General features: G+C 41.0%; 28 protein-coding genes across 32 annotated transcripts in view; 16 read left to right on the top strand and 12 right to left on the bottom strand.

Moving 5' to 3' along the window:
• LOC125767383 (uncharacterized) overlaps nucleotides 1-12,602 on the top strand; it is a 19,515-nt gene extending 6,913 nt beyond the window's left edge. The window contains exons 4-7 of the mRNA XM_049433876.1: nucleotides 6,762-6,896; nucleotides 7,536-7,632; nucleotides 9,141-9,359; nucleotides 12,174-12,602. Of these exons, the coding sequence (XP_049289833.1) occupies nucleotides 6,762-6,896; nucleotides 7,536-7,632; nucleotides 9,141-9,359; nucleotides 12,174-12,280 (558 nt within the window). The 3' untranslated portion in view covers nucleotides 12,281-12,602. The remainder of the gene's footprint in view (nucleotides 1-6,761; nucleotides 6,897-7,535; nucleotides 7,633-9,140; nucleotides 9,360-12,173) is intronic.
• Nucleotides 12,603-20,026: 7,424 nt separating this feature from the next.
• Nucleotides 20,027-22,151, top strand: LOC125767382 (cuticle protein 19.8-like). Its single transcript, XM_049433875.1, has 2 exons — nucleotides 20,027-20,429; nucleotides 21,925-22,151. The coding sequence occupies exons 1-2, from the start codon at nucleotides 20,027-20,029 to the stop codon at nucleotides 22,149-22,151; spliced, it is 630 nt and encodes a 209-aa protein (XP_049289832.1).
• A 327-nt stretch (nucleotides 22,152-22,478) lies between these two features.
• Nucleotides 22,479-23,690, top strand: LOC125768906 (trichohyalin-like). The gene is made up of 2 exons (XM_049437226.1): nucleotides 22,479-22,702; nucleotides 22,780-23,690. The coding sequence occupies exons 1-2, from the start codon at nucleotides 22,688-22,690 to the stop codon at nucleotides 23,521-23,523; spliced, it is 759 nt and encodes a 252-aa protein (XP_049293183.1). The 5' UTR covers nucleotides 22,479-22,687; the 3' UTR covers nucleotides 23,524-23,690.
• Nucleotides 23,691-25,451: 1,761 nt separating this feature from the next.
• Nucleotides 25,452-26,506, top strand: LOC125768929 (larval cuticle protein A2B-like). Its single transcript, XM_049437270.1, has 2 exons — nucleotides 25,452-25,517; nucleotides 25,586-26,506. The coding sequence occupies exons 1-2, from the start codon at nucleotides 25,512-25,514 to the stop codon at nucleotides 26,081-26,083; spliced, it is 504 nt and encodes a 167-aa protein (XP_049293227.1). The 5' UTR covers nucleotides 25,452-25,511; the 3' UTR covers nucleotides 26,084-26,506.
• A 41-nt stretch (nucleotides 26,507-26,547) lies between these two features.
• On the bottom strand, nucleotides 26,548-27,520 carry LOC125768909 (uncharacterized). Its single transcript, XM_049437229.1, has 2 exons — nucleotides 27,439-27,520; nucleotides 26,548-27,369 (listed from the first exon to the last, which is right to left on the bottom strand). The coding sequence occupies exons 1-2, from the start codon at nucleotides 27,445-27,447 to the stop codon at nucleotides 26,644-26,646; spliced, it is 735 nt and encodes a 244-aa protein (XP_049293186.1). The 5' UTR covers nucleotides 27,448-27,520; the 3' UTR covers nucleotides 26,548-26,643.
• A 374-nt stretch (nucleotides 27,521-27,894) lies between these two features.
• On the bottom strand, nucleotides 27,895-30,815 carry LOC125768840 (uncharacterized). 2 transcript variants are annotated; one of them, XM_049437038.1, is made up of 2 exons: nucleotides 30,014-30,814; nucleotides 27,895-29,938 (listed from the first exon to the last, which is right to left on the bottom strand). In XM_049437038.1, the coding sequence occupies exons 1-2, from the start codon at nucleotides 30,020-30,022 to the stop codon at nucleotides 28,019-28,021; spliced, it is 1,929 nt and encodes a 642-aa protein (XP_049292995.1). In that variant the 5' UTR covers nucleotides 30,023-30,814; the 3' UTR covers nucleotides 27,895-28,018. The 2 variants fall into 2 exon arrangements, with proteins under 2 accessions (XP_049292995.1, XP_049292994.1); XM_049437037.1 differs by having other exon boundaries at nucleotides 27,895-30,815.
• Nucleotides 30,816-33,848: 3,033 nt separating this feature from the next.
• LOC125768902 (putative mediator of RNA polymerase II transcription subunit 15) lies at nucleotides 33,849-50,861 on the top strand. Of its 3 annotated transcripts, none has more exons than XM_049437219.1 (5): nucleotides 33,849-33,980; nucleotides 38,197-38,322; nucleotides 46,770-46,966; nucleotides 47,040-47,574; nucleotides 50,181-50,861. In XM_049437219.1, exons 2-5 carry the CDS (start codon nucleotides 38,296-38,298, stop codon nucleotides 50,253-50,255), a joined length of 834 nt encoding a protein of 277 aa, XP_049293176.1. In that variant the 5' UTR covers nucleotides 33,849-33,980; nucleotides 38,197-38,295; the 3' UTR covers nucleotides 50,256-50,861. The 3 variants fall into 3 exon arrangements, with proteins under 3 accessions (XP_049293176.1, XP_049293178.1, XP_049293177.1); XM_049437221.1 differs by lacking the exon at nucleotides 33,849-33,980 and adding an exon at nucleotides 33,998-34,101; XM_049437220.1 differs by lacking the exon at nucleotides 33,849-33,980 and adding an exon at nucleotides 34,124-34,139.
• Nucleotides 42,513-45,544, bottom strand: LOC125768922 (uncharacterized). The gene is made up of 2 exons (XM_049437252.1): nucleotides 44,563-45,544; nucleotides 42,513-44,465 (listed from the first exon to the last, which is right to left on the bottom strand). Exons 1-2 carry the CDS (start codon nucleotides 44,701-44,703, stop codon nucleotides 44,022-44,024), a joined length of 585 nt encoding a protein of 194 aa, XP_049293209.1. The 5' UTR covers nucleotides 44,704-45,544; the 3' UTR covers nucleotides 42,513-44,021.
• A 5,447-nt stretch (nucleotides 50,862-56,308) lies between the features above and the next one.
• Nucleotides 56,309-57,286, top strand: LOC125768933 (adult-specific cuticular protein ACP-20-like). Its single transcript, XM_049437275.1, has 2 exons — nucleotides 56,309-56,849; nucleotides 56,914-57,286. The coding sequence occupies exons 1-2, from the start codon at nucleotides 56,582-56,584 to the stop codon at nucleotides 57,120-57,122; spliced, it is 477 nt and encodes a 158-aa protein (XP_049293232.1). The 5' UTR covers nucleotides 56,309-56,581; the 3' UTR covers nucleotides 57,123-57,286.
• A 751-nt stretch (nucleotides 57,287-58,037) lies between these two features.
• Nucleotides 58,038-69,889, top strand: LOC125768932 (cuticle protein 8). 2 transcript variants are annotated; one of them, XM_049437274.1, is made up of 4 exons: nucleotides 58,038-58,958; nucleotides 67,062-67,175; nucleotides 68,006-68,198; nucleotides 68,269-69,889. In XM_049437274.1, exons 2-4 carry the CDS (start codon nucleotides 67,062-67,064, stop codon nucleotides 68,376-68,378), a joined length of 417 nt encoding a protein of 138 aa, XP_049293231.1. In that variant the 5' UTR covers nucleotides 58,038-58,958; the 3' UTR covers nucleotides 68,379-69,889. The 2 variants fall into 2 exon arrangements, with proteins under 2 accessions (XP_049293231.1, XP_049293230.1); XM_049437273.1 differs by having other exon boundaries at nucleotides 58,038-59,264.
• A 6,454-nt stretch (nucleotides 69,890-76,343) lies between these two features.
• LOC125768907 (histidine-rich glycoprotein-like) lies at nucleotides 76,344-78,009 on the top strand. Its single transcript, XM_049437227.1, has 3 exons — nucleotides 76,344-76,644; nucleotides 76,948-77,443; nucleotides 77,515-78,009. The coding sequence occupies exons 1-3, from the start codon at nucleotides 76,636-76,638 to the stop codon at nucleotides 77,745-77,747; spliced, it is 738 nt and encodes a 245-aa protein (XP_049293184.1). The 5' UTR covers nucleotides 76,344-76,635; the 3' UTR covers nucleotides 77,748-78,009.
• A 599-nt stretch (nucleotides 78,010-78,608) lies between these two features.
• LOC125768917 (cuticle protein 8-like) lies at nucleotides 78,609-80,489 on the top strand. Its single transcript, XM_049437248.1, has 2 exons — nucleotides 78,609-79,817; nucleotides 79,884-80,489. Exons 1-2 carry the CDS (start codon nucleotides 79,602-79,604, stop codon nucleotides 80,313-80,315), a joined length of 648 nt encoding a protein of 215 aa, XP_049293205.1. The 5' UTR covers nucleotides 78,609-79,601; the 3' UTR covers nucleotides 80,316-80,489.
• On the bottom strand, nucleotides 80,489-81,257 carry LOC125767381 (adult-specific cuticular protein ACP-20-like). Its single transcript, XM_049433874.1, has 2 exons — nucleotides 81,249-81,257; nucleotides 80,489-81,185 (listed from the first exon to the last, which is right to left on the bottom strand). Exons 1-2 carry the CDS (start codon nucleotides 81,255-81,257, stop codon nucleotides 80,772-80,774), a joined length of 423 nt encoding a protein of 140 aa, XP_049289831.1. The 3' UTR covers nucleotides 80,489-80,771.
• Nucleotides 81,258-81,458: 201 nt separating this feature from the next.
• Nucleotides 81,459-82,959, top strand: LOC125768931 (cuticle protein 7-like). Its single transcript, XM_049437272.1, has 2 exons — nucleotides 81,459-81,751; nucleotides 81,820-82,959. Exons 1-2 carry the CDS (start codon nucleotides 81,641-81,643, stop codon nucleotides 82,192-82,194), a joined length of 486 nt encoding a protein of 161 aa, XP_049293229.1. The 5' UTR covers nucleotides 81,459-81,640; the 3' UTR covers nucleotides 82,195-82,959.
• Nucleotides 82,960-83,455: 496 nt separating this feature from the next.
• Nucleotides 83,456-84,885, bottom strand: LOC125768937 (cuticle protein 8-like). Its single transcript, XM_049437278.1, has 2 exons — nucleotides 84,695-84,885; nucleotides 83,456-84,630 (listed from the first exon to the last, which is right to left on the bottom strand). Exons 1-2 carry the CDS (start codon nucleotides 84,701-84,703, stop codon nucleotides 84,199-84,201), a joined length of 441 nt encoding a protein of 146 aa, XP_049293235.1. The 5' UTR covers nucleotides 84,704-84,885; the 3' UTR covers nucleotides 83,456-84,198.
• Nucleotides 84,886-84,983: 98 nt separating this feature from the next.
• On the top strand, nucleotides 84,984-86,697 carry LOC125768938 (cuticle protein 8-like). The gene is made up of 2 exons (XM_049437280.1): nucleotides 84,984-85,447; nucleotides 85,524-86,697. Exons 1-2 carry the CDS (start codon nucleotides 85,439-85,441, stop codon nucleotides 85,953-85,955), a joined length of 441 nt encoding a protein of 146 aa, XP_049293237.1. The 5' UTR covers nucleotides 84,984-85,438; the 3' UTR covers nucleotides 85,956-86,697.
• A 111-nt stretch (nucleotides 86,698-86,808) lies between these two features.
• On the bottom strand, nucleotides 86,809-87,502 carry LOC125768930 (cuticle protein 19-like). The gene is made up of 2 exons (XM_049437271.1): nucleotides 87,414-87,502; nucleotides 86,809-87,345 (listed from the first exon to the last, which is right to left on the bottom strand). The coding sequence occupies exons 1-2, from the start codon at nucleotides 87,420-87,422 to the stop codon at nucleotides 86,971-86,973; spliced, it is 384 nt and encodes a 127-aa protein (XP_049293228.1). The 5' UTR covers nucleotides 87,423-87,502; the 3' UTR covers nucleotides 86,809-86,970.
• Nucleotides 87,503-88,530: 1,028 nt separating this feature from the next.
• Nucleotides 88,531-89,265, top strand: LOC125768951 (cuticle protein 19-like). Its single transcript, XM_049437293.1, has 2 exons — nucleotides 88,531-88,653; nucleotides 88,748-89,265. The coding sequence occupies exons 1-2, from the start codon at nucleotides 88,645-88,647 to the stop codon at nucleotides 89,093-89,095; spliced, it is 357 nt and encodes a 118-aa protein (XP_049293250.1). The 5' UTR covers nucleotides 88,531-88,644; the 3' UTR covers nucleotides 89,096-89,265.
• Nucleotides 89,266-91,140: 1,875 nt separating this feature from the next.
• On the top strand, nucleotides 91,141-93,742 carry LOC125768944 (cuticle protein 19-like). Its single transcript, XM_049437286.1, has 2 exons — nucleotides 91,141-91,862; nucleotides 93,693-93,742. The coding sequence occupies exons 1-2, from the start codon at nucleotides 91,497-91,499 to the stop codon at nucleotides 93,711-93,713; spliced, it is 387 nt and encodes a 128-aa protein (XP_049293243.1). The 5' UTR covers nucleotides 91,141-91,496; the 3' UTR covers nucleotides 93,714-93,742.
• A 3,655-nt stretch (nucleotides 93,743-97,397) lies between these two features.
• On the bottom strand, nucleotides 97,398-100,073 carry LOC125768947 (cuticle protein 19-like). The gene is made up of 2 exons (XM_049437288.1): nucleotides 99,710-100,073; nucleotides 97,398-97,544 (listed from the first exon to the last, which is right to left on the bottom strand). Exons 1-2 carry the CDS (start codon nucleotides 100,011-100,013, stop codon nucleotides 97,465-97,467), a joined length of 384 nt encoding a protein of 127 aa, XP_049293245.1. The 5' UTR covers nucleotides 100,014-100,073; the 3' UTR covers nucleotides 97,398-97,464.
• Nucleotides 100,074-101,557: 1,484 nt separating this feature from the next.
• On the bottom strand, nucleotides 101,558-102,350 carry LOC125768910 (uncharacterized). Its single transcript, XM_049437231.1, has one exon. It carries the CDS (start codon nucleotides 102,315-102,317, stop codon nucleotides 101,628-101,630), a length of 690 nt encoding a protein of 229 aa, XP_049293188.1. The 5' UTR covers nucleotides 102,318-102,350; the 3' UTR covers nucleotides 101,558-101,627.
• Nucleotides 102,351-104,085: 1,735 nt separating this feature from the next.
• LOC125768946 (cuticle protein 19-like) lies at nucleotides 104,086-105,665 on the bottom strand. The gene has a single exon (XM_049437287.1). The coding sequence runs from the start codon at nucleotides 104,554-104,556 to the stop codon at nucleotides 104,170-104,172; it is 387 nt and encodes a 128-aa protein (XP_049293244.1). The 5' UTR covers nucleotides 104,557-105,665; the 3' UTR covers nucleotides 104,086-104,169.
• A 208-nt stretch (nucleotides 105,666-105,873) lies between these two features.
• On the bottom strand, nucleotides 105,874-110,179 carry LOC125767309 (histidine-rich glycoprotein-like). Its single transcript, XM_049433756.1, has 3 exons — nucleotides 109,454-110,179; nucleotides 109,016-109,392; nucleotides 105,874-106,653 (listed from the first exon to the last, which is right to left on the bottom strand). Exons 1-3 carry the CDS (start codon nucleotides 109,463-109,465, stop codon nucleotides 106,149-106,151), a joined length of 894 nt encoding a protein of 297 aa, XP_049289713.1. The 5' UTR covers nucleotides 109,466-110,179; the 3' UTR covers nucleotides 105,874-106,148.
• Nucleotides 110,180-110,351: 172 nt separating this feature from the next.
• On the top strand, nucleotides 110,352-111,106 carry LOC125768948 (cuticle protein 19-like). Its single transcript, XM_049437289.1, has 2 exons — nucleotides 110,352-110,485; nucleotides 110,561-111,106. Exons 1-2 carry the CDS (start codon nucleotides 110,477-110,479, stop codon nucleotides 110,927-110,929), a joined length of 378 nt encoding a protein of 125 aa, XP_049293246.1. The 5' UTR covers nucleotides 110,352-110,476; the 3' UTR covers nucleotides 110,930-111,106.
• Nucleotides 111,107-112,102: 996 nt separating this feature from the next.
• Nucleotides 112,103-112,690, bottom strand: LOC125768950 (cuticle protein 19-like). The gene is made up of 2 exons (XM_049437292.1): nucleotides 112,603-112,690; nucleotides 112,103-112,530 (listed from the first exon to the last, which is right to left on the bottom strand). The coding sequence occupies exons 1-2, from the start codon at nucleotides 112,609-112,611 to the stop codon at nucleotides 112,174-112,176; spliced, it is 366 nt and encodes a 121-aa protein (XP_049293249.1). The 5' UTR covers nucleotides 112,612-112,690; the 3' UTR covers nucleotides 112,103-112,173.
• A 464-nt stretch (nucleotides 112,691-113,154) lies between these two features.
• On the top strand, nucleotides 113,155-121,116 carry LOC125767308 (pro-resilin-like). The gene is made up of 3 exons (XM_049433755.1): nucleotides 113,155-114,139; nucleotides 114,225-114,614; nucleotides 120,083-121,116. Exons 1-3 carry the CDS (start codon nucleotides 114,131-114,133, stop codon nucleotides 120,614-120,616), a joined length of 933 nt encoding a protein of 310 aa, XP_049289712.1. The 5' UTR covers nucleotides 113,155-114,130; the 3' UTR covers nucleotides 120,617-121,116.
• Nucleotides 114,720-116,913, bottom strand: LOC125768927 (cuticle protein-like). Its single transcript, XM_049437264.1, has 2 exons — nucleotides 115,596-116,913; nucleotides 114,720-115,499 (listed from the first exon to the last, which is right to left on the bottom strand). Exons 1-2 carry the CDS (start codon nucleotides 115,602-115,604, stop codon nucleotides 114,948-114,950), a joined length of 561 nt encoding a protein of 186 aa, XP_049293221.1. The 5' UTR covers nucleotides 115,605-116,913; the 3' UTR covers nucleotides 114,720-114,947.
• Nucleotides 121,117-123,338: 2,222 nt separating the features above from the next.
• Nucleotides 123,339-132,492, top strand: LOC125768879 (uncharacterized). The gene is made up of 3 exons (XM_049437139.1): nucleotides 123,339-123,968; nucleotides 128,942-129,028; nucleotides 131,171-132,492. Exons 1-3 carry the CDS (start codon nucleotides 123,954-123,956, stop codon nucleotides 132,242-132,244), a joined length of 1,176 nt encoding a protein of 391 aa, XP_049293096.1. The 5' UTR covers nucleotides 123,339-123,953; the 3' UTR covers nucleotides 132,245-132,492.
• Nucleotides 132,493-139,097: the final 6,605 nt, after the last annotated feature.

Here is a 139,097-nt window from a genome sequence, read left to right as displayed (position 1 = left end):
ATGGCAAACTTCAAGCATAGGTGTATCTACAATTGGAGGGCATTAATTGAATTGCCGGTATAACATGCGTGTGCAGGGGAGTTTTATGCGAGGCTTTTCAATGCTTGCGTAACTCAGACATCAAGTGGTAGAAGCGAAAAAAATAGTCACAATTAGCTGAATTGGTAATGTTACTGCTAGAAGGAGCTTCGTTCAATCGTTTTGTGTTCGACGATCAACAATATCAATTAGTAGCAAATAATATATCAATCAGGGCTAGATAATTTAAATTATGTAATATGTAATATCGAAATTAACTAACATGGTTTAGTTGTGAAAAAAAAATCATTCTTAAGCTCATTTTTTTTTGTTAAAATATTTTAACAATAACATAAAGGTTTTTTAAAATATCAGTACAAAAAAGTGTTACTGTAAGAAAGGCATACCTTAGTTGACACCATTTCTGTTACGCTCTGTTCACATACGAAGATGGTTTCTTCTACTGAAAGTGTTACCCACTTTCCAAAACCAAGATCGATTGCGCAAAGCATGTAATTGTTCCACTAGGCAAGAGGGTGCATCAGCTGGCACCATTAATGTTTCGCCCCATGTCATCCTCCTGTACGAAGCTAAGCAACCTGAGCTCGGACACTAAGCTTTCCCTCCGAGAATAGGGCAGATGCAGATGAGCCTGTAACGCTCTCTGTCATAAAGTGTATTTTCAGTGCAGCAATTACTAGTAAAAGACAGACGTTAAATTCATCATAAAATGGATGCGCGACATTCCGAGCATCAAAAACCTGGATATGTTGCAAAAATGTGCCTTTCAAGCGAAACCATGCTCACCAACATGGAGAAGCAGCGTTTGGTCATGAACTTTGAACTCCCACCAGTTGCTCTAAATTTATAGCGAAACGGATTCTCTGCGTGTTTCAAATCTCAACCGTTAGTGTACGTGAAACCAATCGACCAAAACCTTGACGAAGGAGGCAAGTACGCGCGGGCATGAGCCTCAATATGTTGGCGACTCTTGGGTAGTGTTGGTGGAGATCAGATGAACAAAATGTTACTGGAGCAATAATCACTCGCGGAGCGAAGCGATGGCATTGGAAGGAATTAGCCGAGCCTTTCGAGCGAGTTTATGTTTTTTCTTCTTCTTTTATTTCTGTTGTCTGGTGTCAACGGTACTTACCTTTATCCTTTAGCTCAAACACTCGTTTGTTCCGTTCTCACATTAAACGTGACAGTAAAAATAGTAATGATGATGGGAGGCATTGCTACTGATGGTTAATTGCGGGATTAAAGACATACCTATGGCACGTCGGGACAGTTCTAACTCATTAAAATGGATCGTTTTTGTTTTTGAATGCAAAAAATGCAATGAGTATAGAGAGATTTAATGAATCACAAAAAACACATAATGCCAATAATGTTTAATGTGTCAATATCTAGCGAATAATTAAATATCTAACAGTTGTTTTATTGATTCTTATGTTAAGTAAATAAATACAAAATGTTGTTATGTTACTACCACATACCAAGATTCATGGGTTTTTACTACATTTGTTTCCCGAAAATCAAAAACGCCTGCGTTATTCATAACTTAAATAAAGGAAACCATCTGTTGTTAAAGTTGCATCCATCACACTTCTTCGGACGTTAAAAAGCAGCTCGGTGATCATTGAAAGCAAAAAATACACCATTCAAAATTTAATTATTAACCGTTTGAACGTGATTTTAACACGGATGGTGGGTTCAAGATAACAGCTTAATCACGTGTCAAACAAATGATCAACTAAACGCCACATCCGGCCCGCACTAACGGCGAAGGCCCGTAGTAAGGTTGAACCATTTTTGCCGATCGACCCAATTCGCTTAAAAACCGTTTACCATCGAATCGTAGGTCGGTGGCGGATAGTTGCTCTTGAAATTAAGTGGTCCTTTTTTACGACCCAATTCGACCGGACACACTGGCAGCGGTGCTGATCTGTGCCGCTGCTGCAGCTGCCATTGCATAAGTTTACCACAACGCTAGTCACCGGACAAGCGTTAGAGTGTCGTCGAAGCAGTTGTGTCGTAAAAATTTTCCCTCTCATTACCCCAGCATCAGCCGTTGTGGGAGGAATTGAGGCACCATTTTTTCTATTATTTTTTTTTTTTGTTTAATTGGTACCATGCCGCGAAGCTTTCTGCACTTTACCTGGGTTGGCGGTTGCGGTGTCTGTTGCTTTTCGGTGAGGTAGTCGACCGTACGGTTAAGCAATGGACGCGACTGACCCCGGTCGACAAGTGACTCCTACAACTGATGCACCGTCCAAATATCGGTCACTGTGTGGGAGCACGATTAACCGTGGTCCCAGACACTTTGCCGGAACGGTAAAGTAGAGCAACTTGCTGCCCGAACATGTGCTGCCAATGGCATTTGTCAATGCCACGGGAATTATGAGTAATGTCGGAAAACTGCATTCGTTGCAATCGATTTGATAACAATGGGTTGTCTTTGTTTGAGCCAGTGGGTTCAGAGCGAGGGTAACAGTTCACGAAGCACATCACAACTTTGAGGCATTCCACAAGCGCCCTGGCTGCTTATTTTCCTTATGAGGCGCTTTTTTGTGAACTGTGGAACGGAGTAGTGCATTTTCGAAATGTGCATCGTTTGGTGTGCAGGGCGTGCTATAAACATAATTGCTCCGACCTTACCTTTATTGCTCGTTATGACAATCCATTGGAGTTATTTTCAATCCCAGGAATCTCAGTTTTGGAGATTGGTGCCCAAAAACCGAATTCCTCCTGGTCGATGGATCAATCAGTGATGTGATGTGGCTATCTTACTGCATTAGACGTTATGGGGTATCATGATCGTCCAATGGTGAGATGAACCTCGGACGAGAGGGAAAAGGTGACCTGAATTTGGAATCAATCGAGGATAAAATAAAATCATCTTACGGCTGTATTGGGCTCTTCGATAAACTTATATCATTTTTCATCATTATTAACAATTGAAACTTTAAAAGTTTTAGATTTATTTCGTATGGTAAGAGAGGGATTACTAATGAAATTTTAGTTTAATTAATTTTAATTGTGATGTTTTAAAAATTCATGTTGCACATTTGTTAATGTTTTGGTTTTTATTATAATCAATTACTTCATTTAATTTTCTTTTGCATATCAATCGTTTTTGAGGATGGATATTTTTGCATAAAATAACCAACACGAAATGTAGCTCTATTTAATACTAATTCTCCAGTTAGTAGCATATTCATGCGAAATAATTCAACCTTCTAATTCACCGAAAAACTATCCCATAAAATAATTAACATTGGATTCGATCATATCTGATCAAACAATAGCAAAATGGCCGCTTAATGGTTGCCGCACAATTCTGCACCATTTCATGCTTGCTTGTGATCTAAAACAAATTGCTCAAATTTACCTTAACAAATAACCTTTACCCGATGATGCTGACAGCCACGATGACAACGCGTACTGGTACAGGCGTCCCTGGCTAAATCCGGACGCGGTACGTATTGTGCTCGAGTGAGGTGTTCACTGTATCTAACTATGCTGATTACCATTTCCGCTCCAAAGTGAAACGAAAAAAAAGGAACAAAAACACACCACAAACCCTCGGTACACACGAAAGCTCTCAGAACCTTGTGGGATGGGCACGGACAGCGTTTGAGCGATGACGGAAATTCAAGGATTTTCCTACCAAGCTTCACCAAGCCGAATGGCGTTGTTCTCGCAGTTCCTTTCTTTGGCTGCGCTTACGATAATTGCACACGGTGGTGGTTTGGTGGTTTATATCACTCGAAATTCTCCCATCGCCGATCGTTTTGGGGGCCATTTAATTTTCCACCTCAACCACGAAATCGTGCGGCTGTGCGCCGGAGACGACAGACTGGTGCCTAATCGCCTGGCTGTGAAAACTCGCTCGAAAAACCTAACCCAGCGGTTTTGAAGTTAAGATACTGCCTTGAATGCCAGGCAGGCGTGCCACCTTCGTCTTGGGGTGTTTAATTAGCATGCACTAACCATCGCGAGTAAAGCCACCAGTAGAGCAAACAATCTTCGACCGAGCTTTGGGAAACAAAGTGTGGAAAAAGCTGTCGGTAACTCGCCCCTCGGTACTGTTGCAAAGGAAGAACGGCGTTTTGTTTACGCAGAGGTTTCCATTGTGTTTTCCGATCGTGCTACCATGTGATCTTTTTCGTGTCAAACCAACTGCTTTCGGCTTATGGTGCGATGGCTGCAAAGGCTGAGAAACGGTTTTGGGATGACGTTAGTAGGTATTAGTTTTTGGTTACTATCGCATGCAAAACACCTTCTTGAGTGTATCCGACTGAAGATCGAATGCATCGCGCAGCTTTTGAATAAGGAGTTATGAATGATTCGTGAAAGAAGCGTGACGAATAGAAAGGTTTAACCTTCAATACAATCCCAGCACGCAACAACACATCATCAAGGATTTTCGTAGGAAACTCGATCCTTTCTGACAGCTCCCGGAGATCGTTCGCTATGTGTTCTTTCTCCACAAAATAATATTAAGCTCGAAAAATTCCAAACATAAACAGTAGCCCGAAATTGTCATCTTTATCTCCACCCTATGCTTTTCAACGAAGGTCTCGGGTTGGACGTATCATTATGAACCAAATCACTGGGTCACAGCCGTAATAATAGATCACCGTACGGGCCACTGGAGCACCGGTACCCGAGAAGGTGTTGGCCAGTACACACCTCTTTTACCTTATGATTCAATTTTCATCAACCGCTAATTTGGGAGCGATTGTTGATTGTTTCAAAATAATTCAACGCCCACCGTGCACTAGGTGTGCTACCAGGCTGGGTTCATTCGGTTGCGTGTGGCAAGAAGCTGAAACTTGAAATCACACCGATTAACAACACGTTCACAGCAAATATCGCTCGGGAACTAGATCCGATTAGGAATCCCTCACCAAACGTCAGCAAATGACGTGATCGTAGGCAAATGTGACACTGATTGTGCTGGGACGCGGTGTTCAAAAATTCTCACCAGTTTATCGAATCGAATCGGCTGCCAGCATCAACACGCTGTTACAACACCGAAATAGAGCTAGTTATGGTCTTGAACTTAAAATGTAAATCATCCACCCAATGCTTGGTACAAGCCAAATCCGTGAGGTTCTTTAAAGATCGAGATTCGTACTGCTCGATTGACCGTTGTCGATGTAACGCCGGGAGTAAGAAATCCATCACGATTTCATACCGGCTAGGCCAGCAATTAATCACGAGCAACGATCTCCGAACTCCGAACAGCGCGAGTGACCTAATGTCTTCTGGGCACTGGTGCGACGGCATGGGACTCGTGCGACCTGAACCTGGTAACGTTCCACACCGCCTACCCAATCGGGCACTTGATTAGACAGATACCTTTTTAGCTGACGATATGATGAGCCGAAAAATTGTAAGTCATTTCGGTAATTCGGCCACCGGATTGGCAAAAGGTTGTCGAAGGTGTGCATCTCTCCGGTCGGGTGAGATCGTGGTCCGCTCGAAAAGTGTGCCACGGCGGAATGATTTCTTTGCAATTTATGATTTGTCATTTCGTTGTTGACAAATTTGTGGTCGAGTAGATTCATAGGTGACAGTATACAGATTAAATATATTTAGAAATTATACGGAACTCTTACAAGTACAAAAAATATATTATGCTAATATTTTACAAAACTGTGATTGAAGATCATTGTTTACACAGTATTGCAATTGACTTATGTTCAGGATGTCTCGCTTTATTAATTCGATTTGAGTTATTTGTCTCTTTGATTTAAATTTTAATTTCAAACTCAATCCTTCACTCAAATTAAAGTTTCACGATATTATATCATTCCTTTTATTGAATTGAAAGAGCGTTTACGTTCTTGAACAAATATACATCTTATTGAAAATTTTGAATATAGAAAACTCAGAATTACAGCGTTAGAAGTTTGGACACTGAGCTTGACAAAAGTTTGTAAAATATTTACTTGTATCATGAAGTAGTAGCGTAAACAGTGCTTATTGTGATGTAGAATAAATAGCTGCTCATGAAGTTCAACATATATATTTAAGGTCTTCGAAACAAATTAATATATTTATCGTTTGATAGCTTTATGATAGCCTATAATATCATTTAAATAACGATATTGTTTTGTTTGCAATTTCCGCATAATTTGTGCAGCAGAATAGGTACTATGAAATACATTCGCTGTCCAGAGAATTTTTTTAATCATAGAAAAGATTGTATTATCTTTGACGAAAAATAGAGCTAACTCTCTCTCTACAACGTTCTTTCAGCACCGCATGTGTCAACTACGAAAAACGGTGTGGTCTGTTCGCGCCATCATCACTTATTCGGCAAGGAACAAAAACAACATAAACACCGTCCTTATCCCTTGTCCAGAAGGGCCCCGAGAGTGTTTCATCTCATGACGGAACCACCACTGAAGACAATGCCACTGTCAGCTCGGTCGCGCACGTCTCCATTCCACATGCACCGATGGTTGGCAGCTGGTGGCGGAACGAGTGGTGGCATGCTGTTGGTGCCCGTTGGAAGGGGTTCCATCAGTCGCAGCCACCGTTGCCCGGCGTCAATCGATTGCAGTTACCACTAGACTATATAAAACCAAAATTACCAACCACCCAGCGTACAGTGTCTCGTCAAGCCACGCTCCGTGTAGGTCAGAAAAAAAGGCATCGCTTCACTCGATCGTGCTCAGCGCATCCCAGCAAAACAAGTGATATTGCAAGAAAATTTTGCACTGTAAGTGAAAAGTTGTCAAAAGTTTGAAACGGTTGAAAGTATAAAAATGGTTGCTCGCGTCTGTGCTACATTGCTGCTGGCTCTGGCCATGTTTGGAAGCTGTGCTCTGGCTCGTCCCGGATACGCTGTTGATTACTATGTGAGAATTTTTCCTTTTTGTCAATTGTGCAAGTATTCAGAGCTTAAGAACGATCGTGGTAGAATGTACGAGAGGTAGACAATATCCACAACAGTGAATCAAACGGTGTTCCGTAATGATGGAGAAATGTTGATGTTTGGTGTGAAAAAAGTGACTCACTGAATGTGTTGTGGATGTGAATGTTTTCGACCGTGGTTGAATAGACAAACAAAACCAGATGAATAATTAACAATAGCTCAAATATGTTTTTAATAAGATAAAAGTGATTAAAATCTAAACCAGGATTAGTTGTTAGAATGAAATATTTAGTTTAAAATTTTTAATAAGAGTAACAAAATGACCATAGCTGTGCAAATATTGTATAGATATTTGAATTACTACGTTTGTTTGCTTTGTAGCTTCGAATACATAAAATTAATTTACAACTATTTTTTTCAGTAAAAATTATAATTCTAATGTAAAAAAAGAAATATATATATATATATATATATTTTATTGTGAAACATGGAAAATTACAAAATATTAAAGAAACTCTTTTTTATTGATTTTAAGATCAAACTGTCCTAGAGAAAAAGGATTAATGATATTTAAGAACATGGCTAGAACAACGGTTAACACAGTTTGCTATTTTCGTTGCAGGATCATCCCAAGTACGCTTTCAACTACGGAGTCGCTGATCACAGTACCGGTGATGTGAAGTCGCAACACGAAACTCGTGACGGAGATGTTGTAAAGGGTAAGTGCCACCATAAGTCACTCTAGAATTGTTCGGAATTACGACAGAACAAGATCGGTTGAATGGCAGCAGAATGAACGATGTACGATCCCTTCGTCTAAGCCGACGGTACCAAAAACAAAACCATAACCACACATAAAAACAATTGTATGTATGCATATTCGATGCATATCTTGTTGGGACACAAGTTACACCATCTGGCCCGGTATCAGTGACAACTTGTACTGATGTCTTGAAAAGCCAACCACGAAACAAAAGATCCCAGCATGCATCAGGTCGCCAGTGAACACAGAGGTTCGCGTTGTGTTCCAGTTCCATATTTCACACATTCCGTCACCGATGAAGCTAGTTCATTATGTGACCGAGGGGTTCCCTTTCGCATAATGGTTGCAGTTTTCGCACGATTGCACCATTTTACAGAGTTTTGTTTTACACGGCGAGGCAAATAAAGCGTACCAGCAAAACAAACAGCCACACACAGAAGGGACCAATTGATGGATCTTCTCCCGCCGACGTAGAGATTGTTCATTCATACAATGCGTTCCATCCATTCATTCATTGCGAACTGCAACACGATTGCATTTTCTAAGCATAAAGCATAGATGATTAACGGAGTTGTTTTTTTTTTGGTTTGACCTCAGTTAGTTAAGTGGTTTCGCCTGTTTGGTGATCATTCAGATGAGATTGGACGATCAACCGCACCGAAGAAGCGACGGCAATAGAAGTGCATCGCAAATTAGGTGTAAATTTTTGCCGGCATTCGCACCGTTTTGGCACAGTAATGAACCATAATTTCACCTTTCAGTAACGCAAACAGAAGCGGCGCGAAAGTGAGAAAATGTGCAAATGAAGCGCAAAACCGCTGAATTGGCCCGTGAAACGCACGAAAAAATCGGGCGAGCCCATTACATAATAATTGTTCACTGTGGCTTGTAACAACGACTTACAAGGGGAAGAATGTTTGAGGATGAGGTTGTGGCGCTTCTCGTGTGGAGAAAACAGGTGTGGAACACAATACTGGAAATTAATTTGCAAAACGTTCGGATGGATGCTGCGGGCGGAGCACGGGTGGGCAAATTGATCTCACCTGTGTGCGATACAACGATTCAGCATAATGTGGCGTGCGTATGCAAAATTAGCCGCTTCGTTATGATGGCCACCTAGCGAGCGATTGATGCCCCGTCTTCGGTAGTTATCTGAAGAGGTGCGATCAGCGCGAAGATGGAAGATTAAGATATAGCGGCCGCCCGCTGAGCTGAAGAAGATTGTTTGATATTATCGTGTTTTTTACGCATTGAAGGGTGGTAATATTGTTGTTTAGCTGTTGTTTGCCAATTTTTGTTTTATTAGTTTCTTCTGGTTGATAAAACTAATTTAATACTTTACATCAGCTAACGAAATTTGTTTATTAAATGTATGGATTGATAAGAAGCTTTGTAAAATATAAAAAAAAATAAATTAGAAAGTATTAATAAACTAATTTAAATTATTCTTTCTTTGCCTTCTAGGACAATACTCCCTTGTCGAACCGGACGGTTCCGTGCGTACCGTGGACTACACCGCCGATCCGATCAATGGATTCAACGCGGTAGTGTCGAAGACGGCCCCGCTCGTTCACGCTCATGCTCCCGTCGTTAAGCACGTTGTCCCGGCGGTGAAGGCCGTCCACCACCACGTACCAGCCGCTCCCGTTCTACAGAAGGTCGTCTATGCTCACGAGCCACTCCGTAAGTAGAATTCCACTTGTTCAGCATTAGTAGAAAACAAGAAACTTCAAAGTGTTGGACACTTTAAGCGTCGAGAACGCACGGAACGCATTCCAATACATACACTCGTAGAAGTCTTCTTCACCAGCCGAACATGGTCATCGAAAAACGGCTACCTCAAGTGACATTCAATGTTTTGCTACAGAAAAGCGGCACAACTGGAATGAAATGCCACGGCTCATCCACGTGTTAGAAACTAGGCCACACAATAAACACCACATAATGAAGCGTCTCGTTCAATGGTGTTATAGTCAATTGTAAAAAAGCTATATTTTCCACACACCACTCATAACTGCCAATGCGTGGATGATGTGTGATGTTTTGCCGATGACGCAGAAGTCCTTTATTTGAAAAGCTCCCAACTTTATGTAACTTCACCACCCGTGCACCGAACGTGACGAACCGGTTCGGGATGGTTTTATCGAAACTTTTACAACTCGATCTCATTTGTTAATTGTAAAGGAAATTTTCGGCAAACGCCGTTTCGGACGAAAGCGAAGCGGACCGGTACACTTTGTTCCGGAGTGATACGAGCGATGGGTTTTGCTGTAAGTTGTGCTGCTTTTTTCTGAGACCTACGATATGTTGTTACGTCCAGTTAGACTGGTTTTGGTGGTTTCTGACAAGCTGAGATGGGATGGTGGTGTTTTGTTTGTCTCTGTTTTTCGCAGCTTGCGGATATCGGGCAAATTCGATAAGTCGCGTGATATAAGTTGGCCGATCGAGTGTCACGAGTCCTTTCACTATCACTTTACTTCCGGATTTCCTTTTTACTGGAGGAAATAAAAGATCAAAAGAAGCGAAAGTAAAAACACATAAAATCGGAGATGAAACGATAAACAAATCGAGCGAGTACAAATGTTAGAGTGTAGTTCAGTTTACTGAAGACATATTTTGATATTGCTTAGGGTTAAATTTCAACTTTCAATTTCATCTATTAATTAACTCCATTAATGGGTTGACTACAGAAGTTTCAATAAAAAAATCTTCAAGATTATTTTAAGGCTAGCGAGGTTCATCAACAGCAGCATTAGAACAAACCTTCCAGCTAACAATGCATCATTAAACGACTGTATGGTTCCTCCCAATTTGATTACCCAGCATAAACCATCGCAAGGTTAGGCGAGCAATTCGTCCTATCATAAATCTGTTGTTCTGCCGAATTGCCTCCATCATTCCAGCAGTAACATCCGATTGCACATCCGTTGCAACCGAAACAGGGCACTATAATTTGAATACCCCCTGTGCGTCGTACTCGAGCCGCACCTCACGCAACGGACGTCATTAGTGTTGGGTGCCGTTCCCCCTGCCGAAAGTAATAGATTCGCAATAATCAGGTCAAGGCTAAGCGCCCAACAGTACCCGAACTGCGGATGCGACAAACGCACCGTGTGAGGTTTTCGCACAAACGTGGACCACGTGGAGTAAAAACAAACGCTGCCATCTGTTCTTGAGATTCGAATCGGAGCTCGACGGAATTCGAATGGCCGGGGAAACAATGCAACATTGTGCTCAAAACGCTCCTACACGCTCGCAGAAGACCCATATTCTTTAGCGGCCAGTGCTCACTGTCACTATCGGCCGGTGCGAAGAGTTCTCTTAATTTGCATGTAACCGCTTGTAAACAGGCCGGATTATTTTGCTGCTAAAGGTTAATTACACACTCTGCTTACCGCCACTCGTGTCGAGCGGTGTGTGGACGAGCATATAATGAGATTTGTTTATACCACTGGTAGAGGAGTGTTTGTTGGGCCATTCTATCATATGACCAGCGAAGCAGGACAAGTGCGGGAGCGGTTGTCGTGACCACCTCAAGAGCCACTACAAGCACTCCCTGTTGTAAAAGAGTGTAAAACGATCGATTGCTTGCAGCATCTTTTTATGGCTTAGTGGATTAGTAAGTGAAGCCGAGGTCAGATAGAAGTATCGATTAGTAATAAATAAGTAATAATTCTTGACTTAACCAAAACATAAACTGGGAATCAAAAGACTTGAGACAACAAATGTCAATTTTAAGCGACGAACCCATTAATTTTACATCATACAGTTCTTCGTGACATATTTCTTTTTCTCTATCTTCCATCCTTACTAGCAAAATACTAGATGTCATAAGAAAGCGATTATGCTGCTTTGCATAACGATATAATTACGAGCGAATTCAAGAAGCGCGGAATATCGTTTCGCTTCCAGCGGTGGTCGTGTGGAACCGATCGACCGCACAATCGTCGATTGAATGGCACTGACTGACATTTTGTTTACCTTTGTGACAAACGAGTTTGTTTAGCCGTTTCCACTACTTCTTCCACCATCGGAGTTGAGCGGGACGCGTGAGTGAACGCACGGTTTCGGACATCTGCTTTGGCATGTTTCAATCCGTCCAGAGAGATCGATTTGCTTGAAGCGTGCGGATCCGTGACAGCACGATCTTGCTGTCGGATGGTATAATGTTCTTTTGCTTTCGGCTACCTGTTGACTGCGGGACGCAGTTACTACTCGTGGCTGCTGTCGAACTAGATCACGAACGTGACTCTTCTCCAACCGGTCAGTGGTGCACGAACGGTCAGCGGACCATGGGTGGTAACAGCTGCAGGAGCACTTGCTGTTTAAATGTCAAATCATTCGTAGCACCGCAAAAGGGGGAAGTCCTTGGGTGGAAGGTGTACCGTTCCAATTAATGGGAATTTTACTATTTTGCTTATTTCCAGATCAATTTTCCATAATGTCTTACTTCCCCGCAATAATACATTCGCCATTTGCTTACCTTTCCCTTTTCAGTTCACGTTGCAAAGACGGCCCACTACACCGAGCACGCACCGGCCGTACACTACGGTGATTACCACGATGGATACTACGGCCACTACGATGATAGCCACTACTACTAAGAATCTCATACAGGAACGTGTCGTAGCCGGTTTTGTTTTGGGACAGAATCATCATTTGGGGAAAAAAAGAATATCTGCAACACTAAAGCGATAAGGTGCGTTTTGCCGATCATGAAGCTGTTCCTCAACAGAAACGATGCTTTCGCTACGGCACTCATCTTACACGTTTCACATTTACACCCTCACAACCAGTATTGCATAATTGCATTAGTTTGTATCATTAGATGCGTAAGTCAATCGGCAGGAGAACGACAAGTGTAGGAAGAAACCGCCGCATGTAAATAATAATAATGAAGATGCTGTTGATATCTGCCTCTTAAAACATGTCTATATCATTTCTTCGCTTATTGTTTGATTCCGAAACTGGTCTTCAATGTTGTTTTCTTCTTTTTTCAACCCATGGTAGCGTTTGAGTGTTTGCTTTGTTCCCTGTTGAAGAGATGAATACGAATAAATTATGTCGGAGAAAAAGCACTCAAAAGCAGCAAAGTAAAAGTGTGAAGTAGAAAGGGTAAACAATAAACAAATAAAGTCAAGAAAGAAACGATTACAAACTAATATGAAATTCGTGTCGAACCCTCTTTCGCATGTACCGTGTTAATTTACCCAACGATGTGCCTGGCCGTGCCGGAATGTGCTGCAAATAATCACGATAACGATGAGGAATAATTATTTCGTTCGTTAATCAAATGATTGCCCTGCCTCGGCTTCATTCATCTTTCGGTACATAATCCTACCGTTCAGTGAATGTTCAAGGCAGCTTTACTGCTAATTAAACGACTGAACCTACTTAACTGGAAAAAACCTCGATGCTACAACGTGCATTTGGTTTCCATTTGGTTTTGGGTACGAATGTTTGTGGTTATGTTTGATGTTACTATTTTGCTTATACTCTTATTAAAGATAGCAAAAAGTAGTAATTAAAAGTTGTATGATTTGTTAAGCATTAAATTATTTAAAAAATCATATATTTATTTAAATGTGAAAAGAAGTTTGATCAGAACATGGTTTGTTCATTCAAAAAAATAAAATGTACTCTTGTTGATTTTTTGTATTTAATGAAAGTATTCAGATTTTTGACAATATGCATTATCGTAAAAAATAGCTGTTTGATATTTAAAGTGGGTATTGAAGATTGTTTTCTCCTTCAAAGTCTAATCGCAAATTGGTCTAAATTATCAAATATGTAAAAATTAATAGTACAAACTATTTTTAAATGGAAACTTGAACTAAAGTAGAACGTCGATTATTCGGACATTTATAAACTGGTAACATGACCGTTCATCTATTTCCAAATATATCCGACCCTTTCCGGGTTTGAACATGAAATAATTGAAATAGGATATTATCTTACTTTTTCGTATAATAAATATTAAAATAAAGTTTATTCAATATACAGAATTTCTAATGTGCGGGTTTTGGCAGCTCTTAGAACAATGCATATTCTTATAATGATGGTTAGGTGTCATATTCCACTTTTAGTACGAGTGTGACGATTGCCATTAAACATTAAAGTAAACATTTATAATTTGCACGTAGATTATTATCATTCAACATTTTCGACCCTGTTTTACATATTGAACTCTCTAGCAATGTTCAACGCCGAGTAAAACATCATGAAAGATAGATTACTCAAATCTAGGTAATATAGCTAGATATAACCATAGGACATTCGGAGACGGGTGAAGCAACGTTAAATATTAACAACATTAACGATCTTAATCTAATACAAAATTACAAGAAAACATATTTTTGCCAGTTTTACATCTATCATAAAACATCAACCAGGTTGTCATTTACACGCGCATAATGTTTCCGCAGGTTGATCAGTACCTTAAATATTCGATATTTCAAAGTTTTTTTAAACATTTATTTTAACTTAATTACAGTGGACGGCCGATTATCCGTGCTCGTCGGGACTCAGCCCCTGCCGGATAAGCGAATAACACGGATAATAGGCACAACTCTTTTTATTGATAAATATTAGTGTTTAGTGTGTAATGGGTGAACTTTTTTCTTCTAAAGTAAGATGTTAAATTTCTTATTTGCATTTTGCACAATAAATCTGTTCTATGTGGTCGAACTTGAGCCAAGTGTATCATTTCCTATTGAGGCATTTATTTCTTGCCATCACCGGTTTGCAGTTAATATGTCAATTCGCCTTTGGAACTGTCATTTCCGAACAGCACGGATAATGGGACAGCCGGATAAAAGGTACCCGGATAATCGGCGCTCCACTGTATTTGATTGGTGATACAAAATGCAATTGTATCGTTTTAAATGCGGCGTGATCATTGAATCATCATCTGGATTCCCGTAGAAGCAGTATAGAATACTTCTCATCGTGCAGTAGGATTGCCACTGAAACCGTAAGCTGGCTAAGCGAAGCCCGCAAAACATATTCACAAAAAGAATTGAAACTCGGAGTAAATATTATGAGTTGGCAAAGTTCGATAGATTATTTACACCAAAAATTGTATGTCAACAACGTTTTTCGCACAAGGTGAACTTAGCGTACTAGAAACCGAGCGCAGTTGGGGATTTTCGACGATCAGACCAAGTCTGCCAAATATTTCACGTTCGTCCTGCTTGCTTCACACCTTGCACAGTGTCCTGATCATACTGACTTTGTTCGTACACTTCACATTCTATGTATTGTCACAAACATTGCACAAAATTGTTTAATTTTGCGCTTCAAACTCATTGCAACATTTATAAACAGTTAGTTCCTCGATACTGCAGGTTTGTTTATTTGTGCAGTTTCAAGTTTGTCATCAAATCATTTGTGTAAGTGTTGTGTAATGCGCTGTACTACCTCTTAGTAGAATGCTCTCTTGTTATTTTGTATGATGAAACTGCCCGCTTAGGGAGGGATATGGAGGGTGGGGATTAAATATTCACAATTTTTGAGATACGTAATAGTGGGCAATTCTACGATAATACGTTTCTAAATCCTATGTTATCCAAATCCTTTTAAACTACGAATGACGATAAGTTAACTGAGCCAGAAAAACCAGCTCATGATTTTCGAAACAGCTCATCGAAAAATAAGTAGTTTGAGGTAAACTAAACATTTCTGTTTTAGAAGATAAATATATTTGGAAATGGTTGTAAGATAAACATAATTTTATCACGTGTTACCGAATCATAGCACATAAAGGCTGGGTATATTTTCCATTTCCATCGATTAATGAACAAATCTTAATGTACAAAATTTACATAACACAACTATTGTCCATCAGTGAAACAAAGCGAAGCACTGTTACGCTGATTATGGTTTGAACGTTAAAGCGCCTAAATGTAGGCAAAATACTTTATGGAACAACTCCTTTGAATGCAATTTGTACTAAATAGGTACGAAACCTGCAAACACAGTGGGCGCTCGTTCGAAATACTTCTTCTGGATATTATTTCTTTTAGTTGAGCAGTTATAGTAGCTGTGTAGTAATAGTTTTGTTTATTGATTACCAAAAGATGGTGAAAAACTATCGGGTTGTATGTAAGTTCTTTCCTCTTGTAAGTTAAGTGATTCTAATTAAACTTGCTATTTTTAAAAAGAAATGTTTTTTTATAAAGTAACAATCTAGTATTACCATGAATTTATATATGTTACCATGAAAAGTAAGAATTTAGCATTACCACTATGCCCATAAAGGCACGTCCAATATTATCTTAAGAATTTTGCTTTGTGTAACTTTCATGAGCTTTGGCACTTTTTTTTTTAATTTTTGCACAGCAAGTCAACATTGGCGTGAAACAGGCACACTATAAAATAAACTTATTGTATTTTTAATGTTCATTTTGGATTTCTGGTTGAGGGATATCATCTTATTTCCAATTTTGATAAAATGATTTTCAATTCGATTTTTTTACGGTAAACGTTTATTTAGTTTTGAACTTATGTGTTTAGCTGCGTTGTTCCAGGAAATTGTAGTACAATTAATCTTTAATTTTTATTTTGTTACCCTGCGATTGGATGTTAGTTGATCATCATTAAGGGATTTGTTGGAGATTTTTGACAATATTTATACATTCATAAGCTTTTCGTTCCTTAAGATGAGAATCAATTTGAATTTTAGCTAACATAGCTAAACTTCTACCTTTCGAAACGTTACATTCAGGGTTTACAATTTGTGGAGATAACTTTAGTGATACATTTTTATTAGTTCAACATTTAGTATTGTACTTAGTTTCATAAAACATTTCCTTAGTTAATGATAACATTTATTTAGTTCATGGTCATGGACATGTCATGCAATACATTTTAAACCGTCTACAGTAAGCGAATCCTAGGTGATCCATATTAAACGTCCATCATTTGACATAAAGTACTAAAACCTCTCAGAAAGGTAACCAATCCTCTGCCAAACTGGTCAATAAGATGCGTGAAAATACTGTGCGAAACGTTTGTCGTTCAAGCCAAAATCTTAATCATAGCTCGGGTGAGAAAACAGACTTTACCTTCCATAAAGGTGGATTGCAACTGCCGTGAGATGAATTTCATCAAACCTTGCATCCCCGTAGAGGAGTGGTGCTACAACAAAAAAACACGTGTAAGCTCAATTTCCTACCATACGCACTAAAACCATTCTATCGCTTCAGTAGCAGCCTCGGGGCGATGGCTCTTAAAAAGGCTCAAACCAATTTGCTGCAAATCGCGACCAATTGGATTGGAGCGTGATCTTGCGTGCGAACGTCACCGATGTCCGGTCAGCGCCATACCGGCAAAACCGAGCAATCGTGTAACGAGAGCCACCCTACGGCGAGCTAAATACCGTTTTATTTCTGCTAAATACGTACAATCATTCCTTCAAGCCGGTTAGAAATGGAGATTTGAAGAAAAAAAAAAACCAAATATGCTGTGTTCTTTCAAAAAGGGCTGCCGTCCCTTTGGGCAGTTCCGTTTAAAGATTTAGAAACTATCATCGCTAAACTGACCATCGTCCCATACCGCCGGTGACCTCTTAACGTTGATTTGACGTGATTCATGGTTGATGTTGGATCATTACTGTTATTATCTGCGCTTGGTTTAAATATGTTTTAGCAATCCAGATCGTACACGCACAAGCGGGCACGTGGTCGGGCATGTCACCGGGTGGTTTAAGGTCTGCGACCCTAGTAGTCAACCTTTCCACTAAGAAACGTTTTGATGCAATCCATTGAAATTCTCACTAAATGCCGCAATGTGCAATTCGATGGGAAAAAGGCACTTACACACACACACACACACACACACACACACACGCCCAAACCAATTGCTTTGAGGTAAATCCAAATAGAAGGAACGAACTCTCATCGATGATCTCGATCCTAATCGATCGTACAGTGCTGGAAGATTGATTGGACTGTCTGTCGATCGATCATATGACGCGCGGGTCGTTCACGCTGAGCTGCAAACTTAAAAAAACTCCTTCAAAGACTCCACCCCGCTAAGGGGCAGAGTAATTTTGCTCTCTTCTCCGCGCGAGAAGCCCTTTTGCCCTTCTTTTGCTACAGCTCGATACGATGCAATGAATCAATTTCATAAGAACGTCGGCATTCGGCGGTTCGGAAACGCCGTTTAGATAAAAGCCTGCTCTCAACCCAACGCCATCACTGTTTGGCTCGGATGACATTCTCACACGTCGCACGCTACAGCTTGACGGATCGTCTCGGCAAATGGTCCCTTCAACAATCTCTCCCCAGCAAGTGGGATGCCGGTGACGTGTTGAAATGTTTATTTGAAACTAATTGTACCGCTCAGTGGGGAGATCAGCATTTTTGGCAATAAACCATACTAGCTTATGGTATTTTTTTCCCATGACGCCGATGCTAAAATCGAATCGCCAGCACGGTACGATCCGTAGATCCGCTGGGGCATAGAGGTCATGCTGTGCGTTGCACCGGACTAGATGCGAAATTATGTGCGAAAAAAACAGTTCATCAAGCGATTCGCGTGCTTCGCGATAGTGCGTTGCGGCAGACAAAAGGCGAACCCTAATCAGTGGTCTCATACAATCCGTCTCGATTCGCTGACCATCACGATGGGTGGAGACTGGTTGCACTTTCGGAGAACGGCATGATTAAGCACTCGCAAAACACAACACTGGTAGAAAACAAAACGGCTGAATGTGCGTGAGGAAAAATGTTTTAGAGGAACGGTGTGGTATGTGGTTACTAACTTTAATGGTCACAAATGTCACACCGCAGTTGTTTTTGTTTTTTTCGGGGCAAGGAAATGAACGCAATTTGGAGTGGAAAATGATCGAGTGCCGGTAAATTCGACGTGGGAAAAATTGTTTGAAGTAACCTTTCGGAGTGAGAGTTGGACGGAGTGAATGCGCGAACTATTACCCGTGCGTTTGCTGATTTTATTACAATTCAAAGGAATAATTGAAAAGTAAGTGAAAAAAACAACAAATTAAATCGACAAGGCTAACGTTTTAATGTGTATACCCTTGCTTCTAAACTAGTTTATGCTTTGATGCAAATGAAGCTTATCGATTTCAATGTTTGGGAATATTCAAGAGATCGTAGAAAAGCAAAGCGAACTGTCTGGATTAAGTGAAACTAAATCTATTGGAGATTTTATGCAGCCGTGTACGGCGGATTGTGCCCCTGGACTGATTTTTTGTCGAAATGGTGTGAAGACCATGTCGACACGACGTACTCAATCGTAGTTAACCCAACGATGATAATGACGAAAAATGGAATCAAATTTAATAAAGACAGCACCGGTGTTAATGTGTGGTCTTTAAATTGTTAAGCGTTATATTTGAATTCTATTCAAGCTCAACTTGAAAGTGTCAAGAAAGATGTGAAATCATTTTCACTTTCGGGAACTTGTTCAGGCAGAAAATGATACTAATGTTCCAAATGCAGTCCAAACTCAGAGTCCATTTTGGTTTAAATAAAATATTTCTAAGTCTTTCAGTGTGTCAGTCAATAAAATTTTAAAAAGAATCGAATTTAACTAGCAAAAGCTTCAGACTGTTAACTGGATTTCACATAAACACTTTCCATTTCATTATGAAATGCATTCATAAATGGATTTCATAATTCCAACTATATAATTTGAACTCGAACACCATGATACATACATCTCCACGCTGTCAATATGACGTAGGTGATTTAAAATTAATTATTTCAAATACCAAAGTAAAAAACGAAAAATTTGTAAGCAGCATCTCGATCATTTTGAAGCTGTTTTCTTCGAAATAATTTAAAGCGTTCTGTGTTATTTAAAATTAGTCGATAAAAATGAGATTCACGACACCTAACTACTGTTTACAAACTTTATTAAAAATCACCTGGAAGTAGTTATCAAGAGTAAAATAATCGACTACAACAAAGGGTAAACATTCAAACATCTTAAAAGCAATATTCCATCCAGCAACTGAAACTGGGCCATGCTTCTTTAACAACTGACCTGACAATCTCATTGAGCATGCAAAAGGTCCATAAGCCACCCGTTCACTGTAAACACTGCATTACAAGTACATCCTTTTCATCCAACCACCTAATCGACATGTGTACCATTTGCATATGATTTACAGCTGACCGATTCGTTAATTATAATCGAGCAACGGAGCGAACGGGGCACGAAACGGAACGGTTTAGAAGGTTCTTCGAAAGCTTGTGCCGGGTAAAACATACTTATAAACCATGCTAAACTTACCATGTCGGTTCAGTTGATTGGTCTCGCACTGTGCAGTGCAGTCCGTTCGGTTGCAGTTCCTATTCTAGAAGATAAATAGAGCTAACAGCATGCCGGCCCACGTGCAAGCAAGTGTCCTGCAGCGATTGATTCCGATGCTTGTGTTACTGTCAATTGCTGCAGCCCTACCCGTAGTGCTGGTGCGTCCCGATTCCAACACCATCCGCAACATCAATCAATACCGATCGAACGAAGGGAAAACGCTACATCACACACCCCGGTACGAGTTCGCTTACGGCGTGAAGGACCCAATTACGGGCGATCACAAAGATCAGTGGGAAAAGCGAGACGGGGACCGAGTGCAGGGTGTGTACATGCTGGAGGAAGCCGACGGGACACAGCGCATCGTGGAGTACGAGGCAGACGCCGTGCAGGGCTTCCGGGCGATCGTCACCAATGTAGAGCTGCCCAAGGGCACCCAGACCCATCACGAACCGATCGCACACAGCTACAGTATGCTTTTACAGTCCTCAACGGGGGGACGGTCTTGAGAGAAGCTCCAGGAATGGCCTTTACAATCGGGCCACACATCTTCCCGATCACACCGTCGCCTCGAATTGGATCGAACGAATAAATGCAATTAGTGACAAATAAATGCCGATGAGTCGATTCAATCGATCGACGAATCAATTAATGACCTGCTGCGTAATGCGTCGATTTAGATGAGTTTGCTTATAAGGAAACGTAGATGAATGGCCGATCGAAAAATAAGGCACATGTATATTTGGAGTCAAATAAATCCTCTATTTCAATGCCCCTTAAAATAGGCAATCCCCATCACAAGCCCATCATTAGCGAAGAAGAGGTTGGTTCGAATTTGCGTCTTTCCATTTTCCAGTCCACATCGTTGCGCGTACATGATTACGGTGGACATTCTTTCAATGAGTAAACGCGCTTGCTGCCGTTGAAAAAAAAACAGTCTCGCTGGAGCTGCATAAATATGAAACCTTCTCTACAGCTTGCAGGCTCACCTGAAGCTGCAATCGTTATTTTTTTCGCAATGGTTACACCTCATTAGGCCTAAGCTGTACAGTTTGGGTTTGAAGAACTCCGCAGCCTCATCAGAGGCCCACTTCAAACTGTTCAGGGTGTCACATATCGAATCAAACGAGACATCGCCAAATGGCAAAGGTTCTTCGGCGAGTTTGGAAATTATACCGCGTCCATGAACGTCATTCCTGGGTGTATTCCGATGCCATTTGTGCCACTTCGCTTTTGTGCTACTGGATTCAACCGGCACAAATCGCCGTGTTTACTTAATTATCCAAAGACCGCTATTGCAGCGGTATCAGACATGCAAGAAAGTGTCTTGTCCCGGCTCGTTTACCATAACCGTCCATAGTTTGGTGAGGTGTAGGGATCAATAGCTTAAAAGGGTTTTCCCTGCAAAAGGTAAATTCCACATATTTCTGACTACCGTTAGAGTTTGCGTATCGGATAGGTGGTTTTTTCTACCAGCAAATCAAACTAAAGTGTCCCACTGTATGCTGGTGAATAATTGTCGCTATTCTTGGTGGTGATGACTAAATAAATGTAAACTATTTCAAACACGTAATTAAGTACGGGATTTGCTTCGTTTGCAATAAGCTTCTTTCAACTATACATTGTAAGAGGCTGTTTAAAACTTGTGTTTTAATGATAAAAAAAGTGTGTTATAATTATTTTATAATTTAGAAATCAATCAAGATTAGAAAACGAGTAGATCGTGCAACAAGAAATTCGAAAAACTTGTATAAATTAATTTTTTTTTTATTTTGCTGATTATTTTCTATGATCACAATGTTATTGTTGTTTCGAGTAACTTTTATAAAAAAAGATGTTATTCTGATTTAACTAGTTTTGTTAACAAAATAGCATGAATATAAATGAAGCAATAGCTAAAATGTTCCAAACAACACTTAACCATCCAAACTAGTTTCCTAAATATGTTCGTTTTCACTTTCTAAAGCAAATGAACCACTCATGCAACCCACTATTAAACATTCGCACCATCGAATCGTACGAAAGCACCCGATCTGCTTCGAAAACGAATCGCTCGACCCGGCAACGGTACCGATGGCTCAGGGTTTAGAACTGAACAAAACGCACAAAACACATCGAAAGTGTCGATCACACTCGATTAATCCTTCGGTAGCAAAGTCGCCCCAGATTCGGCTGGCGCTCGATCAACCATAGCCGAGAACAAGCCTCCGCAAAGTGGGTGTTTATACACCATTTTCCTACCATGTGTCTTAGAATACGGTAGGCCTTAGAATGGTGGGAGGTAGATATGTTGGGACGACACTGAAGTGGAAGAGCAGTAACGTCGGTACGCAATATGAAACGCTCTGCCGAAAAGGTGGTCAAACAAGAGGAAAGCGAACCGATGGTACATGGGGATGCCGATGAAGCATGCGGAGCATGTCGGAAGTGAATCTAGGCCGAAAACTGTTGGTCAAATTTGACCGGTCGAACAATATTCAATCGTCTGGCAGACGAGTGCGGGTGCATCGTAGCTGAATGTTAGCACTTTTCGATCTAGTCACTATAAAAGTTTGCGCAACCCCCAGCTGCTGTATCAGTTCCCTACCGTCGATCGTACCGTTTAAATCGTAGCCGTTGTTTTACTCGATCGAGTGAGCCGCTGAGCTGGTTCTAATTGCTTTAAGCCGTGTAGTAAAGAGCTTCTTGGGGTAGATTTGAACAGCAGCAATAATACCAACTCGAGAAAAATGTCCAGCGCAAAGGTGAGCATGACGCACGACTGTGAAATGCGTGGTTATCGTTCGTGACGTGATGTGGTATTTAACACGTGTTTCTACAGGTTATTCTGCTGGTCGGTGCTGTGATGCTGTTCGGGCTTAGCGGATCAGTAGCTCAGACAAGTTCTACGAAAGATGCTTCGATTGCAAAGGAAAACGTCACCGACACGGCCACCGTTACGGAAAGTGTGCTTTCTACGGAGCGGTTTAACGCAAGTCGCGTCCTGAACGCGATCCGGGCCGAAATCGAACGTCGCCGTAGCGAACGCCGGGAGCAAACCCTCCAAAGAACCCAAGACCGTCGGGAACAAATACTACGGACGCTGGACAATTTGAGCGAACGTCGCCGCGAATACGAGCTGCGACGTCAAGAAGGATTGCAGGATGCTGAAGCCCTCAAGGAGGCTCGTCGCCAGGATATGGAGGCACGTCGAGTTGGACGATTGCCACAACGTGAACGTGAGCGCGTCAATCGCGTCCGGTTGGAACAGTTGTCCGAACAGACCACTCCGGAGGAGAACGAAATTGAAGACTCGATCGATGGGGTGGGTGATGGTGAGGAGGGATCGGAAGTGGTACAGCGGGTCCGTAACCTGTTACTAATCGAGGAAGCGGGCGGTAATTTGCGACTGATCGATTTAGACACCGAGGAAGGCCAACAGTTTGTGTTGAATGGTGGTGTAAAGCGTGGACAGAGTGGTGAGATTACTGAGACGGAGCAGGAGGTCGAAAGTGACGAAGGTGACAAACAGAAGGAGGATGATGGTGAAGCGGGCAAGCTGAAGCTCAAGACTGGCCAAATTTAGAAGAGAGTAGAGGGATAGAAAAACGAGTGTTTGAGATTTAGATAATTAGTTCCTTGTTCATCGTTCAGCATATTCATCGTTCGTAATGTTACAAATGCCATTGAATCATTATTTTTGAAATAAAAATTTAGAAAAAATACATTTTTTTACAGAAAATCTTCTTAACCGAATATCAATCATTTCACTTCATGCTTACAGTTTTATTGTTCAAGGATTATATTTGGTTCTGGAGCGGCTCGGTGGTGCATGTGATAAATGGCGCCGGTCCACACGGCAGGACCGAGTTCAAATCCCATCCGGACCTTTCCCCCGTAGCAAGGAGTGACTATCCGGCTACGCGGTAAAATAAGTCTAGTAAGCCAGAAATGGCCGGCGTGACCTGTAAGGTCGTTAAAGCCAAGAAGAAGAAGATTTGGTGCTGAAATAATCTTTCATAAAACACTATCCTAGATAAAAATTGAGGAATAAATCAAAGTTCAATAAGAGTTTTAGTTAACTCATTGTTCTTTTAGAACAATTCTTTGTCGAATAATTTTATTATACGTTAATTAATGAACAAAGACCTGTGACAGATTGTTTTATGGAAATATTGTGTATTAATCAATTTACCATAATACATAGTTTTGAAATTAGCTAATTATTACGATGTTTAGTCATTTCATGTAATTACCATGTTACAGTACCATAACTTTTTTTTACTGTTACTTTTACTTGTGTTTAATTGTGATATAAAATAACATTGTGTTATGCAATATTTTGATATTAGAAAAATTATAAATAATCATATCATATCACACACTCTTTTTCCAAAAGAGTTTACATAAAGACCATGTAAATGTAACCAACTAATGAGAAGAAATAAACTTCATAGTATCCATGAGTGTACAAATGAATATATACATTTAGTAGAAACAAACATTGTGGCCTGTTACCATTAAAACGATACAAACGGCGAAACATTTCTTAGTTCAACCGCATACTTAACCTTTAACGCATTAAAAGGCACAATAAAAACATACACTACTCTACTGAGATGACCATATCTTTCTCCGAAAATTCCAAAATATTAACCACACCATTCCAACACAATTGTAAACCTTGCATTGTTGCTCCCTTTGAGGTGCAAATTTCGACACTGACCTACAAACTGGAGCACCAATCCCTTCCAGATTGCACACGAGCCACTACCCATTCTCCTCCCGAACCGGAGTTCCAGTCAACGACACCTTCGTTCGTGTTACTTTTTTTTTCTCTCTCACCTTCGACTCATGCTCACCATGGCATCAATCATCGTCGTTCATGATGGAAGGTACCCCCCTCCCCCTCGTGCATGTCGAGCGTTACGGTCGAGAAAATTATGTTGCCCAAGTGTTCATTTACATTTCCCCTTTTATTGGTCGCAGTTGGTGCCACTTCCGTTTCAGCTACGGATTTGCACATGTTGAGCCACCCGACCACGACGGCTAAAATGATCATTTCCTTTCCAAATCGGAAGCAAACCACAATTGTGTACATTTGTTGGGTGATTTAAAATGGAAAACACCTTTCGCCAGTGTACCCGGGCATAGTGTAGCGTATGGAAAATGTTTCTTTAAACCAATGGGAAACTGTTTGACTCGGTTCATGGTGCGTGAGTAGACAAACACCTCGAAGAAATGCAAAACTGTTCAACCTTGGTGTGAGATCGCAAGTCAATGCGAGGAAAGTAGGGCGTCAGTGTTTGCGTGCTGAACCTCGGGTGCATGTCGCTCAGCAGAGATACGTTTCGTGGGATAAATAACGAGCTTTTGGGAACTGTAATTGTATACTTTGCTTAGATTTTGCATTCTTAATAGAAGATGGTTTCCCCTGCCTAGATTCACCACTCCAACAAGGTTTGAAGGGCAAAAATTCTGAGTATAAAAGGTAGCCATTGTGGAGATGCTGCTATCAGTCACCATTAGTTCTCGCTTCTTATCACAACAGATAATTCTAACTTCAGATATACGATGAAGGTAATTGGCAGTAGTAATTAAGCGTTCCTTGTAATATATTTATTGCTGTATTTGTTGTATTCTTTTAGCTTTTCGCGCTATTAGTCTCTGTGGAATTATTATACTGCACATGTGCTCAGGAATCATTACCCGAAGAACGAAAATTAATTGCATATGAAACGAAAGTCTTTCACAAGATCCCAGAGCATACGATAATCGAAGAGAAAATAGAAGAAATAAAAAAGATCCCCATAATTGAGAAAAAAGACACGACCGGTGAGGAAAAGTCTTCGATTCCTAGCTACGAGTTCGGGTATGGCGTAAAGGATCCTATCAGTGGCGATCACAAGGACCAGTGGGAAAAGCGTCACGGTGACCATGTCAAAGGTGCGTATCGGTTTGACGAATCGGACGGCACGCAGCGTGTGGTAGAATATGAAGCAGATGGCAAAAAAGGCTTTGAAGCTATTGTGAAGAATATCGAGCGTAAAGATACCGTCGCCGAAGGTGAGGAAGCATCGATTGTGGGAAAGAAGGAAGGCAAAGTGGCGCACAGCTATAGCTACCTTAAGAGAACTGACCACTAACGGATCACTAATCAAAATGATGCAATAATGACCTAGAAACGAGAGTTGCTATGTAAGCAGCTAGCAGCACTTCACAAACAATGGTGTCAATTGCAGTTCGTGAGTACGTTGAACTCGACTCGTATAATTTAGTCTTTCCCTGTTTGTGCAGCGTAGATCGAAGCCCTGATCAACAGATTGCATATAATTACATTTTCTTTCCTTCCTTCCGTTTCGATTGATTACATGTGGCAGCCCCAAAATGGGAGACTTTACTTTGTAGCAGCATAATAAATATAGGATTGTAACTTCTTTGCAAAAGGCTGTCGATTGAATTAAATCATGATGGACGTTGAAATGTGATGGCAATGAAAAGGGTTTAAATGAGCTTTTGGGTGCCTGTTGAAAGAAGAAATTATATTGAGGTTTCTTGCGACCAAGAACTACAACTCCATAATGTAACTAAGAGCGTTTAGATCTTTATTGTTAACTTATATCATTCATCTCATATCTTCTCTTATCCTTCCTTATAATTTTTATTTGTCTACTAAAACCCCTTTCTTCTGCATGCGTTTGGCGCCTTAATCCACTTTCTTCAGCTTACTGTAACTTTGCGCTACAGGAGCATCGGAATGTCCCCAGCGAACATCACCTCGATGACGATCATCAATACGATCGATTTCTTTGACAATCGCCTCAAATCCATTCCTGTCGTCGGCCTCATACTCAACCACACGCTTCGTACCATCGGGCTGATCAAGCGTGTACTTTCCCTTCACATGATCACCGACTCGCTTTTCCCACTGTTCCTTTTTGTCACCCGTTGACGGATCATGCACACCGTAAGCGAACTCGTACAGTGGGAAATCATTGTAGTAACGATCAACTTTTTCACCTTGCTTATCATCCTGCCCCGATTGGGTCTGTTTTTTCACACCAAGTTGTTGCTCCTGGCGGGATTTTTGTTGTCGACGGCGTACTTCACGTATTGGCAATCGTCCTTGGGCACGTCCGATTGCTTCACGATTGCGTTCTTCGCGGTTTTGCATACCGGTGCCTTCCTGTTGACGATCGTTGAACTCACGCTTACGCTCAATGTGACGATCGTCGGCGGCTTGTTCTGAATCTTCCTGTTTGTCTTGTTGCTTTCCATCGGAAGTGATGCCGAAAACTTCCTCGATAGTGTTTGTTATCTGCTCCCAATCCGTCTTGGTTTTGCGCTCTTGCAATGGAGTTCCCCCTTTTTGCTGCAGGTTCTGAGGAGCTGCAGCTCCCAGAACGAGGAGTGCTGAGAGAAATACCAAAATCTACCCAAGGAGAGATGATGATACAGTTAATTGTGATCTTAAAAGATATGCTCAAACGACTAACATTACCTTAGCCATATTGGTTTTCTGTACAAATAAGTAAAGATGAAACACGTTGCAAATGCGGTAGCTGAATGGTATGGTTTCAGTTGCATTCTTGTGCTTTTATACCGATAATGGAACGCATTAGAAGAATGGCGTGACTCGGTGTAGCTTCCTCGTCAAATCGACATACCGAAGTCAGTTGACCTTAGACTAGGTACGGTGCAAACATGCAAACACCTACTGAAGACGAAGCTCTCGCTCGACCAGAACATGTAGTTCAAGAGTGAGGTAACTGTAAAAAATGATTGCTTCTAGTGGGGTATTCGTAAGCCATGTTCTCGGTCAATGTCATCAAATGAGAGCGAAACCACGAAAAATTAAATACACTTAATAAGAATTAAACCTTCTCGAAGATTCAAAAGCTGCGAAAAATCGAAGAATGTCATCAGTCATAATAACTCACAATAACAAAATCGTTCCTTTAACAGGTCAACAGCAACGTCTACTATTTATTAACTCTCTAGGTACTATTCTTAAACAGAGGTAACAAAATGGGCGCGGTTAGGATTCCAATTTACGTTATCACCCAGCGACTCATATCAGTTTAGCTTATCTTCTGGAACTTTACATAGCTTTGACCACCGTTGGAAGACTTTTGTCCATCCTTGATTCCAGCCCGTGTTCTCCCACCGGGTGCAAAACCAAACACGGGATTATCGACGTAAGCCATCGGTCCTATTTCTCGTGCCGGTTGCTGTTGCCTGTATTCTAACCCACCCCATAAACCTTCGGGCGGAACCGGGATACGCTCCGATTTTACCTTCTCCAGGAACTTTTGTGATTTGAACACACCTTGGAATGATTTCGATCCACCATATCCAATCTTGACCAACTTCTCTTTCCGTCCGGGCTTTAGTGAACCCTTGTTGACGAGCACCTTCAACTGATCGAGCTGTTGCTTTTGCGCTGGAGTGGGACCGGGTAGATTGTCGCCCACTTTCGCTATCTTCTTACCATTCTCAGCTCTTATGTCGAATGATTTTGATGGATCTTCATTCGCTGATGTCTCCTTCGGTGGTTCTTTATCAGCATTTTCGAGTTTGGTAAAATCTTCCAGATCTTGGACGGTAATTTCTTTCTTCAGGTAATCCTTAAACAACCGGTTGAACTCCGATATTGTGAGACCTCCTTGGCGTCCAGCAAGAATTCGTGTCATTTCGACAATATCCATGTTGGCATCGATATCTGCTGGACCACTTGTTACTTCCTCTTCGATGCTATCTTCTTTCTCATCATCGGCCCCACTTTCGGGTGTTTCCTCCACGTTCTCTTCGATCGGACGAATGGAATCTTCAAAGTCCTTAAAATCGGAACTCAGGTAATCTCCATAACTGTTGCGCAACTTGCCGGAAGAAACACGCACCTGAGTATTCCATCCAGAAGACTCCTTGGAAGGTGTACTTGCAGCTTCTGCTTTCGTCGTGGAGGTAGATACCGGGGCCATGGATGTAGTCGTTTCCGTGTCGCTAACAAAGTATCCTACGGTGGTGAAACTTCCTCCGGTCCTCAAGCTTTCCTGCAGGAAATCATCGGGTTGTCGTCCTTCCTCTGCTTGTGGTCGTTTTCGCGTTCCCGCGCTTGGACGAATAGTTTGTTGAGAGGTTCGTGATGTCTCGATCGTTCTCTGACGATCACGATTTGCGTTGTTTTTGTTTTGATCGCTTGCCTCAGACCTGCTGTTAGTATTTGCTTGTGCTTCCATCTTCTTTCTAGGATTCTCATACTTAAGTAATAGGTAAATTTCTTCGTTCTCCTCTACAGCGGACTTTGGAATCGATTTCAACAGCTTGCCAGGTGGCTTTACCGTTGTAGTCGTTGTAGTAGTGGTAGTTGGATCGGTTGCAAACAACACTGGCCCACGTTCTCGCAACTGAGGAGTATTGTAAAAGTCCTGCGCACTAATTGGTCTCACAATGGCGTCCTGTTCCACTGTTACTTCGTCCGGCGGATAGTATTCCACCGATTGGTATGACAACACACGGTTCTGACCACGTCCTTGGCTGCTTTGGAAAATGTTTGGCTGCAGTGGAACATCCTCCAGCCCCGGGGACACGGCATTAAAGTCTATACTCTTGATCGGTTTGACACTCGGGAACACTTCACCGGTTGTCACTTTCTTGGCACTTTGCACCGTCGGTTTTGGAACCGCCAGTGTAGTGGAGATTCTTTCCCCGTCACTATCACCAGCACTGCCACGGGCACCAGCGCTACCCCGTTCTGCGTTCACGGCACCAAAGAACTGTTCGTTACGTTGCTGGCCATTTTCTTTACTCGCACTTCCGGGGGCAATCGTGGGCGCTAGCGGCTCCGAGCGCGACGTGCCCTCGCGCGGACTGTCCGCGTTCACATGCAGCTGGTGCACGGCGAACGAACCGTGCTTGATATTGATCTCATACTCGTCTTTCTTCAGTGCACTCCCGGTGGAAACCAGCAGTGTGGCGAAGCACAGTATGACCACCACCAGCTGGAACCAGATACAGAAAAGGGATTTCTTAAGATCACTGACGACGTCGCGCTCACGCAAACCACTGAAACTCACCTTAAACATTGCGAGCGAGTCTCAAAGGAAGAGGCACAGGGCTTTGTTGACTCTGTTTGGCGAGCCCGCAAAACTTTACAGAATGCTTCGTGCCCTCTTCTAAAGCTACGACTACTACCGCGTTAATGGCTATCAGTGGACTGACCACTTTCTTTGCTTTCGTTCACGGTATTTATAAGCTCGCCGTCCATCGGTACGGCTGTCTCCCCGAGGGTACATTATGCGTACATTATGTGCATCCAACAGCTGGTGTTGTGTGTTTTGATCGGCGCGTAATCGAATTGTAGTGCAAGCAGGAAATTCGCACTGCATTGCCCAAGCGGGCAACTCCCTTCTGCTTTAACACCCTACCCGACGTTCCGGACTGAGGGAGTAAAATCGAACAAAACATGTGTATTGATTCTTCCCTTGGTTGATCATGCCGGCGATGAATGCACTGGACAATCGTTGGACTAAAATGAAGCACCATTTCAACCCTATATGGTTTTGACGTTTCCTTGCGTCCAAAATTTTGTGAGTTTTTGGTTCGTGATCAGTTACCAAGCGCCATCAAATGCAGTAATCGGTTGCGTGACTAGTAACGGTCCGGGTGGAGTGTTGTTCACTGCGAAGCTAAATAAAAGTGTTAAATATAAATACAGCCTATGGGCATTCATCCGCAACGTCTAGACATGTGAGGTAAATCAAATTGTTTTAACAAAGATCTTGAAAATAATTGTTGGCCGTTTAGTTGGTCACATCCTAACAATACGAGGAAGAAATGTTTGTTTTTTTACGCATATTTAGAATTTGATTGAAAAATAAATTTGCAACATTGCAACAGTAAAGGGATAACGTATATTTAATAATAAGTTCAGTGATGCTATTATTCCCTTGAAAGAATGTCATGTTCGTTCGTTCGTTCGGTTTATTTAATTATTATTTTGTATGCCAATATGTCAGATTATCTATTACCGTTTTTTGTATAAGTTAGATACACTTCTGGTTTGTTGCACTATTTTTCTTTGCAAAATAAAACGTATAAATAATAATTTATTTTTCTTGTTTTACTAAATAATATAATTTTTCTTTTTTTTTTCAAAACAGGTGGGAAGAAATTTTATTATAATCAATTTATGCTTCGTTACTTATTGTTTTTTTTAAATCAGCTGGATTAACTTGCTGCAGGCGTTTTCAGTATCCAACGCATATTTTTACATAAAGAAACACAACTGTAGCAAGAACAAGTTAGTTCAAATAGCAAAAGATTCGATAAATAATCCAAACCTCACGAACGAATAACCATATCCAAGGAACAACTCTGAAATTCCGTAGACAAGTATCAATTGGAAATTCCAAAGCAACTAAATTCATGCGCCTCGCGTGATTCAGTTCTCAACAAATATGACTCTCCTTTTAGAATGACGCTTCGATGCGATGGAATCTTCGATTAGTCCTAGCCGAGGTCATCCCTTAACCGGACGTCGATGCAATCGGCATCCATTTCCTAGTACTCACAACAATTGCCTTGACACCGGAACGGACTCTTCCTTCATCATTGTCATTTCGATCAGCTTACAGCAAAGCGGTGAAACTGGAACGCGTCAAGTGAATGAAGATGAATGATTGTTTTCCATCGTGTTCGTTGTCTGTGCATCGGATGGAGGATGGTTTGTATGATTGAAAAGCGGTTTGTCTGTACCACCAATGGATTATCGATCAAGCAACATGATCAAACAATGTAAGAGAGGAAGGAAGGAAGAGACACGGTCGCTTTGTATGACAAGTTCAGCGCCTTTATACCTTTCGAATAAGCCTTTGACCACGAACTTGGTGTTGTTAACGATGGCTGATGGTACGATCAAGGCCCGATCGGAGACGATGGCTACAGTACCACCGTATAATTAGCACTGCCTGCTGCAAGCTCTCCTTTTTTGCCAACTGTCGTACGTTGTGGTGAACTGCAGTGTAGTTTGAGTTTGCTAATCGCACGAATGCTGTTGAAGGTACTCCTCCGAGAACAGCAAAGTGTTTGTGCTACCGCAAGCTGACCGCAAAAATATGAAGCCAACGGGTACGAAGCAGTGACTAGAACTTCTCCAAGGTAGTGCACAATTAGGCTGATTAATGAAAGTAGACAGCAGCCCTTAGCGGGGATCCTAAAGGCCAACGGACTAGAAGAGAAGATGCAGGTACGGTATCGACTGTCATGGTGGCCTTTGAGATTTAGATCAAATCTACGTACATCCAGCAGGTATTCAGAATGAAGAAGGAGATACAGATCCCTGTTTGTACGAGATATATCTTCCAGAGGTAGTTACATGTCAGTCACTTAACGTATTTACCGAAGTTGACCCAAAATATAGACGAAAAATCGTTATGCCATAAGTCTCACTCGGAACAGCGATATCGCACCGATACCGGTTTCGGGCTGCAACGCGCACAAATATCGTATTCGATGTTCCAAACGATGGAAGCTGTCTGCTGACATATCGTGCCCAAAACCGCTTTCAAATGGCGTCGAATCTAGCCGTTCACACACTTTTCCTTTTCCGAGAGCGCGACGATGCTCTTGAGGTACGACGACTGCAAAACTCAACCATGGCCGCTGTCTCAGACACCTTCTGGGGAGGACCACTTGACATTCGTGTTGCTGTGGTGCTAAACAGCTGATTTTACAACGTATCTGTGAAGAAGATACGGCGTGCAACCGGTGGCTGCCGCTTGCGACACCGTAGCTGTACGAAAGAAATCGCTACGGAGAGATGAGAGCGCTCGTGATGTGGCCATTTGAGGTTCTGTATAATTCTTAATAAACGTATAATTTTCTTAGAATGGCGATGTTGAAAGCTTGGTACATTATACAACGAATGGGGTATATCAGAACGAAGCTTTGATTAAGTTTAATTTAGTGTTTGTTGCGTAGGGACGCCATAAAATATATGCTTCATGATTCGGTGTTGAAACGAATTAAAATATGAGGGCCTAGAAAATTAATCTACCGTTTTTATGAACCATTTATTGCTCAATTCGGAACGTTGTTTGTTACTGTAAGTTGTAATACGGGTTACTGTCCTTGAGTACAAATTGATTTTTCAAATGAGTTTGGAGTTGTATTAAAATGTTTTACGACTCCAAATCAACTGAAGCACATAAAGCGTATGGAAAAGTCAACCATCGGAACTGATAAAGATACCCACATTTATTTCAAAACAGTATAACAAACTTTCAACTGATAACAAATAACCCTAAATAAGAATAAAGCCTTGTAAACATCCAAATCGTTTTCATGCAGGTTTATGCAATAGCTAAAGAAGTTGAATAACACATGAAGTTATAACCATGATAATTTTAAGTCTTATCAACCCATGTCTCATGACAGTTTTAATTCAAGGTTTACGGTTTGGGATCGAAGCATAGACTTTTCATCAATTCGACTGGAACTCACCATTTCTTGCCGGTGAGTGACTGATCAGCTGAGAAGAGAAATATCTCTCATGCCGCAAAGTAAACAAACATAAACAAATATGACATAACCTGTCCAGCAAGCGATAGAGAAGGCCATTGGGTGGGAAAAATTGTGCCGGTCTCTGAGCTGAGTGCAGAAGCTTTAAGCTCTGGCAGCAACGCACTCTAAGCTTGCGGCGTAACAGATGAGCTCTCCGGTGGAAAACCCGAGAGCGGATGAGATCTCGCTGATCTCGCACTAACGCGCACCCAGCTGAGTGCATGTTGTCGCTAAAGCGGTGGGGATGGCTCGTCAACGTCAACATACTAGCAGAAAGGAGGAGAACCCGTCGAGAGCGAAAGCGAGAGCAACCGAGCGGTAGTTGTGGCAAAAAATGGCGACAACAAAACTTTATTACGTTTTCGCTGGCTTTTGAAACTTTTAGTACGAATTTTGTCGTCACCGGGGTTATCACGCGCTGCTTTCGGCTTTCCGGCGTCTTCTCGGACCGTTCGCATGCTACGAGAGAAGCGAAGCGCTGTAAGTGCTTATGAAGCGTTTGGGTTGAAGGGGTTCGTCGCTTGCCCTTTGATTGAAGTCGCCGTGGAAAAGTGTTTATTAGTGAAATTGTTAACATTGCCAGTGGGAGAAAACGTGATATGTGTTGTACTTTTATTATTTTTGTTTGTTTGTCTGACCGTAACCGTCTATTCGTCTATTAACGTTGCATTCCTGGTGGGCAATTGAAGTGTGAATTTATAGTGACCATGTGCTTAATGACGGTCGTTGTCAGTACAGTTGATTGTATCGCGAAGTGACACAGCTACCAACTGCCAACTGCAAAGTGATAATGAAGTTCACCGCACGGAGAACGATGTTTTCCATCGCCACCGGCGGTTATAGCGGATTGTCTTGCTTCCGGCGGAAAAGAACACAACGCGCTTAACATTCTCATTAGTCATCCAGTGCTGCAAACAATGCAACACCTCAGTCAGTCCGTGGGTAGCAGCGTCAGAATGACAATTGTGATGTTCGATGCATGCGTGTACGGGGAATGTGTGATCGTGTGGGATTTTCGTACACTTACGACCTCGGCAACGTTTAATGTTTAACTGTTTACGACCAGTTATGGCAAGATGGTCATTAACACGAGTTGACAATTGTGCGTGTGTTGTGTATTTTAAGTGTATGCAAAAAAAAACAAGACGAAAAAAATAACGTTCCATTCAGTGTAAAGATCAGCTTGTCTTTTTGCTAGTGTTGTTTTGGATGAAGCAACGACTCTGAATCTATATTTACGGCACCACTACCTACCCGTATTCCATGTGCTCCAGTATTCGAGGCCGGTCACTACGATATCCAGGAAGATGCGAGTGGCGGTCAAAGCGATTGCTATGAATTATACATTCACCAACCACCCCTTCAGGGCAGAACGTCTCCACCGGTGCTGTACTTCCTGATCTTCCCTTGTGAAACCGGTTACACCGGGCTAATCGGGCAGCAGATTCCTGCGGCAATGGCAAACAATCCTTCCATCGAGGACGCTACAGCACGTCCTCGATCCTTCGGAGCGCTCGCTACCTCAGCCGCAGGAGTTGTGTTGAATTGCCCGATAGCCTTGAAACGATATAATGACCGAGAACAAAACGCATTGACTATCCCCGATTCGCGCGCAAACCGAAGCGTCACCATGCTTTTCAGTGAACCTTTCTTGGACACAGAATCTAGAACAGCTTAGTGCCGCTGGTGTACAGGTGATGCGATCGAAACGGACGAGCCGTCTAGCTGGTTCTAGGCATCCTCGCTTTAGCTTCAGGACAAGTTTTTGAGTTTTTTTTCTTTCTTGGAAAAATGGTTCGAATTGGAATGGAAATAAAATGCTTACGGGGGTTGTTACGTCAACCGTGTAGATAGAAATGGAAAGTATTAAAATGTAAAGCCGTTGAATGAGGAACAAGTGCCTAGACGAACATGGGGGTTCCAGATTTTTTTAATTAACATGCAAATCCATTCATTTTTAATCTTATACACTCCTAACGGGACATGAAATCAAATGATGATTACTTCTGACAGATGTTTTAAGTGGCTTTTTATGGCGTTTTAAATCTCTTCACATCATGAAAGTAATGAATTTATGTTCCTATTAGTATGTTTCTAAACATACCAAAAATGAATAGTTTTATCGTTTATTGCGCTTTTTAGATTGATTATGGCAACATTTAATACTGTTGTGTTCAATATAAAGAAATTAATCAACATAATGCATTTTATGCGTATATTGTTCAAAAGTAACATATAGTATTAAATCGAAACATACAAGTAACGATTTCATATTTAGCTAAGATGAAAACTCAAATTATTCAAATGATAATTAAAAAGCACAAAAATTTCATCAACATAAATTAGGATTTATGTTCGCACGTGTAACTCAAGATACTCCCACCGGAAATCATTCCTTTTCGGTTCACGTTACCTAATAGCAAAACTAAATTGTGTTACATCGATAACTCTTAGCTTAGCGTGTCAGATATGGTATTCCAAATTTTTAACACTGTCGAAAAAATAGTTAAAAAAAGAAAAAACCCAACGCACCATCTAAACGCAATGACACATTGCAATGAAGCAAACTCATTACAATAATTGCTCCACAATTAGCGATTCGTCGCACACATCCACCGATACGCACTGCAATCGGGGCGGGTTTTGTCGCATCAGCCCACTGCCCGACTGACCCGAACTCCCGTACGTACCCATCCGCCCGGAACCCATCCACCTCAAAGCGAGGAATGTTTATCATGCAAACAGCTTCCAGCCCAATCGGTGCTCCACTATCGTACGCCCCTACCGAACCTGCAGGGGTCGCGACGAAAGAAAGCAGCTCGTGCTTTGGTCGTGGTGCTCGAACCGGAGTGAAACCAAACGCAACAGGGGCGCTTTGGTGCGTGTGCCTGCGCTTGCGTTGTCGTTCGAGATTTTCCGATCCCAACCCGGCCCGGTATTTGAAGCTCTGACGCAAGCTCGTCGTAGGACGAGCATCGAACGTTTGTGAGCGTGACTTTTCCTACCCACCTTTCGAAGGTAGTTCGCTTTATGCAAATCGGACCCGATATCGAATTAACATTCACATGCTGGTGGCTCGATATCGATATAGCGATGCTGGAGCAACCCGACCAGAATGCACGTTGTCGATAATTTACGAGAGTGTAGCGACTTTTTCTCCTATTTATTGCGTTAAGCGTACTCGTACTCGTACCGGTGCCCTCTTCTGCCATGTCTAGTACGTGTACGACGTTTGACGGTCGGCGTTCGTTTGAGTCCAATTTTGCAGTCAAACAAAACTTACCTCTTTTCGCGCCGGCGGGCCTGGTGTTGCCGAAGGAAAAGCAAACATTCAGCAACGCTCCAACAGCACCGGGTCAAATCGCGTTCCGTCACTAGGGCGCGTCGCGCCGGGCGATACGATTGCACAAGTACGTCGGCTGGCGGGCACTGGTGAAAAAAAACCACGAAAGCTGACTTGCAGCAGTTTGTCGAATGAATTGATACGGGTTTAACCTACCCGTATCTGAGCAGCTTTCGGAGGGAAAATTGTCCGCTTAGGTTGAATTTGTTTTCCCTTATCTGTACGGTCATGTTTAGTGTTACGATAAATGTTAATTCCCTGGTGTAAAATAAACAAATCTGAGTGTTTTTAAGCCATAAGTTACGTAGTCGTACATGCGTAAAGTTTTTGTAGAGAATCATTGCGATTCAAAGGAACATATTAAAATTGTAGATGAAAACTCTTTTTGAGACTTGCAGCTTGGTAGTGTATTTTTATTTTGTTTATGTCGAATAAAATTCATTCAAAATATTTTTTATAAAATTTCAAATTTTAAGTCTTTCTAGTAATATGAATGCCTTGTTTGGGTAAATGATAAGAATATGATCATATTTTTTATACTTTTATAAATTCGTTACACAACTCACCCTGTGGTGACGTTCAAATTCAACAAATACGGCATCATTTATTTACCAAAATGCACTATCAACTGCATAAGCGTTCGAAAGCCAGCCAAAGGAATTACATTGAAAGTAGCCAAGTACGGACGACACACTAGTAAAGAAAGCATTCTGCAAACGTTCGTCCATAAGTCTTGGTGGGAATCGAACTGTTACGAGCAGTGCACCATGCTGCTCTGGCCGTGCAAGTACAGAAAGAAAGAACATAAAAGAAAGCATTGATCAAGTAGGCAACGCGACTGCTTACGCCTCACCATTGGCATATTTCCCCGCCATTTCCATGCATAATTTATTACGTGCACTTACCGATTCAATGGACAGGGGGAAAAATGAAGAGAGGATTCAAAAAGCTCTTTTTGTTTGGGTTGGAAATTGTTTTTTGCAGTCTCATGTCATGTTCGTGCGTGCAGCCGATTGTTTATCGGTAGCCTTTTATGATCGTCACCAGCAGGTCCTTTTATACGATTCGATGAAGTCTTTTGTATGTTTTGTTTCTCGCCGGTGTATGAAATATTCTTCAATGGCACGAGGTGCACGATTACGTGTAGCAGCGATATGCATTCATGAGCAGAATATTGAAAACTTTTCAATTTTTATTCAATGTGTTGTGCAAACACGTCATGATTAATTTAAGTTCATCAATAACACTCGGTGTAAAAATGTGCAGTGAAATTATTTAAGTATCGATTCGGTAAAAAACAACGTGCAAAAGCGTGAAAACTAATGTAAAAACATTATTTAAACTCATTTTCAGAAAGACAAAATAAGATTTTTGTGCAAAAAGTAAACCGATACAACTAAAATAGTGAGTGAACAGTTGGTATCTTCACCTTCCAGTATTCAAATAAACAAAATGCGGCGAAATCATCAGTTTTGGATGGTAAGTTTCGGCAAACATTTGCAGTTTGGTGTGGGCTAGTTTCTTTGCGCATTTGTATTTTCATCGGCATTCGTATTCACATTGCGTGGGACGACTGGTGCTACCGTTCATAACCAATCCTTCCAAAACAAGCCGTAGCGAACGGAACGGTGAATTAAGCTTCATAATTTCAGACCAACTAGCCGTACGACGCAGCATGCAAATTGCTATTTAATGCCAAGGAATGCAACCGTGCGATTTGCGAATCACCAACCCATCACTAGCCGAGATGCGTAATCAACCGTCGTAATAATTCTATCGAACGAAGCGAAGCGTTGAAGTGGCTTTTGACGTAACGTTCATGCGCCAACCGTTCAAACTCTCACGATTGAAAAACATTCCGGAACAAAAACGAATCGCGTTTCCTTCGTTTTGCCGAGTCTTTAACGGCGCACTTTTGCAAAACGTTCTCACCTGTATGATTAAAACTAGCAATTGTTTCATTGAGCAGCATGTGTTTTCCTATACGTCAGACGGCATAAGTATTCCGTTCGATTGAAACGAGTTTCTGTTACTGTCAAAGTGTGCTTTTTTGTTCGCGCTTTGACTTTGTATACGATGCGTCATAGACGCGATAAACGGTGGGGAAATTCTGCCATCCTGTCTGACATCGTGTCATCTTACGAAGGAGCATGGTTCGTTTGTTTTTATTATTTGTTTTTTTTTCTTTTTTATTTGAGTAGCGCTTTATTGCTCCACCATAAATCGCAGTCCCAACCGCTTCGGTACGTTCGTCGCTTGTGTCCTCGCTTAAATCACGAACTCTTCCGCGTCGATGCTCATCTTCAAGGTGGAACTGCGGAAACACACGACCAGCCAGCATAAAAATAATCAAATTGGTCGGATGAATCTGCAACGGATGTGATCATCTGACGGTTGTCAAGAGCAAACCGCGTCGCAGCCATACATACACATGCGGTTTTGCGTTGCCTGTGTGATCGGATAATTGAGCCGAAACGATCCGCACAATCGTTTACGGTTCCGTTTGACATGAGTGTGTGTATGCGTGTGTTTACCGCGGCTCTGACCTTGATCTTGAACTGTGGCTTAGGTCGAGTCGTGATCGTACCGCAACGAAGGCAATGTGTGTTGCAGTTTATTTCATGTGCAATTAACGAGACTCGCTCTGTGTCCGTGGGGGTGAAATGTTGCAAGGGAACGGAATCCTGGCTCATAACTACAACAAAAAAAAATCAACACGTGCACTTACGAAACCAAATAAATTACATACATTATAGACCAATTAATTCAAAACTCCCACACACGTACGAGTGGGACCGGCTTCTAGCGTTCCTAGTAGCTTTCTATCATGATCGCCAAAAGTATAATATTTTCAGGCTAACAGTAACCTGCTGCACATAATAACAACAATGTTGTCATGCGGCTTTCCTGCTTTAAAGTTCGTAATGCGTTGCAGACACCTTAAAGTCTGCGTAAATCACTTGATCGACTTACCCGTTCGTACTCTCGCGTATCCATTACCGCTCGCGAATGGTGCGTTAGTGCGCCAGAAGTTATTAGTAGGTGTGACTCCGATGCTAAATGTTTGCTCTCCATTATGATAATGATTCGGGGTGACGTTTGATTGATTGATAAAGTGGAGGGAAAGAAGCATATATGAGACGGGTGTTGGAAATTGCACCAAAGACTTACCCTTTGCATGTATCACTCTGATCGACGTGAGGAGGTGTGCCCGGACGGTGTCGTGTGTGAGTTTACGTTTGGAAAGGTCACGCAAAAATATTGATCGCTGTCGGTTGATTAAATTATGCGAACGTGTCGGTGATGCAATTGTGTCGCTATTGCTCCACTTCATTAATTTCGCACCTTTTTGCCGATTGCGTGTCATGACGAAGGGTTTTTAGGTTGATGAACGATTTTAAGCACTTTTCGTGATAATTATCTACTTAGATGATCCGTTACGAATGGCAATAAAAGAAATAGTTCATTCAAGGAATTTATTTCTTTTCTTATTGAAAGATCTATTTTGAATTATACTCGCGTGCCATTCGCACGCCTTCGACTCTACCTTTCTAATCACATCTTTGTGCATCGTACTGCGCATAGCTTTGGGCGGTATCGTTATATTCTTTATGAGCTACGATCAATAACGCCTTCGAGCTTCTCCCAGATTTATTGTACCACACAACATCAAAACGGTAGCTAGTAGGGCGTGTTTGTGTGCAAAGAAACCGATAGTGACGTGAACTGTTGCTTTGCTCTATGCCGATCGAGTGAACGAACGATTTATGATCTTGCGAGAAGGAGGTAAATTTTTGCTCGCGGGCTTTTGATCTAAATCGATCGATGACCGGAAAATGACAATTGGGTGGCTGAAATGGGTTCAAATATATCAATACTTTGCCAAATTTTTTTAGTTTTTGATTATACAAAAAGGTAGTTTGGAAGTTTTATGCATCATAATAAAATTATATAAAAATTTAAGGGGATGCGTCAAGCCACTTCATAGCTTTACTACCAGAGAAATATTTTAAATTTCTTAAATTATTAAATTTCTATCAACTATTATGAACTCAATTTATATTTTTATTTGTATACAGAAAGCGTAGTAGCTGGTCGTGGTCTCTTTACCTTTGTATATATCCTTATTTAAAAGAGTTACTAGAAACTAAAACTTCAACCATATGGCTTTGACACACAAATGTCCTCACCAACGATGATCATCAACATGATGAACTGGTAGCTCCATTAGTCGGATCTTTAATTAATTGTACTTCGAACCGCTCTTCGCACAACAACGGCAAGTGCAGTGTCATGCTCGTGGACGAATCGCTCGGGCCTTGATTGCACGATTCGGGCCCGTGCCATAGTGTTCTCACCTTACATTGACATTCCATCTATACACAGTGATGTTTGATGCAACGAGATAATTGAATAAGCAAAACTAGACTCAATCCCGAACCTCTGGCTCAAAAAGGCATCCCCAATGGCATCGCATCCGCGCACAGCAATGTGAAACCCAATTCTACACCCAGAGATTCTTGTACGATGTAAACGTTCCAGTCCTTTATTGGACAATCATGACACGATGGTGGGAGGTGTGTTTCCTTTTGATGTGACTTGATTAGGTTCATACCAAAGGGGTGACACTAGAGTTCTTTTCTTAGGTAAAGATTAATGAAAAGAGTTTGCAGTAGACGCAAGCTGCAATGATTGAATGGAATTCCCTTCCGACATGGTACGACAAACACGGTTTACTGCATGTTAGATGATACAATTGGTAGAACATTGATTTTTTTGTGTCAGTATTTGACTAAATGAATGTTTCTTGAACGGAGTCTATGGAATTCAATCAATTACATTACAACCAAATGGATATACATTGTTGATGATTTCACAGCGTATATAGCAAAGTTGCACACAAGGTTTTTCATTTTGTGATTTAATATAAACGGAGTAAAAAATTCATAAAAAATTGTTGTTATATTCAATAAGCGATGAAAATTGAGTTTGAGCCGACGTTTATCAACATCGCTTTTTATCTTCTTTCTCATTCATCTTTTAGACACTACAAACTCAAAGGCCTTCTCCTGCACACGCTGGATTTATTTAATTATATTTACCCATAGCTCAAGATGATTTAGATCAGCTTTTATAGTATGACGATCACTATCAATATAACCAAGCGTTTCAAAGTTTTGAGAAACTTTTCCAAATATATAGTGTGAAATATGTTATCTGAAAACTTTTTACCTTTTAATTTTGGATGAAAGATCGCCTGACTTGGTTTTGGGAATTTTGCTATAAATATTTAATTTTTGTAAAGCATTTTCCTTGCATTATAGTAATTATACATAAGTGTCGCTTTCATTGATTTTCATTCCAATGTCCATTTTGTTACCCATACGAAAATCATTCGTAACCAAAAAATTTACGCCTTACCATATCACGCCAAAAATAGGTTGCTCAATCTCCTTGCACTTGTTTGATTAATTCAACTAGCGACACATTTCTTTCAAATCAAATTGAATAAAAGGCTCGTTTGGTATAAGTTTATCGAATACCGGTGAAACAGAAAACACTTGAGCTGCAGATAATCAGACCGTCATTGCCTCAAACTTAATCACCTCATGCGTTACAGCAGAACCGATTATCCTGTTCAAAAAAGCCAATCAAACCAAACTGTACGAAAGGGAACTTTATTTAATCGTACTTTCACAAAAAAAGCCCTGTTACAATCCATTGAGCCGTCGTGTGGCCATATGAGCGGTAGAGTTCTATGCCGGTTTGGACAGACTGGCACGCTCCCGTTAGTGACTTCAATGCGCGGATCATCAACATCATCCGCACCGTACCAAACGTCATGTTTCCTAAATTGTTGGCCGGTAGGTGGTGTATAGCATAAGCACTTAACTGGAGCAGCCCAAAACCAATTTTCCCAGCCCACATTCGCTGAAAAATTAATTGACCCTTACGCAACGGTCTCTAAGCCCGTTACGCCGTTTCCTTCCAACTGGTGCTCGGTCCGACTAGCCGGTAACGCGAGAGTGCAGTATCGCATTACCATCTGGGTGCTGCTGATAAAAATCAACCTTCCCTTTCGCCCAAGGAGGGTAGCTGATCTTCATGTGCCGTGACATTCCATCTCGTACTACAACTCTCTTTTCCATGCAGCTCGTGTGGCACACTTCTTATGCTTCATCAAGGTGGAATAAAAAGCGAACCCTTTGCACTCGAACTGAACCATTTATGGAAGAGAGGCAGAAATTATCGCACACGAATTATTACTGGGAGATTAGAAGAAGCAAATGGAACAGCAATGGGAATACTGGCGGCCACTTCACCGGCACAATCAAAGATCCATTAATCAATCCTTCAAACATTTCAATTTCCATGCCTTTGTGGCTGCATTTGCGTGTTCCGTTCCCATGCCCATGCATGAACACTCACATACATTGGGTCAGTCATTTTTAACTGGTGTTTGTGATTTTCAGCATTTTCTTTGCCTCTTTTGGTTCAAGCGTAGGACCATAAAAGGGACATCGTCTCGTTCAATCGCTAGGAACTTCGTTTCCCTACGGCTAGATGGAAATGGAGACAGCAGAACAATTACCGTTTTCGTGTCATCGTTACCGTGGAGCGTGGATCAATCATACCTATGCCATTGCGGCGCGGTGCGAGCTGCAAGATTATGTAAAAGCGCCACCGACACCCATACAAAACGTTTGCAAACTTCCAACATTGACGTGGGAGCGTGCGGCTCATGTTTTTTTTTTTTTTTTGGGATGAGATTGTTTCCCGGAGGTTGTGCGATCGTTCCTTCATGGGAATTTGTTGGTGGGTGGTTGTCGAACTTAGGCGAGGCGTGTTTGGACGCACCTCTTGGGTTTATGTTACCATTATCGAGAGCTGGCGCACGATTAGCATTATTCAACTTATTTTTTTTTCAAGAAGGAGCTGCATCAAATGGATACCTAAAATTGGATTAGCAATTCTCCACCATCAAGAGGATCGCTTACGTTTATGATTTATGGAACCTCCGTTGCCATCCCGGGAGTTTCACGTTCGCAAGCTCGCAAACACGACGTAACCACGGACGCGTTCGTTGGGAAAACTATTTATTGAGTATGGAAAAAAAGATACACTTGGCTGAGATCGATTCTTTGGTACGATGCGAACCGCTTGACCTCCGATTACGCTTACTCCAGGTGTTGATTGCTGTAGCTGTAGCCATGCTCACCGTGAACCTCCCCGAGATAGGCGTGCTCCTGGCCGTACGACTGCACGTGGCCACCGTGGGTGATGTGCTTGACGTGCGCCTCGAATCCATGCAGTTTGTCGGCCCGATACACCACCACCCGCTCCGATCCGTCCGGTTCGTACAGCGAGTAGACACCCTTCACAACATCGCCATCGCGTTCCTCCCAGTGGCTTTTTTGGTCGCCAGTGTGCGGATCCTTAACGCCGTACTCGAATTTGTACTTCGGGTAAGCGTAATAATCGTGCGGCTCATGGTGCTCATAATCCTGTGCAATCTGTGGTACGACCTGCTCATGTTCACTGGACGCTTCCGCCTCTTCTAGGTGTTCTTCCACAGCAGCTGCCGTTTGAAGCGCTAGGAGCAGACAGGGAATGTACAAAAGCTGGAAACGAAGAAACCGAATCGGAACACTGTATTTTAGCACATTCTGCACGTTAGCTTTTGTCCGACAAGGATGGAAAATCTCAGTTCTTACGCACTTGCTTCATGGTGATTATTTTTATAACACTTTTAACACCACACAAATCACTTTCGCTGTGGCTGCACTGAACTGACACACCTTCACGACTGCCTTTCTTCAAACGGTGAGCTTTCATTTTATATGAAAAGCATAAAATCATTAACGGTAAGACACGCACCACAACGGTACCACACGTTTGGCAAGCCCATTGGAACGTTAAAAGAGGATTTTTCTTTAATTCCTATTGGTAATCAAAAGGAGCGCAAAAGAAAACCCCGGCACAACTTTACCAGCGTACGCTCCATAATCACATTAACTTGCATGAAGCAATGCTCACATTCCCCGGTTGTAAGGCAAATTGTATTCATCTTTTTTTTTGTTTGATGCCATGGTGTGCCCGCCTAGCCGACTGCCGCATGCCAAAATTGTGCACCGAAGGGAATTTAGCTCCAATTTGCACACCATCACAGGAAATGGCGGTATTTGACCGTAAGGGGGCTTGAATAGGTTGTGTAGGTTGGTCAGGAAGTGCGTTGGATTTATGCTCAAGGCTGCTTAGTGATTGCAGATTAGAGTTGCGACATATTTATGTGCTTCAAAGGAGTTAGGACATTATGAGCAACTTATTTTCTGAACCATAAATTGTAAAAACTCTTCACCTTTGTTTTGCAATTTTGATGAGCAACTAATTATAGAGAGGTCAAAATACATTCTTCCGCCATAATAATGTCTAATTCGTTACCAAAAATATTCATTTGACGGTAGTGAAAAATGATGCACAGAAATAGTTTTACCATAGTTGAATTTGAAAATTTATTTTAAATGTTAGCACTTCAAAAAGCGAATAAATAAATAAAGGAAATCAAGCACGCATTACTAGAACTGGATTCAGTAGTTCTATTCATTACAAATGCATTACTTCAAAATGAAAAACTGCTTTCCACCTACATATTAGCACCTACGTACACAATTTTCTTTGCGCTATTTTCTTGCTTCAACTGCTCACCGTCTCGTTTAGCTAACTATTTGTGGATTATATTAAGATTCAAACAGTATCTCAATGACATATCATTAGCAGCATACTATCATGTAATGTTCGCCCGTGCCTTGTGCTGTTCGGTGCGCACTACGGCTTGCGCAATGCTAACGTTTAAATATGGGCGTTACGCTGTAATTGATAAAACTCGCTCAAGTCACTGTGCCCCAGTGTGCTGTGCAGTTTTCTTTTGCGTCTGCATTTCTCCTTGCAGTGCAGTGACTAGCCAGACACGGTAATGGCTAGACGAGTGTATCGACACTTGATCCGGTGGGTTCGATGCGGCGAGTGGTCCGGTTAGAAAATATCATACACCAGGGGAAATGAATTATTATACGTTTTAATAACAACACTTCAGCTCGACCGTAATTGATTGATGACTTATCACCAAACCGTCACCATTCCACAAGCAGGCTTACGATGAAGTTAGTGGAACCATGGAGTGTGGAGTCTCATTTAGCTACTTAGCCAACGCATCGCTGTCCCAGTACTCCCTTTCCCAGCAGGTGCACGGCTCATGTAACCATGGCCCGATCACAACTGGGCTAAACAGAAGCGATAATCATCATTAAGATATTATCATGTAATTTCTTCATCGATCCTGGGCGGTAATTAAATTGCGACATCTAGCTGTGTGCACGGGATGCGTAAGGTATGAGCAATGGATCCCATGGGGATTGAACCCAAGTGTTTTGTGGGACTAATAGACCAAACAGTGGGTCGTGAACAGAGAGGGAAAAAAACGACAACAAAACGCTCTGAAATATGGCCATCATTCTCCAAACTGCTCCGCACAAATTAAGATGCTGCAGATTGTGATAAATGGTTCCCGCAAGGCACTAGTGGATTCCGCCAATCCATTGACAGACCCGTTGTGAGAAAGTTTCCATCTGTGCGAGCCTATTTTAGCATAGCCTCTGTCTATAGGCTTTCCTTTCGTGGTTTGTTTATTCACGAGCAAACCATTTGCAGAGCGATTCGGTAAAGGTCGAACGACAAAAATGGGTTTCTTGATAGTGATACACGATCATTTATCACCAGAGCACATGATTTGGTTATGATTCATGACCGTTGGTATTTCAAACCTGCATTGAGTACATAATTAATCTAAATAATAATAAATCAATGGAAATGATTTTTTTTTCCACAATTCTAAATGTCTTATCTATTTATCTTTTCTTTTGTTATAGAAAACGGAACCATCCGCCCTGGTTCTGCTGGTGGTAGCAGTAAGCGTTTCAGCGATAAGGGTAGATTGGAACACTAACACTGGACCAATAGTTCCCCCAACCAGTACACCAGCCCCTGTTCCACAGCCACCATTCCGTGACCCTGCTCCAGTATGGGAAGATCAATCCGACGACATCCCGAATCCTAACCCTTACAGGTTGGTGTTCGTCTTACTTTGAAGTGTAAAAATTCCTTCTAACTTAAACGTACCTACCTACTCCGCACATTAGGTATATTCTACCACCTCCATCGCGTCCCAAGTACAACGACATCACCCTGGAGCAGCGCAAACGATCGCAAGAGCAACATCATCAGCAGCCCCAAAATGGTGCTCAACCTACCCCACAAGCGAATCCAACGCAAACCTCTTCAACTGCCGCCCCGACGGGACAGATCATTGATAAGCCACAATCCAACCAGCAACCAGCTTCCGGAGTTAGTGGTGCACCACCGGCACAGCATTCAACAGTGCACAGTCAGCCAGCTCAACAGCAGCAGCAGCAGCAACAACAACAGCACATCGTGCCAAGTCTGGCGGTGCAGTACGTGCCAAACAAAGGTCTCAAGTATTACGCCGTCGTACCGAAACATACGGAAGTGTCGTACGGATCTGCCAAGCAGGCCCTACTAGCCACCAACGATCTCTACCACCAGCAGCAGGCACAGAGCAAGCACGATAAGTACGATAAGCTCAACGGAAAGTACAATCCCAAGCTGAAGAAGTACAAGGCCTACGAGAAGGTTAAATACATGCCGTACATTGTGGTAAGTGCATACGGCCATGGATACTATCCACGAATGTGTGAAAAAAGCACCATTTTCATGAGTTTCCCGTGTCGCATGATTTATGCACAAGTCTCTAATTTAATTGAATGCATACACCCAGCTGCCTTTATTCGCAATCACGTGAGGTTCGTGCCTGTGGTTGCGTTTAAGTCTTTTGTCATCGTAATTCGCAACCACCGCAGTGAACCCTAGCACTTTGTGACAAATATTTTCCTTTCATCGCGCAAATGCTTCTTTTCTTTTCGTTTTCGATCGAATTGTTATTGAAATCTGTTTGTTGTGTGTTTGAGTCTTACCGTGAGGAAAGTACGGGTTTGTTTAACGTCGTGCACGCCCTACTGAACCCGGCACGGGTGTTACAGTACCTGTCAATACATTGCCCGAACAAGTGGCGAAAGGTGGCTTAGAAAGGTGGCTTTTATTTTCCGGTTACGGGTTTAGATTTTTCTTTAGCTATCCTTGCTTCGTTTCGGTGACTTCACAACTGAATGTAACTGATCTCTTCGTGCCACTCCTCGATACAAGCAACACCCGGCACGGGATGGAAAGAAAGTGTATCCACACACAGGCACATACGATCATGCTCCATATGTCTGAGCTTATGCGCTCATGTTCGCTTATGTCATCGGGCGACCATGGGCCACGATTGTCGCAGCCCTCTTTTGCCACGACCTCTGCCATCTAGTGAGCTTTCGTTTGTGATCGAGTACGGGGCGATGAGGGCACACGAGGGCACTTGCTAGTGTAGTTACCGTAACGAATAACCCGTCCGGTCGTGGAACCATGCGCAAGTGGATAATAATAAGGCGCTTCCCTTTGCGAAAGGCTTACGGTAGGGAAGTTTTTTGTCGTCTATTTTTCGTTACTTTCTTCATCTACACACCGGATGCTGCATCGGTGCGGTGCTAATGAATGACCCCATAATGAACGCAGGCACTCCCTGTTTCTAGGCTTAGGCGTAAGGCAGCAATTTCATGCTTTTGTCTTCATCCCATTCAAAGGCAAATTTATCGAACACTACTACCATCCAATTGCTGCTAATTAACTTTCCTTGCCAGGGACGCGATCCTGCAATGTACGATAAGCATGTACAAACCTTCGATCCGATCATGGACGCGATCGACCGTCGTGTCCAAATCCAATCCGTAGACTATCAGGTCAAGATTATCAAATTACAATTACGTAATTGTAGCACGGGCACGGTTCATTTCTCTCGCTGCCATTGCTGCCGGCGTTGTCGGCACTTTATCTCGTCTACACCCCCTTCGATAGAGATCCAGAGGAGCTAAGCAAACCACCCAAACCCGAACGGCCATCATCGCATATCGATGGCACGCGAATGGAAAGCATCGTGGTACCGTGTAGCAACATTACCAACGGCACAGATTGGGAATTGATTGGGAAAATGGGAACACTTCGTTCTTCGTGCGGTCACGTGCAGCTAAATATTGGAACGATGTAGAAGCTAATGGGCCGGAGGTTTCCTAAAATAGGGAGAACCTTTCAACCTGACACGATTTGTAAGCGGGAGCAGTTGAAACAGCTGTAGCAAAGCGGCTTCTTTTTTGTTTAAGCGTTCCTCCTATTTTTGTCAAGGCAATTAGTTATGCTCGTGTAACTACAATTGCGCCAAATGAAGCGTGTTGCGTTTGATAGTGAAAGGAATTATTTGGGTGTTTTGTTTGCTTTTATTTCAATTATCCCTTTCATTTTTGAATATACAACAGGAGCTTCTAAATTTACATCTTTTTAACCTAATTAATGAAAGAATCTCATTTGCTTAAGATTACATCGTTGTGCGTGAACATGTCAGACCTTTCGTAATTGGTTACAGATTTTTTATGTTTGCCTCATAACGATCTCAATTAGGCTTTCCAAAAATTTCTCTTGCCTTGTCGACGTTCTGCAATTCATTTATAAGCAGTGAAAAATGTTCCTGCTAGGTATTAACAGGAACTTATTGCCCTGTAATGAGCTTAATTTAACGTCATTAAGATGATTGGTTGTCATTAATTTGTCGTTGAGTTTTCGTTGATAAAACATCGTATATTAATCTGCCAACGTATGCTTTGCAACGTATCCCTCAAGCTCATTTAGCTGTAAGTGACATTTTCAACCCCCTTATGACCCCATCGGCACTAACCAGTTGAGCAAGTTACCGACCTATAATTAAATTGGTCCAAATTTATAAATTCATTCTATTTGCCCTTCGTTTTTTGGCAATTTTGCGGCACAGACAGCTGTTTTCACATCTAGCACGATATGAGATAATCATACCATCCAAAAAGAAGGTCTCCAAAAGAAGGTGCCAAAATGCGAAAAACTCAACAAAATTGGCACTCGAGTTGGATTGGCGTGCGTGAAAGATGTCCCATGACGTAACTGACATTTAAGGGTGTGTCTCTTCAGTGTGTGGTCTTACCGTACTTAGCGCATGGAAGAAAAGCACAGTTTCAGAATCACCGTAAACGCATTAACATAAATTATGCTCTGCAAGTCATCTGCTTTTTTTGCTGTCGCTTTCATTTCCTTTTGTGACTCATGTGTTTTTTTTCGTTTTTTTTTCTTCTTACATCTCTTTTCAGTATTATGATGCTACCAAGCAGCAGTTTTACTACACTAGCGTTCCTTCAAATATGGTCATAAATAATAGTTTGTAATCTAAAGAGCAGGAGGAAAAGTGTTGGAAAAGTAAAAGTTTACGAAGAAAAAAGACCATCGTTAGAGAAAATGATCCCGTATCATGCCAACCATATAAAAATCTTTTCAACACAAAAAATAATTTTCTCAAAACAACTGGACTGAAACATGAAGTCAGCCTCAGGTTGAGTGTTTTTGTTTTGTTACCGAAATTTTACCATATTTACCAGATGTATGTGCATGACGATTGATGGTTCGCTTTAACCGGTGGGAATGTCTAAGCGTAAAATTAAAAGAAATAAAAAAAACACGATAGTTGGACACAACATGCCATGTCAAACATTTCCATTGAGACAGACAGAGAAGGAAGTCGCATAGCACAACACAGTACACAGATGCACAAAGTGAAGCACGCATTTCATATGTTTAGATGTAGACAAAAGGATAAAAGTATGATAAAACAGGTAAAAGCATTTGAAGAACTTCTAATATAAAGAAAATGATGAAAAATTTAAACACACCGAAGGTACATTAACGGAAAATAAATGACGAAAGCGAAAGATAGCAACAAAATGTAAATAATGAAGAAGATAAAATAAAAACAAAAAAATTTTTAAAATTGTAAATGAGTTTCAATATGAATAATGGTAATGGTTTTGAAAGAAGTTATGTAAGTATGTTTGTATTAAGAAGTATATTTATTTTACTCATTGTGTGCGTATCATATTTTATACGTAAACACACATTCAACTTTTGAGCAACAGTCACTCATGTGCGATATAAAAGCCAAAAGATTTCTTGGTAAAGTAATTACTATTCTGAATGCAACTATTCATTACACCGCATCCTCTAAGGCTGGCCATTGAAAGTGTGCCTTCCACGTGCTAAAAATAACATATGATGAGCAAACATCCTATCGCAGCAATCCGTTTGGGGCACAGGTGCCATTAAGCGGGCTTCCATACACTTCCATACCCAGTTGCTCAATGTCGAAAGGGAAAGGTGTCTTCGATTGCGGACATATTCTAGTGGTGCGATCTGCCTTGTGCTGGCGAATGTAAACAACTTCTGAGCGTACCGACAGCTATAAAGTGAACGTCCTAGGATGTTCTTGGACGCTGTGGAGCTAGATGCTCCACATTCACTTTATGATGAAGATGAAGCGTAAAGTAAGCCGGCACGTGTCTAGAAAGGGATGTTATGCTCGGTGCTGTTGTAGTACAGCTACAAATGAATGTGGCCTGTGGTTTGTAGTCTTATGCAAAACTAATTGATTTTGAAAGATAGACGACCTGACATAATTTGAGTAATTTTTTTTTACTGAGTAGAGATAGGAATTTCAGAGACACTGAGGATATTTCTGATGTAAAGATGATATGATTGAATACGTATGCTAGATGAATTGTCTTTAAACGACCTTCGTCTTGTGATAAACTAAACAGATGATTCTTCAACAATGAAGGGAACGTACTGATGGTGAAAGAAAAATCGTGCCAATTTTATCTTAATTGAAACTTTTCGAAGATTTCATGTGACCTCCGTCAGAATCAACTAGCTGCGACCTTTATGCGCCGACTGACCGCTTACCGAAACCGGCCCAAACAGTTTGACATTTTCCTCGCAAAAGTAGAAAATCAGCGTGATCAGGTTGAACTTTACGATGAAGACAAAAAAAACAGTCTCATATAACTAGAGCACCGAGGATCGGTAGTAAGCATGAGCGGTAAAGAAGGAACTGGGCTTAAAATTTCACTCTTTTACCCTTTGCGTTCTCGAAGCCACTCGGAAATGGCGATCGAGGCTTCTAAAGATCATCAACTCAAGGTGGTACAAGGTGGTGCGTTTCGGCCATTCCTTTTTGTTGGTGGATGCCCACCATTGTTGCATTAAATGCCATCCTCAAGGTGCACAAGCGCCTCCGCTCGATCGACCGAATGCACTCGGTTGCCCTTGTGAAGATGCAAGTGAAATTTGAAGCTCAAGCCCCTTTTTTGAAGTGAGACAAGCAAGATTTCGATTTGGTTGTACTGTGGCTTCTTACATCATATTCGATTCAAGTTGTTGTGGAACATGACGTAGTTGATGCTTCTGCTTGAGTAAAATTGATACAAGCATGTATGTGACCTGTTTGATCGGGTTCCGGTGCGGAATCTTTGCCGCTCGCTTTTTCTAGCCGTTCTTCCTTGCGATACAGCACACTCGATTGCCATTTATCATTTCAACCACAGCGACAGAGGACATGAACATGAACTTTATCGCTTTACCACTGCAATGTTCCTCTCTGCTTTTCATCCCTTTCACGAGATGCCTCTCTTAGCCATTATATACTGCTGTACGTACAACCTTAAAAAAACCGCTTTTGCAATTCTTTTCGCCGTGCGCGATATGTTTGCTTATCGTACTAGCCGAACAGTGTTTTATTTTCATCATGCCCCATCTACGGTTAACCTCCGGCAGCATAATGTGCAGTTTGCTATAAGTTATGGTCAGTTTCGGGTGTTATTTTTGCGGTACGGTTTTGTAACGAGTAGCTGCACGCGTTCAACCTTTTCGGCGCATCTTTCGTGAGCTTTATCGTCACCTCTGCTCGTAAAGCTCGTGTGGTTCTTTTTTTTACTGGGTGTTGGCTATTTGGCGCATTTCACCATAAAAGGTATGCCGCATGCGTGAACAGGATACGGGTTGATATTTAAGTGCACTGATTTTTGTGGCTCTTTAAGTGGGTAAGCTTTTAATGAGACCGATGCCGGATGGCTTGTTGAATGCTGAATGATGGATGAATAAGTTTTAGAAGTATAGCATAACTAACTAAACTTACAAATTGATTTAAAAGAATACAATCGATGGGATTTGTTGTTATTTAAAATCTTTTTTCGTACAATAACTCGTAACTTTCAAAATAACTCATAGAAAAATTGTAATATTGAATACAGACTGGAAATTCTTCTAAAATTAACTAATAATGAAATAAAAAAATTAATAGTAAAGCAATATGTTTAATAATAAATTATTAAATCATAAACCATATTGCAAGCAAAACACAATAAGCTCTTTAATATTCCAATAGTCCATTGGAAGAAATTAAACAACTTTCAACTAACCATCAGCCAGCTCTACTTGGATCAACTACCCAGCCATCAATAAATCATCCGTAATCACTACAATTGACTGCAAATCACGCCTCTCCTTTCAACAGTGCCTAAAGTACCGACTGCCACAAATCCCATACCGAGCACGGTAGCAAATGGACTTCCACTCCAACACCGACACTTATCAGCACCTGATCATCGCCATCTGCCCGCACTGTTACACACCTTCGAAAGTGTAACATTGTAGCACCCATCTGTGCAAACAATCCGTTGCAGTCGATACGTTTGCTACCGACTTTGAAATCGATCGCCGACGATAGCGCGATACAGAGTGGGCAAACCTTCTCGGCTTTGACTACTGCATTGGCACCTTGCATCCCTTCAGACCACGCTTGGAATTGCAGTTGCAGATCAATCAGTCGATACATATGGCGCTGTGACACTTGAAGCAGCGAGGCGACTTCGAGATAAAGGTGTGCAGGTAGATCTAGAATTAGAACGGGTCGCCTTTTACAGCGTGCGACTGGTGAACGTTGAGAAATGGCAAAGTTCTTGCACCAAACTAAATTCAGCGTTGTCTAAGATCAAGCTCAATAAATTTCGTTCACCAATCGCCACAAATAAGGTGAGCCGGCCACGGTTTGGAATCGCGGTGACGGAACTGGACGGTTACGTACATTATGTCAAATCAGCGATCGTACAATCTTTTTCGTACGATCAACAAAGGTGGATGAGTTCCAGCCATCGACATGCTTGCATTTGTCAAATCCGCAAATAAATTCAATCGTACGAATGGTTTTATTGGACAATCGTTGGGCAAAGCACCGTCCCAAATGGTGAAACCGAAATGCCACTCAAACGTTACTAATCGGGAAGATTAGGAAGCTATTTATCAACGATATGCTACGCCTGTACGAACAGCCTAGCACACCAGAACAATAACAATACAGCTCCCAAACGACTTCCTGAATGCACCGAACCCGTCTCCAAAAGGTGATCACAGCTTGTGGGAGCGTTTCAAAAGCAAAACAAAAACAGGTTTCACCATTCTACAGGACACCGTCGCTAACGAACAAGACCTTAAAGTGTAGCAAACCAGTTGCTTAAGATGCGACCGGTACACTAGTGCCACCTTCTTGGACATCGTCCACGGAACGGTTTGGGACGCCCGCCTAACTTATACGCCTCAGCGATTGTGTCGCGTTCTTGACCTTTAAGCGAAAGCGGTGAACGGAATCAAGATGCCCGCGGGAAGGATGTGAATCCTGTAATCGGTGCTATGAGCGCACCCTATCGACCATATCGCCTCCAGATGACCATGGAAGCGAAGAACGGACGGTCCTGCCCCAAACCAACGATGCAGTAACTGCTTACGGCGTTTCGTAGATCGCAAGAGTTATTTTTTTCTTCACTTCTTTTGCGCAATGAACCATCTTTCCGCCTGAAGGCACGCCAATACCGATCGGGCAAGTGTTCTGGCTCATCCAAGCTGGGGAGGGGTTCGCTATAAGTTGCTCAATGTGTTGTATTATATTATTTCATTGATTCTGATGACTTGTGGCGTTGCTATCCTTGTTGGGATTTGGGATACATTAAGTAGTGTATGACGCAATGAGTGACTGACATTTCGTCACAAGGTCGACGAGTGCTCTTTATCGAAAGTACATCCGAATTCCAAAGCAAGAAGGATGTGGAACATTAACATTATAAAATTGCATGAAAACATTACCAATGAGAAGGGCTAGTAGGTTAACTGCATTATACACAGCTTATTTGTTTATGTCCAAACTACTTTGCATTTGGAAGACTTTCCTTAAGAAGTAACTCAACATTTCCTGTTAGAGTTTATCTATGTAACAGTTTTTTAGGGATTTAAATTATACGATTTAAAGGGAGAAATATTTTAGGAACCTTGATAATTCTAGAAAAAGATTGATCAAATACACGCTTGGGTGTAGAGCAACTAGACAGCAACCTAACCTAGTGTTCTTGAGAAAGATTATGCAGTAAACTTAAAAAGAAAACAATCCCGAAAAATTGTTTACAACGGAATAATCTTTTTGTGTTGAAGTGGGTTTTTGTTTCATGTTCAACATTATTTAAACTTACTATCAAACAGCTAAACAGTAGCTATGTTAAAGACTCGGAAATCCCATCTTCAATGTCATCGGACAATTTGCCAAAGATAGCAAAACAACTTACCGCCAACATAACCGGTTGACGTCTTCATTACACAATCGTCCCCGCGATCGTCTTCGGTGACATGCATTTCCTTCAGCCTTTGGAAACAATTCCGTTCAACCAACTTGAACGTCTCGTACCAAATGTTGATGCTACAAAAAGCCACCGGTTTGCCCTTACCCGATGACGGCATGATTGCAGGCAATGTCAATCATGGCCACTCGCTATGCAAATTGCCGACCATTGCGTTGGCTTTGGCGAGAAGGTAACGAGAGTGCTAACACACATATCGTGGTGCACATTGTGGTTGAGCCGGAACGTGTGGACATTGGTAATGTCCACTTGCGCGAATTAAATGTTTGGCCTTGACATAAAGGGGTCGTAATGTAGACAATCAGAATGAAAGTTATTTGTTAAGGACTATTCTAGATGTTACCTAGGTAGAAACAAAAGTTGAAACAAGTCATGTAAAATGCAACTGATCGATGAAATGGTAATGTATTTTTTATCATTTGTTAATTTACTGAAATTCGGAGTTTTTAAATTTTTTTAGTAAACTCCCCTGCATCGTCTGCTTGGCATAACGACCTTATATTTTGAATTAAAATGTATTTATCCCAAGATTTTTTGTACCAAATCTATACCAAAAATGTATGTGGTATGTAATGTATATATCACATAAAAATGGACAAAAAAAAACAGGGAGTAAACAGATACTTCATTTTGTTTGTTTATTTTATTGTGTGTGAATGTTATTTTAATTGTTTCCATCATCCATTCTGAATTCTAAACAAAACATGGCTGCTTCGAACGTTCCAGTTACATACCACTAACGAAAGTAAACCACTATTTGTTCAAGTTCAAGAATTAAGGTCTAGCCCAAGAACACCCAGCCCAAACGTCGCGTTCATTGAAGCGCATCGAACAGTTCACCCACTTTCTATTTACTCCGACAAAAGGCACACCTCAGAACACACCGTTAGAATATTGTGCAATTGTTATAAAAGCAGTGTATGGCCAAATACGTATCATCAGTTCGGTAGCTTTAACCACAGGTGCATCTTCAGGTAGTCGAAATGTTTAAACTTTTTGCAATGGTTTGCCTCGTTGCGTTTGTGCATGGTGCACACATAAAGCAGCAGACGAGTTATGAAACGGTGGTGAAGCACGAACCCCAGTACATAAGCCATCAGCTCGAGGAAGTCGATGCGGGTAAGGAGTCGATCGAGGAGTCGCAGGATTATTACGCCTATCCGAAGTATCAGTTCGAGTATGGTGTCAAGGATCCGGTGACGGGTGATCACAAGAGCCAGTGGGAAATGCGGGACGGTGACATCGTGAAGGGTAAGTAGCACGGCAGCATTGTGCCGGTAGTGAGTAGAATCTGATGATGATCTCCCGCCTCCAGGATCGTACACGTTGGATGAACCGGACGGTACGCAGCGCATCGTGGAGTACCGTGCCGACGATCGGAACGGATTCGAAGCGATCGTGAAAAAGATCGGAAAACCAAAGCATCCGGAGGAGATCATAGGCAAGAAGCTGCCGGAGTCAAAGGGAACAGACGCCCACCATGTCGTCGGGCAAAGCTACAGCAAACTGAAGAAGTACAGCTAGTTCAAGACCTAGACCCTTTGACTCGTGATGGAGTCATAATGGAATTTACATAAAAAATAAATCCGTTCCGCGGAACGCTTTCAAAGACTGTGCACGAAGCGTTTCTATTGGGTCGGGAGTTGCTGCGAAGGTATTTTAGCTGGCTGTAGAAGAGGAACCAAGCAGAAGATGGGTATCGGCAGGAACAAAGTCATCATAGTAACGATTAGTAACGCACAGCGTGGGTATTGAACGACAATCGACAATATAATGGTATAATAATGCGACGTACAATAATGGCAAAGGAATGTTCCACTGCGCTTGGCTGGTAAAACCTTTTATCTTCATTTACATCATGACATTGCTTTATGATTTATGTGAATTTACAGCATCAATGTTTATTATAAACATATTCATTAATGTGAATTTTATGATTAAAGCATGAATTATTTAAATCAGTATTGTTCAGCTGAAGTTAAATGTTTTATTTTAGTTTTTAGAAGAACGATCATGCAAACAAAACTTAAATTAGGAGTCACATTTCAATAGCTTAATAGTTCAAAATTACGTTCATATCTACACTTTATCCTATAAAAATGTTTTTCAAATCATCGTCAAATCAACAGCGCTGTAATACAAAATATGTTCGTATAGCAAATAACAATAACAAACCTTCTTTTTTTACAAGCTTGATACGACCTCGTAAGTGCGGGCAATAGGAACCCACAATTATGGTTTAAGTGTATGTACATAAAAAAAACACCCCGCTTAAGATGGTCCTGCCACCAAAACGCGGCTCTGGTAGCCGATGTACAGCGCATAAAGAACAACAACACACCTGCCCACAGCCGGCCACACTAAAACGACCTAAACCCATCACCTTTCGCACAAGGCAAGTCCTTCGAGGTTTTACCACTAAGTGAAACCGTCCACCCCGTTGATTATTCCATTGTACTATGGCGTATGTGCGCGTGTAGTTCGCCGTGTGTCGCTTTACCAGCAGTTCCCCGCTCTTGGGTAATGTTTTGTTCAGAGCGTGCTCATCTTTAAAGAGTGTTCGATTTTATCTCATATTTAGACGTACGTGGCGCAATGAATTAAAAATCACAATAATAGTTAAAATACTCACACAAATACAGGCGTCACACCGAGGGGGGTAGGTTGAGATCCGTCATCTGCCATCACCTGCTAGTACAGCACGATCGTTCTCCCCTACGGCACGCCGGAGGTTAATACCGGTGATCGGTACATTGATGCTCACCACGATGTTGATGCTGCTGATTGCGTTCCATTGCGCTTGGAGTCTCCTCCAACACCCCCAAACTAATCGGCCCATCCATCGAAGATTCTTCGAACGTTCTCTGTCCTACTCGCACCCTTAATGGAGCGAAGATTGCAATTGGACCCTAGCCGGATCCTAATGGCCGTGGCGTGCGGTCGCGATCCTAGGCGCACCGTCACGCCACAATCGAACACACAAACACACAAACATGTACTTCATCGCATTCGATTCGAACAATTTCCTCTCGCGCACTCGGGAGGGTGCGCATCGGAAAACCTAATTTTGTAGTGCTGCTCCAGACGAACGGCAGGCAGAGTTTCATCATCCATCGATCGATCGATCGGTGTTGTCGTCGTCGTCGTCGTTGCAAATCGTCGCTGCGGTTGCGACATCAGCGCATCAGCTGTAGTTCATGGTGCCCAAAACTGCTCGTAAGCTCCTATCAGCTACTGGCGTTAGTGTTGACGTTTGAGAAATAAAAAAAAAACAACAACGAAGAAAGCTCGTCCCAGTAGTCGTAGCCTAGACTATCACGATTCAACACAGAACTGAGGGTGTAAGAAGAGGATCCAAACGTAAGAAAGGGAACATTTTATGCACTGTCGTCAGTTTTATGGTGTAGCTGCAGCTCCGAAGAAAAAAAACACACTCACACACAAAATACTCAATTAGTGCTTTCCCGGTGCTGTTAATGGTGGTGTAGTAATTTGATAGTAGTGTTTGGCCAATTTTGGCATCCTACCTGTTGAGCGATTGCGCAAAGCTCGTGCTTCCTGTCTGCTTTCCTCTCTCTTTCCCTTCTCTCTATCCCTATGATTTGTGCCATTCACGAGATTCGAACACAATTCGTAAGAAGTTCTACCCAGCAACGCAAAAGCAAGGTGAGTGATTGCACTACCATAAGAAACGAACCCGTGTTACTAACCCACCTTCACAAAAGCGGCGTCCATCTGGTGGTAAACGAATGAAGCATAAAGTACGTGATTGATCGCCGTTACTCTTTCCGTGCGACGTGTACCGGCGCTTGGTGAGTGCCAAAGAGGCTTCTTGATTTATGGACCACAATGATTGCAAAACGACAAATTCACCGCAGGATTAAGTTCGTCTCGAATGGCTCCGTAGTGGTGGCACAGTGAAATGGAATCATTCATTTGCAGCTTTGGAGTGAACTTTAGCCACGGTTTACTGTCGTTTGGTGAATAAAACCGAGTGCCACAGTTTGTAAGCTGGTCAGTTTTGATGGATTATTACAAATAAGTATGGAATCGACTCACCGGATGGGAACATTTGGCGCAAACTTCGTTAGGCTAATTGAAATCGAGTGCAAAACCTTTCCTGCAGGCACGATACAGTCCAATCGTTTCGATTTTTCCCATTGACCACACGATTGACTAGGGCGATGAGATGGGAAAATTACTCAATCACGTAATCAATTATCAGGCCAACGTTGTTGTGTGATAAAGACTATCGCTGGAAGATTATAAACTTTTATTAATCATGGCTCGGTGAGCGCTATTTCAACTAGATATAAATGGAAATTTCTATTTTCACCAGTCATTAATCATGTAGATAGCTTTTGCACAAAAGAAAAAAACAAAACAAACGGTACACTATTGTCTCCCGCACGACACGGCAATGTGCGCCGCAATTCGCTTTAAATCGGAGCAAATACAGTCGACTTGCTGTGAACAACCTTCGCACGAAATTCACACGTTTTGGATCGCTTTTGTATGGATGAGCCAGCAGTGCAGCTTACATTTGAACTTTTTTTTTCCTTTTGACGATGTCACCCGAAGGTGGCTCGATATGTGAGACCGTTTACCAGTGGATCATATTCAATTCGCATTCGACGATTTGATGAATGGTAAGCCAACGCTAGTGTGATTCAAACTAGCAATTTGTAAAATTCGTGCACGATTTGATTGGTTCGCTTCCTACGCTTAGATGTCTCCATTTGGTTTGAATGATGAATAGATGTGGTACATTCAAATCAACATCTGACAAATCTGGAGGACCGTTGTAGCACGCACAGCGGGAAACCTTGTAGTGAAGTGTGTTTAAAAGCGATGTTTACAGAAGAGCCTTATGTCGATCATGCTTTGCTAATGTTGAAAGCTACCTCACCGCTAGGAATTTACAGACCAGCAATGTTGCTCATGAACTTGATGGCACGTGGTCAATCGTAAGAACATCGAAAGGCGCTTAACATTACATACTTATGCTAACTGAAGGTTCTTAAATCATTAAGTTAATGGGAATGCTGTTTAAAGCCACCGAATTTAAGATAAGCTTGAAAAGCGTAATCTAGTTCTACGATTACTTAAAACGCGTGATTTAAGATTTAAGCGTGTAATGTTAAATAAACAATTAATTTTTATTAATTTTTATGGCATACAAAATGGATGTGATATTTCATTACTTAATATAAATGTGTAATTTTGTTAAGTCAGATCAAGGGGTTAAAACATATTTGAGCGCTTAAACTCAAACATCTCTGCTCCTATAACCGTTTTGTTAACAAGAACTTCAATGCGTCAACAGCGAGGAGCGGACTTAAATCTTTGCAACACTTTGCAACAATGTATGTGGCCGAAGAAATGAATTATTTATTAGATACAACCATACTAATTTTGCTAACCACACCAAAACAACCTGCCTCAGGGTTTTCAATTAACGCCTAATGATTAACTTCCCTCAAATGATCCTTTTATTCGGTACAATCATTTTCACTTGTGGCACCAAATCGACAACGCCCTACAGTGACTTATCACCAGTAAACGCAGTAAACCTTCACAGATGGGTACTTTATCATAAGCTAGCGAATGCCACATACCCGCACCTGCCGTTGATTGTGCAGCAAGTTGATCGTTGCATAAACTATTTTTACGAGATGTTAAAAAGATTTACGATCTATTTCGGCACGATCCAAACAGCCGTTCATGCTGACAGTGTGAAGAGTTTGTACTCTCTGCTTCATAAGTAATCCTTATCGGCATTCAAGCGTAGTCCCTTACGCTTATGACCTGATCGCATCACGTAGTTTAGCAGTTTAGCGATCGATAAGTGACGGCAGCGCAGAGTGTTCCACGGAAACCGATGGTCTATCGCGATTGAATCAAACTCCTCCGTGCTGGGTGACGGTCGATGTGAATCGGCTTCAATCAAACCGGCCCAGGACACGGTCCAAATCGGTGTGGCGCTCCAATCCAAGCCCAGTGGGCTGATAAATTGTTAATAACCCAGCCATAAAGGAAAATTTATTAGCCGCAAGGTTAGAGATGGCGATGAAGCCCACTGCACGGTGCAGCAACGTGCAGCAAATGGGTTTGCGATTTTATGCATTGCCCCTGCCCGGCTACACTGGCTAAAGAGCCAACGGAACGACCTGTTTCTTTTCCCCCATGGAGACTAACGCTCGTAGTCACGTGTCGCAAGAGATGCAACCGTTGCGATAGCCTTACGGACGGAAGGCCACTAGCATGTGCCCGAAATGGCCGGAAAATAGACACAACCTAAATTTTCTAAATCGTTCGAATCCAGAATTGGTGGTGGGCAGTGTTTTATCACTACACTTCGTTAGGATCTTGTATGGTACAGCAGCAGTTAACACCTGAAAACGAGCAGCCTCTTGGTCACGTTGATCTGTGCAGTTCTCACCCTACCCTTAAATTTAGTACAAATCAATGCTTAACACTTACTGCAATAAGTAGTGAGCAAATCGATTTCTTACACAGGGGACTAGTGGTTCCTTTGGCAAGTTTTGCAAATCGATCGTTGTCCATTCCTTTCGAAGGCATTTAGCTATATGTCACGAGCGTACACTTGCATGTAATGATGGTCGATTTTCTGTCTGCTCGCGATCTGATCAATGTGTTTTCAATCGCAGCTTAATTAGTACCTTAATTTACATGCAAATCAAACCAAACTGAACCCTTCTATGAAGTGGCGTTAATTTGAACAAATAGAATGGTACTCGCTGATGATGGTAAATTGAGTTTGAAATCATTTGGTCGGACGTAAATTAATGATAAAATTATGTTGCAATTGCATTTCAAATATGTTGTTATAACTCGCATCTTTAATGGCCGATACATAACATCCTAATCGAAAACCAAAAGCATCATTTAGTATACAAGCAATACAATAAACTTCATCAATAGGACGATCTATTTCAACCCATATTTAAAAGAGAGAACGATTAGGATAATTTTTCAAGTGATTTTTTTAAGAGAATAATATGAAAATGATTCTTATCTCTTGCCCACACGCACAAAGATGATTGATAATTACTTAACAATTGGATCTCTTGGTTGCGATAGAAAATGGTTTCTGTATCGTACATTAAGCTGACCTTAAGATAATTGTGCTTTAGCTTGAATTATCCAAATTTCAACCCAATCCAATGGTGATAATCCGTGATCTTTCTTGTGACCTTTCCACCGGCTAACCCTGAACCGTAGGATAGAAGCAACAGCGCCATCGTGCAGACGCTCGGGTGGTGAAAAATTAATTATAACGGATTAATTTGCTGCACCGTAACGGCATTGTGATGACCGCAAAAGTTTGGCGCCTTTACAAGGAGACAACTAAACGAAATACACAAAAAAATGCTGCTTCCATCCGAGCGACCTTCACTCATCCAAACGGACGAATGGTGTTGGCGATACGCTTGAGATGGGCTGGACAAACCTATGCGAACCTTCCAAGCCCTCCGGAAAGTAATTAACATTTGAGATCATCGTTCACTTGAGCACAATGGTTGTGGAATGTTTTTTTTTTCTTTTTGCCTTCTTTATCGTCTACTACAAGTAATGCACACTGCAAGATCACATCTTTACGATCAATCCATCAAATTCACTCTGGGGTGTGAAAAGGGTTCAAGAAACTCACTGCTTTCAGTGTAATGGTATGCTGGCAGCACTCACCCATAGGTCAACCAAGCTGATGCTTATCAATAAATTAACGATGCTTATAGTTGCTTTCAGCGAGTCACATCGATGCTCATAATAGGTTACGAAAATGCATGCTTTACGATCAAAGCCTGAAGATATAATGTGGAAAAATGAAAAGGTGATATAAATATAGCATCTTGGATACATTAATACAGCAGTGAGTGTGAGCTGACAAAGGATACATTCAATAATGAAATGTAAAAAATTGGTTAGACCAAGATTCATACTTAAAAATGTTTGCATACAGTGATACTAACATAAAGTTACAATCTTCCTCAACCGAACGGTTGTCCAAAATTGTCAACACATTTTACTTTCGAAACCTCAATCATAAATAATAATATTTATTTAAATCTTATGAAAGATGTGCTGGAAGCTGTGATGCATACTAGTTGCTTGACTATTTTGCTTTTGCTATTCCTTGAATAAATGAAAGATTCAAGAAATGCTTTTCACGATTGAACAAAATTATTTTTGCTTCAAATGATTTTGGCTTATCTTTTTTTCCTAAGGTTTTTTTTATTAGCATCTTTAGAATAATTATTTCAACAAAAATCAACAAAAAAAACATTACGAAAACAATCAAAAGTGATCACATTTGCACACAATACAGCCGATCGATTGCTTCGTTTTGATACAATCTTCCTTCCGTTGTAATGTAAAATTTGTTCCGCTACCTCACACGGCACATTGCAATCACCTACGCAAGGTCATATGTAAGACAAGATCGTATATAAACGTTTTATAAAATCAATTACATTCCCAAACGATAAATATCTAGCAAATATTACGAACTGCTCGGGAACGGCTGGATGGCGTAACGGCAGCACGCAGGGTGTGACATTTATCATTTAGACCTTGAACATTTTAAATACGACAGAAAAAAAATCAGTCAACCAGACAGCGTAAAGCAGCGTGCGAGAAAAAAAAAACAACCCGTGAAATCGGTTCATCATAACCTGATTTGCATAAGAAGAAACAATACACACCAGTCAATCCAGTCGAAGCGGGTCCAACGGTAAGAAAATAAACGCGACACCATATCGCTCTCGATCGCATCGGATCTCTTGCATCGCAGTAGCCACGATGCACGATCTCGTACCGGTTGAAAATTGGTTCATCCCAGACCAGCTGCAAAACCAAACAGACCGAATAGACGGTTCACAACTTGTCGCACCTTTTTTTTTTTTGTTCAACACCTCCAGACAGTTGCTTCATTCCCTACGATGCAGCCAAAGTGCCCGATTGCCCTTGAGCAGCTTATTATTTTGCACATGGCAGTACCGGTCATGCTCAAGCGCTTCAATGCCAAGTTCATGAAACAGCGTCGGAATCGGTACCGCGAATGGTGGCATCACAAACAAACAAAAAAAAAGACACCTAGTACAACGAGCAAAAAAAGCACAATTGGGAAGTGATTCCGGCCCGCCAAACTGCCCGAGGGAATCGCGCAATACCGTTCACCCCTAGATGTGGAAAGGAAGGTGATGAGTTTCTACATATAAGCAGAAGCTAAACCAAGTTGCATTGCTAATGATTCACCATTAAATGCGAGTTAGGAAGGTGGGGATGGCTATGTGGAAAAAAATCAAACAAAAAAATAGCTTCACTCTATAAACGGCTACAAAACGACGAGCGTTCCGTTTCCTCGTGTCACTGATGGACAGGAAACTGATAGAGATGAAATCGACCACGGCCGTGTTAAAGAAGACGTTCATCAACATGTCTAGAACACGTCAAACGTGCTGTTGCCGGTATCTAACGAGCTGCAATACATCCTAATAGGCCACCGTTAGCTACAGCATCGAACGAATGACAAAAAAAACGTAAACATACAAACTCATCACTTGAATGTTCCGTTTCCTGTAAACAAACAATCGCTCGAATTTGCACCTTCCACTTCGCGAAAGGGTAAAACCCTCCGAGAAGTTCAGCAACCTGCACCTGCGGTTCGTCACAGCAATGGCCGGAAGGGCGAATCTAGCAATCAAGAACCACTTTACTCGAGTTCTGTAAGCTTTGTCTAGTCAAACAGATCGTGACGAGCAATAGTTCTATGCAAGATTTAAACGATTTTCTGTGATGATCACGGTTCCCGTTAGAGTGAGTCATGGTACAAGGAAGATAAAGTTTGTTTTGTTCAAGGATTCACACCAATAACGAAGGCCTATTTTCAACATTATTTTGTTATTCGTCAAGTAATATTTACAGCAATTCAATGCAAACTTAAATTGAGGAATTTTGAAAGCCTTGATAACCTAAATTTATTAACACAAAAAAACATATACCTAAGCAAAACAATGTTTAAAAGGTTAAAAACCAATCAAACGCAGGGACAAAAAAAATAAACAATCCAAAGAGTTTAAAGTGTCCACAAACCATAATAACAACATGAAAAAACCAAAACAATAATATTTGTTTAAAACTACCAATTCATTTTCATCAATCAAATTACCCATATCAAAGTGCCGTAAAAGCTTTGAGAAAATAGCTATCAAACGAAAACATCAATTAATTCCTGGTGAATCATTACCAAACCATCTTTAAATTGTGTTGCAAACAAAAATTGAACCAATTATTAGAATTGAATCATACCTTAATTGAAACACTTCTAGTAGAACAATAAAGCAATAACATTTTGATTCAATAATTCATAAGGCGGGGCTTTGCTTCGGTAAATTCCCAAACTTGAATCATATTCCAAAGGCTGAAGCTACTCTAGCGACTTAAACCAAAGATCCGCGAATCGTGGCTTGAATTTGATAGCAGCAAACTAAGCTGCTCAGCGGTCCAAAAATACCCAGACAACTGAACTTTAGCGTTCGATCAATCAAAACAAATTCTGGACGTATTAACACACCAGTGTCGGAAACAGGATAAATACTTCATCCAAATGTCAGACCCATTTTCGGACGACCCACGCACATCAGCAGCAAACAAGAATTTGATCCACGGTAGTGGTTGCTCCCGGCACAAATCGAACACAGGGATACTTCATCACCAATTCCACGTGCCACATATTAAATTCACGAAAAGGTGACAACTAGATGCCTAGCAGCTATACTGCTAAAGGTAGCAAAAACAATTCTTTGCGCAGGAAGGCACACACATCGCGTAACCAAAACAAAACGAACAACGAGATTTTCATCATCGATCCTGCGACGCAAATACCAAGGTCACTACTTAAATTCGGGAGCAAGTGAACGGAACGGCGCAATCGGTGCTAGCGAGATACTGCCGAGAGGTAAATGACACACGGCAATCGTTTGCAAGTCTTTGAACTTTAACGAGCTGCAAGCGACGAACCGGAGGAACACATGGGCGATGTTGTACGAAGGCAAGGAACTGCGCGTGCCTTTATGACAGGAAGGAGAACATTTTTCATCCATCCACGTCGCTTACCATTGTTGAAGTTAAGATACTTGTAGGAGATCGAAACGATAACAAAGAATGATTTTTAAAACTCAATCGCGTATGATTAACGCACGATGATAGTTTCAAGCGTTCTTGTTCTAAATCGGAATGATCAGCAATAAGGCGGTTCTGGAACCGTAACCACAAACGATCGAAACAAAAGAATGAAATTAAACCGTCTATCTTCAAACTTCCATCTAACCAACATTAACATTTCGCATGCAGACATCCATGTTTGGACTTATGTGCTTATTTGAGACGCTAAGAATAAATCTCTCCACCTAATCCCTTCTTATCTTCACCACATTCCAGATGAACCTGTTTCCAACAGTCGCCTGTATCTGGCTCGTGATACACCTTTACGTTCTGCTGACAGCCGGTGAACACTTGGTCGAGTTCGTGTCAAATTACCAACAGAATGCTGAGGTAATGTGGCTGGGAAATAATTGCACCAAAAAAATAGAAGAAAAACATCGCTTCCTTACATCAGGTGTAACATGGCGCGATACGATACGAATTACATATCAAATATTAATTAAGGTACAAGTTTGTCCATTCGCGCCCTCCCATTTGGCGCACCTGATATTGCTTGGGGAATGTGAAGACTGCTTTTTCGCTCCGTCTCGTCTAACATTTAGAGCCGGTGCGCGTTTTACTCCATCTGCTTCAATATCGAGCTGGTACACATTGGTACGGGCAATAAATCAAACCGTGTGCGCCTGCCAAGAAACCAAAAAGGAGAAAAAAATACGACACCCAAGCCCTCCGTCTACTGGCGTCATTGCGCTAAAGCCAAAGCTTACAGTGGTCTGAACTTTTCGTCGAGAATTTACGACGCTTAAATTACTTTCAATTAGCGAAAGTGCACATATCTCCGTACTACCCTTTGCAAGCGCAAAATGCCCCAAAGAAACGTAGAAAAGCAAACGAAGGAGGTTGCAGTAAATCACACAAGATCGCACAGAGCAGGACTTTGACTGTTTGCTGGTAAACTTCGATCTTCGAATGCGGTCAAAACTTGACCGGTGGCAGTCAATTTGCGTGCTTCGGATGTTAGCTACCTTGCCACGGTACTTACACGAGATAATAAGCTCGCTTCCATTGGCCCGTGTTATCTGCAGGGCATTTCGAGATCAGTAATTATGTTTCAATTAGGAAACTGAGTAGCTCATTAATTGGTGCTTTGTGAGAAAATGTTGCATATTATCTGCGGCAGCTAGAACTATTTACTAAACGATCTGTTTAAATGTTTTCAGATTGATTATTCATTTCGGTACTACATCGATCATCCTCCTTCCGGAGTGTCATTTGATCACTGGGAAAATCGGAAGGGTGATCACGTCCACGGTGGTTACGGTGTCCTGGAACCTGGAGGATTCGTACGTACGGTGCACTATGAGGTCGATGGCGATAGTGGCTTTAAAACGGTTATTAAAACAACAGCCCCAGGTAAATTGTCTTCCACAAGTTAACAAATCACAAAAACTATGTTTAACGTCTCTTTTTCATATGCCTGCAGGAAGCTCACAACAGTACAACATACACACGGGAGGAAGAAGGACACCTCCTCCACAGCCGCTGTGGAACACTAAACCGGTCGCCTTCGTGCAGGGAGTTCATAAATCGTAGTCAGTACCTTGGATGAGACGAAAATACGGTTCGATAGTGTTCCAGAAATGGTGCACACGCGATCTATACATTCCTTTTGGAAGTGCCTGCAATTGCATAACAAGAAACAGAACCAACTCCATAGTTTTACCACAAATCAACACTTTAAGCAGGCGAAACAGTTTGACTTTATCCATGTCACATCAGCCAATGTTAGGTGATAAGTTGTGTTTATGTTTTCGTGCTAATAAATTAGCATTTTTACCAATGCTCCAAACGGAAACTGTGAATGAAATCATTATGTGTTGATTATATGCGCGCTGCAGGAAGTTCGTCGAATATCAATTATCACTGAAGACTTTTATCGACCAACGATGATTTACGCTCGTACACTATGATTATGAGAAGAATGGGTAAAGGTCATTTATTTTATGATTTATGATAGAGGTGGTACTATTGTTGGTTATTTTTAAGAGTACCTTGAAGAGTAGTGGTGAAGATATGCTTAATTTTGTACAGGTTTATTTCATAAAGAACAAGAATGAATGTAAGAACAAATGTCAATATTAATTACGTATGATTCGTCTAAGAAGTTCAGTTAGTAAAGCTTTTTATCGAAGAAGATGTTTAGTAAAATAGATCATAGCTTTGAAAATGAATATGAAGCGAATGAAAAAGTTAATGCAACTTTTATTCTTCTAATTTCAATTCGGGCTAATTCATCGACGACACTCTAATAAATATACCTCTGTCGTTTAATTCATTTTTTGTATAAATAGTCTTTCTGTAATGAGATTTCATTAAAACTTCAGCTTAATTTAACGATCGATTAAATGTGTTTATGAAGGTCCCAGATGATTTTGCAAACGAAACGCATTGTTAAGAGGACAGCAAACAGCAAACTATAAATACATCCCCATTCGATTAGATCGGATCAAGTTTTTGCACTATTCATCATAAGCCTCAATTCACCATGATCTAACGATCAATAGACATTAAGTTCAAGGACAAAACGGTTACCGAAACTGGCCCGAGTTCAATCAACTGCTTACGTATGATAGATCGATTGATCGATAGTACGAAGTGAGGCGAAGCAACATTAAACCCTCCCCAAACTACACCAACGTTGAAATGGGGTTGAACGAAAGTGAACGATTGCTAGCAACACGTACGGACCTCCATCAACAAAAGCTTCGTAGTGATCAAAGCTCTTGATGGTATAAAGCTCGAAAAGCTTCGATGTTTGGTTTAGTACATTTTATATCAGTTCATGCTTGCTGTAACACAGCTTGAATAAGCTTAAAATGGTTAGTACAAACTGTCGTTTGAAATTAAGGGAACAATCTACAGATTATAAGTCTTTCTATTTTCTAGCTTACTATTTAATTTTATTATGCACTTTAGCTGTTTGATGCCTAACGATTTCAATAAACCTTAAAACCATGGTAAAAGTGCCTTAAGCAAATGGGGTTTTTTATTTTGTTTTTGTTTTTTTCCAAAACTAAAGAATATTGATTAAATTGAAACTGGTCTATGCAAAATAGAACTTTACTATGATATTGGTGTAGAATATGAATAGGAAATTATCAAACTTCAATACGTTTGTGGTTTCACAAAAGTAAAATTAATTAACATATTCTTAAATCTGATCAAACTTTCAATTATCCACTGATATCTTTGAAATACGTGTGGAGCATGGAATGTGGAGCAAAAAGACGCTGGTGTTAAGCCTTTGCCGAATTATAATTCCATGAAAGTGACTTCAACATTGTACATTAATTTAGACAAATGACAAGACCAGGAGTTTGTCTGGTGAAAATATAACAGCGGTGTCGCATAATCCGTTATTTCAACCCAATTCGTAGCCAATTCAACTGGGAAGCAGCGTTACACAATCAACCCGTCCATTCGGTACACCATCCCGGGGTCCGGTTTTATTGTTGTTCATCTTCGGGAAAACAATCATCGCATGAGCGCCCGACCAGGGTCTGATATAAGAAAAGTGCTCGTACAGCTCAAGAGCGCAACCTCCCTCAACAAGGGAAAAACTCTCACTCTCATTAATCACAAACAAATAAACGTTGAGCTGGCGCCAATCGTTGGTACAGCCTCTTGTCGTTCAATAAGCGCTTGCAGCACCAGCACCATGTGGTGAATTCCGAACGATGGATAGTGCATAGCCACACAAACACACACCGTACGTATGTCAGGCGAAACATAATAAAGGAAGAGTGGAATACCACCAGAAAAAAAGAAACACGAGTGGAGCAAAAGAAAACTAATAGCTCCAACCACCACCCGCAATGCTTCACAGCAGCAGCAGCAACAGCAACCAAACCATCGAATTCAAGTTCAACATAATTTTCTTCACTTTCAGCTTCATTCGCGCACGCTTATTGCATCAATCGTGAAGGCTCTAGCTATTTTTTTTATTACACCCTGCTCTTTAGTGGAGTAGGCTTCAACGCTCAGAAGTAGGTCACTCGTTCTGCGCCGACTTCGTACCGGCCGAAACGCGAAGATCACTGGCTCAACGGTAGCACACCGCATCAGGCACGCGTCAGACGCGCGATTGTTTCCGCGAATTAAATTAACTTGACTTATTGACTGCGCAGTGACGATGCGGTTTGATCAAAATATGCGAAGCTTGCAGACATTTGGATGGGAATTTTTGGACATTCCATTTTGATTAGTGGTTTTCTTATCAAAAATTGAGGAAAATTATCATCTAGGATTGTGAACGGTTAAAATTAAACTAAACCTAAAAACACTAAAAGCGCACCTGCAGAGTTCTATTAATACACCGCTGTAATTAAACTTAACATATTGTTACGAAAATTCAAATGCGTCTTTAAACTTATTTATTATACTTGTATACTATGATAATCATACAATTATTTTAGACAAGCGGCCTACCTAGACTTGCATAAATGAGATTTTTCAACGATCCTGGAGTCAGAGCCACTATCACTCACACCACCGGGACTCCCCCTACGTAATACAATATTGTTGTTAAAATATAATAATCGATCTAAATTTATCTTCAGCTTTTAGCCCCTATTTTATTTAAATGGAATTTTATTTACGTCGAGCCCCAATGTTTTTTTTTATTTTTATTGTATCTAAATTTACTACGTGATCGCAAAAATTTATTTATTACATCTTTTAAAACATTAAAATACTTTTTTGGTGCTTTACAGATAAAATTTGGCAAGAGTGGATTATTGCCACTGCAAATAAGAACTACAGCATTTTCCAATGTTTTAAAGAATTTAATAATGTTTGTAGTTTGGTTGTCAATTGCAACACATTGATTGTCTTAGCGTATGAAATATTAGTAAATTTTTAAGTCTAAAATTCAATCCGAAGAAAAACTTTTTCAAATTTTTTTGCTCTACTTTTACTTGTGCCTTTTAATAATAAAAATCAATAAAAATCAAATTTATTTTTAATAAATAAAAATCAACGACACAACATGCTGAATGCATCCTATTTTTGCCAAAACTACTATTTCTCACGCGCGTTTTGTTTCATCAGATGCCAAAAAAAATAATAAGCGTGTCATCTCGTCATACGCAACACCACACGCACAACGCTGCGCCTTGCATCGTTTTGATCGGATCGAATCCAACTCACCATTTCGATTTCCCTACGCAATGCGTTACCTCTTTAGCAGATCAACCAAAAAAAATCAATTTGAAGAAATTTTTAATTGCACACTCGTGAAAATTAAACTCCATCATTATCATTCACCCAGCCCTAGTAAACAGTTATTAAAGTGTCATCTGTTTGTGGAAAACCAACCGAAACTCATGCACCCCGACTGAGGCTGCCAACGGTCCGGCCAGCACGACGATCAGCATTCATAACGAAATAAAGCGATCAATCAGCCCACAACCGATGCAGCAATTAAGGCCTGCTTTTTTACGATTGATCCATAACACGGAACAACCCTTGCTTGCCCAATGCATGCGGGTTTCGGTAGGCGCTCTCTTACTCGCTGAAGCAATAGTAAGCCACCGCTTTGCGCTGGGCATCACGAAACCGTTTCCCGTGTGTCACACGTACGCCAACGTATGCTTATTCGTGTCTACCCTTCTCCGTTCACTGTGCGAAGCCCCTCTCGACGGTACGATGGCAAAACATAAAATGATGAATAAAAAAACTAAAAACACACAATTCACAATTCTGGCATCGAAAAAAGATTGCCACTGGCCTAGTGGCCCCCAAACGGGAGCATAAAACATCGTAGAAAACTGTTTTTCTCCCTTCAATCAAACCCACTGTAGCTGAAGGGAGTGCAGCATAGTATTTTTTGCGTTCCTTTTTGCCTTTGTCATGTTACGCTAATCGAGCATCGAACGACGATCAAGCAATGGGCCACCGTGCCACACGTATGCTTCACAACCTGAACTCATTTCGATAAGTACCTGTATTTACCGGAGATACCCACCCGCCTCGGGAATGTTCATATGCTCGCGCTCTTAACACGATTGCTTCACGATTGCAGCAAAGTTTGGTCAATTTTCCTGTCCACCATTGTCGCACCTTCTGTTTTTTATGGGTGTCCATATGAATTTGATTCTCTCGATGACAAAGCTCCTGGGGGCAAGGGATAAATTTGAAGCGCAAACAATGTTAAGCATTGCAAACATAATCGACACCAGGTGTTGGAATGGCAATGTTGCGAAGGTACTTCGTTGTTCCTTTTTATCGGCTGTAAAAACCACGGTAATGAAAGGCCTCGTTGCGCCAGTCAATCGAAACCGCTTTGATTATCGTAACCCGCACCGATAACGCTCATCCATGCAAATCATTGAGTAAAGTTTGAATTTGATAACAAAAAAAATTGTTAAATTCTTAAACACAATATGCAGTCTTAGCAACTCGGCCAAAAAAGCTTAACTTCAACCCGGCATAACTTTATATTTTTATATTGTTTAAGAATACATTCAGTAATATAAATTTGAATGGAATATTACTTCTAACTATAAGCTCGAATTAAATACCTCTTATTCAAAGAGGTTTATGTAATTTTGTATGTTTTGCTTTGATTTTACTTTACTGCTATATGTATTTCTGTACTTTTATGTTTATGTTTAAATCTGTAAAAAAAAAACTGGTAATAGTGCTTTTTAATAGTAGTTTATAAGTTTTTTTCAATACATTATAAATCAATGCTAATTTCCTCTTACTTATCGTCGGCAAAATCATGTGTCTTCATTTGACGAAAACCAAACAAAAGTCATTTGTACACAATTTAAATAATTTTTCTTTGCATGCAAATGATTGAACTTTACATTTAGTTCTTGCTGAACAGACAACAATATGTTTTACTTAGCAGAAAACTGCAGAAAAAACTGTTTTTTTTTTAAATAGAGAATATGTATAGCGTATAAATGATGGCAGGCAACAATTGGTTTAAAATATTAGTAAGTACACTGTTATTTTCAATTTATATTCTTTTAACATTTACTTGTTTAGCTTTTACTTTTGTTTGTTGTAGTTGTAGTTAGTAAATTGTTCATTACCTTTTTTCACAGTTTTCCACCTACCGCACTCGCAATAAATCAGACACCCATCATCACCTTGAGCTAACCACCATCCTCTACCAATATGAACAAAGGTGACAAAGATTTCTTTGCCACTATTTTCTAGCCGTTTGCCTTGAAAATGAAACAGCGAATAAATTGCGCTGGTCATGGCACGACATCAAACTTTCATCATGAACCATATAAAAAAACACTTTGGTGGCTCATGGCAGGGCTTTCTTTCTTTTTTTTTTTTGCTAGTACTGGTTGTAGCGTTCGATCAAACTCAATGAGATGAGAAAGGCCGTCACGTGCTGCGAGCTTCAAGTAGTGTAACTGTGTAGCTGAAATTTTTAGAACACGAGACAAAGATTGCATAATGATGCTGTTAGACGATCTCGAAATGATCATTGATCAGTTCTCAATTACAGGCGGCTCGATTCTAATGTCGATCATATTTTTGGGGCTTTCAATTCATTGACCTTCTTCGCGACGTGAAGGGTATTCTTCAGAAGGTTTTATTTGAAAGATGTTTAGAAGGCTATAACATAATGGATTTCAGAACATTTGGTTATTTCATACATACATTTAGTAAGTATTATAGCGATAAAGCTATTTATTGCTGACAAAATTGTTTTAACTACAATTGTCTTCTTCCATATTATACCGCCGCGAAACTACAAACAAAAACCATCAAACGATTAACACATAGTGCAAACAATCGAACCAATAACATCGACCCGCACATAAAAACGAAACGTTTCGATAGCGCACCACAAAACATCTCAATCGTTCACTGCGAATCAAACAAACTGCACCAACCATTCGCTGCAACGGATGGGAAAGCGTTGTTTTACGAGCGACCGACAGGTTTTCGGAACTTCGGACCATAACTTACGTTGCGGTGACGGACGCATTTCCGGGCCACTTGGCACAGCAGGTTGATAATTATTATTTCTTCTCTTTTGGGGTTTTGTAAAATCTCGAGATAGAAAAAAAGTGCCGATAAACATCTGACCAAAACCAAATAAAAAAAATTGAAATGCTTTACACGGAAAGCAAACACACATACATAATACCTTAATCAATTTATGCAATATGCGTGCATTCAGCATATCGATACCATGTTAGTGGGTATAGCGTTATGCAATGGGAGGAATAGATCAATCACAAACTGTAACATCCAATCAGAGATAAATAAACGATTGATTATCTTAATGCTTTGCATCATTAATTTTATCACGATAAGAACCATCATAAGCCATGTAGCTAAAGGAACAAAATGTTGAGTCCGCGTTACATTGTAAGATATTTCATTTCTAAAATAATTAGCACAATTAATCGATTGGAACATCCAGCCTCGTACGGCACCATAATTAAAACAACTAATTTGCTACCTTCAAACCCTTACCCTTCATTTTCGAGCCACATCGTGGTCAAGATCATGAAAACCGATTTCCTTATGTCACGAATCATACCGCTCCAAACACGTTATTTAACGTACAAAACATTTTCGTCCTGCCCGAGTGACACACAAAATCAGTGCACGCAATGCAAACTAACCTCATCGGAATGTCGCTCAATTACTAGCGTACAGCGTTAATTAACACTTCACATGCCTCATTGCACCGAACAAATGCATCAAAATGCACCAACCAAATTTTGGCAATCTGTTCTTGTTTTTGTTTTATTTTTTTTCCTGACATGCACTTTGCAGCAAGTGTATGCTAATGCTTGCAACATAAACCACCACCAACGCTACCAAAACAACACAAAAGCGCTTGCTGCTGTTGCAATCTGGTTCCCATCGGAGGTTGTTCGGAAGCAGAAACAACACTGACAGAAAAAGAAAAAAATACACATTTTCGCATTCGACCGATCTATACACTAATGGGGTACGCTAATTAGCTTGTGCAGTAGTGCTTTTTGGTCGATTCGTCCATTTTTTTATTCACTCCGCACCAGAAACCTCCTTTAAGCACAGTTGAATGTGCGGTGTGACACACGCCTTTACCTTTACCCCCTTAAGTTCAGTTGGATGGCACGCATGCGTGAAGTGCTTTTCATCATACTTCCACCCAACTTCCACCCAGCGACTTGGAAGTGGAAAAATTAATCTCAATGTCTTCACGGTGCACACGACTGACACACTGACGTAGTTCTTTACGGTTTCTTTTTTCGTTGTTGCCGTTTACTCTCCTTGTGGTTCGGTGGAAAACTGGTGCTGGAAAACACCCCGTTGAAGACATCCATTGTGTGCGCCGTGGTGTTACTGTTTATAGCCACAGGTGTTGGCCACGCACAATACGCTACGAGAACGCGATACCCTTGCTGAGTTCACGAGACTTAAATCGCTACACACTAACACCAAGCCTTCATGCCTACAATTAATTGCCTCTAATGTCCGTTTTGAAGTTCTTTGAACCGAAGCGTAGCAATGGCTAGGTGAGGATTCGGGGCATGTGTGCCGGGGGTTGATATGTCCTCGAGAATCAATGGCGCACGGGCGTGTGTACGGTACGCGTTTGTGGTGTTTGTTGTCGAACTTCTTGCATTTTGAGCTCGTTGGAAAAATGCTCAAACCATATAAAACCGTTCGGTCGGGCACAGAACACCATCAGACGAGCAGTTTAACGTGCAAAGGTACAGACCTAGTAGTTCCGGAGCAGCAGTAGTTCCTCAGTGCATCAAACGATACTTTGTGGTTTTTCAGCCGTTGTACGAGCGATCAAATCCGTTTGGAAAGAATGTTGCGAGTGAGTTTTTTCCTCTGATAGTTTTGTGTGAAAATGTGACACGGTTTATTGTATTAATGCAGGCTACATATGTGAAGTGATTGGAATACCAAGGGACATGCTAGAATTCGTGAACATTATGAAGTTTACTTGTCCAAATTTTGTAAAACCCAGGTTCTACCGGTGTACATACTTAGCAACATAGTATTAGCTAATTAGTATCAGTGATCTTCAATACGAAAATTCTTGCTGACTTAGACTAAAAAGAACACAGTGAAGCAGTTCTAAAATCACTTATCGACCGTTTCTATTTCCTTTTAATAGTTTGTGTCTGCTATTGCCATCTTGGCAGCAACGGCCGTCCAATCGGCCCCAGTAGAACCGGCTCAGTATGCTTTCGTTACGAAGCATCACCACGTCCCGGAGCATCATCACGTGCTCGAGCATGTCCATCATGTGCCAGAACCCCAGCTGGCCGTACACTACCCGGTCGAGCTGCTGCAGGACCATCATCATCACCAGGAGCCACAGCTCGTGCTGAGCAACGATAAGTACATCGGAGAAGCTCACGAGTACCATCATCATGCGGCTCCAGCCACCAGCTACAGCGAAGGCAACGACTACAGCACACTGTACGGTGGCAAACATGGTTCACATCTGTACGATAACTACCAGTACGGAGGATACGATACGGGCTACGCCAAGAAGTACGATGAGTATAACGCATATCCCAAGTACAGCTTCGAATATGGAGTAGATGATCCGCACACCGGTGATCACAAGAAGCAGTGGGAATTCCGTGATGGTGATGTTGTCAAGGGTATGTATCGCAAAGAAACGTTTTTGGTTGGATTTCAAGAACTAAACATACATAACCTTTCCTTCGTGCAGGTGGATACATGCTGAAGGAAGCTGATGGAACGACCCGCGTCGTCGAGTACACCTCGGATGACCACAACGGTTTCAATGCGGTTGTGAAGAAGTTCGGCCATGCCCACCATCCGGAACCGGTAAAGCAACACAACGCCTACGGCTACATCGGTAACTATGCTGGCGCGTACGCCACCGGTGATCACTACAGCAAGGGTGCCACCAGTTACGCCAAGGTTTGGAAGCAACACTAAACCACATCATATCGATCAACCTGCCTTAGCGATCAGCAGATGTTTCGGCATTGTCAGCATCTGGCTGACTGGGAAATGCCGTTGAGATTAATCTAGATTATTGCAAACCAATCCGAACCGCATTCTATAGGAGAAGATTATTTATTATCGTTACTGCAAATACTGCTGGACAAAGCCACGCCACGAACTTACCAGGTGGTGCTGGATGATTGCAAACTGCTCGTGCTCTTTTAAAATAAACCCTATCTGTGATTGAAGTTAATCGAAAGTTCGTTGATGTACAATTAAATATCACAACATTCTTTCAGCAAGATATGTATCCATCAAAATCGTTGCTACAAGAGCTTTCGTGTTTATGTAAGCAGCGATTCTTGCTCATCGAAATGACATTGTTTGTTTTAAAACGTTTCATAAAATTTTGACAGGTATATTTGTCATTGTACAACATTAATTTTTATTTAACCGCATGATTCCTGTTCCCGATGTTGCCGCTGAAATAGGTTTTTCGGATCGTGAGACAATCGGGACGGCTTCGTGATTTAGTGATTACAGATACTGTGATACAGCTACATTTTATTATTAACTTTACTTATGCATTATTAACGTTATGTAAAAATTATAAACATTATCTTTTTGTTAAACGCATGTTAAAACTGATGTTAAATAATCTTTCAAAATTTATATCTACAGCTGTTGTAAAGACAATAAAAATATATTAGTAAAATATATTAGTACAGTATTATGAAACACTGTATATAAACTAGTATAGTACGAAAATATATTAGTACAGTATTACGAAAAATATGACGATAATCCATTCACAATTTCTTTAATTTTATTCATTTCATACAAATACTTCAGAAACTGAAATACGAAATCACAATTGAATTAAAACTTTTCAATGCAAAATAGGGAATTGAGTGTGCTATTCGACCTAAACATTTGTCGAACTGTTCAGCCATGAGATCAGGCCAACGCTTATTCCAAGTAAATCCTTCTTATTATGAACGTTCGATCAACGATTGTAGATCCTCATGTTTAGGCATTGAGAGGTTCTTTGATCTTACCCACAAGGTCCTTTATTAAAGTAACATTTGAAGGTGAATCGGTACAGTAAACTTCAGTACATAAGGAATTGGAAAAAATCGACAATATCAAGAATATCGTAATTTCCGCCCTGTCGTGGATTTCCTTATGAAAGATGTGTTCTTCTCCTGTATGACGATGTTGCTATGGCAAAAGATACATATGTTATCTACTCTAATTCATTGTAAATGTTGTTCTTTCTTGCTATCTCTCTCTTCTTCTCGCAATTTCATCTTAAGGATGGGATTTGATGCTCGGTCCTATCCTGTAAGACAGGCATCGCTGTAAGATACACCACCAAGCTACACCATGTTATTTTTAACTTAATTAGCCTTGTTTAAAACTATTTATTTGCTTTATGCACGCGATATATTTATTTTTAAATATGGTAAAACAAAGTTACCATATGATTAAATATGATATGGTAAACAAAATATTCAACAAAGTTTAATTTAAATTTTAAGTTCAATTTAACTCACTCTCAATCATTATACTCACTTTATTATTCCAAATTTGCTGCTATGTATACACTGGTTTGCTGATTTAAGTATCTCTCTTTCGTATTTCAATCACAAACTGTAAAGCACAGTCTTCTGATTGTTCTACTTTGCTACATGTGGGCGAGGATGATTTTGGCATTAACCATTATGCAATGATGAGTGAAAAAGCGCAACAAGATAATAACCCCATGTACACAAATAGCATCAAAAAAGTGGATTAGAGCAGCACATTATTTTGGCGCTCAAGTTCAGGCATAACAGCTACAGTATGTGTACATTGACTGAAGCAGATACAGTGGGAGTAATGAGACGATCATATGATGAATGCATATCTGCATATTCAGGTGGAAATATATCACGTCCAACATTGGTATATATATTCATGATTCGAAACAAAGAAAATGTCAGTTCATCAAAAACATTCACAACGAAGACATCAGTGAAGTGTAGAGAAGTGAAAACGAAACACAGCATAATGTTCAAGGTATGTTGAAATTATTCCGCATATTTAAACATATAAAATATAACAAGAAAAATCTGTTCTTTATAGATCCTCGCCCTGATCGCCTGTCTGGCCATCGTTGCCTCGGCACAGTACCATGGAGAACCCGAACACAAGGAACACTACGCACACCCGAAGTACAAGTTCGAGTATGGAGTGAAGGATCCCCACACCGGTGACCACAAGAGCCAGTGGGAAGTACGCGATGGCGATGTCGTCAAGGGAGCCTACACCCTGCACGAGGCCGATGGAACCGAGCGTGTGGTCGAGTACAAGTCGGACGGTCACAACGGATTCGAGGCTGATGTAAAGAAGGTCGGACATGCTCATCACCCCCAGAACTATCCCAGCCATCCCGTCCATGTTCCAGTGCATGTGCCTGTACATGCCCCGACCCATGCTCCAGTGCATGTTCCGGAGCATCGTGTGCACCACGGACACTCGGGTGCCAGCTACGTCAATGTCGATAAGCACTACTAAAAAATATCTTGATCTCCTGTCTGCAAATGCCAAATAAAGGTGTGATGTAATAAAGAAAAGATCACATACTGTTATATTGCAAAATCTGTGGTCCAATTATGTAGTATTTATGCCACTCAATGAAAAGAATGTTTTTATTTCGCAAAAAAGAATATATTTCAATTTCCCTTTTTTAATTTTATACCAAGTGCTGCTGGAAACAAAACACAAAATAATTCTGATAAATTATTTCATTTAAAATGGAAAACATAAATTTCAATTTACAATAAACCAACTTTTAAAGCTTTTATTCACTCCAAGAAATATATTTTAAAATTGTTCATTTTAACATTGCAATACAAAAACCAAACAATCATGGAAACTTCTAATTCATCTTGTTTCTGAAAGATAGGGTAAAACTCAAATAAGGCTAACATTTAACAACAGCTTGTTCTTTTCCGAGAAGGCTTCTTAGTGCTAGATTTTTTTGTTCCATTTGTTGTTCGTGACATCTGAGTAGTATTTGTTGACATTGTTGTAGTTGGCTCCAGATCCGTGACCGAACTCGGGGTATCCGTGGGAAGAATCTCCTCGGAAGACCTGCTGGCGAAGAAAATGTGCTACAATCTTAATACTAGTTTCAAAACCGTTATGATTGTCCGACTTGTACTCGACCACACGTTCGGTTCCATCGGCCTCTTGAATGGTGTAGGCTCCCTTGACGGCATCCTCATCACGCACTTCCCACTGGCTCTTGTGTTCACCGGTGTGAGGATTCTTTACTCCATACTTGTGCGTCGGGTGGCTGTAGAAATCCTCTTGTTCGTACTCATCGTAGTCGTCGGTCGAGGCAACAATGACCAGACAAGCAACCAAAACAAACAACTTATATTAGCGGCAATTATAAGACACTATTTTTCTTATCACGGAAAACAGGAATTAAAGATTATTTACCTTGAACATGTTTGATAAATTGTGGAGTGAATTCATCGAATGACATCTAAAACAAAACTGTTACATGATACCCAACCGTAAAGGTTTTTTATATGTTAGATTCAAGGATATTCCTAGTAAAAAAAACATAACTTTGAACATGCTTTTCGAATTTCGAAAAGAAAGTTAGCTTCCTAGAAACTTTTGCCATTTACTGTATCCTTTAAATACAAACTCAGTTCCAAAACAAAGCTTTTACATGCAATTAACACATCTACCTTGATGTAATTAGGAATACTCTTTCAAATTCTTCGGGTAAGCAATGCATTTCATTGTCAACAATGTCTAAATAATTGCAAGCGTAAATGTGAAATTCTTGAAAGATCCTTGAGTACAACATGCATCGGTAAGAGATGACCCTGAATACCAAGTATAAAACTTCTCTTCGGACACAGAGCATCCATCAGTTCGTTCTTAGACTTCATCTCGTGAACATCCACCACAAAACATACAACATGTTCAAGGTATTATTTTTCAAGTGCAAAGTAAAAGTGATATAACTAACCGTTTATTCTATTCTCTGATCTATAAGGTTCTCGCCCTTATTGCCTGTCTGGCCATCGTTGCCTCGGCCCAGTACCATGGAGCTCACTACGAGCATAAGGAACACTATGCGCACCCGAAGTACAAGTTCGAGTATGGCGTCAAGGATCCCCATACTGGTGACCATAAGACCCAGTGGGAAGTACGTGATGGCGATGTCGTCAAGGGAGCCTACACCCTGCACGAGGCCGATGGAACCGAGCGTGTGGTCGAGTACAAGTCGGACGGTCACAACGGATTCGAAGCCAATGTCAAGAATGTAGGACACGCTCATCACCCGCAGGTCTACGGTGGACACTCTTCTCACGGACAGTACGGTCATGGTCCTGGAGCCAGTTATACCAATGTGGATAAGCATTATTGAAATGACTGTTCCTGAAATCACCTAAATGTGACAATGAATTTAAAAATATAAAAAAATCAAATTGCATTCCTGCCAGTTTTATTTCATGAGCTTTGAAATCATTTATTACACGAGGGAGTATAATGTTAACATTAGTATACTTACTTACTTATCAGACGCTACAATCGCTTCGTGGGACTAAAATATATAAATGACAAACACTGGACAAACGCATTTTCTTATTTTAAATACGGCACCGGATCTAGTGCGAACTGAACACGCCTCTTTCAATGCGAACTCTTCTTTGTTGCAGGAGTGAAAGAATATTTCGAATCGCCTTAGCAATATTGGCCCAGTTCCTGCTGTTAGAACACATCAAGGCGGTGATATTTTCCACTGTGACCTCCGTTCCAACTTGGTTGTCCATTTGACGACGAACTGAGTTGAATCGTGGGCACACAACCATAATGTGTTATGGTGTCTCCCTGATATCTGTGCATTCTGGGCAGTAAGCATCCTGGATAAGCTTTAAGTTTTCCAATTGTCCCTGAAAGAAACCATGCCCCGTTAGAAACTGAGTTGTGTGAAACTCAACCTCACCAAAGCGACGAGAGATCGAGCAGAACGCCTGAGGGATGAGTTGACGAATACAAGCACCATGATGTATTCCATTCCTGTTGCCACAACTGTACGGAAGTATCACGTCCCGCCTTTCTAGCCTCCTGATAATTGCAGCCTGTTTCACGACACCGATGGTAACACCGAGCGTCTTCTGCGATCAAAAGATGTAGTGGCATCATTCCTGTCACTACACAGCATGAATCATGTGAGGAGGTGCGAAAGGCGCTGCAAGCTTACGGAAGAACGACCTCAAGGTTTGGCGGTGCTTCTTGGTGTCAAATAGGTGAGCGAACAAGCGCCATATGGGACCTGCGATACCATCACTGCAGCAACCACTCTCCTCCGACTGGCACGACGACCCACATGATTCGGCATCATTCTTGTGAGGACGTTCATCGTTTGGGTTGCTTTCTCTACTGCAGAAGTCAAGTGTGGAAGCCGATCATCAATAATAACGCCGAGGTACCTTAGCGTTTGGCTAGAATGTATCACCACACCTCCAACACAAATTCTGCTGTGTTGCCTGGTTCGATGTGAGCTGACCACAATGTATGAGGTCTTTTCATGCGCTAACTGAAGTTGAGCGAGTTCGGGACCCCTTCAAGCCGGCGGCCTCACGCAGCCGCTCAATCCACTTATAGGAAAATCCGTCTCTGGCCGGATGAATACATTCCTACAACGAAAAATGAATGTGTAACCTAGCCATACCAACGTAAAGTTTTTAACAGTGAAAGAGTTAAAATGAAACATCTTGATATTGACAATTTCATTTATTTATTTATTAATTTATTAATTTATTTATTTATTTGGGTTCTGTGGGGATGTGCATTCACCAGAATATTTTCTCGATTCACGGCAAATCTTGTTGCTCTAGATCTATAGCAATCTGGTTCAGACGACAGTGTGATGCTGTGGAGGTGCTTCAACGATGTGGAAAATCACAACACGACAGTATAACTGGACGGATCGAAGAACATATTGAAATAGAACATCTCTAACACTCGATAATAGCACCAAAAATTACAACCGCGACAAAACACACCTACACAAATGGATATGCCCGGGATATGACAAAATAAAAGGAGGAAATGTAATGTAAAAATTGTAATCTCTTCAGTCCTATGAGACTGACCATAAAGGAACCTTCCGAGTTCATCCGTTTTCCACTTATTCTGCCAACGAGACAGGAAAGAAAACTATAGGTAACGAAGGAATTTTTGTGATCAGATGTTTCCTAGTCAAATAAAGATATTCTGTCATTAGTCATTCAGTCAATCAATCGGACGACAATCATGAAAAACTAATCTCTCATTCCTTTTCGAAGGATCATTCTTTGCAGATCATTGTTTATTACTTATCACATCATGATTTAGCTGAACGATGGTCTGGAAAATAAGCAGTCGTTTAGTAGTGCTTATCGACATTGACGTAGCTGGCACCCGAGTGTCCATGATGTACACGATGCTCCGGAACATGCACTGGAGCATGGGTCGGGGCATGTACAGGCACATGCACTGGAACATGGACGGGATGGCTGGGATAGTTCTGGGGGTGATGAGCATGTCCGACCTTCTTTACATCAGCCTCGAATCCGTTGTGACCGTCCGACTTGTACTCGACCACACGCTCGGTTCCATCGGCCTCGTGCAGAGTGTAGGCTCCCTTGACGACATCGCCATCACGTACTTCCCACTGGCTCTTGTGGTCACCGGTGTGGGGATCCTTCACTCCATACTCGAACTTGTACTTCGGGTGTGCGTAGTGTTCCTTGTGTTCGGGTTCTCCATGGTACTGGGCCGAAGCAACGATGGCCAAACAGGCGATCAGGGCAAGGAGCTAATGTTTGAAATATCAGTTTAGTAAATAATTTTATAATCTTGCTTGTAAAAGATATTTGTACCTTGAACATGCTGATCTTTTAAGCTGGTTGAAATCTGTTCACCAAATGATATCTGAAGATGTACTGATGAATAATCCGATGCCGAAGAGAAGTTTTATACTCGGTACTCAGGGACAACATTGCTCGATCAAGCTGTATTGCAATGGCGCCGATAATTATTCCATCGCTTCTGGCACGCCGGTAGTTTTGGTGTTCATAAGAGCATACTGTAGTGAATTATTTCTTAACACCCACAATAGAGGCTTCAATGAATGAATGCAATGATTGCAATTACCCTGGAATGTTGAAAACAAACTACTCACTTCATGTTGTTTTCGTTTTTGAACAGTATGGACGATGATATTTTAATATTGTTCAACCATAAAACACAAATCTTAAATTACTACAAACATAAGTAGTTTTTCCCTCATGAAAACTAATTTGGTCCTATATATCCTGCTATAACTGCAAATGTTCACATGTTTACATTTCTCAATTTTCTGTCATTATTTAAACTTTTTCTCAGCCAATTGTCTCAGCAACATTTTCCTTCTACAGCACCTTCCTAGGCAGGCGTGAGTATGTTGCACGATAGTGGTGAAATAATTTCTTCAATGCAATTATTAGCGGACAAACAAGATGAAAGAAGACAGTGATAACGTCCCTGAGTTTCAAATATAAAGCACCTGATATGTGTTTGTATCATCAGTCACATATCAGATATCAGCTTGCAAACATACCAACGACCATCAAGAAACATCCAACATGTTCAAGGTGCGATTTGAAGCCCCTTAATCACATTTGTTAGCCGAAATAAAGTTATGTTTTTCTCTATTACATTCGAAATTAGATTCTCGCGCTGATCGCCTGTCTGGCCATCGTTGCCTCGGCCCAGTACCATGGAGAACCCGAACACAAGGAACACTACGCACACCCGAAGTACAAGTTCGAGTATGGAGTGAAGGATCCCCACACCGGTGACCACAAGAGCCAGTGGGAAGTACGTGATGGCGATGTCGTCAAGGGAGCCTACACTCTGCACGAGGCCGATGGAACCGAACGTGTGGTCGAATACAAGTCGGACGGTCACAACGGATTCGAGGCTGATGTAAAGAAGGTCGGACATGCTCATCACCCGCAGAACTATCCCAGCCATCCCGTCCATGTTCCAGTGCATGTGCCTGTACATGCCCCGACCCATGCTCCAGTGCATGTTCCGAAGCAGCGTGTGCACCATGGACACTCGGGTGCCAGCTACGTCAATGTCGACAAACACTACTAAAGGATTTTAAAATCTTCAATCTTTCAAAAAGTCAAACTGAAAACTACTAATTTGTAGAAATTAGGAACGCTTTTACAGATCAAACACAAATTAAATTTCCTCTGCTCCGTGAAGCTAAGTCCACTACGACACGATCATATAGAATGGAAAATCCATTGTTTACAGAAATCTACTGAAATGAATCTCATAATGTTTTTGTATTTTTTCTGTTTGCATGCTGACATTGAGCTTCGATTATATACAAAATGTTTTACTAGAAATTCTACACAAATTGGTTAATTCACGACAAGGTTTAGATGTAATATCTTGTTTATTTTTTCTTTATTTCTTGAATGCTTATTTTAAAAAAAATTACCTTGTTTTTGTTGTATTGTCGATCATTCAAAAATGTAGTTTATTTTATTTTCTAGCGAACCTGGCGGTTTAGTAGTAGCGGCTCCTATTTAAATTCGACCGAAGTGGTTTCAAATCCCATTTGAACCAATACCTCAGCCTAAGGATTGACTAGCCGGTAACGTGATTAAAATTATTCAAGTAAGTACTAGCCGCATTAGAATGTTAAGTTAAGAAAATGAAAAAGATGATTTAAATTTATAAATTTAAAAGTACGTACAGGCCTCATTTTGAAAGTTTACACATGAAGTATAAATTGTAAAAATCTAGGCACATATGAAGAAAACATATGTTGCATGTTTAGGTTTTGCCTTCTTTAAAATTTGATATTGACAATGTAAGGGCATCTTTTAATTTTAAGATCTATGTTCAATGATTAAAAAAAAATAACGACGAATAAATAAGTAGTACAAATATAAATGCGGAATCATTAAATCGCATGATTATTATCTGACCATTCCATGCTTATCACTTATCTTTTTCAAACATTGTGGAACTATATTTTCGATGAACACTTTATACTATACTCGGTATACTATAAAAAACAATTTGAAGTTCATTGACAGTTTATTCTCCTGCACAACAGCATGAAAAACCTAGAACGCTCATCGGCTGTATTGTTTTAGTAATGCTTATCCACATTGGTATAACTGGCTCCAGGACCATGACCGTACTGTCCGTGAGAAGAGTGTCCACCGTAGACCTGCGGGTGATGAGCATGTCCTACATTCTTGACATTGGCTTCGAATCCGTTGTGACCGTCCGACTTGTACTCGACCACACGCTCGGTTCCATCGGCCTCGTGCAGGGTGTAGGCTCCCTTGACGACATCGCCATCACGTACTTCCCACTGGGTCTTATGGTCACCAGTATGGGGATCCTTGACGCCATACTCGAACTTGTACTTCGGGTGCGCATAGTGTTCCTTATGCTCGTAGTGAGCTCCATGGTACTGGGCCGAGGCAACGATGGCCAGACAGGCAATAAGGGCGAGAACCTTATAGATCAGAGAATAGAATAAACGGTTAGTTATATCACTTTTACTTTGCACTTGAAAAATAATACCTTGAACATGTTGTATGTTTTGTGGTGGATGTTCACGAGATGAAGTCTAAGAACGAACTGGTGAATATTTCGATGCTGAAGACATACTTTATACCTGTACCTCAGGGACATGTACAAGCATCTTCAGTTAATTGACTGCAAATCATAATTATCATTCTTAAGGATAAATATAACACCAAGCATACAAATCTCTTACACTTTTACACCTGTCAATAAAGCTCAATAGATGCTGCATACAAATGCGCGAAAGTTTTCTCATTTAAATTCCCCTTACCCACGCCAGGAGGTCATTTTTCGGCAATGCACTCATGTGCGAAGCGAACTTGCTTTAAGTGAAAATTGCGCATCGTTCGTCCGTGTGATGGAAGAATGTCATTTCACATGCTGCACCAAGCCCATGAAGAAGTGGTTCAATTTTCCAATGATCATTTTCTAACACCCACCTCTCGAGATACTCGGCGAGTGTAGCATGGTTTCGGACAGCTCAGACTTGCCACCATAATTCTACTTTTGCACCAGCTGTCAGATCAAAATGGATCGCAAAATAATTGCTGCCCGTGCACATTACTGATTGAATTTAATGGCATTATGTGCAATCGGCGTGAATGGCGTTGGTGGATGTGCTGGCAACAAAAAAAACCAGCGGACACACGGATGGTAACAGTGCGGACGAATGGACAGTAAAAACAAACAGCAGAACATAACACAGGCAGTGCCCATGTGCATACATTTCCCCCCAAAAACAGTTCCATAAGTGACCGAACAAACCGAAACCCGGCTGACGCGCGCGAAACTCCGGGTACACCCCCTTGCTGGGGGGAGGTTTCGGTGCGTGTGGGGAAAATCTGGGCCATACTTGGCCTCCGCTGACCACTGGACTGTCATCGTGTACCAGAAGCAACAGCAAACCTCGGTCGCATGTTCGCTCGGACCATCCTCCTTCGGGTAGGCTGCAGCCGTGCTGTTTGACGTACTGAAGCTCATAGTTTCCCCACTACCAAAAACCTAACGCGATGCATGATGTTATAACAATCGAGTTATGCTGCACATACATTTCGGACGGTTTGGTTTCGCGCTACCGTAAAGCTTCCCCGGTGTATGCCCGAACCGAGTAGAGGGATAGAGAATCGTCACGCGGCGTATAAATAGGCAGGCGCGTGTTACGGTAAGGTATCAGTTTCACATTAGCCTTCTCATCGTCAACATTCAAAGCAGTCAATTAGCAGCAAAAATGTTCAAAGTAAGTGCAGCAACTCTGTATCCCAGATCTACAGCATTAAGCGGGTGTGTTCCTGGAGTTTTCGAACTCATTGCCATCGTTGTCCCTTTTGCAGATCTTCGCTATCGTCGCCTGTTTGGCCGTGGCTGCTTCCGCCCAGTACTATGGAGGAGAACACGGTCTCAGTGGATACGCTCATCATCATGAGGAACCCAAGGACTACTACGCGTACCCGAAGTACAAGTTCGAGTATGGAGTGAAGGATCCCCACACCGGTGACCACAAGAGCCAGTGGGAAGTGCGTGATGGCGATGTCGTCAAGGGACAGTACTCGCTGCATGAAGCCGATGGTACCGAGCGTGTGGTCGAGTACAAGTCGGACAAGCACAGCGGTTTCGAAGCCGTCGTCAAGAAGGTCGGCCATGCCCATCACCCACAGGTGTACGGTGGACATCACTACTAGGAACCTTGTTGTCATGCTCCTTCCTTTGAAGGAGGATTAGTCCAATGTCCTATCCGCTGCATCTGGCCTACGTTAGAGCTGGAGCATTTTTTCCTAACCCCGAATGTGATATCTCAACAAACCTCAACAAGCTGAAAGGCAATCTGAAATATACAATTGAAAACATTTTATATTTTGTCTGTCAATGCAAGAAATTGCAAAGGTGTTACCTCATGAGTAGTCACGTAATGTGTTGTAAAACAAAATGTGTCTGTTTTTTTTATTCACATCATAACAACCAGACATTAAAGCTAAAATATTTAATTTATTTAGCCTAATTTCGAAAAATTCGTATCAATATTTTTTGAATAGAATTCAATTGTAATGCTAATTCTTCAAACAATTTGTTTCTAATCGTTGTCCTTTTCTCCATGTAATTTTCATTTTTACTTTTGCTACAGTTTACACCTTCTACATTTTAAAGGATAACATTTTGATAGGTTCTTTCCTTACAATCATAACTATTACTAGCTTGAAGCTGTTACATCTTTTGAATTCCTACTGGTTTAATTACAATTCGAGTTACAGTTTGATTTCCGTTTTGAGAGCTATCGCTGTTTCGCGTTTCTCAAGGAATGTTATCAATTAAAAAATCAAAATTTATACATTTTTTACTAGCTTACACCCTCATATTTGTGTGCTTATTTCTACCACAGTCTTGGCATAAAGTGTGCTTTCAATGGTCGATATATGATGAACATGTTTAGTTATAGGCGATGATATGACATAATTTCGATATCGTCTTTGTTGGAAGTCAATGTCCGCAGTATTTCCTCATTAATTCTTCTAATCACTTCTATTCTACCTAATTTACTGTTACTTACTCGTTTGTTCTGATTGATTTTTTTTTTGCTCGGTTAGAACGGCCTGGCCGTATCAAGACTTATTCTACCACGTAGCAGGATAGTCAGTCCATGCTACGGGGAGACGGTCCGGATGGGATTTGAACCCGGTCCCTGCCGTGTGGACGGGCGCCGTTTTTCACATGCACCACCGGGCCGCCCCTGTTCTTATTGATTGTTGTTCAAAGTATTGTTTGTTCAGAAGATCGGTCTGGTTGGTATTTTGTAATGGACCTGTCATGTGAGAATTTATATTAAGTCATTACGTTTCCCAGCCTGTTAGGAACCAATTTTCTTCTCTATAACTATGTTATGAAGGATATGTGCTGTATAACCGTACCGATCATTTCCGAAGTACACTCAGTACTACTTTCATGCTTTTAGCTTTATGCATGCTTTTACTTTTTATGCATGCTTTTTTTTTAGCATGCTTTTACTCTTTATGCAATTACTGCTTTGCTTTTACTCTTTATGCAATTACTTCATAAAATGTATAGACGACACCAGTTATTATATTTACTGTTCCACTCCAATTGAATTGATCTAAATCGCTGTTAACTATTTGCGATTCTGTTCACAGGAAGCTGTATTGCAGCTTTATTTTGATGAATGTTATGCTACTGGATACGTCATGACTGTATTCCATATTTATAGTTCAGTATTTCACTTGAAAGTAGCTATTAATAACATTGTATAACTGTTTATACCCACCCGATCGTCTTATCCCATCGGATGCAGCATACTCTGTCATTCCTATGTTATATCATAAGATAACAAATATTGACACAGATCAACACATGACACACCCTAGTTACAGCATGAATTGATGAAACGTTTGCTGAAATTCCACTGCTTCTGTCTCTGCTCCAAGTACAAATTCATGTGCACTTTCGATCGTCTACAACGATGCCCGGCAGGGAATCGTAAACAAAACAACAACATTAAAATCATAACACTTCTTCTCATTTGCAAGGAATGCATTTGTTTGTAGTGTGACTGCTTACATAAAAACTCACAGCACACACATACCACTCACCTTCAACGCTGGAAAACAAAATGCCGTTTACCATAATTACTATTTCAAGCACATGTCAACGAAATGCGGCAGTTCTCTTAATGCGAGGATTTTTTTATCAAACTGTGCAAATCTAATAATTTTGCTTGTTATTATGCAATACTAAAAAGTAAAGTTATAACACAACGAAATCATATGCAATCTCGAGCCTTTTTTCCATAGAAAATATAGTTTAAATATATGCATTCACTAATACAATTCAAAAAGCTAAAAGGAAAAGTTGTAGCGTAAAGCCCCACTCGCACATGAAAACGGGAAATTCATCTCAAGGTTAAATAGATTGTTGGGGGGAGGTTTAAACATGCAACCGCACACAACGTGTGTTCGTTTGAATGCTGGTTACTATTTAAGCAAAAGCGTTGCTACCGTAACAGCACAGTAGCAAGCTGAGAGTGTTCAAAGATAGATTTAAAAAAACAACAAAACCAAAGAATATACCCCAAAAATGATGAAGATCACTATTGCCGCCCTCGCCCTTCTGGCTGTCGCCGTTGCCGCTTACGAGCACGAGGATTACCATTCGCATCCCAGCTACAAGTTCGAGTATGGAGTGAAGGATCCCCACACCGGAGACCACAAGAGCCAGTGGGAACATCGGGACGGGGATGTCGTCAAGGGAGCCTACACCCTGCACGAGGCCGATGGAACTGAGCGTGTTGTGGAGTACTCGTCCGACAAGCACAACGGATTCCAGGCTCATGTGAAGCGTGTGGGTCATGCTCATCACCCGGAAGTCTACGGACACCATGAGGGTGGACACTCGTACGGTGGACACGGTCATGGACATGCCAGCAGCTATGCCAACGGAAACCTCCATCAGTATCATCATTGATAAATGTTCTTTATCGATCATAAGGAAATTCATGAATTTCGATTTAAATAAAGATTATTGTCAAACTAAACAAATAACTTCATCTGATCAGCAATTTTCATTTTTCCATCATTGCTCATTTCTTATTAAGGTATCTCTCAAAAACATTTTGAGCACGTCATACGTGTCTCTTTGATTTCCTCTTTCATGATTTTCTCTCCTTGAAGTACATACAATCATTTAACAATACTGTAATGTCTCGCAAGTATTGAAATGTGAAATTAAATGTTTTTGTTTTAGAATAACAACCGAACCTTTCTGTTGCAGTCTGTTTTAGATAGATTATTCTATCGTTGGGTCGAATATCGACTCACACTGTTGTATTTTCATGAAAATGACATCAATCTACGAAATTTTCTGTCCTCCGTCTTCGACATTTGCTAGAATCCCATATAAATAACCCTACGCGACATGCAAAATGGTTCTACGGAACACTCATGCTATTTTCATTAGATTTAATTACTAGTATATATTTAAATAATTTCTTTCCACTTCATTTTATCTTAAAAACATATTGAAAAATCATTTAGAAATTTAAAAAAAAACGCTTTATTGATTTTTTTAAATTTATTTACTTAGACCTACGAATCCGAGGAAAAAACTTCAATTCAATGAAAAAAGTACTTGGTTTTATTTCATGAATTTGTTTACCGTTTGGATTTATTTTACGTGCAGCTAATGTTGCACCGAATCACAAGACATTAATCCTTACTATCAATCACCATGGATGTCTCATTTCAACTAAACATTGTTCTGGACTCGTTGAGCATGTAATAAAAAAAAAATATATATTTTGGGCAAGCACTATTTAATAAATCGCATTCTCAGTCTGTTGATTCATTCTCACTTCTAGTTTGTGGCAGGGTTCTGCGGAAAATAAGTGTCCGAATGCATACAAACATAAGTAATCCAACAATGATCAATAGAGTTTTTTTAAACAATGAAACCATGAGGAAGGCGTATAATGTTAATAAATATTATTTATTTTATGATCAAATATGTACACTTAATGAGTGGATGAACTATTACAATTTGTCAACATTATTGTAAAAGAGTTGTAACAATCGCTAAATTTTTGAGTAAAATAGACCGAGGGATTGAATGTTAATACTTCCATATTTCAGTTTCCCTCATGAGACACTTTCCACTGGAAAATTTACAAAACGTAGGGGAAAAGACGACGCACGAGCAAGTGACTTTCATTTCATATGTCGTTCATATCGTTCAATTTCCACGCCTATATGCAAGGTCAACTGTAAACCAACGAAAGGCGTACACGCATTCAAGCCCTACTCCTTTCAAACCATATTTAAGCGCCCATATTCAACCCAAATGCCAACAGTCGATCGCCAGCCATCGCTCAATCTACATTCACCAAACCCACAAGCCAAAGAACTTCCCAAAATGATGAAGATCACTATTGCTGTCTTCGCCCTTCTGGCTGTCGCCGTTGCCGCTTACGAGCACGAGGATTACCATTCGCATCCCAGCTACAAGTTCGAGTATGGAGTGAAGGATCCCCACACCGGAGACCATAAGAGCCAGTGGGAACATCGAGACGGGGATGTCGTCAAGGGAGCCTACACCCTGCACGAGGCCGATGGAACTGAGCGTGTTGTGGAGTACTCGTCCGACAAGCACAACGGATTCCAGGCTCATGTGAAGCGTGTGGGTCATGCTCATCACCCGGAAGTCTACGGACACCATGAAGGTGGACACTCGTACGGTGGACACGGTCATGGACATGCCAGCAGCTATGCCAACGGAAACCTCCAACAGTATCATCATTAGGAAGACTCAAATGTTACGAGTTCTGATGGCTCGAAGCGCAATTCAAATAAAACCTGAAAAAATTCGTTTTGAAATGAACTATTATATTTTTATTTCAATTTTGCTTTAATTAATTAAAGAATAATGGCCGTTTGAGACCTCAAGAGGTTTTAGTGCCATGGAAGCATAAGACGATATTTTTTGTTGTTGTGACTGTTCTGATTTCTCTATTTTGCATCCTGATTGTATATTGGAAAGTTTTACTCGAACCAGAGTTTTCCTTTTACGCACAGGGACAAGATTAAAGTTCGAAAATTGTAGAAACAGAGATCCCATTGTTTATGATTTGCATGGAATAATATATAGGCGCTTCTTTTTCACAATCCGCAAACATAGCGCTGTTAATTCCATTATTGAAATGATGACTTACAATTGCATCAATTATTTAGTTCATATGAATATGAAGGTGTACCAGTTTGAACATATGTCAAGACTTCTTTCTTATTTCTTATGTTATGCGCTTTTTTATGTACCTAGATAAAGTATGCAACATAACGCGAATAAACGAAACAAATGAATAAAAAAATAAATAAACCAGTGTTTAACCTAAATAAGTAAAAAGACATGTACCCATTTCCTCAATGCAAGTTGTATATTATTTTGATTCATGTGATAATTAACAGTTACGCTAATGACGTCCCATAAAACATGAATCAATATGAACTCGTCCATATGCAAAAGGCGAACATTGCCTCCTGACTAAAACTTTCTTGAGATCAAACCAAAATTAAAAACGATTGACATTAGGGTTTTTTATGAATTGCTGTTACGGTGAGTTTAGTATTAATATGGTAAAACGTTAATTAAAAAAAATAAGAACCGTCTCACTAAAGGTATAATCTGCTTAAGAACGTATTAGGTGTAGTGTTACTCAGTGTTATTTGCTTCTCCTCCTATATGATGCAAATGATGAAGGTGTGTCAATACTAAACAATATATTCGATCCAACCAAACGCTGCAAATGGCGCAATGAACTCGAGAAGCCCACAAATCAACCTTGCCTTCATAATTCACACGAAACCGTCGAACGAAAAAACTGAAAGCCGCACATTTTCTACACCAGCACCGCTCTGGAGCGGTGGCAGAAGGAATTTGAAGTTCAAGCGATTTCACGCTTCACTATTTCCTGAAATAGCCAAACTAACTTGCCCTTAGCGGTGCTCGATTTTCACACGGTTACTGTACACACACAGGCAACCTGTGAATGTAAAAGTGGCACATTTCTTGAATGGCATTCGAGTCACTGCTCTGGCAACACCTTTTTAATTTTGCTGTTGCATAGTTGAATAATTAAGCCCCAAGAAACCATTTCCATATCTTTCTTAAATAATTCTCTAAAACATATAAAGTTTTCCGAAAGAAAGTGTTTGTTTTAAATTTGTAAATTTTATAATTTTTCTACAAGCTTTAATTGTATACAAACTAATGGTTGACTTTCTTGAAAGTTTTAGAAACATTATAATAAAACATTAGTGAGAATGACCAATTAAAATATAAAACAGATAACAATTGAATGATTATGATCAAATATGATAGAGTAATCAACTTCTTTCAACAACATTATTAGTATTGTGTATAATGTTGCAAACCCTAGTTACCCAAAAGTTAACCTGCTGAAAAGATCATGTAAGTTTCCTGCAAAATGGTTTATTCTACAGAATGTTTTTGTTTAAATTAATGAACACATAAATACTTGGGCAAAATATCGAAAAAGTATTTGTGTAAATAACATTTGAACCAGAATAGATTCATCTACTTGGAGGTTTTTTATTTACGAATAATTATTACGATATTTAGCAATATCATCAACCTTTTTTTTTTTTTTTTTTTGTTAACGGGGAGGGAACTTTCAAAAGGTACCCACCTCGAAGGGCGGCTTGCGGCTACAAACCAATCCCTCCGAGATGGGTTATGTGGGATTCATCGTGACGCTCGGCCCGTGAAGCGGACCCGGCAGCCGATGGGACCCTAACTAAACCACTCCTCGACCTGATCCGAACCCTGCCGATGTGCTTGATGTGCGTAGTACTCCATGCAGGAACGTTTGTGCGATGCACCCATCCTGTTGAGGCGCTGCTGCTTTCCAATGCTGCTACTGCGTCGTCCGTCCTAGTTGTCTCAGCTGCTGCTGCTGCTTCGTGCCTTCGTGCCCGCCTGTCCGTAGCCGCTACTTCCGGTAGGGGTTAGCTCCTGCTGCTGCTCTGGTTACTCGTTGCTGCTGCTGCTGCTTCCATTGTCGTCATCCTTTGGTGCGGTCACGGCGGCAGCTGTTGCTGTCCAGTTTGTTCCGTGTTCCGCCGTCGTTGTTGTCGTCTCCGTCTGGCCGTAGGCGGACTTTCCTCATTCCATCTCATTTGGAGGTTTCTGAAGATGGTCCTTGCGGCGGTCCGGACTGCTTCCCATGTGTTGCTGTTGGCACACATTTCCGCTGCAAGATTTTCTATCGTCAAGCGGGTGGCTCTGCTGCTGCATCTCGTGTTGGGTTCGAGCAAACCGTGGACAGTGGAACATTACGTGGTCGACATCTTCCACTTGGTGTTCACACACCGGGCAGTTTGGCGAGCCATCGAGGATGCCTTTTTCGACGAAGTAGCTCCGGAGAAACCCATGCCCTGTAAAGAGTTGAGAGAGATAAAAATCAATTTCTCCGTGCTTGCGATTTACCCAGGACATAATGTCCGGGATAATTCTCCTCGTCTTCATCCCCGCGCGATCTCGGCTGCCCCGCTCCGGCTGTCCATTGTTGTTGCCAGCGTCCCATGGTCTCTTCCCTTTGCCGCTTTCGTATGTCTGGTCCTGGACTTCCCCTCGCTACCTTTTCGTCGTGGCAGCGGATGTCCTCCTCTAGGAGGAGGACTAACGGGATAGTGCTTGCGACCACGCAAGCGGCATCGTAGGAGACCGTTTGGAAGGCACTGGCCACTCGAAGAACTCCTGTGCGGTGCGCCCTCTGAACCGTGGTCCGGTGAACGTCCTTCTGAAGAAGCGTCCGTCCCCACGATGGTGCCGCGTAACGGACAATGCTATTCCCAACGTTAACCAAGGGTCTCCTTCTGCTGCTTTTTGGGCCACACTTATTCGGCATCAGAGCGGTCAAGACATTCGTGGTACGTGATGCCTTGCTGCAAACCTTTTCCAAATGCCGACCGTGGTGCTGTTTGCGGCAGAGCTCGACCCCCAGGTACTTGAGCGATTCCGTGGATACGATCGTGTGTCCCCCCGCACGTAGTTGACCTACCTGCGGGTTGTGATGAGTGCAGAAGATCCGGTCTTTGATGAGCCGGTCTTTTGATGGGCCAGCTTCAATCCCACTCCATCCATCCAACGCTCGATCATCTCCAGGTTCCTCGTAGCAAGGTTGCTGATTTCCTGCGGGTCCCTCCCGATAAGGGTGAACGCCACATCATCAGCAAACCCTATAATGTCCGCACGCTTTCCGAACAGCTCCAAACGAAGAAGGTCATCGTACATAACATTCCACAGTGTTGGCCCTAGAACCGAACCCAATATTATCAACCTCAAAATGCTCAAAAGTACATTTATCATTTCATACTAATTTCTTTTTTTAAATTCAATTAGATTAGCCGCTAGCTACTACTATTGCTACTAACCAATAAAAAATAAACATTAAAAACGAAATTGCTTTCAAATCAATTGATGAAGATGATTTATTATTTATTTAGATCACAATATTTGGTGTAATTAATGCTCCTCAATGATGATACTGATGGAGGTTTCCGTTGGCATAGCTGCTGGCATGTCCATGACCGTGTCCACCGTACGAGTGTCCACCTTCATGGTGTCCGTAGACTTCCGGGTGATGAGCATGACCCACACGCTTCACATGAGCCTGGAAGCCGTTGTGCTTGTCGGACGAGTACTCCACAACACGCTCAGTTCCATCGGCCTCGTGCAGGGTGTAGGCTCCCTTGACGACATCCCCGTCTCGATGTTCCCACTGGCTCTTATGGTCTCCGGTGTGGGGATCCTTCACTCCATACTCGAACTTGTAGCTGGGATGCGAATGGTAATCCTCGTGCTCGTAAGCGGCAACGGCGACAGCCAGAAGGGCGAAGACAGCAATAGTGATCTTCATCATTTTGGGAAGTTCTTTGACTTGTGGGTTTGGTGAATGCAGATTGAGCGATGGCTGGCGATCGACTGTTGGCATTTGGGTTGAATATGAGCGCTTAAATATGGTTTGAAAGGAGTAGGGCTTGAATGCGTGTACGCCTTTCGTTGGGTTACAGTTGACCTTGCATATATGCGTGGAAATTGAACGATATGAACGACATATGAAATGAAAGTCACTTGCTCGTGGGTTGTCTTTTCCAATACGTTTTGTAAATTTTCCAGTGGAAAGTGTCTCATAAGGGAAACTGAAATATGGAAGTATTAACATCCAATCTCTCTGTCTCTTTTACTGAAAAATGGAGCGATTGTTACAACTCTTTTACAATAATGTTGACAAATTGTAATAGTTCATCCACTAATTAAGTGTACATATGTGATCATAAAGTAAATAATAATTATTAATATCATAAGCCTTCCTCATGGTTTCATTCTTTAAAAAAACTCTATTGATCATTGTTGGAATACTTATGTTTGTATGTATTCCGACACTTATTTTCCGCAGAACCCTGTCACAAACTAGGAGTGAGAATGAATCGACAGATTGAGAATGCGGTTTTAAAAGGAATGCTTGCCTAAAATATGTTTTTTTTTATTATATGCTCAATGACTCCAGAAAATTACTTAGTTTTTTTTATAAAAATGTTTATTAAAAAACATCTTACATACAAGTTTTGACAATGCAGGGAAAACGTGAGGGGATGACATACAGGGATTACAAAGAACATTTAAGAATTGTTATATTAATCACAGCATTGTTGTTTTCAACAATGTGGATGACGTAATTTGGAAACAAACGTGGGATTAGAGTGCTCTTACTTGAATTATTGTTACTTATTACAGGTAAGAGGAGGGAAAGGAAGTTTAGGGAATTGTCTAGAACGATGACTGCTTTTTTTGCAACAGTATGCTCCAAGGATAAAATACTCTAGGACACTTGCCAAACTTGTGCTCCAGGGTCTCTATCTGGGAGCGTACTGAGCAAGCCGAAGACGCTCGATCCTTCCAGCACATACAGCACCAGCCCAAATACACCAGCAAATACTGCTGGTGCTTCGCTGGACTGACGACAGTTCGTGGTTGATAATATTCTTCCAAACCCATCGCCAATTTACGGAAGGTGACTCCACGGCTCCTTTGCATCCTGAAGTCTCTCAACCATAATCTGTCGAAAGGTTTTGGTGGTGATGCTGGTCTGGATTAGGAAGGTCGCCAAATGCTGGATCACCGTTCTCAGGCAAGGATACGTTGTCGAAATGGACCCTATGTTGGGGGGTTACTAGCACACGATATGTGTAGTGACCCAACCTTTCGGTAACGTATCGGTACAGCAGCAGTGCGACCGTATTAATTGCAGGAATATGGAGGTTAAGTCCACCCCAATGTTTTGGCAGCGCAAGTTGTTGTAAAGGTACACGTAATCCTCCAAAGCCATCCCAGAGAAAGGATCAAATGGTGCTAGAGACCAATGCTATGTCCATTGATCGGGCGCCACAAACCGATTAGCAATTATTTTTTTGTTTAAATGATTTACTCACATTTAAATCACTTGGTGAGACACCAAAACGTCACATCTGGGTATAAGCTTCTAAAAATTTGTCAAAAATCATTTCAAATTATAACAACAAAAACCTTTCATAAGCATGATCATTACATAATATTAAAACACTTTTCAATTAAATATCAAGAACACATTTATTCATTATCAATCCACAATAACGGAATTTCAACGATCATAACTGAATCTCAATGATGATGCTGGTACAGGTTGCCATTTGCGTAGCTGCTGGCATGTCCATGACCGTGTCCACCGTACGAGTGTCCACCCTCATGGTGTCCGTAGACTTCCGGGTGATGAGCATGACCCACACGCTTCACATGAGCCTGGAAGCCGTTGTGCTTGTCGGACGAGTACTCGACCACTCGCTCAGTTCCATCGGCCTCGTGCAGGGTGTAGGCTCCCTTGACGACATCTCCGTCCCGATGTTCCCACTGGCTCTTGTGGTCTCCGGTGTGGGGATCCTTCACTCCATACTCGAACTTGTAGCTGGGATGCGAATGGTAGTCCTCGTGCTCGTAAGCGGCAACGGCCACAGCCAGAAGGGCGAAGGCGATAATAGTGATCTTCATCCTATATTCGATGATTTTTGGTTTGTACTTTGCAAAGAAGGTATCCGCTAGGTATAAACTTTTCTGATGAACTGTAGCCCTCTGGTATAGGTAGCAGTTCTTAAATACCACCCACGACTCTACCAAACTTGGTCACTCTTACTAAACCACACGTTTTGTGATGCAATGCAATACGCACAGCCTTGCATAGAATTAACACGAAATCAACCCAAAACCACGCGTGCTTACGGGCTGCTGGTTTTGGTTTCTGGCCAACACTTTTCCTGCAGCAACATTAAGCGCTCACTTTCTGATTTTCATTCCGCGTTTCGGCATGGGATCATTTATTGGTTTGCTCACATTTAAGCGCTACCCTACCACGTATCTTAATTTAACTATAACAGTTTCGACAATTTTAAGGCAACACTGCACGCAACTAAACAAAACTAGCTTAGAGTAGTGAGCTAGCGATGAGTTGATGAAGTGTGAATATAATATTTCCGGAAGATTGGTGTACATCTAGTAAATGTACAGAATCGCCGTTTTTTCCACCATTTAAAAACAGGCATTCTTGTTAATAATTATCCTGTTATTACACCGCATAGACTTTTTGAAGCATTTTAGTTTTCTTTGCTGGTTCCGAAGCTATTATTGGTTTAGAAATTTTATTGATCTTCTATTGGTTTTTTAGTAGATATAAAAAAATAATAGAATGTTATCCCACCATACAAATAAATGTGTTGAACTGTCGTTTTACCGGTATTGTTGTAGATTTTCCCATGTTTAAAATGTGAAAATATAAAGTTCAGAATATTTACATAAAACTAACAAATATAATTTAAAAAGGAAATTCGTGAAAATAGTAGAATTTTGAAATAGTAGATTTATCTAGAATAGAAAATACAAATAGAATAGAAATATTACAAATCAAATTAATTTTATTAAAACAATCATGGATTATTTAATGCTAGAATAAGGCAGGCTTTACAACTGAATAATATAGTGTCAATCAATTTATAACGAGAATAATCAAATCCAAACTATTGGTCACTATTCGAAAAGTTCGTTAATAAGAGGATCTTTTTTATACAATTCATATGATACATGAAATAATTCATTCGATTAAAAAATAGTGCTCAATAAAAGTGATTATAAATTGTTCATCTACCAAATATGTGTAAGATATATATAAAATAGAAATGCCGTAATGAATGCTTGATACTTGAACTAGGTTTATTTTGAAACAACATTTCGTTCTGAGTATGGAATATCGGTCCTAAGTGTCTCTAATATACAGATTTCTTAACTGGGCAACAAATAAGTGTAGCTTTTTTTATTGAAGTTGTTTGGATGTTTTAGCAAACCGTTTTTTATTATGTTTTGGTTTAAATGATTTACTCCAAATCATTTGGTGGTAAGACACCAAAACGTCACATCTGGGTTTAAGCTTCTAAAAATTTGTCAAAAATCACTTCAAATAAAAAAAACAAAAACCCTTTAAGCAGCATGATTTGCTTTTTGCTTTAATAAGCATGATCATTACATAATATTAAAACACTTTTCAATTAAATATCAAAAACACATTTATTCATCATCAATCCACAATAACGGAATTTCAACGATCAAAACTGAATCTTAATGGTGATGCTGGTACAGGTTGCCATTTGCGTAGCTGCTCGCGTGTCCATGACCGTGTCCACCGTACGAGTGTCCACCCTCATGGTGTCCGTAGACTTCCGGGTGATGAGCATGACCCACACGCTTCACATGAGCCTGGAAGCCGTTGTGCTTGTCGGACGAGTACTCCACTACACGCTCAGTTCCATCGGCCTCGTGCAGGGTGTAGGCTCCCTTGACGACATCTCCGTCCCGATGTTCCCACTGGCTCTTGTGGTCACCGGTGTGGGGATCCTTCACTCCATATTCGAACTTGTAGCTAGGATGCGAATGGTAGTCCTCATGCTCGTAAGCGGCAACGGCCACAGCCAGAAGGGCGAGGGCGGCAATAGTGATCTTCATCATTTTGGGAAGTTCTTTGGCTTGTTGGTTTGGTGAATGTAGATTGAGCGATGGCTGGCGATCGACTGTTGGCATTTGGGTGGAATATGAGCGCTTAAATATGGTTTGAAAGGAGTAGGGCTTGAATGCGTGTGTGCCTTTCGTTGGGTTACGGTTGACCTTGCATATAGGCGTGGAAATTGAACGATATGAACGACATATGAAATGAAAGTCACTTGCTCGTGGGTTGTCTTTTCCAATACGTTTTGTAAATTTTCCAGTGGAAAGTGTCTCATAAGGGAAACTGAAATATGGAAGTATTAACATCCAATCTCTCTGTCTCTTTTACTGAAAAATGGAGCGATTGTTACAACTCTTTTACAATAATGTTGACAAATTGTAACAATGCATCCACTTATTGAATATACATATCTGATCAAAACGTAGTTAATAATTATTAGTATCATATGCCTTCCTCGTGTTTTCATTGTTTAGAAAAACTCTATAGAGCATTGTTGGAACACTTTAGTGCGAATGAACAAGATTTTTAAAATCTTTTTATAATAAAATGAAATGTTAAAAAATTATTCAAATATGTACTAGTCCTCCAAACTAATGAAAATAAGATGAGTGTCTGAACCGTAAAACCATTTTGCATGTCGTGTAGGGTTATTTACAAATAGCAACGTTGTGAGTAGACAACCAATTCCGATATCTGGTCTGGTCGTGTCGCATGAGGGATCTAAACGTCATGCAGAAGATAACCCTCCTGAATTGTTTTCTCCTGCCCAAGCTATGGTATGCGTCTTCGGTATGTGGTAACAGAGCCATAGACATAGGCAAGGTGTCGCTTACTGTTGGCTCATTCCTGTAGCAAGGATCCTGAGGCAGACTCAGTGTGCCACTGAACCACCTAGCCTTAGCCCGAAACCATGGAAGACTGAACCTGTATATTCCGGCTATCGCCACGCAAGGCACTGCAAACCAGCTGGTATGTCGCTGAAAAGCAGTGCCTTCCTGTCGGAAGCCAACAGATATCGTGGTCAGGAAACCCACCCAACATAACATCCATGTCATCGACGTATCCATGTCTTAGAAAGGTTGTCATGCAACATCACGCACACAATTCCCAATCACAATTCCCAACATAACCGCCCGAGCACTTGGACGGATTTTAGTTGAGGAGCTTCCTGACTCCAAAATAGAGCAGGAATTCCCAAAAACAAGCTGGCAACTAGTTTGGGCCAACATCAGCTCTCGGGGGCTTACATCCGTACAGAGATCCGTTCTGTACCTGTTGGTCCACAACAAGATAGCGCATGGTGAGCTAATGTCAAAAATGAACCGAGCATCATCAGTTTTCGAAGAGTATTCGCAGGTGGATACACAGGAACACAAATTTACGTTGTGTTCCAGAGCGTCATCGGCCTGGAGTACACTGCTGCAAGCAATCCACAGCATCGATCCCACCCTTACACCTTCATTCTTGTACCTCTGCTACCGTATACTATAGTAGAAGTAAGCGGATCTAAATCCTACGTTTGTTTGCAAACTACATCATCCACATTGTTGGACACAATAATGCTGTGATAGATGAAGAAGTCGTTAAATGTTCATTGTAACCTGTGTTTTTGTTTTTTCTTCTTCGTTTTTGTTCCACCTATTTCTATTGTAAACTGGTATATAAGTTTATTTCTCTTTCTTTTCCTTTAATAATATATTTTATTTAAAAAATAGGTATTCGACCCAATGATAGAATAATCTAACTAAAACAGACTGCAGCAGAAAGGTTCGGCTGTTCTTCTAAAACAAAAACTTACATGTTACAAAATAGGTATTCGACCCAACGATAGAATAATCTAACTAAAACAGAATGCAACAGAAAGGTTCGATTGTTTTTCTAAAACAAAAACGTTTAATGTCACATTTCAATACTTGCGGGACATTACAGTATTGTTAAATGATTGTATGTACTTCAAGGAGAGAAAATCATGAAAGAGAAAATCAAAGAGACACGTATGACGTGCTCAAAATGTTTTTGAGAGATACTTTAATAAGAAATGATCAATGATGGACAAATGAAAATTGCTGATCAGATTAAGTTATTTGTTTAGTTTGGCAATAATCTTTATTTAAATCGAAATTCATGGATTTCCTTATGATTGATAAAGAATATTTCTCAATGATAGTATTGATGGAGGTTTCCGTTGGCATAGCTGCTGGCATGTCCATGACCGTGTCCTCCGTACGAATGTCCACCCTCATGGTGTCCGTAGACTTCCGGGTGATGAGCATGACCCACACGCTTCACATGAGCCTGGAAGCCGTTGTGCTTGTCGGACGAGTACTCCACAACACGTTCAGTTCCATCGGCCTCGTGCAGGGTGTAGGCTCCCTTGACGACATCTCCGTCCCGATGTTCCCACTGGCTCTTGTGGTCTCCGGTGTGGGGATCCTTCACTCCATACTCGTACTTGTATCTGGGATGCGAATGGTAGTCCTTGTGCTCGTAAGCGGCAACGGCGACTACCAGAAGTGCGAGGGCGGCAATAGTGATCTTCATCATTTTGGGAAGTTCTTTGGCTTGGTGAATGTAGATTGAGCGATGGCTGGCGATCGACTGTAGGCATTTGGGTGGAATATGAGCGCTTAAATATTGTCTGAAAGGAGTAGGGCATGAATGCGTGCATGTCGTTCTTACAGCAATGGCTAGCACACTGTAAACTGATCATGGGGCGTGGAAGTTGATGGAAATGCATGGCATATATATGAAATGAATAGTTAATTTTCGTGCATCGACTTGATCGATCATTTATTTCCACGAAACTGACTGTATATGTGTTACAAATGAAACAACAAGGATTGTTTAATGGTTGATGGTTGATGGTTTAATGGTGTCGTATGTATGTGAAAGAATATATCTTTCATGTAATAATACAGTAAACAAATTTGTGTAGAACTTTTATTTATTCTTAACCTACTTGTAGGTTAAGGCTAGTAAAAATAAGGTCACATAGATATAATTCTGGTCGAGCTTTTGGAGTACCGACGTATGACGACGATGACGATGAATCAGTCTTTTTTTTTATTCAGATAGAACGGCCTGGCCGAATTGATCAGTCAGATATGAATCAGTCATTTGTCAAAAAAAAATATAATTTTTTTATCAAAAATATTTCTGTTTGCTGAAAGCTGAAAATTGACTTATTAGGAAAAAGAAACAGCGTCTAACAATTTTATTTTAATGTTGTGTAAAATGGTCTACACGAGCAAACATAGCATTGGTTTAAAAATTTAAAAATAATAGTTTTAAAAGTGAATAACTAATATCGTAGAAGCCAGAATCGGATATAAACAGCAAAAGGACATCGTTTCTTGACGTATTTGGCAGAGTCCTCAAGCCAATGATACATTCTTGGTGGTACAAAACTTATAGCACTAAGACAGTTTGAGTTAGAGCTTTCAAACGTTTTTGTTATTGAACACCGTTCTCCAGATTTCATCTCTAACGAAAAAATAAACATTTTTATTAATTTACTCTATCTTTCTCTCTCTTTCTCTCTCTCTATCTCTCTCTTTTTTTCTCCTTGGCTTAACGAAATGTAAGGTCATGCTGCGCATTTCTGACTTATTAAACTTATTTTTACCACTTAGCCGGATAGTTAGTCCTTGCAACGGCCCGGATGGGATTTGATACCTAATCCGGCCTGCTGGAACCGCCGCCTTCTTTATTAATTAACATAATTTTCTAAACCACGACGAAAGTCTAATTTAATGTATTTACTGAAGGTATAATACAATCAATAAATGTGTACAATTCATTATTTCATAAAATGATTAAACCAATAACTAAAAGCAAAAAAAAAACTAACCATCTAATCGCATAATCCGAAGAGCTACCTGATGGTTTACAGATTTATCTTTCACGCCGGTACCAAAACTTATTCGGATGGTTACCCCATTCTTGAGATTATGGGCTAATTATAAATCTTTTAGAATAAAGATACATCTGAAGCCAGTTAAAACAAGCATGACTTAGTAGGTTGTTACACCAAGAAAAAAGATAGTCGAATACAATGGAATTTGTAAAATATTCAAAATCAAGATTTTATTCAACACAAATCATAGGAACTTTTATTAAACTAGCATAGACCCTTCTCAATGATAGTATTGATGGAGGTTTCCGTTGGCATAGCTGCTGGCATGTCCATGACCGTGTCCACCCTCATGGTGTCCGTAGACTTCCGGGTGATGAGCATGACCCACACGCTTCACATGAGCCTGGAATCCGTTGTGCTTGTCGGACGAGTACTCCACAACACGCTCTGTTCCATCGGCCTCGTGCAGGGTGTAGGCTCCCTTGACGACATCTCCGTCCCGATGTTCCCACTGGCTCTTGTGGTCACCGGTGTGGGGATCCTTCACTCCATACTCGAACTTGTAGCTGGGATGCGAATGGTAGTCCTCGTGCTCGTAAGCGGCAACGGCGACAGCCAGAAGTGCGAGGGCGGCAATAGTGATCTTCATCATTTTGGGAAGTTCTTTGGCTTGTGGGTTTGGTGAATGCAGATTGAGCGATGGCTGGCGATCGACTGTTGGCATTTGGGTTGAATATGAGCGCTTAAATATGATGTGAAAGGAGTAGGGCTTGAATGCGTGCATGCTGTTGAGTTATGGTTAGTTAGTTATGAGCTGACCTTGCATGACAGAAATTAAAAAACACGTAATATAAATTGTTTACTGATCAATTTCGAAGTATCTGTCGCATGGAACAGTGGTCTCCAACCAATTGTTTTCCCTGGCAGCAGATATGATCCTCTAAAGAAATTTTTGTATGTTGAACCAACCGTTTTCACAATGCGCTCGCCATTTTAAGGGATGTTATTTGACGAATTTATTGTACACTTCTAGAACTGTCAAACAAAACAATTTTTAATTCATTTATGTCAGATTACAAATTTTTTGCGATTATCTTAAAATAAGATATAAACACACAAGTAAAAAAATTATAAATAAATTTTTAAGATTTATAAATTCTTTTTATTCAATCCAAAGGATTTGGGGCGCCCCGGAGGTATGTGTAATAAACGGCGCAGTTCCACCGGACAGCACTGGGTATCAAATTCCATTCGAACCGTCCCCCCGTAGCAAGGACTACCTTTCTACATGGTAAAATAAGTCTTGATGCAGTCTGTCGGTTCTTAAGAAGCAAAAAAGGAATAATTTGTTTTTAAAAATAAATAATGAATTTATCTTAATTTTAAGGCTCAATTGTTATACCTGGAAAATTGGTTAACTGTTGTTAATGCTTTCGTCCCAAAAACTGCCTTAAAGTCATCATAAATTACAAGCCTATTCTAGAAGGCACATGTGGCCGCGGTAAACATTCGTTGAAAAAAATGTTTTTCGCAATACTAAAAATGTTTCGCAATTCGCAAAAGGGAGGGCTGACATAGAAAATTTCAAAAGTTGCATGCATTGTCGGGTCAGGTAAAATCAGATTTACATTAAATATATTAAGTTCACATTTTGTCGCTCTGAGAGATTTGAAAACATATTTTTAGGATATGGGATTTAATCAATGAGTAAAATTTAATTAACTTATGTTCTTTCTCAATTTATGATTTATCGATGTATATTTAGCCTGGCTTTATTTCTTTATAGATTAGTTCCATGATCGGTAGTGTTGTAGTTTGAGGTACGTGAACAGGCACCCTTAAGATTTTGAAATTTTGTTGTACTGTAGTATGTGATCAATAGACTTTTGATCTTGCTCGTTTGATTATAGAGAAAGCTTTTTATTTACTCCCATCAATATGCTTCATTTCTTTTAAATCTTACATATTGTGAATCCGGCCTCAAAAAGTCTTGCAGTATACCATTTTTTAAGATATACTGTCAATGTTTTAATCTTTAATTTTTCTATATCAAGCTGGAATATTTCCATCAGGTATAGTTCTGTTCTACTTTGGTTGTTTTTATTACGCTTTTCATTATTAAATACAACTGCAATAGATCCAGTTCATATATTCCTATTGCAAATCATTCATTATGGTTAAATAAAAAAAAACAATACAAATTAAATAATATGGGGCGGCCCGGTGGTGCATGTGAAAAACGGCGCCCGTCCACACGGCAGGACCGGGTTCAAATCCCAACCAGACCGTCCCCGCGTAGCATGGACTGACTATCATGTTACGTGGTAAAATAAGTCTTGATACGGCCAGGCCGTTCTAACCGAGCAAAAAAAAAACTTTATTAAATAAAGTTTACCGAAAGGTTGTTGTGGTACAATTTATGTCATTAAACCAAAAATTTTAGGTCTTTCTAATCCCTAGGTACTCACCTACTCACTACCATCATCAATTTCACCCATACCAAAAAAAATCATTTAGTATACCAAGAACTTTTCTTGAGAATTTGGATTCAAATTCAAAATGTTAAAATGGTTCAAATCACAACGCACAATGAATAAAAAATTTAATTCGTTTATCGAGTGCCATATCAGCTAACTCTATAACACTTTAAAAATTTAGTTTGCATTTGGCTAAATAAAGAAATTTATTTATTAAGCATTTGGCTGAAAAAAAATTGAGGCATTCTTAATCAACTCACTGGAGATCAACTCACTGGTCACTGGAGATGAGAATTGAGTTAAATACTACAATTTTGTGAGAAGATTATCTTCCATTAAGATTATCAGATGAAGCGTCTGAAACAGTAACTAACCTAAGACTGACGACTAAGAATTAAATTAGTAATTAAATTAATTTACTAAAATCAGATCTCTATTGTCTACAAATGGACCGTTAGAAGCATTTGAATAGAATCCGATAGAATTGGCCAATAGAAATGGTTTAGTATTCCATAAGAAACACGCCAAGCTACTCACATTTTTAGAAACTCGCCGAACCGTCGGATGAGTAAGTATGTATGTACATTATACAAATATACATTATTCTACGCTTTATTTTTCATGAACTTAGACGTTTTAGTTTCAAACACAGATGTTCACAAATGGTTCCTAATGGTGATGCTGATGGAGGTTTCCGTTGGCATAGCTGCTGGCATGTCCATGACCGTGTCCACCGTACGAGTGACCACTCTCATGGTGTCCATAGACTTCCGGGTGATGAGCATGACCCACACGCTTCACATGAGCCTGGAAACCATGATGCTTGTCGGACGAGTACTCGACCACTCGCTCAGTTCCATCGGCCTCGTGCAGGGTGTAGGCTCCCTTGACGACATCTCCATCCCGATGTTCCCACTGGCTCTTGTGGTCTCCGGTGTGGGGATCCTTCACTCCATACTCGAACTTGTAGCTGGGATGCGAATGGTAGTCATGATGTTCGAATTGGCTTGCAGCAACTACTGCTACCATAACAGCAACAAAAATAACCTAAAATAGCAGAATAAATTATTTTCTTTATCATTTCAGATTTTTTTACTTTGCCACATACTTTGCACAGCATAGTGATATATTTGCGATGTAAGTCCTAAAGAATCTGAACAAGATGTGATGTTTGTAGTCATAATATCTTTCACATTTATAGCACGAGCCCAGATCGAGCGAAATCGGTCCCCTCTACCGTTTGTCCCCACAAATGCTTTAATTTGTTGCTGAATTTTATTTGTAAACAGACCATAAAAACAGGACAATCCAAAAGTTGAAAAGTAGTGGCACGCGCAATAGATCCATCCGAAAACGAAAAACCCTTAGCGAAACCTCTCCCTCTCCGGCAGTGCGATACTCAATGCACATACACAACCGGTCGGGGGCAGTTTGAGCCCTTACCGTACACATGTTTTGATTTTACGGTCGAATAAGCAGCAATCTACCCAATTACCACCAATTCCTTCAAATCTAACTTCAACTCAAAGTCCGCACACGTTAACAGATATGTTTTCACATGTTCGTAATCAATCGACCCGCTTTCGGACGTACCTAGGGCAGGAAGTGAGAGACCAAAAATTAACGTCTGATGTCTTAACTAATACCTATAAAATCATGTTTAATTTTCGCATACTTATATTTCTCGCGTGCCATACACTCTAAACTCCCAACCTTTCTACTGATCCAATCTATCTTTGAGTTTTCCATTTATCGCTACTCAAATTTGCAAGTCCCTTACCAAATCGTCAAAAGCCGGCAAATGCTCGGGTAAATCGTCGGCTCTCTTACTCGTATAACCTTGCTCGCTCGTGCTGCGTGTCCACATCGTTGGAGCAGGAAAGTGCAGCTAATTTAACGATTTCGTCACCCGTCATTGGGTGGGTGCGGTGAGTTTTCCCTCAAGCGCAGCCACCTTGCTCGCAAAGAGGAAATTATCAACCACATTTCGGTTTTTGGGTGAGCGTAGCCATATCTCAACAATGGTACCGCACGAGTATAAAACCCACGATCGCGGGACAATTTGACATCAGTACTCGACTAGCGTTCGGAAGAAACAGTTGCAGTTTAAAACAAACCTACCAATAACAAAATGATCAAGGTAAGATCGATCGTTGTTTACTGGGCACAATTCAGCTCTAACATTTTATCACTGTTGCCGTTACGATTATTACAGATTGCTCTGATTCTCGCCATGGCCGTTGCCGTTTTTGGATACGGTCATGAACACCACGACTATCATTCCCATCCCAGCTACAAGTTCGAGTATGGAGTGAAGGATCCCCACACCGGTGACCACAAGAGCCAGTGGGAACATCGGGACGGAGATGTCGTCAAGGGAGCCTACACCCTGCACGAGGCCGATGGAACTGAGCGAGTGGTCGAGTACTCGTCCGACAAGCATCATGGTTTCCAGGCTCATGTGAAGCGTGTGGGTCATGCTCATCACCCGGAAGTCTACGGACACCATGAGGGTGGACACTCGTACGGTGGACACGGTCATGGACATGCTAGCAGCTATGCTAAGCTTAACCAACATCATTGAGAAATCAGAGCATTGTGATCTTTTTCCATCCTCTTTAACTGCTACTGTGATCTTATCTTTGTAAATAAATTTCATTTCATCATTTCTTCAAAACAAAACGCTTTCAGCTAATGATTAATACTAAAAATATCCGAAATTTGATTTTTAGTTAAATATTTGTTTTTATTTTCGTGTCCTATGTTTGATTCCTAATAAAAATGTTTTGTCCCTTCAGTAAATTCTTTTTAATATTTTTTTTAAGAATTTCATTCCTTTCATTCCTTATTTTAGAAATACTTTCTTGGTTGCTGCTCCCACTGTTAAGTATCATATAATCACGTATTGTCAATAAAACACACAATCTAATAATTAAATGCATCATCAGTGTCTATCATAATTAAAACTTCAGAATCATTGAAAATTATCAGAATCGTATTATGAAAATACGATCAATATTGGTCAATCTTGATTCATATAAATGCACCGATTTAAAAATGTGCTTAGTGGGGAATAAAAAACACGAAATAGGCAAGCCAGATTTCGGAAATAGTCACTCTTGGATTGCACTTGTGCTATTCAAAGGAAAAAGAGGACTTATTTCAACTTCAGACAAGTCCCTCCAAGATAAACGATTGGTCGAAGACGGTGTTTGCGTGATATCGGAATATTTTGTAACATACCAAGAATGCTTTGCGATTGCAATCTTGTAATTGAATTCCACTTCAACTCCAATTGTTGGTCCTCATCCTCATCCTCATTTATACAAAATTAAAGTTCTTGTACCACAATACATATTATTTGATACTCGTCTGGAACTGGCTCGCCAGAACAATTATTTTATTTTTTCTTCAAGGTTTTAATAACCTCATGACCTCACCAAAGGTAATGAAGTCCATTTCTGGCTTTGTGGACTTTTTTTAAACATAGCCGGATAGTCAGTCCTTGCTAGGAGGGTACGGTCTAGATGGCATTTGATACCCGATCATATCGTGTGGAACTGGTGCCGTTTATACTATTCACTGCTGGGCCGCCATTGTTTTACTAGATCGATTTTTGATGTGGTCGATTTCTATGTAGATCGATTTTAAAAACTATCCAATAGATCAATTGTTTCCTGAAACACGAACATTGGACCAGATACGATGATTATTTAATTTAGATTGTAATTCTTCTTGAAATTAAATTAAACGTTATACAAATAAACACAACACGTTTGCATTTCATAGAGTTCTATTTTGATTTCATTGAGAGCTTGAAATAATAGTTTAATTATACTTAGAAAGTTTGCTATAACTATGACCGAATCCATGACCATACGAACCACCATATCCAGTCTCATGGTGTCCGTAGACTTCCGGGTGATGAGCATGACCCACACGCTTTACACGAGCCTGGAAGCCATTATGCTTGTCGGACGAGTACTCCACTACACGCTCAGTTCCATCGGCCTCGTGCAGGGTGTAGGCTCCCTTGACGACATCTCCGTCCCGATGTTCCCACTGGCTCTTGTGGTCACCGGTGTGGGGATCCTTCACTCCATACTCGAATTTGTAGCTGGGATACGCGTAGAAATCATCAACAGCCGATGCTGCCGCAGCCAACACAACCAGGGCAAAGAATAGCTAACAAAAGAAAATGCCGTTATTAATGACGAAACCTTACTAATCCTGCTAGTCTCATCCTCAAAAACTTACCTTGAACATTTTGTTGGGACTGTTAGTTATAATGTTCTGCTGTGGCAAACAAAACTTGAATGATGATACTACCCATTCGGCTTTGTTCTTATATACCAGTAGACGCCATACAGGTGAAAGGATAACAGCTAATACAGTCAAACGTGCTATGGTAGAAGCTTTACTTCGTAATGAACATGTTCCATCGCGTGTTTTACTTCGTTTGAAGTGGGGTCGAATATTTGATTAACTAATTGCTTCGTATAGTCAACGAAGGGTGTAACCTTTAAGAATATTTAAAACGTCGCAAACAAATACTTTACAGAAATTTAAATTTCATGCCAATTGGAATTTATATGAAAATAGCACGCATGATTTCCATTAAATATTGTAACCATTTAAAATACTATTTTTTATTTCATAAAACACGATTCTCTATAGTAACTAAAATGGACAAGGTTTTCCAACAAGTTCTAATGATCCAGGGAATTCATATCTTAAATTTTAAACGTAATAGGACAACATCAGAATTCGAACATTAGAATATGTGCACTTCAAAATTTCATACGAATGATGTTTCCTAGGAAATTGTAGTTTACCTTTTACTACAATATTTGTAGCTTACGATTAGTGCCCTTCTCATGCATTACCATTCACTCATCTGCTTTTCTTGCTGAACGTGGCCTGCGCACATCGCATTCTCTAAAGCAGCATAATTTGTTAACATGGAAAATAATCCGATTCAATTTCATGCCCAGTTAACCACGCGTAACATCGCAGCTGCCCATCCCATGGCTAATATTTACCAATTCCTCTTTCTTTACCACATCGGTCATCTCGTTTCGATCTCCCTTCCATAGTGCACAAAATCTTCACGACGCATACTTTATTTGTCAGTTTCCATTCATGTTTCCCGATCATTTTCTTTCCAAGGTTTCATTTCGTTGAAAATCACATTCAAGCGAAGCATAAAACATAACACCACAAAAAACCCAACAACCAACTAACCACCGATCAAGGTCAAAATTCACGTAAGGTGAAAATTAGGATTTTCGCCTCGGCTAACCTTGGGCGTTGGTTTCGAAGGCATAAAAAACAGTTTTGGTCAGACCATATTGCTTCAGCTAGCTTCGGTCAATGAAGAAATAAGGGAGAAAAACGTTAAACGCATCGACATTCGTTTGGCGCTAAAGTTTGCGTACCAACCATGGACATGTTGCTCGTTTGACTGACTGCTGCAGCCATGAAACGTTTGCTCGCTACGCCCACGAATTCTAGCTGTCGCATGCCATGACCAATCGTCGTGTCACAGAACTGAACCTCAAATTAGCGAAATCGTACCGATTGCCTATTTTTGAAGGGCCTTACCACTGTTTCTTGGCGCTAATTAGTCAATATTTTATTTCGCATAGAACTTGACTGTCAACCATCCTTTGAGTGAGCCACGACAATATAAATACCCAACACATTTGTTCGAAAAGTATCATTCGTCAGTTAACCGTTCTTACAAACAGCAGCAGAAGCAACAATCCTCAATACCGTAGCAAAAATGTTCAAAGTAAGTGAACATAAATAAATAAACAGTTTCCGCAACCTTTGATGAAACTCCGCCATAAAATATTTCTCGTTCCTCATTCTTACAGATCATTGTACTAACTGTTGTCTCTCTGGCTGTGGCTGCATCGGCCCAGTACTGGGGTGGATTCGGTTACGGTGCTGAGCATCATGGCCATCACGACTACTATTCGCATCCCAGCTACAAGTTCGAGTATGGAGTGAAGGATCCCCACACCGGTGACCACAAGAGCCAGTGGGAACATCGGGACGGAGATGTCGTCAAAGGAGCCTACACCCTGCACGAGGCCGATGGAACTGAGCGTGTTGTGGAGTACTCGTCCGACAAGCACAACGGCTTCCAGGCTCATGTGAAACGTGTGGGCCATGCTTATCACCCACAGGTCTACGGACACCATGGTGGCTATTATGGAGGACATGGCCATGGTGCAGGATATAGCTACAGCAAACTTGATCAACATTTCTAAATTACTGTCGATCGTGTATGTGATGAATCACAACTGAAACCCTGTTATGATTGTTCCTGAATAAATATGTTGTTGAAGTTGCAAATTACCAACACATTGATCCAACTATTTTTTCCTTGAAAATTTTTAAACTTTAACCGCTGTACAGGGATTTTTTAAAATAATGAACACTTACCACGTGATTGTATGAAATGTGTTTTACAGTCTTTGGGTGTATTTGGAAACCAGTACAAATACAGTTACAGTTCACGCTTACAAACAAACTACAACCCTTTATCAGGTACACAGGGTCAGGATGCTGCAGATATTGAAGAACATTCCTCCTTAGTAGCCCTTGCCATGCCCATACCCATGATGTTCAGGGGCCTGGTAGTGATAGTGGTGCTGATGTTTATGCGACACCTGCTCATCAGCCTGATGATGGTGATGCTCCTCCTGGGATTCTTCATGTGCCGGCGTTACATGGTGTTCCTTTTTCGGGATGTGTGAATGTTCGATCTTCTTTACCACCGCATTGAACCCATGGTGAGGATCAGCCGTATACTCCACCAACCGGGAGCTACCGTCAGCATCGAGAACGGTATAAGCACCTTTTACCACATCTCCATCACGTTCCTCCCAGTGCGTCTTATGATCGCCGGTATGTGGATCCTTAACGCCGTACTCAAACTTGTAGTTGATGGGTGCATAATAGTCGACGAAATGGTCCTGTTCTTCGTGATGATGATGCGCATGATGATGCTCCATCGGTGCAGCCTTCGGTTCGTCCTCGGCAACATGAGGGAAAACTTTCCTGGTAGCATACTTCGAGCTGAAATGGCCGGATGGGACGTAGGCAGCCGTAGCAATGGCTACCAGGGCAAAGCAGCTAACAAACTAATGAACGAAGAGAAGTTGCATGTTAGTGATGCAGTTCTAACCAGAACACTTTCATAATATCACTAAACTCTGGCACCGAATGATAACACTCACTTGGAACATTTTTCTTCAAACACTTGCACTGAAACACTGCAACACTGAACACTCTCTGTACCCGTATACCAGGATGTCTATTGTTCGATCGCTATCGATTGAATGGTACTGACTGTACCACTTGAAACCACTTTATATACAACGAAACGTCGTCTTAAAGGGTGAAAACGGTTAATCGACCGGGAGAAAGAGCACGGCTAAGAGCCCTCAACTAAGCCCTGCAGAGTTAAGCTAATCGTAAGTAATCTCACTACGGTCCAACATCAAGCTCCCGATATTTGAGCCGAAGTAAGCTTCCAGTGCCGATCGTACCACAGCGGCAGACGCGTTACATAAAAACAAAACCGAAAAGAAATTATTGTATCGCATTGAAGTCGCCCGATCCTGGCGAGGGTGAGAGAAAGGCAACCCCATTGCTTTCGGTAGTAGTTACAGTAATTTAATTAGCGCTCTGTTACAATCGATTTGTGACGCGGAACCGATGCCACCGAATGTAAGAAAGCTTGCTCACAATTGAACCCCCGCCGAACTGGTTCGGTGCAGTCGAGAGGGAGTTTTGTTTTTTTTTCTTCCACTACATTCTGTTGTCTGTTAATCCGTCGAAAACAGTGGTCCGATTGGATGAGATCGTGATGAAAATCGAGCGTGAGAAATGGACAACTTGATGCTGTGTTAGCTGTTCCGGATTTGCTGAAGTTTGCATGTATGCACTTTTAATTTTAATCGACTGTACCGTGTATGGGTGATAAGTTAATCGACTCTTGAAGAGCTTGTGTGTCCTCCCGAGAGGACGGAATTGAAAACGTCCTGTACCATAACTGTGACCAATTTGTGGAACGATAAAATTGATAAACAGTTCCGCCTTTTCTTTGCGATAAAACTGTAGCGATATGAACTGATAAATAGTATTATTATAGTTACGTATCGAATCTTGAAGACATACAAATAAGAGTTTAATTTAACATTAGATAATAATCTTTACCTATGATATTTTTGAAAGCTCTCTCGCTCTCTTCTGGGCTTAACATTTCTGGTTCTTTTGACATTTCTGGTTTACTAGACATATTTCTATACTAGACAACTAGACCTCGTAGTTGAACAATTAATCCTTGCTACGGAGGAATGGTCTGGAAAGGATTTGATAGCCGGTCCTGCCGTGTATAACCGGCGCCATTTACCACATACGCTATCGGGCGACTCCCTCTGTTTTGAAAAGCAACAGGAGCATAAAGCCTAATTAAGCTAAAACTATGAGCTGTATATATTTCACAGAAATATACACAGTAGTTAAGCTTTCATTTTATCAAATCTGAAATAAGAGATCATCGTTTAGAGCTCGTTATTGTAGAGACTCTATTGACTGTCCTCCTCATGTATCCATGAGGTTGACATTCTTTAGGCGAATCAAAAAAAGAGTTCGTTTTTGGCTTTCGGTATATACAGCGCAGAATGATTATTACTACCACAACCGGTTATTCGTAGAGTATATAAACATTCATAAAAACACAGATATTAACTAGCTGCTTTCAAATCAAACATTTTGCTAACCTTTCATATTTTTCAGGTTTTTCCGAATTATGACTAAGAAAACTTACCAATAATGAACCAAAGAAAAACGGTGAAAAATTGTCCAAGAATGTATAAGCTTTGTATGACGTGACAATAACTGCTTGCAGTTGAATAACTCAAGCAGTTCACTTTCCCGTCTGTCTGTCACTTTTCTTCCAGTTCCACAGCACCATAATCCAACACCATAAGAGGTTTAACACGAATTTACGAATTAGCTATCGCCCGCAGAGCAGCACGTGCTCGTGCATTATGACCGAGCAAGTGATCGTTTAATCCAAACCGATCGTTTCCCGGTGCAATACCAAACCCTCAGACGATCATTTCACTTTCCGATGAAGTAATTGACATTTTATTGTTCATTCTCTTTCGCCCTCACGCCTCATTTCAGCTCTCGAATGTACGGCCCTGTGAAACACACCTAAGCCTAAGGTACCCAAAGCCAAAGAAACATTTCCACAGGTAGCAGTGTAGATTGAAAATATGAAACATTTAAACTCGCGAACATACCAATCCAAATGGAAACATTTGCACGGTAGCGTAAAGCAGAAAAACATCCCACGCTAAATCATTTCATGCCGGCGTTTAGCCAAGTAGCATAGATATGTGAGAAGACTGCCCCTTTTTTGATGAGAAACTAACGGCAGTATTCCCTTATGCCGTCAGGTTACACTAGCAAACCACACCCTCACGCACTTTAACCGAATGCGAACAGACACACGGGAAGAAGGTTCAAGCGGCGGCGCACAAAACTGAGCCAAATTTGCAATCGTTGAGGAAGAGTCAGCATAACTGCTGCAATTATGCGCACCCGTTTGTGCAATCGATCTGTATCGTTTCTCAGCCGTTGCAAAGAGCAGGCTAGACGAACCAATTGGCCTCCCACCGGCATGGTACGATGATTCGATCGTCTGAAAAAAGTAAATCCATCTTTATCTCACAAATCGAATGGCCACAGGCGTACCGATTACATTCAGCTGCTGGGAGGGCCGAAAAGACGTTACAAACAACGCATTAATCGTCTCAGTAAACGCTCGATAACAGTAGTGATTGAGGTGAAGATGGGTAACCATACCCAATAGAGGATACGCTCTGCGGAAAAAAGCAAATGATTCATTGTTAATTTGCTTGCTAACCATTGAATGAATGTCCGCGTCAAAATAACAAGATTGCAATTCAGATTGATGGCATCATCTTTAAATCCCATCAGTTAATAGATTGTTTGTTAATAGCTGCGGACGTTTATTGAGGACAAATATAAAAAGATTTCAAATTTAAAAAAAATTAATTGGGTTAATAAAAATGAAATGTTTTCGAGTTTAAAGATAGGTAATATTTTTCAAATCTTTTTTGGGTACAGAAACATTGTTTTATTGATTTGAACTTATCTGAAAAGAAAACGATATTCAACTATTTATTTTTTTAATAATTAACTTTACAACTCTCTCTCTCTCTCTCTCTTCTTGGCTTTTAACGACCTTACAGGTCACGCCGGCCATTTCTGGCTTACTAGACTTAGTTTTTACCGCATAGCCGGATAGTCAGTCTTTGCTACAGGGGGACGGTCCGGATGGGGTTTTGAATCCGGTCCTGCCGTGTGGATCGGCGCCGTTTGTCACATGCACCACCGGACCGCCCCTTTACTTTACAACTATTGTTTATAATTATTTCGCAAAGTTTAATTTTAGTAGCTTTATCTAATTTTTATTAAAGAGTAGCAAAGTAAAAATTCAACACAATCAGCTCATAAAAACCTGAAAATCTAATTTGTCTGTAAATATTACAAACGTATTTAATTGATGAGGTAACATAGATGTATATAACATCTTTTCTAATTATTTTCAATGTAGTTCGGGTTATTTTACTAAGAGCTAAACCATTTTACGAATTTTCCAGCATTTTGGTCTAATCAACATTTTACAAAAGATAACATTTTTGAATGTGTATCGAATTAAAGCCTAACGCGCAGCACAATGCAATATTGAACAACAATTATAGCACTGTGCAATGCTGGTTTTAATTTCATTTGAATAAAATAAATCACTTTAATCAATTAAATGTATTCAAAAACATTTACTTTCTATTTTTATTCTACAGTAAGTTGCAATTTCAACTTTCATAAAACAAAAAATTGCTCCAAAAATACGTTTCAAATTTTTGAAAACCAAATCTGCAGGTAATACAACGAAAACTATTGGGACAATTATTCGGTACCTCGTTGCATAACAGTCTTGTACAACACAATAAAACACCGTTCTAGTGTGCTCTAGTTTTTGGAATTTTAGCCAAAACGCTAGTCGATAGAAGACACCAATTGTTTGCTGACAGCAACACCGCCTTAGAGTTGTTCTCACTTTCAGCAATCGAACAGGGCACATAAGTTCGTGCAGTAGCGCATTTCGTTCGTGCCGGTCACAGGCTCACTGACGTGCGCATGTCAGCATCAATGGTTTGCAGCACAATGTGAACCCATTTGCTCATACCACGCATTCACAGACCGCTTGCCGGCTACTTGCCACAGTGCGTATAGATGAGACAGAACCGGGTGAAGAATTGCCAATTTTCCGGACCCGATCTCGATGCAAGTGTAAACAAATTCGAGGAGGAAAGATTACGATTCTCACACGCTGTTGCGTTGCGTGTACTGTTTTCCATGTGTGTTTAGTGTTGCTATTGCCAGATGGGTTTTATCGTTGGAAGGGACACAACTGTTTTAGAACAGTATATATATCTAAGGTGTGTACATGTAAGTATCAGTAGTGCAGTAGACACAGTGCCAAACAGACTGAACAAGTGATTATTGTGCTAAAAAATAGAACTCAAAATCAAAATGAATGTGATACCGGTAGATTAAACGATTCAAATCAGAGCAAATGTAAAGATGTGCAGTGATAAGCTAACGCAAATTTAACCGATTGCAGGTGACTTCAATGCTACTGATGGTGATAGCTATGGGAAGTGCGTATGTCACAGGCAACGGATACAAGATCCTTACCAAACATTCGTCGCAATACTTTGGTAGCGGTGCTAACTCCATTGATTCCTATCAACCGCTGGGTATTGGATCGGGATACAGTGAAGCCGGTCTAGTCGGATACAAATCCATTCAGGATGGTGGTTACCCGGAGAACGGTTATGACTACAGTGATCACTACGCATATCCAAAGTACAAGTACGATTACGGTGTGCAGGACGCACACACCGGTGATCACAAGAGCCAGTGGGAGATCCGTGATGGGGACGTCGTCAAGGGTGGCTACACGCTGTACGATGCCGATGGCACAAAGCGTGTAGTGGAATATACTGCGGATAAGCACAACGGATTCAACGCCGTGGTGAAAAAGATTGGCCATGCGAGCCACCCACAGGTGTACAAGACGGAGCATGGCATTTCTGGCGGTGGCTACGATGAAGCGGAGGGTTATAGCTACAGCAACATCAATCAACATCTGTAAAATGTGACCGTTAGTCGGCAGAGTACGCCTTTATTTATTTACACTGCCTGCTTTTTTCTCTTCGCTTTGCGCTCGGTACAGTATTCGATCGCTGCCCGAAATACATGTATTGAAGCTATAAATAAAAACGCCTGAATGTATGCACAGCTCGAAGCGCATAATTCGAGTACGAAAATATAACAGTTTTGTTTGTAATTTTTTATGAATTCATTTTTTGATCCCTGTGAAAATTAACATAAAACGCTAATTATATTTTCAATATAAATTTTATACCTTTTAAACTCTCCTAGACGTAGTAGACTATTGAGCAAGCTTGTTTTTCAGAGCATACCTAAATGTAGTTAATTCAAAATTTATATTTTTTCCCTGCATTGTCGTTTGTTGATTTTGTTCGTTATCGATATAATCCAGAATTTTACTGATATTGATCAAATCATGCAGACAATAGTAGTGGAATTTCGCACGGAATTTCACATTGAAAATGTTCAACATTACAGAAAAATACAGACATTACAGAAATTATCAATCTTATAAAAGATTAAAAATAAATAAATCAGAAAATATAAACAGTAACTCATAAAGTACAATATTATTTTACTGACTTTCTATCTTCAATTAAAATATAACCATTGAATTCTATAATTAATCTACTTTAATTAATCTCAATCGACCATCCAAAGGACATGGGTCAGTCACCAAACCCCTCCACTAATGATTAATTTTCAAATCGATCCAAAAGATTTATTAAAACAAGTGGATTTATTCGCAATGAAACATTAATCATGTAATGTACGAGGCGAATGTTAGCCAATTGTCCCAAAGCCTGTATAAAAAAAATAATCAAGTAAAATTTGAATGTTGGAGCAATTGTGATAAGTTCTGCATGTCATAAAAATCAATCAATTTATTTCTTTTATTTAATAATTTGTACAAATCACTAACACAAATGCTGCCGTTTTAATTCATTCATATTCATTTCTCATCTGTATCGTAATCCCAACAAATTCTATCAATTTTGCGTTTTGGCTAGATGACTAGCTAGAAGACATCATTCGAGATCAAAATTGTACACATTGAATATTTTCATAGATAGACATATAAAAACGTATAGGTTTGTGATACTATGTACAATTGGACAGGTATAAAGGTACATATATCAATCGCTTTATCCCATAAACAAAAGTCTTTCTTTGTTGAGATAAATTTGCATATCTACGGGGTAGCACATTTGTAATCGATGGGGCGCAACGGTCAAGGTTTCACTTTTGACGCATTCTTCAAAGAGCATTCTTCGTATATTTGAACTATGTTTTAAGACACAAATTTTAAGATTTAATTTTTAAACACACCAAAAACTCTTTAATCCGGTAGATAACAAACATCTACCCTTCTCGTCAACTCAGCTGATTAAGCAATTTAACTTGCTTGGCACAACAAAAACCCATCGATCGCACATGGCAAAACAACGATCCACTGGCCATGGTTGACCAGTATTACACTCACATCACTGCCCTTTAAATCATTGAACCTTTGAAAGCTGCTGTTGATACTGTTACTTCTGATCCGGAAAACTGGTTCCATCCCTGCGGGCCACAGGAGCCGGTTGTTGGGGTTGAGTTTTCCATTTCACCCATGAAACTGCGTCACCAGTAGTTACGCACACCTTGATAATTGGCCCAACGGATTGATCATTTTCCCTTTTTCGCTTATACGGTGGTACAACGGAATGAAGGGAATTTAGCCCCGACCCTAACGCGATGTGTTTGCACCCCAACAACCAAGGGCTCGACGTGCATCGAAAGAATATCGCTTTTCCAGCGATTCATTTTCATCGCAGTTCGTCGCTTTAACTGGCGTTGTTGTCTTTTGACATAGTTTTCTCTCTGTTCGTACAAAATCAAACAGATATGCAACGGTATTTACATTTTTGGAATGAATAAATAAAATCAGTTTTAAAAATTAAGGAAATAAACTTTTTTTAAACTAAAAAAATGTTGAAAATTGAGAATATTTTTAATATTTCTTTTTAAAAAATCAGACATCACAAGCTACGAACATTTCTAATGATGCAACAAACTTGCTTTTACAGCTATCTATCAGTTATCTGCAAGACATCTGAAGTGAATTAACAACATTTTCAAGTAGTCAACGCTTTCATCTAATTTATCTCTTCTACGTTCATTTACGTTCACACAATCATCATTTATCCCAGTAAAGCAAACAATATTTCTTTCTAATCGTCCCCATCCATTAAATAAAAGTAATGTGCAGCAAACCGAATAGTAGCAAAATGTTGCACCCGCATGCATGTAGAAAGGGAAATTCATCCCGCTGATCGACATATTCGCTGTGCGGCACAAACGGAAACGATGCCGCTTCGGGAAAGTGCTCCACCAATCCGGCTAGGAAAATGCCATCGGAACGCAACGAACCGGTTTTTCACTTTCCATTTCCATCCAGTATGTGGTTCCGAATGGATCGGGATTGTGGCTCGATGCAAGATCAAGGCAACACTCGTACACTCCTTTTCCTGAGGTTTGAAGCAGAGCGCACGAGACAGAGGGAGAAAGGACACACGTGACGAGAAAAGGGATATGGTTATGTACCAATGTTAAAAGCTCCACTAAATGTATATGAAGTGGAAGGAAGTTCGTGAGGGCTTGAATGTGTGTTTTTTTGCTTAACTGCAAACCTCCCTTTGTCTCGCATCAACTTTATATCCCATTTCGCTTCTTCTCCTAACCTCCCAACAGCGCGACCTGATCCAAAAACCAGTGAACGTGTGGTGATGTCACTAACAGGTTGCGGGCTATATTCGCTTTAGCAAAACTGCACCCCACGTCGTCACTGTCACCATCAGCAGGAGAAAGGCTTTTACTTCGCCGTTCGGTGAAAACTTCGCTCTTGATCTTGTCGAAGAAAACTAATGCCAGCGCGGTGACAGGAGGGCAAACAAAACGTGCACACACGGTTTGATTGCCTCCAACGCGTCGGGCTCCGTTCAGGCGGTATATAAACGCGCAAAGAAGATGCACACCGCTTGACTGGTGAAAAGACCTTCAAACCGTGCAGACGTTGTGCGGCGTAATCATACCGGTGGAATCGCTTAGTGTGCAGTGTGTGATAACTGACGATAAAAAAAACACTCATCTTAAGGACAGCTAAGTGTGTACGGTGTTTATCGCGGACCAGTGATATCCAGTGAACTGTCTAGTACAAATGTACCAAGAAAAGGACTTCTTGTTAAACTGAGTTGCAATCAGCGTGGAAAGTTAACGTTTCCTCCCAACTACCAGCCATTTTCTCGTGCCCAAACCGCGTGCTATTGTGGGTGAAAATGTTATCGCCTCAGGTGAGTTGCTGTCGGAACTTTAAATCAACATCGAACATTGCCGCTGTCTTTGCTGCGAGCGCACCGTTTCGGGGCGGTTTGACGAACTTAATGTGCGATAAGTTTACAACATTTAATGCGACATTGCTCGAAAACAAATCTAACACGTACTAGTTGTTTTCCACCTTCGGCAAGTTATCGTTGCTGCAACCCTGCCTGCCCCGAAGTGCCGCCATGGAAGTCTTGTTGTGCTGTTCAATGTGTTAGTGTTTGTGTATGCGCTTGTGTCCACATGTCGATGGGTTTTTTTTTTCTTTTTAAGAAACACACCAAGAATCGGTCCGAAAGCTTTGCACCTCGTTTTATGCTAAATGTGATTTTAATCTTACATTCGTCAAATGCGGCCACCTTTACCATCGGTGGACGTCGGCTTGTCGACACCATCGCAGCGCGTTTGACGCACTGGGTGGCTCCGTACGTACCCAAGGAATGGTCCCCACGGCAGTACGCGAAAATGGTCTGACGGATATGAGTAGCAATAAACCGCGGACTTTCGTCTGTTTGTGTGCGTGTGTGTGTGAGTTTTCCACGGTCGCTGTGCCTAAAAACGGAGAGGTAAAAGCGCGGATGGGTAAAGGGAAATGCAAAGTGGGAGATAAATCGAACACTTAATGGCCAACTGCAGTGGGTGAGTGGGGAGGCACATGAAAGCTATAATTACTTCTACGCTTCGAGTGCGGCAACTGCACCGCATGCAACCAAATGCATCAGTTTCGATCGTGTCTGTCTCAGAATGTTTGCCAATCGCACGCTAATCTGTACCATCGGAGGATTGCAAGGAGTGGGCACACACAATTAATTACACATCTTGGCTGTTGGAATGCTGTAAGGACTACTGCAATACTGTTCGATTGCACATTGTTCCGTATGCTCGCAAAAACTGCTTCGGATCAAACCATCTCCATAATGCTCGTTATGATCTTCTACATACACAATTCTAAATTAGAACATTAACAAACAATGCGAAATTGTATGATTGCTAATCAATTATCTCCCACCAAACGCATTATACATTCGACACTCTGCAGCAGCTTCAGCAGCAGTTGAAGAAAAAGCAATTGATCCGCAAACAAACAAACAAACCAGATCAAATGTCTGCGAACCATTTGCACACAAACACTTCCATTACCCAACGCTGATCCGTTTGGGGCGACCCAGCTGGTGGTGATTGCAATTGCGTGTGCATTTAACACTCAATCGTACCCCTAATCATAGCGATTATTACGATTGACAGCTGGCTGGGGTCGATCGATCGATAAACAGAAGCATAATTCATTCCGTTTTTCGATTCGATTCGAGTTCAAGCTATTTGAACGGTCGGGAAACTGTATGCATGGAAAATGGATGCACTAGTAAAGCAGCAGTGTGAAAGAGATACAACATAAAGAGATGCATAAAGGGGTTCTCGTGCTAACAGGTCGTTGCATTGCCACAACCATATGGTTTCAGCACTGCCTATTAGTGTTGATTAGAAATACATAAAATTTAATAATCGCCGTAATGGTGCGAAATTAAACGCTTCGCCGCAGTACGATTGATTGATTAGCAGGTTGTAAAGGGCCAGTGCATTTTGTTATCTGTTTTCCGATTGTCCTGCTCGTCGTGGGCTATGGAAATGCTAACGATGATGCGCAGCAGTATTATATATTAATATATTGATATATTAATTCAATATAATCCAATGCTACTATCCTCCTGTTGCATAATCATTTCTGTCCACAAAATTACCAAATCCACAAACCCTTTTTATCCTTCTCCAATCGTAAGCTGTACGTGCACCAAACTATCACTTCCGTGATGCCTTTCAATCTCCCATCAACCCACTTTGATCGAGATTCGATCGATCACGTACCGGTATCGATGCGCCAAGATCATTATTACACAATAGGCACCACAATGGTAATGGACACACACAAAACGGTGGCTCTGTTTTTCCGGGGTACCAATATACCACCCCGTCGGCAAATACGTGGGGTAATATTCGGAACCAGATTTTCAATGGCTTTCGGGGCACGTTTTGTTTGGAACTGGTTCCAACAGCGATGTAATGACACTTCCCGTGAATCTCACCAAGTTGAATGGAACGGTGCAAATGAAGAAGCTTTGAAATGTTAATCCAGCCCTATGAAACTGTCAGCTGCTTGCATTTCATGCCATGTACTACATGACAGTGAGGTGTTACTGGTTTGGCAGGATAGGTAATACAATAAATTTAGCATTTTATTGTCACTCACGTCTGGTTACACGTTGAGAGGAATGAAATAATGGGGACTTTATGTTAATACTAAGAAGAAGATTATGAACAAACTTTAGTTTGAATGATGTTTTTAATAAAAAGAAAGAGAAAAGACATTATATAAACATTTCAAACCATTAAAAAAATAAACATTAAACGTGAGCATAAACATGGATAACTGTTTACTATCGGAAATGTTTAGTTAATTTATTATCTTTAACATAACTTTAACATGTGCTTGTTCTTTAATTAGTGTACTCGATCCGACGCAAACATCTCATTAATCTTTTCTCAGCAAAACACTTCCTTCCGCGCTGCTTGTTCATCGTCGCCCGATCCACCGATCCAAACTTCCAAGCCGGAACTGACCTACCACAACCCACCACAAAAGCTCGCACGAAAACGAAGCGCAAAAGATAGATTGCGTATCCCGCTGAACGATTTTCGCTTTTTTTTGCCCAAGTTTCACGTACTCGCTTTATCGTCCTTTTGATGTAAGCAGTTTATTTGTTTGTTTTTTTTTGTTTGGTTCATTGCTACATTGCGCCCACAAAGTCGTAAATGTTTCATTTAAATGCACCACCCAGCCGTATGGTGATTGGATCTGAAACATGTACCTTACGCGCATGACAACTCACTTTCGCACGCTCGCTACGGTTCCGTTCCATTCTGTTTTTTTTTCGATTTATTCCATCTGGACAACAGTTGAATCTATCGATTCGTGCACCACCGTGCACCAAAGGCGGAAGTTTCACTTTCAGCACGGAATTATTCAACAATTGCATATGCACTCGGCCACGGCCGTGGTAGACGACGAAGATAAAACCATCATCCGGTTGCGTTGGAACAAACTCGTTTTCCCGGCGTACCGTTTTGCGTATTCCGCTAACGGAATGGAAAGCGGTACCATAAACCGACGCAAACATCGCATCCGGTGGGTTTATGCCGGGAATTATGCTTCCTTCACCAAAAACCGGTCGGTTGGTTCGTCGGGGTTTGGCACAACCCTACAGTACGATCCACGTGCGATTGTTTGCAAATCGTTAAAGACGCGCGATCGTGTGCCGAAAGGCAATGTAAGATCATTATCTTCTCACTGCTCACGAACTCGTCCGGCACATGTCGCCGTTCGGTGCCGGATGGCTAAAAAAACACAACTGTTTAACAGTGACAACGATGTGCCAAAGAGTTCCGCTAAGCTGCGGAAACGTTTCCCGTCCATCTGCCAATTCCTGACAAATTGGCCTTAGGACTTGTTGGTTTATTTCGTAATATATTGCATAATTTAAACAAACGTTACACAATCTATTTCCGTATGGGTTTTTACAAAATTGATGAAAGCTTCAGCTAACAATTAATTAAAAACCTCTAATAATATGCAGGATGCTACCTGGAACAAATATTTTAAAAACCTTTCCATTTAGCAGCAGCCAATCGTATAATAAGCATAGTTTGAATAAATTTATTGAAATTGTATCATTTGCATATTCATATGAGTGAAAAGGCCATTTTTGAATTAAATTTTCGTAAAATAAACCCAAATAAACCTTCAAACATCTAGTGCTTACAAATGTTTCACAATATAATAAAAACCACTTACAAACGTCTGCTACATCCAAGAGTTGGAATTTAATTTCAAAAAAAATCCTCTTTCAAATAAATTTATTTTGTAACATTAAAATGAAAGCATAATATTCGAGCTTAAGATCAAAACTATTTCACCCTTCAATTTTTCTCACGTGCTTTGATGCAAGATCCTCAAAACGCGTTCTGTTCTCTATTACAAGAGTGACACACCCAAAAATCAAATTCCATCTTCGGCCTTCGAAAAACTGCGTCTGTGTGCAGCCATACCAGGGGGTACCATTTTTAGCCACAATCAACCACAACCGTCAGCCGTCGAGCCAAAAATTAAAAGGCCATGCCGCTAACGGAGACAGACACTATGGCTAACTGAACTAAACAGTTGCACATTTCCTCCCCTGCGGCCATGCTTTGCTGGTTCAAAATGGTCATATATTTTATCAAACTGTCACCATTGGTAGGTGCAATTGTAGCTCGCTACCTTTTATCACGCGCAAGACCGACCACAAGAAACCACCTGAGTTTTCAACCATTCATGGGGAAAACTGCACGCGACCACTACGGCTTGGTGCTGCCGAATTGAAGATTTATTAACAGCCTTTTACGACGAGCCCGGTCGCACCACCCGAAGTCGGGTCAAATTAATAACCGCCCCAAAGAAAAAGCGAGTAACAAAATTCAAGGTGCGTTTTTTACCGACCGTTTGGTAATGGCCCGAGGTGCAAGTAAATTTTGATTTTAATTGGCTGGGAAAAGGTTCGATGGCTAATAAATCATCAATGAAATTTCTTCCCAAAGTTCGACGGATGATGTGATGAATGCGGAGGGCGGTGAACAATAAATGTTTCTAATCGAACAAATGCAGTTGTCGATGACCGTTTAGGATTGCACCGATATTAGGCTTACATTTGAATTATGAAATGTTTCGTCCACGTTCGAATCATGCATCCAAGTAAAACTTTCTTATCTAAAGTTTGCTTAACAAATCAACAATTTTATACATTTGAAATAAAATCAAACTTTCATAAAAAATAATGCATGTTGATAACCATCAACTTGATTAATATGAAACATATTGCATTGATCACTAACTGCCTTTTTTTTTCTTTTGCAGCTATTTCTAATAGTGATCCTCGCCTCTACCAGCATCGGCTTAGTATCCTGCTTTAAGGACTCCCTACACGCCTACGCTCCAGAATATGTAAGTACTTCTGAACGACTCACCACATCACTGACCTTGACCAAACTGCCATTAACGTAACTTACCTCTTCGTGAAACATTACCGTTGAATCAGCACGTTCGAATAATTAACACCGACCGTGCGTGGTCTCGTTAGTCGCCTAGTTTCACTTTCCAGCTTCCACAACGGTTACGGACTCGTAAATTTGGCACTTTATGACCAAACGCGCGGACATCGGTGCAAAAATGTCACCAAGGAGGTCAAGATTGGCTTTAAAGATGTGATTTACTTTACAACTGCCTACTGGGCATTGGAGCAATGGTACCTATGCGTACCTCGCCGGATGCTTAGTAAACGTTCTCATTTACCACATACGACGATGCGAAGCAATTGCAATCAAAACAAACCTATCTGCATTAAGCAATAATCATGCACGATCCATATGCAAACGCAGACAATCTGGTTTCAATCATTCGAATAATTGTCTTATGCAACTCTTTAGTCGAGCAAATTAAAAATTCCTGTTTTTTACGCATAATATCATTTATTAAGCAGTTTTTTTTTCCTTTGTTTCTTGCCTAATTTTATTGCATAATTTCTTCTCCGAATTAATCTCTTCGTATCGTAATGATATTCATCGCTAGTTTAAAAATAAGTCACCCTCGGCTGACCTTGCCAATGCGCTAACGATGGAAGCAAATAAAACCCCACCAAACCATTTACGCTTATCAATTCCTGAACTTAACATTATGCACTTTGCGATAAATGTTCCTAATGGACTTCTCTCTCTTGCCACTCTTCCGAGAGTTTTTTTTTTAATAATCTTACCTGTTTCCCACTTCTGACGGCCAACACTGATCGGACCGTTTTCGTAGCTCAATTTGCATGTTGATGTTAAGCTCTAATTTTTTGCTGCACTTTAATCCCCTGATGCACTGCCTGTTTACTTCTGCGGCTAGCACTAGTTTGATTTGGGGCGCCATTTAAACTTCGATACACTGTCATAAACCAACATTAGAGCCAACGCTTGCTGAAATAAATCAATCGAAAGGGAAGGCTCACGACTCCTGTCAAATCTACGTTCGCCGAGGACATCCGTGAAAAGTGAACCACTCAAACGGGTGGTAAACTATTTGCAAATGGTGTTAATTTATAATGCTGGCTCATTTTATGCAGACATGGAGAAATCATAACAAGTTAAATATCACATCTTAAGCACACGATCATGGTATGGGAACAACTTTTATTTCAAAAATAATCAATAACACCTGGCAGATATTAACAACAGTTGAGCCTTACAAAATTTGCTCAAGGATTTACACAATTGTATCCATTTTGTTTTTAATCATATTGATATTAGCTCTTTTTGTTCATGAATTTTGAAACCTTCAATAAAATAATGAGTTATAATAAATTTAAAAAGACAAATTTAACATGAGGAAACGTCATGTACAATCGCATGCACGCAACTTTACTTACATACTATCTACGTAACATACAAACCACGAATTCTGCGGCGCAGTACACCACTGGGAGTACTACCGCGTCCTTACAACGCTCTGACAACCGTCCGTAATCGTGCGTATCAAATAAACCTTTTATTAGACATTAGATTTAACATATTTTTCTAATTAAAAAATTATCATACACTTCTCTCGCATCGTTGCTGCACGCACTACATTGTAACCAACCCAGCTAAGCAGCAAGTCTGCTCTTTCCCACTGTGGTCATGTACTAATGTTACTTTATGCTGTTCAAACATCAAACGAATGTGGTGGTACGAGTGCGAAGACCTACACACCTTGCTTTAAGGGTGAGAAAAAGGAGGCGGCCGTACGATGGTGAATTAAATTAGACCACACAGCACACAACAGCCTCCGTGGCAGGGCCGTTGGTAGCGGTGGCGGTTGCAAATTTCATGCGAACCTCATTTAAATGCATTCCTCCATGATTCGCACGTGATAAATTATGCACATTTTAGCCGGCACGGTACGCATTTGTTTCTCCGTGCTGTGAAGTGGCGTAAAAATTGTCTTAATATTGAGTTCGGTTTAAAAAGGATTTTCCTTTCAAGAAAATTTCTTAAAATTTCTTGATCTAGAGAATTCTTTTCAACATTTTAAAAGTACAATAAACATCATCTCCTTATTTTCTACTTTCAGGCTCATCCAGCTTACTCCTTCAGCTACGGAGTTAAAGATTTACACAGTGGCGACGTGAAGTCACAATGGGAAACGCGTGACGATGGCATTGTTAAGGGGCACTACAGTGTCGTTGAGCCAGACGGTTCTATCCGTGAGGTGGATTACACTGCTGATTCTAAAACAGGTTTCAATGCAGTCGTTAAAACACACGGTCCGAATGCTCATCCTGTGCGCGATCATGATCACCACGATCACAAGACACACTACTACGATGAACATCATTCCCAATCGAAGATCAACCATTTCAGTAAGGGACAGGATCATCTGATCCTTAGTTCCGATCTGCCACAGCGCGAGAGAGACATTGCTGAAATCAGTGAGAAGAAACGACCAATACCTTCCATCTTGGAACTGAAACCGCACGTCAATCTCGAAAAGCCGCTCGTGGCGTACAAACATTATGAACCACCGAAGACAGTATTTCAGCACTATTCGTACGACGAACTGAAGCCTCATCATGTCACGGTAGAGACGGAACATAGCCACAAGCACTATGTTTCTGACTCGTCCGACTTCTTCTCCGAACAGCTCGACACCGACAAGGACCTATTCAAACCGAGCATTCGCATCGAAGAAGTGAAAGCACCGGATCTATCCAAGCTGAAACCCATCTCGCCGGATGTGGATTTTTCACAGCTTTCCGAGAGTGATCTCGGTCCTTACTACACCAAGGATAGTTTACGACCGTTCGCACAGTACACTACTCACGTCTCACATCCGGTCACACTGCAGAAAGCAAAAGTTCACACCATCCAGGTGGACAGTAAGCCAAAAAAGAACCTGCTAAAGCCTCTGACCACACCGGGGCTAAAGAACTTCGCAACACCGTCGGTATACAAATTTGCCGCCCGTGGACCGTCACGACCGGACTATGCTAGCTACTTCAAGACGAAAGCCAGTCGCCAGGCTCGTACTGGTCCGGTTCTTTTCCATCCGGATGAGCAAAAGCGTGCTTCACAGCGAATGGTTCAATCAATGCTATCGCGCCAGCATTCTCGCAATCTTCCCGTGTACGCGAAGAATTATGCTTGACCTGGTACAGACCTCAATGGTCCAATGGTGCAATAGAAGCCTAATCTGCATCGTTCTGTAGGTTTCACGAGTCGCATTTTCCGTGTAACCAGCGATATTCTTATTTAACTGCCAAAACAGTCGTGCAGTTGATGAAGAGATTCATCGCTGAACCAGTCACTCAAGCCGACAGTGTATGAACAGGTTAATGGGTTTCATAGAATATTAAGTATGTTATCTATTTAATAAATATGATGTCCTAGAATGTATCACAACTCCGAAAATGATCTGTTTACATATTGGATGTTGAATTGATATTGAACTGCAATCGGTAAGTAAAAGGGAAAGGACTCTTTATATAGGATAAGAATGTCCTTATTGAATAAATTAATCATATAAAATCAGTTATCTCTAATTATACGTTGAGCTCAGAAAAATAATGCAACATGCTTTTCGTCATTGGAACATTCTGGTTTTACTGATATTAAAAAGCAGCTTATAAACTAGTCTCTCTGAAAAAAACAGAATTATACGAAATTATTTTGAATGATCTACTGAACAGGAGAAAGCATTAGCTCATTATCAGTATGACATGCCACTTCCTACACTTCCTTATGAAGTGCACGCTGAGTTGGGAACACTCTTTAATTGCCACTCAGTACATCACTAGACTCACACGTCACACTCGTCGAGTCACACTGCTAATCATGCAAAGTAATGTTTCTTCTCAATAAATTGTATGCCAGAATGTCGTGATTAAGACAAAGGTAAAGAATTACTTAAAGGGCTAACGTGAACTGTTAATAACTATTTACCATGACACTTACCCGACCAGATGGAGCTACCTAGAATCCATATCCGGAAAGTTTGCCATCACCGCCAGGCATCCGGGTACTGACGTAAGCAGGGCGAATGAAAGGCATGCAGAATCCGGCCAAGAATCTAGAACTTCACAGCCCACGCTGTGCCATCCATCTTTGGAATGTCTCCACCTAATTATCCCTTCCTACTTGGTTCGCATGCCCGATCTATCAATCGCAGATCAGGCGTAACCTTCGATTCGGCCAACCAGGTCACAGACGTGTGCGTGCTTCAGAGGAATGGGATGCGGAGGAGCTCAACGGCGACCCAGAGAGCAGCCTTATAATTAACACGCAAACATACCAACAAACTGGCCAGCCGAAAGGACAACCGACAAAGCCGGATTCTACCGGACCACTACTGATGAGAGGCAGCGTAAAAAAAACGTACCCACCCTTTTACACGCATTGAAACATTCGTGTGCTGGACATAAATCATCGACGTTATTGGTCCAGATTTGATCGGGGTGCTCTGGATTTTTTTTCTTCGATATTCGTCCCATTTGCAACTCTCCTTGCATTAAATTTTATTTGACAGCGTAACCATCGTGCCAGGGTTAAGAGTGGAGTTATCGTTTGCCCGGGTGTCAGGGAACGCGTTAGCGCAAATAATAATCCATTCCGCCTTCTCGCGTTTTTACGTCGGTTAAGGGTGCGAAAAACGGGTGGGTAAAGTGTGCTGTGGCGCCAAGCTAATCCACTGCAAGCGCAACTATCTGCATACAGTGTTCGTTTTCATCGTTCCCATTTTCTGGTCCGTTTTATTCGACTCCACCCCACGGTCAACCTGTGCGCTGTCTGGGGTCACCAAAAGTTTTGAAGCAGGCGATGCCGAAAAGCAACACACGGTTATTGACTCAACTGAACGACAAACAAACCCCTTCATCTATCCAAAATGTAAACTGCCACAAAAACATTCCAATGCATACGCCACCGCCCTTGTTATGACGAAGGGGGAAAAAAACTTTACTGGGTCGATGTTGGATAATGCACCGGCGTGACCTCTGACCACATCCACGAATATTTGGGCGTCTGGATTGGAGATTAAATTTCACTTTTGTTTTACAGACTGTATCCTTCGAAGGCAGGCAGATCTCTTTCTCATACAATGATACAACCAAAGCAATTCACCAGTACGAATGTTGCGAAGCTTTTACAGACAAGGTCAATTGACGGAATAGTTGCCATTTATCTGACCACGATCCTCATTTCCGAGAACGAAAGGCAGTTTCAGAAAAAGAGATCGTTTTTGAAAGAAAAAACTCAGCCAATTCCATAACGTACTCCAGTCCAAAATAGGGAACCAGGATAAAGAACAACCGCCTAGGGCAACTTAACTATACCGCGCAAAACGTGTGCTGCGTGTTTGGTGTCGCACCGGCACAAACGTGACTCAGCCAAGGTGACACGAGACTCCGGCGGCTTGATTCTGAGTGCGATTATTCATGCACCAGTTTCTGGACTTCCTTGAGGTCACTACCATCCGCCAACACCAGGAATAGTAGGTGGAAACGTGAAATATGTAGATATCGGTTGATACTGCTGGTATTGGGTGACACTTTACTGGTTGACTATCCAAAACACTCACCAAGGTTCTCAACCATTCCGTGCCATACCTGCCACTAGGTGTCGGGTGTCAAAATATGCCGGCTGTTCTCACCGAACGATTAAAGAAAAATCATATCAAATCTTAACCGTTTACCGATGTCAGTGGCGATTTGACTTCGAAAATTGACAACACAATGTCATATATGAGTAAATGCTGAAGAAATAGCGCCACCCAACCTTGTAAAAAGATAAGCAAATTTGATCATGTCCTGTTCATAGTATAAAAAATATAACAATAACACAATCAAGATAAACTGTTAAAAATAAAAATACCAAGGACCTCCAGAGGATAACGTGATTTATATTAGTAGTTTTCATAAGAAATTTATGAAATCCAATATAATTTAATTTATGAAACTCAATCCAAACTTTTTTTAAGAAATCCAATCTCCAGTAAAAACGGTAGAGAGCAGAATGAAAATGACCAGAAAATGATTGAGCCAAAAAAAAGTGTAAGTAGTAATACTAAAACAATAACGGTTTTCCACCATTTTTGTTTGTTGAATGGTTATTTCAAATATTGAAAAGATCTGTACAAAATCACTTCAACCATAGTTATAAACTCGGAAACAAATGCATTTGAACATTCATACGAAATTTTGCAATATACTACTCGCTTTTAACTCATTAACGAGTGTTGCTATCAGATTAAATCTTTCTCCACTTCAAACGTGTGGCATTTGATCAACAGTAATACATGGCTTTATTTCAACTAGCATCATTATCGGTACCAGCACGAGTGCTCGATACCAGTTTTGTGCATGGTTTGTCAGCAAGTTTATCTTTCTCACCATCATGGCTGGCAATTCGCGATCATTTGGATTTGTCAGCAACAAAGTAGAGTAGATGACTATTTTTTGTACGTATCCTTGCATTGGCTTGATGAACTAATACACCAACAGCAGCAACAGTACCAAAACGAACAAAAAATAAACGAAACACACTAAACGTTCATCCGTTTAGACACGGTAACTACCAGTTTGAGTTGGATGATTTACGGCTATACAGAAACCACAAGAAGGGGAGCTAAGGATTTTTTTTTTGCATTTGTTTCGTCCAAGTCCCTTCTACAATCCCCGTGGGCAATACGATTAAATAGATTAAATCGAATGGAAAAATTGTATTACCTGCTACAAACGAGTTCCTCGTGTCTATGCACTTCAGACGGCTTTGTGCCGTGTAGTGCAACATTATCACAGTAGGAGTATGGCGGTATTAGTTTTAGTTTCTTTTTATAAATTAAAACCATTTCAAGTGTAATGGTCCAGGGAGGGAGCATTGTGGAGGACTTCGTCAGGGAGCAAAACTTTTTTTTCCTCATTTTTTACGTTCGCTGCTAGCCACTGGCGCTTTTTGTTTTACTAAACACATCCACCGGTAAAACGATCCGTCTTCCCGCAACGTGAATTTGAACGGACGGCCCAGACTGGCCGGTACCAGGCCAACCTTTCACCGTGTCATTCAACGCACTAAATTCTACAACGTACTCTTCGCTGCAACGCTGGTGTGCGCGATCAAGACTTGATTTGACATGTTTCTGTCATGAAAATTGCTACCCCCGACGCTGGACCGCCCGAAGCTGGGCAAGATCCGCACCACGCTGGAAAGCCACCCGTTTGCGGCATGCATCAAAGCGCTGCTATGCAGTACTGCTGTTGCCAAGTTGCACTAAGCTACTTCCAGAGCGCCCAATAGACGCAGTGTGTCCAACCACTATGTAGACATAACCTTTGTGTGTCCGGGACGTTCTACGATTTGACATCGTTGCTTGGACACCACATGAGGTGCGTTTCGTTCGAACATCATCCCATCAACGATACGATTAACAAACCAGCATACGTATATTGAACCCTTGAAGAGACACCAAGAAGTAGACATGAGTGTCTAAGGATATAGTTTGTTGCAACCAGTGTACAAGAATGTACAAACGAATTAATTTCAGTCACGCCAGAACCAGGATTAATAGGCACGTACGCACACGAATTTGCCACAATTGGTTGTGGAATGCGTCGAACGCTATGGGTTCACTAGTGCGTTTGGTTCGCGATCGGGAAAGACCCGACGAGCGTACCAATGAGTCGACCGCCACCCTTCGGTCTTGCGTCTAAGTAATATAAATGAAGCAATTAAAAGAAAATTTAAATCAGATTAACCGCACGGGAAGGTGGCCGGCCCGGTCATCAGTCAGCTTCAAATCAGTTTGAACGAGAGAAAGATAACGGTGACGGTCGGTGTGTGGAAATGGAAAATCTAGCAGCTGTTGGTGCCGCTCCAACTTTGCTAACCTACTAAGTGCTTGGCTGTGGTAGGACACCCTAGGGGGTTTCCTCGCTCCGTCTCCATCTGGTTGAATTCTAGCAGCCAATTAATAATTTATCAGCGGTCAGTACACGCAGCGAAACAAGAGCCCTGAACGGTAACGATCAACCGGACTAACCGTCCATCACCATGCAGCGTGTGACGAAATTTTCTCACTCTTTCACCGTTTGCCAGATCTAGCAAGCTTGGTCGATGCCTAGAATCGATTTCAAATGACCGACAGGACCCATTTGGTCCGTTTGAGTAACGACTAGCGTCAGAGCCTTCGCTGTGCCGGTACAGCTGTTGCTGCAAAAGCTTCACTAAAGAGCATTCGAAAGACCGCTGCTATTACTTCTTCAGTAAAATCGAATCCGAGTGTTCCGTGCCGGTGTTACACGGTGGTATGGGTGGTAAGGGGAAAGGCAACCAGCAAACGGTCGACAAGTATCGCTAACCTGTTCGCGTTCATTACGTACCATAATTTGATATCGTCCACAAACGGAAACGTCAAAAGGTGACATTACGACCGTTGGATTCCGTCAATGACATGTACGGTATTCATTAAACGGAATCTGCAACCGTTGCTAATTGATTTACACAATCATATGTTCTGCTGCAGGAAAAGAGTCAGTGTCCAGCACAGGCAAACGTGATAACAGCTGACCAGTTCGATGTGTAAACCAAACACGATGCAGATATTTCTCATTACTTGTTTTTTGTTTGGATTTGCATATCAACATCCTTAAAGAAACATACATATCATTTTTACGCACTGGTTGTTTTGACATCTAGACTCATTAATGATCATTTAAATTGTTTTAAGATCAAGTTCAAAGAATGCTAGATATGCAGTGGTAACATTTGAAGGCCTTCGAGAATAGTCACCTAATTAAACACCTTATCACCAATATTATCTGCATAAATTATAGTTAAATTTGCCGATAAAATCCTACTTTATTAAATTTATTACACTACAATCACTAGATTGCCAATAATTTTCCGCTCAAAATCGATACAATAAACACATTTAAATAATGGTTTACACCGATCGGTCTGCACGATAAGACGATCCCCAAATCACCACCGTTTAGCTTAAGTATAGCTGTTCCTACGATTCGTGATGACGCTGCGCTAAACTGAGCATTTTAGTACAACATCCAAATTATAGTTTCCACGCCTGCGTCCAATACTTCAACTTTCGACGTGAGCGTCACGAGCGGGTTTGGGTTGTTTTGAATTTGCTTCGATTTTTGTTTTGTTTTTGCCTTGCTGAACGTTGTTTCTTCTCGTACCATGGGTTTTATGTGTTGGCGGTGCGTTTGTGCCACCCTTCCTGCTAGTCCTCCCCTCTGTCCACTCGATCGCCATAACTGACCTGCCTGATCAACACCCTAACCAATCATTATCCGGTGATCTAAATTGATTTGTTACAATTACAGACGGCATAGCGGCTGGTTACATGTGTAGTGTATTAGCCTGATAACGATCGGCACACTGGGGTAATGTTTGCTGTTCTATTTATTCATAACTCGGTGCGTGACTCCACCACTCTACCTAGCGGCACTATTCTACTTAAAGTGCTTATCCCGCCCGTTCTCTCCACGGTGCGTTCCATCTAGCGTGATGAATGGGAAGGGAATGATCAACAAAAAAACAACAACACTTCTCAGATACTGTACATGGCTGTAGCAACGTTAATGCACATGGCGATCGTCTACGGTTATAACACATCGCTACGCTACTTTTACTGCAGTGGACATTGCCGCTGCACTTGCTGCTGTCGATAGTTTATTCAAGCCTCGAGGAGCAAAAGCGACAAAAAATCTATGCTTACCAACGCGCAACTATAAGTATCGCCCGAGTCCACCACCTCCTTAAACGACCGCTCCATCACTGCTGTAGTGCGTGACTCTCTGCGTATCTTCTGATTTTCCAAGATCCTTATCGTTGGACTTTAATTGCAAAGCGAACAAACAGCTTATCCTAAGCGATACGCTTAAGGAGTACGTCAGTGGATCGGGCAGTTTGATATAGGATCGCCATCTTCGCCCCATCCAATTGCAATGACGCGTGGTCGGGGTACATGCACGGTATTATTATCATAT

Source organism: Anopheles funestus, chromosome 3RL (genome assembly GCF_943734845.2).
Source record: "Anopheles funestus chromosome 3RL, idAnoFuneDA-416_04, whole genome shotgun sequence".
Lineage (NCBI taxonomy): Eukaryota > Metazoa > Arthropoda > Insecta > Diptera > Culicidae > Anopheles > Anopheles funestus.
The sequence above is the reverse complement of the archived record's forward strand: the minus strand, read 5'-3'. Positions and strand labels throughout refer to the sequence as shown.

Bases quoted from the DNA above. Each gene is read 5' to 3' on its own strand.
- LOC125767382 (XM_049433875.1), top strand. From the start codon at position 20,027: ATGCCGGCCCACGTGCAAGCAAGTGTCCTGCAGCGATTGATTCCGATG. The intron at 20,430-21,924 runs GTATGCTTTTAC...CACTTTCTAAAG, and splicing joins ACCGATCGCACACAGCTACA to CAAATGAACCACTCATGCAA.
- LOC125768840 (XM_049437037.1), bottom strand. From the start codon at position 30,022: ATGTTTAAGGTGAGTTTCAGTGGTTTGCGTGAGCGCGACGTCGTCAGT.
- LOC125768902 (XM_049437219.1), top strand. From the start codon at position 38,296: ATGCGGCGAAATCATCAGTTTTGGATG. The intron at 38,323-46,769 runs GTAAGTTTCGGC...CTTTTGTTATAG, and splicing joins GAAATCATCAGTTTTGGATG to AAAACGGAACCATCCGCCCT. The intron at 47,575-50,180 runs GTAAGTGCATAC...ATCTCTTTTCAG, and splicing joins AATACATGCCGTACATTGTG to TATTATGATGCTACCAAGCA.
- LOC125768922 (XM_049437252.1), bottom strand. From the start codon at position 44,703: ATGATTTTATGCTTTTCATATAAAATGAAAGCTCACCGTTTGAAGAAA. The intron at 44,466-44,562 runs GTGCGTAAGAAC...CTTCGTTTCCAG, and splicing joins AAATAATCACCATGAAGCAA to CTTTTGTACATTCCCTGTCT.
- LOC125768933 (XM_049437275.1), top strand. From the start codon at position 56,582: ATGTTTAAACTTTTTGCAATGGTTTGCCTCGTTGCGTTTGTGCATGGT. The intron at 56,850-56,913 runs GTAAGTAGCACG...TCCCGCCTCCAG, and splicing joins GGACGGTGACATCGTGAAGG to GATCGTACACGTTGGATGAA.
- LOC125768932 (XM_049437273.1), top strand. From the start codon at position 59,196: ATGATTTGTGCCATTCACGAGATTCGAACACAATTCGTAAGAAGTTCT. The intron at 59,265-67,061 runs GTGAGTGATTGC...ACCACATTCCAG, and splicing joins CCCAGCAACGCAAAAGCAAG to ATGAACCTGTTTCCAACAGT. The intron at 67,176-68,005 runs GTAATGTGGCTG...AAATGTTTTCAG, and splicing joins ATTACCAACAGAATGCTGAG to ATTGATTATTCATTTCGGTA.
- LOC125768907 (XM_049437227.1), top strand. The intron at 77,444-77,514 runs GTATGTATCGCA...TCCTTCGTGCAG, and splicing joins TGATGGTGATGTTGTCAAGG to GTGGATACATGCTGAAGGAA.
- LOC125768917 (XM_049437248.1), top strand. From the start codon at position 79,602: ATGTGTACATTGACTGAAGCAGATACAGTGGGAGTAATGAGACGATCA. The intron at 79,818-79,883 runs GTATGTTGAAAT...TGTTCTTTATAG, and splicing joins AACACAGCATAATGTTCAAG to ATCCTCGCCCTGATCGCCTG.
- LOC125768931 (XM_049437272.1), top strand. From the start codon at position 81,641: ATGACCCTGAATACCAAGTATAAAACTTCTCTTCGGACACAGAGCATC. The intron at 81,752-81,819 runs GTATTATTTTTC...CTGATCTATAAG, and splicing joins AAACATACAACATGTTCAAG to GTTCTCGCCCTTATTGCCTG.
- LOC125768944 (XM_049437286.1), top strand. From the start codon at position 91,497: ATGATGAAGATCACTATTGCCGCCCTCGCCCTTCTGGCTGTCGCCGTT. The intron at 91,863-93,692 runs CTCCATCAGTAT...GCCAACGGAAAC, and splicing joins GCAGCTATGCCAACGGAAAC to CTCCAACAGTATCATCATTA.
- LOC125768947 (XM_049437288.1), bottom strand. From the start codon at position 100,013: ATGAAGATCACTATTATCGCCTTCGCCCTTCTGGCTGTGGCCGTTGCC. The intron at 97,545-99,709 runs GTGGACACTCGT...GACACCATGAAG, and splicing joins AGTCTACGGACACCATGAGG to GTGGACACTCGTACGGTGGA.
- LOC125768910 (XM_049437231.1), bottom strand. From the start codon at position 102,317: ATGTTAATACTTCCATATTTCAGTTTCCCTTATGAGACACTTTCCACT.
- LOC125768946 (XM_049437287.1), bottom strand. From the start codon at position 104,556: ATGATGAAGATCACTATTGCCGCCCTCGCACTTCTGGTAGTCGCCGTT.
- LOC125767309 (XM_049433756.1), bottom strand. The intron at 106,654-109,015 runs GGAACCATTTGT...ATAACTCAACAG, and splicing joins CTCCATCAGCATCACCATTA to CATGCACGCATTCAAGCCCT.
- LOC125767308 (XM_049433755.1), top strand. The intron at 114,615-120,082 runs CATTTCTAAATT...AACCGATTGCAG, and splicing joins GCTACAGCAAACTTGATCAA to GTGACTTCAATGCTACTGAT.
- LOC125768879 (XM_049437139.1), top strand. The intron at 129,029-131,170 runs GTAAGTACTTCT...TTCTACTTTCAG, and splicing joins ACGCCTACGCTCCAGAATAT to GCTCATCCAGCTTACTCCTT.